General features: G+C 45.8%; 3 protein-coding genes across 3 annotated transcripts in view; 1 reads left to right on the forward strand and 2 right to left on the reverse strand.

Moving 5' to 3' along the window:
• Window positions 1–6499, forward strand: part of CLDN18 (claudin 18) — an 18759-nt gene extending 12260 nt beyond the window's left edge. The window contains exons 3-5 of the mRNA XM_007056967.3: window positions 1461–1569; window positions 2467–2577; window positions 3853–6499. Of these exons, the coding sequence (XP_007057029.1) occupies window positions 1461–1569; window positions 2467–2577; window positions 3853–4030 (398 nt within the window). The 3' untranslated portion in view covers window positions 4031–6499. The remainder of the gene's footprint in view (window positions 1–1460; window positions 1570–2466; window positions 2578–3852) is intronic.
• Window positions 6500–35098: 28599 nt separating this feature from the next.
• On the reverse strand, window positions 35099–74581 carry DZIP1L (DAZ interacting zinc finger protein 1 like). Its single transcript, XM_037909453.2, has 16 exons — window positions 74227–74581; window positions 65071–65649; window positions 63191–63275; window positions 61682–61806; window positions 59343–59483; window positions 58473–58610; window positions 56618–56680; window positions 54394–54534; window positions 53079–53109; window positions 51423–51473; window positions 48091–48224; window positions 45667–45859; window positions 44509–44719; window positions 42529–42728; window positions 37760–37899; window positions 35099–35411 (listed from the first exon to the last, which is right to left on the reverse strand). The coding sequence occupies exons 2-16, from the start codon at window positions 65584–65586 to the stop codon at window positions 35232–35234; spliced, it is 2349 nt and encodes a 782-aa protein (XP_037765381.1). The 5' UTR covers window positions 65587–65649; window positions 74227–74581; the 3' UTR covers window positions 35099–35231.
• Window positions 74582–77391: 2810 nt separating this feature from the next.
• Window positions 77392–79691, reverse strand: LOC102947436 (alpha-1,4-N-acetylglucosaminyltransferase). The gene is made up of 2 exons (XM_007056975.4): window positions 79263–79691; window positions 77392–78003 (listed from the first exon to the last, which is right to left on the reverse strand). The coding sequence occupies exons 1-2, from the start codon at window positions 79671–79673 to the stop codon at window positions 77392–77394; spliced, it is 1023 nt and encodes a 340-aa protein (XP_007057037.2). The 5' UTR covers window positions 79674–79691.
• Window positions 79692–133691: the final 54000 nt, after the last annotated feature.

Below are 133691 nucleotides of genomic sequence, written 5' to 3' on the forward strand. Positions count from 1 at the left end.
CCCTTCCAGGCCTACATTTCTATCATTCTATGAAGGCCTGATTTCTGCAATGCTTACACAGGTTGAGCACTTACTCAGGCAGGTTGTCCCAGTGACCTCAAACAATACAGTTCAAGCATGTACAATATACACTGTTTGGATGAAAGAAAGGGCTTCAAAAATGTGGGTTCATTTTTGCATTTAAAATACATATAATTTTACCCACTGGCTTCACAGGGAGCAGAGTTACGCCAACAGTGAAAGTTTCTGCAAACCCCACCCATATATTCTACATTTGTGAAATCACTGAAAGACAATGAATGGAAGATATTATCTATCTAAAATACAGGCAAGGCCTCAGCTACCATGTGGCATATTAGAGCTGGAGAGCAAAGTCAAAAGGAAGGATAGTTCAATGGTTAGATCTAGCCTAGCCTTCAGGAGACCTGGCTTTGATTCCTTGCTGTGCTATAGACTTGTTGTGTGACCTCAAGTAACTCTCTGTAAAATGGGGATTTTTGCACTTCCCAAAGTCACCGAGGCTCTGGGAGGATAAATGCATTAAAGACTGTGACATGCGCAGATACTAGAATAATGGGAGTGATTTGATTCCTAAGATGGAAACACCACTGATTTCTGTGGTCCTGGCTCCTCAAGCTCTCCAACTCCTGCCATCAATAAAGTCCTACTTGCATTTTTATTTGGCTATTAAAACCCATTTGATTTCCACAGCCCCCAAATTTTCAGTTGTCAGCATGCTGCAAATAGAGGGTCTTAAGGGGAGCCAGAGGCCCTGGCAGCTGGATAAAGGATAGGTGGGGCTTTTGGAAGGTATCCCCTGGTTGGCAAGCAGGGGACTTTTGAGGACTTTGGTAATGTGATGGGTTCGAGTCTTTTCCTTCCCGCTTTGGGGCAGGGATATCTGTGACTTCAGATTTGCAAGAGGGATTTTTGGATTCCTCATTCACAACCTCAGAAAACTTTCATAGCTTCTATTTGCACCCTTTCCCAATATCCCAATGGCTGTGAAATGATTTTTTTCCACATGAAAATTTTAGATGACAATGGAAATACTTTCTTTGAAGTTTTTCACTGAAAAACCAAAATCTCAAAAACGGGGGGGGGGAGATGGTTTTCAGCAATCAGGATTTACATGTCTCAAAATGGTTTTCCGTTGAGAAAAGGTTGAACTGAAAAAATCTACCAGCTCTACTAGAGAAGGTTTTTTTGGGTGGGGGAAAGGGAGGGCTGGGTTCTAATGAATGCTTTGATTCCAGAGCACTCCATTATGGAGCAATTCACATGGAAACCTGACAATTCTTAGTCTCAGTGCTTCTGCCATTGTATAACTTGTGCAAAATGAGTGCAGTCGAAATGGTAGGTAGCACTTTACTCCCATTTTTTCAGAGATCTGAATGACTCCCTGACATATAAGGTAGTGGGGAATCTTGCTCCCAGGCCCATATTATCTCTGTTCCCAGGTCTATGTGCTATTGCCGGAGTGTCCGTATTTGCCAACATGCTGGTCACAAACTTCTGGATGTCAACAGCCAATATGTACCAAGGATCGATGCAGACAATCCAGACAAGGTAACCTTCTCCTTTTGGAAGAGCAGTCAATGGGAGGTCAGTATAGCTCAGGAGAAGAATGTTAGCATTGGCATGCAGTAGCCATGGCTGCCCCAGAATCAACAAGCATGTAGTGATGGCATGTACTCTGTGTTTGCAGATCAGTTCTGATGCTATGGCTAGATGGATTTATCAGGCCAGATCTTTAGCTGTGATGAGTGCACAGTGTAGTTTACACCACCCTTGGGATCTACTCTATCCAAAGCCAGTTCCCCAAGCACATACTCAGCCTGCTGTAATTTGTACCAGCTGCCAATGGTCCCTAGAGGCTATTACAGCAGCTGAGGACAGGGCTGCCCAGTAATGTCATTTTTTGAGTATGCCTGCAGGGAAGGGGGCGTGCCTGATGTAGAAGTAACTATAGTGGTGATATGCTACTTGCTTATTCTCCTGCTTGGGGTGAGACTGGGGAGGTGTGGAGGTCCTCCTATGACTGATTAATCCCGCTTTAAGATCTGATCCAAAGCCCAGTGTAGTTAATGGTAGTCTGTCAATTGCCTTCAGTGGGCACTTTGAAGGTTGAAATGAATAAACAAGCAACACAAACAATGTAGCTGAGGGATGTCCATGCTCACCTATCCAAACCAGAGGAGTAGGGAGAACGCATCCGTCCACTCTACAACATGGATAACACTTGTGCGGCTGGGGTGGGATATAGTCACTCTCATTCCTTTTGGGACAGAGGGAAATCTGAAGATAAAAACTAAGAAAGACCTCTGCTAAGAGAGACCAATGTGGTAGAAGAGACTTCGTGTTCCAGGAGAGAATTCTGTATCTTAAACACACTTCGAAACAAATTGCATGGGGAGTTCCTGCACCCCTACAGCATTACGGGCCCTTTGTCTTTTTATTTTGTAGGTATACCTTTGGTTCAGCCTTATTTGTTGGCTGGGTTGCTGGGGGCTTGTCCCTGGTAGGAGGCGTTATGATGTGCATTGCCTGCAGGGGACTGGTACCAGAAGAAACCAAGTAAGTCCCAATGCTTCTAAGTTGGAAGCTTTGCTGGTAATGAAACAGTGTTTGATTGTGCACTAGGAAGTGATGGACAGTCTCCTGCGGGGTTCATTATTTTATGGCACATCACAGATCTCTAGTTTAGATTACCCTGGCAAGCACTGGATGTGCAAAATGTATATAGCCCATGGACCAGATACGTAGTAGCTGCAATCATATAGCACACCCAGGTTACGAAGGATAGAATGATTAGAGCTTGGCAATTTTTTTTCAGAGAATAGTAATTTGACTGAAAAGTGCATTTTGGGGGGCAAACTATATGCAAATTCAGGCTGAATTTTGGCATAGTTTGGCCAAAAAAAGATTTAAAAAAAAATAAAAATATTTCTTTTTGATTTTTTGTTTTGAAACTTTTTGTTTCATTTTGAAATTTGGTCACTTTAAAAAAAAAACAAAAACAAACAAACAACGGCGAAAAAGAGCCAAAAAGAACCAAAATGAAAACCCAAAAAGCATTCATAATGGATTCACAAACATTAATTTTCTCAAGTTTTTCAATACAGTGAAACATCTAGAAAAAAATTGGTTTGGATTTGAATTCAACCAAATTGGTGGGAGGCAGGGGGGAGGGATTTTTCATTTTGGCCCTGGAACTCAAAACCAATTATTTGCTCAGCTGTAATCATGATGTCTGTGGGCCGCCTGAGAATACAGTATACTTACTTGTATAGTGTTGTTTACTTACATGAGTCACATGATATTGTTTCTCTTCCATGACTGGGTGATATATGTATCAACAAAGTATGAATTGCAATTTTTACAATCAAACATACAGTTCAAAATGTGCACTATGACTATGTTGGTTGGCTAACTTTGTTATATACATTACAGCATGAGTTGCAAATTGTGTAACTTGTCATAGAATCTCTGAAGCCAAAGGAGCGAGGACAATTTACACCAGATGCAAATCTGCCCCTGTATGTTTCATTGTTACATTTTCAATCTGTAATTCAAACAATCTGCAGACCAGGAATTATTCGTGGAAGAAACTGGTGAAGCATTTCAAATAACAAATTTAAAGGAGAGAATTTTGCAATCTGTTTGTGGACATTTGGCCCTCATCTTAATCAGGGCCTCCAAGTGTTACTATCATACAAATAATAGGAATTAATATAGCGCTTAATCAGTTGCATTAAATCCAGGAACTCACAGGAATAAAGTTCACAGCAGAGTGGATATTGGAGGTTGTCACAGAGTCTGCATTGCCGACATATTTTATTTCTCTTTCAGTTACAAGGCAGTGTCCTACAATGCATCAGGACGGAATATCTCCTACAAGACTGCGCCATATAAGGCTGGTACTGGCTACGAATCTGAAGCCAAAAGTAAAAAAGTCTCAGCATACAATGACACTGCTCGTAGCGATGATGGGAAACGCTCATACCCTTCAAAATATGACTATGTCTAGAAGTCCTTCAGGGGTCAAAGATACACTATTGTTTTATAACACTTTGCAATCCAAAAACAAACCAAAAAGAGTGCTTAAACAAGAGGCACATAGGCCTGTACATAGGTTCACTCTTTCTTATTTTGTTTGGTTTACTGTGGTGAGGTGTAGGGCATTTTCATTGGTTGTTAACGTGACCTTGATTTGACTTTGTACTGGTGTCCCCAGTATGACGAAGTCCATAAAAAAAGCAGTGTGTGTTCTTCTAGTTGTTCTCATACTTAAAAGAGATGGTTAGTATTTCAAATAGAGCTTATGAAAGCCAAAAGCATGGTTCTTCCATGCACCGTTTTCTTTCTTTTAATTGATTTACATTTCTATTTAATAACAGAACACAGCTGGAGTTTGCAACCCATGTAAATCAATCACGATCACATTTTTGTTTGTGACTAAAAACTAAATAGCACTGAGAGCAGGCATGATAGGCCTTTGCAAGGCAGGTTGCTAAACCTAAATCTCTGTGCTGACTAGTAACAAAAGGCAATTGTCTCCAGAAACGCTGGTGGCTGATCTTAATTACAGAGCAGTATGGAAAAACAGCACCACACCACTTCATTCCCCACCTCCCCATTCAATTTCACGCAAGGTATAGAGAGTTGTCTCTTGTTTTTTTCAGATCCTGGAGACCTTAACGTAACCTCTAGTTATAGTCAGAGAAAGCGACAATGCTTTGCTTAAATGATAGTGTATCTTTGCCCTAGCTTTGTAACCCAGCCCTGCCACCGCAGGTTAAAGAGCTAAACAATCATTGCCTGCTGTGTTATATGCTGTGTGCTTTAACGAAATTCCAGTGGCCTTTCTTTAAGCAGAGTGAGCATAGACAGGCAGATCCCACATTTGTGCTTGGTCATCACTTGTACCCAGACACTTCCTTCCCTGGTACTGTAATGTATTATATGATGCTGATTTGGTGTGATATTTAATTTGATTTACCTTACTTAGACGTTAGATGTAACCTGTGATACCAAAGTGTATTTATTTCCTCTGATCCCATCAGGGAATATACATAATCCATTGTTATTCGCAGGCATGGTATTTTCTGTGAGAGCTGAGAACCTTTGTGAACAACTGGTATTCCTGCAGATGTCATCTTTAATGAAGCCAGAGAAATTTCTCATTTAGAATTAATTAGAGTTACATTTGGAGCAGGAATCCCATAGAGCATTAGATGTGTAACTCTCTTCACTGACATTAGGGCTTCCTTGTATTAATTCTTCCCATACTGATTTAAATATTAACTCCTTAAAGGGTCACTATCCTCTTCTCAGTGGTCAATTTGACAATACAATCTGCTTGAGTCCTCAAGGCCAAGAGCACAAAAAAGAGACCTGGCTCAGTCAGAGGATGGGAAGCATCATCTGTCATCTGAGCAGGTCTGACTCAAGGGGTATCTTTGATGGGTCTCTGAACAGTGACTCGTTGGCAGAGTGAGGATCCTTCTCATAAGGGGCCTTGATGGTTTAAAGGGATAAGCAAAAGAGGGATCCTAGAATCCCTTCCCTCCCAAGCAGCCATTTTGATAGCTAGCTGTGATGGGATTTTGCTCTCGTTCTTAGTAACAGTCTGAGTTCTCTATATCCACTAGCTTGTGAACTCAGCTGAAATGGAACAGAAATGAAGGCAGAATATTTCCCCAACAATTTGATCCTTTTAATGTCTGGAGGTATTGACGGTGTCACCTTTCAACACACACTGGTTGTGTGTCTATTAAACTCCTAAGCACAGTGTATCATGAATCTCCTTACTCACACTGCGTGTAGTCCACACACACACGTGCACATGGCCCATCACAAGACTGAAGCCCTGCAGTGAGCCCATGCTGGATGGGTCCCCAGGTGGAGTGGCTATGCACCCCATGTGTATCTCCACACTAGCTCCAAATAGGAGAGTGTATAAAGGGAGTTTAGAGGTGGGTTGGAGTGGAGCCACAAGAATCCAGAGGGCCAGAAAGGATGCATCCGTTGTGGAAGGGCAGCAGCAGCACAGAGGCTGTGGTGAAGCCACAAGGCTCAGCGGAGATGAACTGCATCCCCTAACCCTAGTGCAGAACCCTAAACAAAGCCTTATTGTACTGTGTTGGGATGGGAGTATGTGAATGTCACCAATTAAGTACAAAGAATGCTCACTTCCTTAAACCCAGAGGCACAGAAGGTATAAATCTGCATAGGAATATTGTATTCAATGGAGATATGCTGATTTACACCACTGGAGGACTGGGATAATTATGTTTATAGGCCCATTTAGTTACATGGCACTAAGATGTTTGCTTTTTTTTTTTTTTTTACTAATATGTTTGTTATTTTGAAGACTAGATTTTCATACAGCTCTGATACATATTTTGCTTTTCTGTCTGTGTTTTGCATGCTGGAAATGTGCTCCATTATGTTTTTGTTACTTGAATATTAAATAAAGTGACTTTAAGTTCAAAAAGTGTTAGTTGATTTATTTGGCTTTCGTTTTGTCATTCCCTGAAGCTAGGTAAACAGTAGCCATTAATGTCCCTGCATTACTAGATTAATTCTGGCTTTAGACGCCTCAAGCTCTGAGGGATGTGATCTGCAAAAGAGGGGAAAATGGGTCTTGTTTTTTGCTTCTTCTGGTGTACAAAGAAGAACTAGAAGGGGTTTTGTTGTTGGGTTTTCAAAGTTTCTTTCCTGCCTGTTGTTACATTGGAAATTCAGTTTTATATGTAGGGTTGCTTTGAGGTCTAATAATATGTTCTCCAAAATGTGCTCCATACAGAACACTGAATATGGATTTGGAATGATCAATCAGGAATCTACACCTGAGCTTTCAAGGGTTAAGTGAATCAGAGCATCAGATCCAATGACTCCATTTTGTCCAACAAACTCAAAGAACTGTCATATTACTTTTGCAAGATCTATTGCTGCCTGTTACCAGGGAATCCAGCCATGCTCTTATTAAAAAGCAAATAAGTCACATATTAGCAGATGGCTGCTTTTACTATGTAAACACAGAGAACCTGCAACGGCAAAGCACAAGAAAGGTTTCTTCTGATAACAGAGTTTCAGATGGCTGCTGGTTTTCACCACGAGTCTGGTTCACGTGCTCATTATGTGAAAGTGCAAAAGGTATTTTGGGTTTGCTTGTCATTTCCTGCTGGGCAGCTAAAGAGTCTAATCCCATACAGTTGGAAAGCACAACCTGATCTCCAAGAGATAGGATGGATCTTTCAGCCAGTTGTACTGTTACTGACATGGTTCATCATCATATGAATATGAGAAACAACCTAACTCAGACTTCATTTACCTTTAATGAACAGTTAAAAATATATTCTGGGACACTAATAGAAAATCCAACAGAGATGCTACTGTAACCCACCTGTGAGTATATGTTATGGGCTCCTCTGTGCCCGATCTGCAGAGGATATGTATCTATTACAGCCCAAACTAGCAATTGCTGACTCTTGAGCTTTACCTACAACAGCTCATGTTCTTATCTGTGGAGGTTCCCAGTTCAGTCCCAAGTGTGTCCATCAAGATAGCATCAGTCACTTTATCACAATGCCACAGGGTTGATTCAGTTCTGCAAACCAATGGATTTACCCCGGCATAGAACTGAAGTAACATAGTGGTGAATTAAGCCTCCAGTTTCCAAGCCGCACCAAATCAAACAGTTGGAAAAAAACCAATGACCAGCTGACTGTGAACAATCCCCGAATCACAGAAAACATAGGTCCTGATCCTGCAAATCCTTATGGACGGGTTTAACCAAACCCATGTGAATAGGGCCATTGAACTCAGTGAGTCTACTTGCAGCTATAAAGTTAAACATCTTTGCAGGATTGGGGCCATAGCCAGTTCAGGCTCTGCCCCTGACTAGCACTCAAAAGCTCTTCAAGGAAAGGGATCATTAGAAAAACAAATACTACTGAATACTTCATTGTGCTTTGAATGGGACAAAAATTGTTGGTATGCTCCCACTTCTGCTGCTAGATTCCATCAGAGGAGAGACTGAAAGGACTGGAACTGTTTAGTTTAGATAGCAGTCAGATAAGTGGTGGCATGACAAAGGTACATAAAATGATGAGGAATAGAATAGAATAAAGGCATGGAATAATCACAAGAATAAATTTTTGACCATACAAGAACAAAGGGTAACCCAAGTAAGTTCCAAGGGAACACACTGAAATGTAAAAACAACAAGGAGTCCGGTGGCACCTTAAAGACTAACAGACTTATCTGGGCATAAGCTTTCATGGGTAAAAAACCCACTTCTTCAGATGCATGGAGAGAAAATTACAGATGCAGGCATTATACTGACACATGAAGAGAAGGGAGTTACCTCACAAGTGGAGAACCAGTGTTGACAGGGCCAATTCAGTCAGGGTGGATGTAGTTCACTCCCAATAATTGATGAGGAGGTGTCAGTTCCAGGAGAGGCAACGTTGCTTTTGTAGTGAGCCAGCCACTCCGAGTCCCAGTGCAAGATGGGTACCCACTGTGAGATGGGTACCCAGAAGACACCTACTACAGGATAGGGCCAACAAGGAGAATAACAGAACACCACTGGTCATCACATACAGCCCTCAGCTAAAACCTCTCCCGCACATTATCAACTATCTACAACCTATCCTGGAAAATGATCCCTTACTCTCACAGACCTTGGGAGGCAGGCCAGTCCTCGCTTACAGACAGCCCCCCAACCTGATGCAAATACTCACCAGCAACTACACACCACAGAAACACTAACCCAGGAATCAATCCCTGTAACAAACCTCGTTGCCTACTCTGTCCTCATATCTACTCTAGTGACACCATCAGAGGACCCAACCACATCAGCCACACCATCAGGGACTCATTTACCTGCACATCTACTAATGTTATATATGCCATCATGTGCCAGCAATACCCCTCTGCCATGTACATTGGCCAAACCAGACAGTCTCTACGTAAAAGAATAAATGGGCACAAATTGGACATCAGGAACGGTAACATACAAAAGCCAATAGGAGAACTCTTCAGTCTTCCTGGATATTCTATAACAGATTTAAAAGTGGCCATACTTGAACAAAAAATCTTCAGAAACAGACTTCAAAGAGAAACTGCAGAACTAAACTTCATTTGCAAATTTAACACCATTAATTTAGGCTTGAATAGGGACTGGGAGTGGCTGGCTCACTACAAAAGCAACTTTGCCTCTCCTGGAATTGACACCTCCTCTTCAATTATTGGGAGTGGACTACATCCACCCTGATTGAATTGGCCTTGTCAACACTGGTTCTCCACTTGTGAGGTAACTCCCTTCTCTTCATGTGTCAGTATAATAATGCCTGCATCTGTAATTTTCACTCCATGCATCTGAAGAAGTGGGTTTTTTAGCCATGAAAGCTTATGCCCAAATAAGTCTGTTAGTCTTAAAGTTGCCACCAGACTCCTTGGTGTTTTTGTGATACAGACTAACATGGCTACCCCCTGATACTTGACACTGAAATGTAGTAAGTTTTTTTTTTACACAACATGGTTAGTTTGAAGTGCTCACTGACCCTGACATTATTGAGGCAAAATTCTGATTAGGATTCAAGTGAGTATCTGAATAACAAGAACATAAACAGATATGTCACAGAGGATGAAATAGAGAGGAGTGAAACGTGGAAATTCCATTCCTAGGGAAATTCCAACAATGAATTATTTATTTTTGTGCTAAATCGGCGGGAAATGAAAACATCAATGAAAATTTCTGAAAACATTCAGTTCCAAAGTATCAAAATATTTCATTCCAAATCTGTTCAACATTAAACTGCATCCGCCTATTTTGCTCCAGTGCCTCATAGGAATTGTAGTTTGGGTGTCCCTTGCCCCATTATCCACTATGGGCCACACTCCCTGGCTGGACTACATCTTTCATGATGCAGCCATAGAAATGTGGGATGGGATCCATGAAAGGACTTAGGCCTTGCAACGCTGAGCATCACAGCCCACAACTTTTAGGTATCTAGAAAAATCAGGGAGCAACAGTGTCATCTACAAATCTGAGTTCAGTGCTTACGCTCCCCATACAATGAGACACTGAATGGGGAGACACTGGCATGTTAGAATGTGATCTACAAAAGCCAGCATGCTAAGTGGAGAGCTGCCTCAGCTAGCCATTGAGAAATGTTGGCCAGACAGGTGAGTGATGAGCCCTGCCCCTCTCTCAGAGATCCATACCTAAGTTTTGGCCACAGGGAACTGACTAGCTCTGCTTAGCAATACACAAATGGGAACTAGCCACTTGGACTCAGATGGCTTTGGTGCCTAAGGCATTTCTTGCTGGAATGAATTAGGCACCTGCCTTGGCACACACAAAATACCTGAAGGAGGAGGTGGAGTCTTTCTTATACTTTTAGCCCAGTGGGTAGAGCACTCAGCTGGGATGTGAGAGACCCAGGTTCAAGTCCCCCCTCTACCTGAGGGGGAAAAAGGCTCTGAACATCGGTCCCCTACCCCTCAGAAGAGTGGGCTAACCACTGAGTTAAGGGATATTCTGCTAGAAGGTTTCCTCACTCTCTCCTGTTGAATCTGTTCCACTGTGGCTCAATAATGAAAGAGTGGTTGGAGCAAGTGACCGAGGCTCTCCTAGGTGGGCGTGCAAACCACTAGACTACAGAGTCATCTTCTCTCTCTCTCTCTGGCCAAACACTGTTTCAAATTTTTAATCCACAGTGGAGCAGCTTCAGCAGGAGAGCCTGAGGGAGCCCCCAAATCAGAATGTCCCCTAGCTCAGTGATTCTCACATCTCTGAAAAGTAGGAGACTCCTGTTTAACCCTTTCTCCCTGGCTGCCTAAGAGGGAGGACTTGCACCTAGGTCACCCACATCCCAGGTGAGTGCTTTAGCCACTTGTCTAAAAGCTATGAATTTGGCAATGCAACCTCCTCCTCTGTCCAGATTTTGAATGGGACCCATTCTGGTAGGTGACCTCTAAGCATACCTACTGGATCAGGCCCTGCACACCAGGGGCATAGCCACAAGTGGGCCTGGGTGGGCCGCGGCTCACCCACTTAGCATCCAGGCCCACCCAAATCTGAGCAGGGGTATAGTGCTGCCATAACGGCCCGGAGCATCACTCAGGCACCTGAAATCCAGGATGGAGCTATGTGCCCGCCCTTCAGAAAGCTACGCTCTGGCAGCTCTGCCTTGCAATTTTCTGAGCCGTGGGCCAGAGGGTCCCTGCCAGCCTGACCTCTCGGGGCTGCCCAGCTGCAGGAGCACATGCAGCGAAGGACAGCACCGCAGAGACACATTAGCGCCCCAGCTGCTCTGCCGCCCCGCCCCCCTCTGCCCGGCCAAACTATCAGGCTGTGCAGGGGGGAGGATTGGAAAGGAGGTGACAGGAACGACCCCCTCCACGTGTGGAGCGCATGGCCTGGGTCTTCCCCCATGCAGAACGCAGCGTGGACTGTTTGAGCTGGGAAATCAACCCCGTGCACGGTAAAGTGTGGCTGACACATCTCTCCCCCTCCCCCCACCTCTGAGGGGGAATGGTTGGGCCCCCACCAGCAGCTGCTGTGAGGGGAGGGGGGAGCAGGCACTTGAGGGTGCTGCACCACGTCCCTACCGGCTTCAACAACGCGCAGTGCGACCATGGGGCGAGGAGGCGGAGCTATGGCCCCCCCAGGAGAGGGGAGCTGCACCCAGTGGAGAAGGAGCTGCTGGCGGTGATTGCCCAAGGTGAGACATGCGTGTGCCCAGCTCGGCAGGTGCAGCCCTGTGTCTGGGGGCACCAGGGCTAGGGAGAGGGCGTGATGTCGGGGAGAAGCTCAGCTAGCGTAGTCTGTCATTGCCCACACACCCGAAAGTCAGGGCCCACCCAAATTTCCACTCCAAGCTATGCCACTGCTGCACATGAGCAGGCAGCCAAACACATGCCTCCTCTGCTGCGTGACTCACTCTGGGACTTAGGTGGGGAGCTAGGCATCCAGACGCCACAGTGGAGGCAACGTAGTGTGCATGCCTGGAAACAGAAACATGGAGGTCAAGGGTTCTTTTACTCTGAAAACTCAGGCGCTGAGTGAATTTAATCACCTAGCAGTTTTGGCGGGAGTTTTGTGGGTCAGAGTGGAGCCAAAAGCGGGACTTGGGCACATGGATCCCACCTATGACACCCACGAGGTGCCATTCCACGAGGTAGCTGGGCTGCATCAAGGGCGATGTAGGCCAGTGAAGAGGCTCAGAAGGGAGAACGAGAGCGTGAAGCACCTGAACTACAACTCCCATGAGACACTGCAGCTCTGTAGGCAGAAGCCGTTTAATGCTGAGCAAACTGGAAACAAAATGTTTTTTGACCAGTTCAACAAACCAAAATAGTCAATTTGGGTCAAACTGATCTAAAACAAAATGTTTTGTTTTGATTTTCTTGGTGGAACATTTTTTTTAAAATGGCAAAATGAATAAGGGATTCATAATCTGGCACTTTTAAAATCTTTTGGCGAAGGGACTTGCATTTTAACGTATCTCAGTCTTGCTAGCTGTGGTTATTTTATCACAGGACTCACAATATTCGGTGTTTTATTCAAAGCCCCAGCTTTGGGAGTCATGTGATTGTGAAATCTTAGTTTACAGTTAAAAAAAACAATTTCTAGCCCTCATGGTTGAGCAGAAAAGATTTTCAGCATGCCCTGAATGAGCTCTCTTGTTCTTCACATTCACTTTGAATTAAAAAAGTATGTTTTATAGGACAAGATTTAAAAGAAAAGGGAGAAAATTCCAAATCCTGCAGATTTACCCAGCCACGGTTTGCTAATTGTACATTATGGCCCAGTGTTGTGGTTGCCATAGTTACCCTGCTGATAAGTCTAAGGGAGCCTGCTTGCAAAGGACATGAAACCCAACACCACACCTGTGGGAGGGTGAATGTAGGTCACCAGGGGGGTTAGACTGGGCAAAGTGTTTGCCAAGGGACTCAGAGTCAAGTAGAGAGGACATGGGGAGACCAAAAAACAAAAGAAAGGAAGGGGTGAACAGAAATGGAGGTGCAGTAAGAAAATACAGACAAAGGCCAAGTCCAGGTGAGCCTGCTATGGAGGTTGGCTAGGCTGGTGACTCAGGAGACCTGGGCTCTGCTACTGATTTCCTGTGTGACGGGCAAATCACGTAATGTCACTTGGTTTCATTTCCCCATGTGTAAAGGGGAGATAATAATAATCCTCCCAGTATCTCTTTTGTCCCTTTAGATTGTAAGCTCTCTGGGGCAGGGACTGTCTCTCACCTACCTTCAGTTGGGGCCCCTGGGAGCCACTGAATGGTTTTGTTTTCACACAATTTGATCAGCTAGTGATCAGCTCTTTGTGCAACTGTTTTAGGCTCATCTAATGAAAAACACACTAAAAGGTTGTCCGTATTGCCTACAAATAGAGCTTGCTGTAGGTTCTTTCTGAAGGACTTTGGGCTCCTGAGACATTTCTCACTTTATGGAGTGCTGTGAATTTGTATTGACTTTGACCAAGGGAAGCAAAGACCCATATCTGGAGCTCCAAATTGGACTGGGAGATAAGAACTCTCCTGAAATCTATATGCAATTAAAAGCCCTATCTCCCTGCCTATAGTGACAAGGTTACTGCTTTTATATAGCTGAGCAGAAATGAATGAGGCTGTGGATTAATAGCGCTAAGATTTATGACACCGTGCTGCCCAAATATTATGGGAGTGTAGCTTGCTGGGTGAGATACTCCAGCTGCATAAATGTGATAGGATTTTTCTTTTTCTTTATTTTTCAGCTTTTGTGGTTTTTGGGTACGCTGTGTTCCATTTTGAAAGGCAGATGTTGGTGCTGTTTGCTTACCTGTTAGTTTTCCAGGAACGTGTGTAGCCTATAAGGGTATTACTGTTAGATACAGCCCTACACAGGAAACTGTCAACAGGAAAAACAAAATCCATGCACAAATACTCTAAAACAAATTTTTGACTTCTGTGGAGGTACAGTGATTGACACACAGCTGGGGATCTGGTCCATTGACTCCAATGGAACTAGGCTGATTTACACCACCTGGGGATATTAAGGAATCCTTTGTATCTGAGTCTTGCTGTGTGTCAGGCTATGGTTAAACCAGGATGTCTATAGCAGCAATCAGGGAGTGGTAAGTGCTTCAGTAATTTTTTCATTTCTTGGTCTCTTGTGTGAGTGGAGATTTCCATGAGCAATGGTTTGGAATTGGCATGCCCCATGGCTTTTCATAGAGGGAGGCTCCTCTGGTTGGGCAATAGAGGGAGGAAGTGGTCTGATCAGGGCAGGAGGTACTTCTTGAGTTTATGTGCATGGACAGCCTAATCTCCTTCATCTTTCCAAAGAGAGGATAACTGAGGGATGACCAGTAGAGGCTCCTTCCTAATTTCTTATTCTAGCTTTGTTTGGAGTGAGTTGCTGGTGAGGTCCTTCTTAAGGAAGGAAAACTTAAGGACTGATAAAATATTCCCATTGATTTCAAGAGGGTTTGGATCAGACCTCTAGTGATTCCAATCAGTAAAAAGGAAGAAATGCCCTGCCTTATACATAAAGGACATCAGGGTCAGGCATCATACAAAAGGGAAGACAGAGAACTCCTTATTAGTTGTAGGGCTGGTCAACAATGGTAAGTATCTTCCATAGGAAACATCTAAAGAAACAAACAAAAACTAGTTTTGTTCAAAACTTTGCACAGAATTCTTTGATTTGCCAACAACATGAAATGGAACAAAACATTTCAAATGGAACCAAATAAGATTTTGTTTCTATGCGTTTTCCATTGGAAGTGGGGTGGAGACACCCACAAGACCACAAGCACTGATATTGTTTTAGTCAAATGGAATCAAAATGATTTTTTTCTTTTGTTTGCAAATGAACAATTTTGTTTTGATGGATAATTTTGAACAATGCATGCATTTTCACATACATTCAGAAAGCCACATTTCATCCTGCTAATTTTGTGTTTCTTTTTGTTGCTGTCACTCTAAATGTATTTGGATTTTTCTCTGAAATACCCCTCAACTCATGAGTCAGACGAGACTAGTCTATGCAGATACTTTTATATATTATTTAGCTTGTTAAAGGTGTATCATAAAATATGGACAGAACTTTACTTTCCACTGCATTGCAACTGCTATAGTCCTTTACCCTGTGCAAAGGAGATATAAAATTTTGCTAATGTTTTCAACCCATTTATGCTTACTTTGCACAGCTTTAAATAACTGCACAAGTCTGAGCAACACAGTATGTATGACATCAGCAGGAGGCTGGGATTGTGAGCATCCACAGAGCTGTGTTTCTAGGGGGGAGCCAAAAGCTGGAATAGTAGAGAGAGCTGCATATTGGGATGTAGGGGCCGTTGACTTAGCTGTGGGTGGATGGGGAAGGAGCCCAGGAATGGAATAGCAAGAGGGTCTGCAAGTTGGAGGGGACTCCTTGGCTGGAATACTGGTGGAGGGACATTAGCAGGGCTGTGTAGCGCTGGACTAGCAGGGGGGCTCTGGGTTGGGAAAGAAGAGCATATGCATAGCTGGGGGGGATGGTGGAGGGCTGGGATTAGCCATGTTTTGTAGTTTGGTATTGAGCAGCATCGCCAGAACGTGGATGGACGGCAGGACCCAGGCGAGCCCAAGCTTGGAATAGCAGGGGGTTGCTCGTTGGGACTGAGGGGAATCAGCAGAGGTGAGGGAAGCCCAGGTTAGAGTAAGGCATAGGCACTGAAGGCCTGTGCCTACAGGCTCAGCATGTTGAGGCTTGTGATTATGTGAGGCTTGCAGCTTTCACTGAAAGAAAATGTCCATGGGTAGCCCTCGTGGTTGCGAAGAAAAGCCTGGAAAGGTGAGTGTAGTGTAAGCATCACAGCAACATCTGCTCGTGTCTACAGAGAGCCTGAGATGATTGCTCTGTGAGGGGATCTCGCCCAGTCCTTTCAATGTCGTGTTTACTCCCAGGACTCCTGCTCTGGGGGCCCAACAACAACCCAGCCTCACCTGAGGACTTCTGAAGGGCAGGAGGGACAGAGCAGTGCAGTGCTGTTCTCACTCAAATAGGGAAACCCCAGATGATGAGGCAAGTATTAAGGGTACCACACACTGCTGTCCTGTCCATACAGGAAGGGATGCACACTGGGCCTGGCTGCCATAACCAGGGCCAGGCAATGAGTGTTTCTTGGGCCCACATTACTCCAATGTGTGGCTGACACATCACCATTGATTTCAGTGGAGTTACACCGGGAAATTGGGCCCTGGGATTTTTGCAAGGCTAACATCCCTAATGAAACAATTCGTTAGCATTCACCTTCTAATCTAACTGCCATTTCAACCTGACTCAGATCTGGGTCCTAATCCAATGTGTGGTAACTCTTCTCTCTAAACATTTACTGCTGTTGATTATTGCACCAGTCCTGCTTCTGTCTAAACAAAATGAGAGCATGGCTGATAGTTTCTCTAGAAGCAAAATCAGGCCCTAAGCCTAGAGGCCAGATTTTCAGAAGAGCTCAGCTGGTTGGGCACTGAGATCTTTGGGATATCTGGCCCCAGCTGTGGGTCTGAGCCCACTTAGCTCTAGGACCAATGACCAGAACCTGCCATTAGAACTCTCAGCATGACCTAGAAAATTAAACAATGGGTTTGGGGTGAGTAGCACTTCTAAATGATGAGGCTGGATTTGGAGTTACCCCAGTTTACATTCTCTGAGGACCAGGTGCTAGGATCTCAGAAGGGTGTGTTTGAGTCCTAAGAATGCAACCCATTAGTCACACAACATAACAGCATCTTCAATTTGCATGCACCGTTTCTGCTTGTAGAAGGCTGGCCTGCCCAGCTCCCCACTTGCATTTGCTGTTAACTGCATTGCATTGTCTTTTTTTTTTTTGGAATCTCATCTTTACAGGAAGAGGGAAAATCATTTTGGATTAAGCTTTTGTTCTTTTGTGTTTCTCTTGTGGGAGAAGCCAAATTTGTTTTCTAATTCTGTCACAAGTAAATCTTTGTGTAAAGCAATTACCAAGACACTTGTCTCTCTATTTAAACTCAATTCATAGTAATGTAAGCAGAGTCTGAATGAGCTCTCCCCTGACATCTAATGGTGAGCTGTGGAAAAAAATTTCAGGAGCTGATCTCATTTGCATGGACACACCCACCTGGCGTAGGTGCTCAGCATGATGGGATTGCTTGCCCAAATGATCACTTGTGTCTGGTGTTGGATCCCCAGTCTCCTTGTTATTGGGGCAGGAGTAATAAAGGGTTGTTATCCTTCTTGTGTGAACCGAGGGCAGCAGAACTATATCTGGCATACCCTGATGGAGGGACTCACCCTCAACTGAATAGCACTCGCTAGGCAGGGGATATGGGTTCCAAAGCCCTATGAGTGAAGAGAGGGTAAGGATGGGTATTTATACTGCCACCTCCTGTTTAAGGGTTCTAGGCATAATTTTTTCCTCCTTTTTTCCTCTCTGCAATATAATAAGAGCTAATTTATACTCAGTTGAGAGTCTTTTTACATGCTGCAGAACTGAAGTCACTGATATGTAGGTCTAAGTATTAGACCTACTTTGGGACAATGTACCTATTGTAAGAGACTGTTCAGTATGCACCAGCAGTGAGGCTCCCCCACTAACAGCTGGAATCACGGAGAGCTGTGTTAAGTGCAGGGCCCTGAGGACATATTGGCAAGTGGCCAAAAGGGTGGCTGGTGGAGAGGCACAGCCAACAGGGCAGGTGGCAGAGATGGCCAGAGCAGAGCCCCACAGAGAGGTGTGGCAATCAGCTGTTGGGGCAATGAGCAAGTGCCTGAGCAGTGGAGCGTGTAAGGTACCTCCTTGCCCCCCCCCCCTTCCACACAGGATGGGAGGTGAACTCTGAGGATGAACCTCTGAACTCTCAGGCTGCACTGGCCAAGGACAGCAACTGTGAGTGGGGTGCAGAGAAGGGATGGACACATTAAAGGGACTTTTGGGTTGTTGGACTTAAGAACCTGAGGGGAAAAGGACAGTGCCCAACTTACTTGGGGGTGGGTCTTTTGCTCATGGTTTATGTTTATGAAACCTAGTTGTGGTGTTTTCCCAAATTAATGGTGAGTTACTTTTCTCCTTTTATTAAAAGTTTTTGCTACACAGACTCTGTGCTTGTGAGAGGGAAAGTGTTCCCTTTTAGAGGCACCCAGCAGGTGGTGTGTATCTGTCCCAGCTCACTGGGTGGGGGCTCGAGCCAGTATTGTGTTGTATTGTTGAAAAGGAACCCCTAGATACTGAACCTGGCCCTTGTTGCTGCTGGCTCCACCTGGCAGAAAGGTTACAGTAAGATTCCCTGCCCCTGCTTTTGACTCTCTCTCTCTTGCTGTGAACTTCCTATTGTTGGGGTTTTTTTTTTGTTTATTCCCTTGGATTCGGTAATCCACTTGCTTGGTGGGAGTGAAATTCACCTCTATTTCTAGCGTGTATTATCATTGTGTAGCACATCAAGAGCATTCAGTACTGTTAATGTGCAATTTCTTGGCAACAGACATGCAATGATGCCGTTGAATTTTGGAACACAGAGGCTGGATTAAACTGGAGACTATGCCCACCTGAAAATCAAGGCTTGACATGAGGCACAACAGCAGTCTGACACTTTTCCAGCACTACACTGGTGGCCCCATCAGTGTCTGCAGAATTTTAAGTGTCTTGTCCCTCTGGCTGCAAAATGATAACTTGACGTGGTGGGAAACTTTTCATCCAAAAATTGTGGGGTTTTTGTTTGGTTTGACTGAAAATGATTCTTTAAATCTAAAGGCAAATTTCTGTAGCAAAGGTCCATTTTTTATTTTTAAAATTGCTTAATCTAAATGTTCCATAAAAAAAAATGTGACTTTTTAGCAAACAATCAGAAACTGAAAATGTTGATACTGAAATGCCACCCTGGTGCTTCATGGGAGCTGTAATTTGTATGCCTCATGCCCACATTCTCCTCTATGGGCTAGTTTCCCTAGCTGGTCGACATATCCCATGATACACCATAGACTCCCCTTTTGTTGAACCACCACAGTGCATCATGGGTGTCCCCTTACCATGTGCATCTTGGGAGATATAGGTCAGCTGGGGAGCCTGGCTCCATATGGGAGAATGGGGGCATGAGGTACTTGAATTACATGAAGCAGGATCACCAAATTGAAAACTTCTGTTTCTGGCTGAAAATTTTCAGTTTGGGGCCAAAAATATTTGGTTTTTCATTTTTTTAAAACCCAAAAGTCAATTTTCCATGGAAAGCAGATGCTCTCAATGGAAAATTTCACTTAATCAAAAATCCAATTTTCCATCCAAAAACCAAGTCAATGGGAAAATTTTCAACCAGTTTTAGTGAGATTATCACCTGGCAATTGCTTCTGCATAACAATCATCCTAGGAGACCCAGAATGATTAAAACTTCTTGAATTTCATCATTAGCCACAAACTTTGTGTTCATTCGCAGCACTGGAAAAAACAATACAGAATATATGAATGGCCAGACTAGAAATGACATTCTGGGTCCAGTCCAGACCAGTGAGGGACTGTCACCACTTGCCATGCAATCTGGGGTGCCTCACAATGCATTGCTGCTATAGGTCCCAACCTGGATGCCTAACAAATACCCAAAGAGCATGCAGGTCACACCCTGAGTGTCTGTCTATAGCCACAGGTCCAGCAAACACCAGCCACACTCTGGCTCCCACCAGCCTTGGTTACTATTTTCAGGGTGACACCAACACACTCCCAGTCCTGAATTCCACCTCCACCCCTGCAACAAAGTGTGGTCTGTGCTGTCCAGCTCTCTCTTGGACAGTCCAGATATAGTAGGTCTGTTGCTCCTCTAAGGGGATCAACATACAACAGCCTGCTACCTTAAATGGCATTACCTAAAGAATCTACAACACTGGATTAGTTTCAATTAAAGAATAAAACAAGTTTATTTACTTACAAAAAGATTTGAAGTGAGTACAACTAACGAGGCATTAAAATCAGAAATGGCTACAAGAAAAATAAAGATAAAACTCTTTCTAAATTTAACAAACTAGACTTCTCTCAAGGTGAAGTCCCTTACCATGTTGTTAGTACATTGCTGATGAAACTCTCAGGCCAGGGTCTGCTCCCCAAGTCCAATGGCTGTTTCTTTTGTCTTCTCAGATGAAAAGAGAGATGGATAGGGAGAGAGAACTTGGGGTGGTTTTGCCCCTCACTTTTATAGTTATCACCCTTTGGAATGCATTTCCCTGAAAGAGACGCTAGGTAAAGTTCTTTCCAGCTGAGAGCATGGAGACATGGAATCTGGTGTGGGAGAGGTTTGCTAAATTGCTTGCTGAGATGCAGATCTGTTTGTTCCTGCCCCCCTTCCTTGCTAAATACTCACTTGATAGGTAATGGCCCATCAGCTTTGATGACACCTGGCTGGGGACTCAACTTGTCCTTTGTCTTTGAGAAACAGGCATACCCACTCCCAAGAATTGTCTGGTAAACACGCTTCAGTCATGATTTCAGCTTATGTTCATAACTTTACATATAATGTTGCTACATACATTTCACCATGATATTATTTACCAGCAAGTTATTAGTTTTCAAATAATACCTTACAGAGCATATTTTGTACAAAAATTATTACAATAGTATGTAGAGTGTGAATACAGGGGTGCATTCTGTCACACTGGGTCAGATAAATGGTCCCACTAGCCCAGTATCCTGTCTCTGACACTGGCCAATACCAGATGCTTCAAAAGGAATGAACAGAACATGGCAATTATCATGTGATCCATCCCCTGTCATCCAGTCCCGACTCCCAGCATCTGCAGTCAGAGGCTTAGGGACACCCAGAGCATGGAGTTGCATCCCTGACCATCTTGGCTAATAGCCATTGATGGACCTATCCTCCATGAACTTAGCTAATTCTTTTTTGAACCACGTTATACTTTTGGCCTTCTGAAGATCCCCTGGCAATAAGTTCCACAGGGTGACTGTACATTATGTGAAAAAGTACTTCCTTATGTTTATTTTAAAGCTGCTAACTATTAATTGCATTGGGTGGCCTCTGGTTCTTGTGTTATGTGAAAGGGTAAATAACACTTCCTTATTCGCTTTCTCCACCCCAGTCATGATTCTATAGACCTCTCTATCATATTTCCCACTTAGTCATCTCTTTTCCAAGCTGAACAGTCCCTGTCTTTTTAATTGCTTCTTGTACGGAAGCTGTTCCATACCCTTAATCATTTTTGTTGCCCTTCTCTGTACCTTTTCCATTTCTAATATCTTTTTTGGGATAGGGCAACCAGAACTGCATACGGTATTAAAGGTGTGGGTGTACCATGGATTTATACAGTGGCATTATGTTATTTTATGTCTTCCCTTTCCTAATGGTTCCTAACATTGTGTTAGCCTTTGACTACTGCTGCATATTGAGCAGATGTTTTCAGAGAACTATCCACGACTCCACGCTCTCTTTCTTGAGTAGTAACAGCTAATTTAGTCCTCATCATTTTGTATGTATAGTTGGGATTATGTTTTCCAGTGTGCATTACTTTGCATTTATCAACACTGAATTTCATCTGTCATTTTGTTGCTCAGTCACCCAGTTCTGTGAGATCCTTTCTAACTCTTTACAGTCAGGTTTGGACTTACTATCTTGAGTAATTTTATATCATCTGCAAACTTTGCCACCTCACTGTTTACCCTTTTTCCCACATCATTTATGACTATGTTGAACAGTACTGATCCCAGGATAGATCCTTGGTGGTTATGTACCTCTCTCCATTCTGAAAACTGACCATTTATTCCTAGCTTTTGTTTCCTGTCTTTTAACCTGTTACTGATCCATGAGAAACCTTCCTTCTTATCCCATGACTGCTTACTTTGCTTAAGGGCTGTTGGTGAAGGCTTTCTGATAGTCCACGTACACTATATCCACTGGTGTCAAGTATCAGAGGGGTCGCCGTGTTAGTCTGGATCAGTAAAAGCAGCAAAGAGTCCTGTGGCACCTTATAGATTAACAGACGTATTGGAGCATAAGCTTTCATGGGTTGCATCCGACGAAGTGGGTATTCACCCACGAAAGCTTATGCTCCAATACATCTGTTAGTCTATAAGGTGCCACAGGACTCTTTGCCGCTTTTATAGATCCACTGCATCACCCTTGTTCACATGTTTGTTTGACCGCCTCAAAGAATTCCAATAGATTGGTGAGGTATCTTTTCCCTTTACAAAAACTGTGTTGACTCTTCACAACAAATCATGTTCATCTATGTGTCTGATAACTCTGTTCTTTACTATAGTTTCAACCAATTTGCCTCACACTGAAGTTAGGCTTACTGGTCTATAAGTGCCGCTGGTGCCTTTTAAAAAAAAGTTAGCTATCCTCCAGTCATTTGGTACAGGAGCTGATTTAAGTGACAGGTTACATACCATACTTAGTAGTTCTGCAATTTCATATTTGAGTTCCTTCTGAACTCTTGGGTGAATACCATCTGTACCTAGTAACTTATTACTGTTTAATTTATCAATTTGTTCCAAAATTTCCTCTGACACCTCAGTCTGGGATAGTTCCTCAGATTTGTCATCTAAAAAGAATGGCTCAGGTTTGGAAATCTCTCTCACATCCTCAACTATGAAAACGGAAGCGAAGAATTCATGTAGTTTCTCCTTAATGGCCTTGTTGACCTTGAGTGCTCATTTGGTACCTCTTTCGTCCAGTGGCCCCACTGATTATCAGGCTTTGTGCTTCTGATGCACTTAACTTTTTTTTTTTTTTTACTGTTTTGGGGTCTTTGTCTAGTTGCTCTTCAAATTCTTTTTTGGTCTGCCTAATTATACTTTGGCTTGCCAGAGTTTATGCTCCTTTCTATTTTCCTCAGTAGGATTTAACTTCCAGTTTTTAAAGAATGCCTTATTGCCTCTACCCTCTTCTTTTACTTTGTTTTCTCATGGTTACATTTTTTTGTCCTTTCACTATTTTTTGTAATTTGGGGGATATATTTAATTTGATCCTCTATTATGATATTTTGTTAAAAAAAAGTTTCCATGCAGCCACAGGCATTTCACTCTTGTTGTGAGAGGGATAGCTCAGTGGTTTGAGCATTGGCCTGCTAAACCTGGGGTTGTGAGTTCAATCCTTGAGGAGGCCATTTAGGGATCTGAGGGAAAAAATTGGGGATTGGTCCTGCTTTGAGCAGGGGGTTAGAGTAGATGACCTCCTTAGGTCCCTTCCAGCCCTAATATAAGTTGGTTACTTACCTTTGTAACTATTGCTCATATCCATTCCAATTAGGGGTGTGTGTGCATGATCGTCAGAAGATTTTTTTACCCTAGCAACACCCGATGGGTCGGCTGAGGCGCCCCCTGGAGTGGCGCCTTCATGGCGCCGAATATATGCCCCAGTCGACTCAGTGCCCTCTCAGTTCCTTCTTGCCAGCTACTCCAACAGAGGGGAAGGAGGGTGGGTTTGGAATGGATATGAGCAACACATCTCAAAGAACAACAGTTACAAAGGTGAGTAAGTTACAAAGTTACAAAGATGACCAAGTTGCTGCTCTACATATCTCCTGAATTGGTACATGAGCCAGGAAAGCAGAGGATGAAGCTTGAGCCTGGGTGGAGTGGGCAGTAAGGTGTGTAGTTGGGACACCAGCCAAGTCATAGCATGCACGGATGCATGATGTGATCCAGGACGAGATGCGCTGGGAGGAGACTGGGAGGCATTTCATCCGGTCTGCCACAGCAACAAACAGCTGAGTTGTTTTCTTAAAAGGTTTTGTTCACTTGATGTAAAAGGCGAGGGCTCTGTGAATGTCTAGGGAGTGCAGCTGTTGGTCCTGTCGAGAGGTGTGCAGCTTTGGATAGAAGACCAGGAGGAAGATGTCTTGGTTGACATGGAAGGCAGAGACCACCTTAGGAAGGAAGGCTGGGTGTGATCACAGCTGTACCTTGTCCTTGTGGAACACCGTGTATGGTGGTTCCGACGTGAGGGCTCTAAGCTTGGGGACACACCTCGCCGAGGTGATAGCTACAGGGAAGGCTGTCTTCCAGGAAAAGTACAGGAGCGAGCAGATGGCCATCGGCTCGAACAGGGCACCCATGAGTCTGGATAGGACCAGGTTGAGGTCCCACATAGGGACCAGATGCAGAATTTGTGGATACAGGTGTTCCAATCCTTTGAGGAACCTGCTGACCGTGGGATTGGAGAAGACCGAGCGCCCATTTTTGCTCGGGTGGAAGGCTGAAATCGCTGCTAGGTGTACTCTGATGGATGAAACTGCCAGGCCCTGCTGTTTCAAGGATAAGAGGTAATCCAAGATGGTAGCTACTGACGCCTGCAGGGGGCCCGTATTACCCAGAGCACACCAGCAGGAAAAACGCTTCCACTTGGCCGAATACGTGGATCTGGTAGAGGGCTTTCTGCTACCCAGAAGGACCTGTTGCACCGAGCAGGAGCAATGTAGCTCAGATTGAGTTATCCATGCAGCATCCACGCTGTGAGGTGGAGGAATCACAGGTCGGGATGGCAGAGTCGTTCGTGTTCCTGCGTGATCAGGTCCGGCCACAACAGAAGTGGAATTGTAGTGACCACCGACAGTTCTAGGAGAGTGGTGTACCAGTGCTGCCTGGGCCATGCCAGGGCGACCAAAATTAAGTGGGCTCTGTCCCTGCGCAACTTGAGCAGGACCCTGTGGACTAACGGGAATGGAGGAAAGGTGTAACACAGGTGGTCTTTCCACAGTATTAGGAAGGTGTCCAACAGGGAACCCGGGGAGCATCCTTGGAGAGAGCAGAACACCTGGCACTTCCGATTCTCACGAGAGGCGAATAGGTCTATGTGGGGAGACCCCCACTTCTGGAAGACAGAGTGGATGACGTCCAGGCGAATCGACCACTCATGAGCCTGGAAGGATCTGCTGAGGTGGTCTGCTAAGGTGTTCTGGACTCCTAGGAGAAAAGACGTCACCAGATGGATCGAGTGGTCTATGCAGTATTCCCACAGGAGAATGGCTTCCTGACAGAGGGGGGACGATCGTGCTCCCCCTTGTTTGTTGATATAAAACATGGCCATTGTGTTGTCTGTGAGAACTGCAACACAACGGCCCTGAAGGTGCCTGTGAAATACCTGACAAGCCAGGTGCACTGCTCTCAGCTTCCGTACATTGATGTGCAGGGATATCTCTTGTGTGGACCAAAGGCCCTGCGTGCGAAGGTTCCCAAGGAGAGCACCCCAACCCAGAGAAGATGCGTCCGTGGTTAGGGCCAGGGAGGGCTGTGGGGCATGGAATGGTACCCCCTCGACTACTGACTTGGGGTTCAGCCACCAGTTCAGGGAGCCTAAGATGTCCAGCGGTACCATGACCACCATGTCCATGCTGTGCCGGCCTGGATGGTATACGGTTGAGAGCCAGGCCTGAAGTGGACGGAGGCATAGTCTGAGGTGTCTGGTCACAAATGTACAAGACGCCATGTGTCCCAGGAGACCGAGGCACATCCATACTGTTGAGGTCAGGAAGCCTTGCAGGCCACTGATGATGTTCACTAGGGCCTGAAAACGTGTGTCCAGTAGAAACGCATGGGCAAGTCTCGAATCTAGGACTGCGCAGATGAAGTCTATCCTTTGGGTCAGCTCCAAAGTGGACTTTTCTACATTGAGCGGCAGGCCTAGCTGTCTGAATGTGCTCATGGTGAACTGAACATGAGATTGCACCTCGTCCCTGGAGTGGCCCCGAATGAGTCAGTCGTCGAGGTACGGAAACACTTGGATCCGATGTCGACGAAGGGAGGCAGCTACGACGGCCATACACTTCGTAAAGACCCTTCGTGCTGTGGATAGACCGAAGGGAAGGATGGTAAAATGGAAGTGCTGTCAGTTGACCACAAAGCGAAGGAAACACCTGTGTGGCAGGTAAATCGCAATGTGGAAATACGCGTCCTTCATGTCGAGGGCAGCATACCAGTCTCCAGGATCCAGGGAAGGAATAATGGTCCCCAGGGAAACCATGCGGAACGTCAACTTTACCATGAATTTGTTGAGTCCGCGCAGGTCCAGGATGGGCCGTAGCCCCCCCTCCCCCCTTTGCCTTGGGGATTAGGAAATATCGGGAGTAAAATCCCCTACCCCTCAGTTCCCTTGGAACCTCCTCTATCGCTCCAATAGCTAGGAGCGTTTGCACCTCCTGTTGAAGGAGTTGCTCGTGAGAAGGGTCTCTGAAGAGGGATGGGGAGTGAGGGTGGGAGGGGGAGGAAAAAGCAAACTGAAGGCTGTATCCACTTTCTACCATGTGTAGGACCCAGCAGTCTGACGTTATACGGGACCACGCATGGAGGAAATGGAAGAGGCAGTTGTAGAAAGGCGGGGAATGATCCTGGAAGGAGACTGGTGCTCCACCGTCGGGCGCACCTTCAAAAGTGTTGTTTGGGTCCCGCTGATAGTTTGGGGGGACCCTGGTTCTGGCCCATCTGCTGACCGGACTCTCTTCGCCTACCACCTCGGCCACGTCTTCTAAAGAAGTCCTGTCTGGGCTGGGGTAGGTGCGCTGCGGTTGGGGTCGGAAGGGCCTACGTTGCATTACCGGGGTATGCATGCCCAGTGAACGCATGACGGCCCGGTTGTCCTTCAGACTCTGAAGCCTGGCGTCTGTCCTCTCTGAGAACAGACCCTGGCCATCAAAGGGTAGGTCCTGTATGGTCTGCTGGAGTTCAGGTGGGAGACTGGAGACCTGTAGCCAGGAGATGCAGCGCATAGCTACTCCCGAGACTAGAGTCCTAGCTGCCGAATCTTCCATGTCTAACGAGGCTTGTAGAGACGTTCTGGCTACTTTCTTGCCCTCCTCTACTAAAGCCCCGAACTCCTCCCTGGACTCTTGAGGGATAAGCTCTTTGAACTTCTGCATCGAGTTCCAGATATTATAATTGTATTGGCTCAAGAGAGCCTGCTGGTTAGCCACTCTGAGCTGCAAGCCACCAAGAGAGTATATTTTGCGCCCCGAATAAATCCAGGCATCTAGTGTCCTGGGGGGGGGAGGGGCTTGTTGGTCATGTCTCTCCCTCTCGTTAATGGACTGTACAATGAGGTAGCACGGCTGGGGTTAAGTATACAAGTACTCGAAGTCTTTGGAGGGGACAAAATATTTCCTCTCCACCCGCTTGGCAGTAGGAGGAATAGAGGCCGGAGATTGCCAGATTGTAGTGGCATTAGCCTGAATAGTCCGAATGAAGGTCAAGGCTATTCTGGACGGTGTGTCGGAAGACAGAATGTCCACTACCGGATCCTCTACCTCCACCACCTTCTCCACCTGGAGGTTCATGTTTTGTGCCACCCTGCAGAGCAGCTCCTGGTGGGCACGGAGGTCTATAGGTGTGGGGCCAGAGGAGGACGTACCCGCTATCACCTCATCTGGGGAAGACGAGGAGGATACCGCCGGGACTAATGGGTCCTGGGGAAGGTCCTGCTGGGCAGGGTCCGGTTGCCTTAGGTCCACCACGCTAGGGGCATGGGCCTGAACTGGGGGCAGGGCAGTTGCCTCCGAGCAACCCAGGGGAGGGTGACTCACGGGGCTCCGAGTGGGCAGAGCGAGAAGCCCCCGAGGGGACACCCTGGGCCTGATGGTAAGCCCAAGGAGTCCAAAAGGACCATTGCGGAGGACCCTGACCAGGGTCCTGGCCCTCATCCTGCCATTGGCTAGCCCCGTCCACCTCTTGGTCCTGGATGTGGTAGCCACTTCCTGTCTGAGATGACCTCGAGGCGGAGCGGGATGGCCAAGGTGGTGCCGAGTACGTTTGCGGTGCTGTCTTGGCATGTGGTACCGTAGTGCGCTGGGGAGATGGAGATCAGTGTCGCGACCCCGATCAGTACCGGTGGCCATATCGGTTCTGGGAGCCGGATCTGGACCTCGACGAAGATCTATAGGTGGATCGGCGCTGGGATCAACTCTGAGTAAATCGGCGCTCAGACTGGTGCCGTGATCGGTGCCGGGAGCTGGACCGGTACCGACCGTACCGAGAAGAAGATCTTTGTGAGGCGGAGTGGCGCCGTGAGTGCGACCGGCGCTGAGATGGTGATCGGTGCCGGGACTGCAAGTGGTGCCGTGAACAAGACCGGCGTCTGGACCGGGATCGGTGCCGTCCTATCTCACTCTGTGATGGAGGGTATAGCATGGAGGGCTTTCCTTTTTGAGGGAACAGCCTGTACTGGCGGCACTGGACGCTGTGATGGTCCTGGCTTGGTGAGCGCTATCAGGTCGCGCGCCGTGGAGAATGTCTCTGGCGTGGACAGTGGCCTAAGCTCGACCACCGTGTGCACCGGGGAGATTACATGTGCTGGACTTGACAGCCCTTGCTGCACTGGAGTCAACAGTTCAGGGCTTGGTGCCTTTGCCGGTCGCTCCAACACTGGACACAGCTCCGAGGGAGGCACAGGTGGTGCCAGCGACTGCAAAGGGGCAGCATGTTGCTTGTGCTGCCTCTTCGGTCCTGGAGACAGGGAGCGACGCTGCACTGTTAGGGGTGCCAGAGACGTCCAGTGCCGGGAGTCTTTGCCAGCGTCTGGACATTGCCCTGAGTGCTACAGTGCTGCAGGCGCGCTCCAAACTGACGAAGTCGGCGCCAGGTGTCGGCGCAGGGCTGAGGACATCGGGCTAAGTGCTGCTTCCATAAGGAGCTGCTTCAGGCGAAAGTCCTGCTCCTTTTTAGTCTGAGGCTTGAATGCCTTGCAAATGTGGCACTTGTCAGCTTGATGGGATTCCCCCAGGCACTTCAAGCAGGAGTCATGCGGGTCTCCCATAGGCATCGGCTTAAGGCAGGTCGAGCACAGTTTGAAACCCGGAGACCTAGGTATCAGCCCGGGTACCGGGAGGGAAGGGGAGAAGCCCCTTACCTCCCAACTACTATTTACACTAAGAACAATAACCACTAACTACTTACTAAAGAACTATTAACAACTATTTAAACCTATTTACAACTATTAATGAGTGCTAACAAGAGAAGCTAGGGAAAATGGAGTTCAGCTAAGCCGTGCTCCACAGTTCCAATGACTGTCACAGGTGGTAAGAAGGACCTGAGCAGGCACTGGGTTGGCTGGGGCATATATATGGTGCCGTGAAGGCGCCACTCCAGGGGTCGCCTCAGCCGACCCACTGGGTGTTGCTAGGATAAAAATCTTCTGATGATCCTGCACACGGTGCGCACGCACATCATTGGAATCGATATGAGCAAGCACTCAAAGAAGAATCTATGACTGTTCCTTTTTATTTTCTGTTTAACTAGCTTCATCATTTTTGTGTAGTTCCCGTTTTTGAAGTTAAATGCCGCTGTGGTGGGCTTCTTTGGTATCTTCCCATCCACTCCCAAGGATGTTAAATTTAATTATATTATGGTTGCTATTGCTGAGTGGTTCAACTATATTCACCTCTTGGACCTCCTGTGCTCCATTTAGGACTAAATCAAGAATTGCCTCTCCCCTTGTGGGTTCCTGGACTAGCTGCTCCAAGAAGCAGTCATTAATAGCATCTAGAAACTTCAACTCTGCATCCCATCCTGAGGTGACGTACCCAGTCAACATAGGGATAGTTGGAACACATACACATACACTGGTAAAACTGGTTGTTTTTATCTAATGTGCTGAAGTGTGGCAGAGGCTCTTTCAAGCATGAGGCTGCACTGTTTGTTTGCAGGTTGGAAATTATGTATCCAGGTCAACCATAATTGATTTTGATCCAAAGACTATTGCAACCTGTGGTGTTACTTAATTAATACAGCACTGTGTTCCATGGGAGGGCTAACTGAATAACAGAGGCTGGTAAATACATTTCCAGGGTTCCTGGCAGAAGGTGTTAAGGGATACTAAGACCTGGTATGCTGGTTAGAAGATTGATCAATCTGTAGAATATTCATGTTCCAGTAGCACACTACTGCAGTACAAGTGTATCATGTTATTTTCAATCCAGCAAGTATAGAAAGGGACCTGGGCATTCCCACCAATGGCCCCCATTGTGTGGTGTCTCTTGTTTGCAACCATCCCTACCTCTGGCACACAGATGCTTTTCTCCTTCCCCTCATTTGTGAATGCTGCGCTACCTGCTCCTTTCAATGAGCTCTGACTCTCCCGTTGGCTGGGTCAGTGAGACACAAAACTTTGGGAGTCTCTGACTGCCCTTGTGGTCTTTATGGTTCTTTCCACATGTTCATAGACTCTCTACACTGAAATGGTTAAAAATGCTGGCCAGGGCCACGAGAACAGCTGCCTTGGAATCCTTGATACAAAGTGGACATCAATATAAAGGCCATTGTTAGGCCTCTGCATGGGATTCATATTCATAGATTCCGAGGTCAGAGGGACCACTGTGATCCTCTCTTCTGACCTCCTGCATAACACAGGCCAGACACCTGCCCCCAAACCATTCCTAGAGCAATGACGTGGGGAAGGGGCTGGGTTCAGGTGGAGCCAGGGGAATGGCAATGGGAGCCAAAGCCTACAGGACTGCATGTGGCGTCTCTAGATGAGAGAACCAGTGTGGTCCAACGACTAAGGCAGCAGCTGAGCTCTTCCATTGCCCTGCTGTGTGAGTCAGTTCACCTCTTTATGCCTGTGTTTTGGCTCTTTAGATTGGAAGACCTGCAGCGAGGGTCTATCTCTTACTATGTGATTGTACAGCGCCTAGCATGATTTGCTGAGCTGGAGCGACCAGAAATCATTAATAACAATAAGGGAACTACAGCTAGGGAGTGGCGGCCTGCGGCCCATGAGTTAAGAACTGGATTTGACTTCCTTAGCCCATGTGTATTTACTCTAGCTTCAGGTGCATTCCAGCTAACACCTTGGACCTGTGACAATGTAAACTCATTTACTATTCTAGAGCATGTTTGGTGGGACTCTTTCATTTGCTTTCCCCAGACAAAAGTTCCAGAAGGAACAATTTAAAAGAAAACCCCGCTGCTGAAACAAACACGTTATATTGAAGGAAGTATTCAAAAATAGGCTGATCACCAGCCAAAAAGAAGGATAACGTCTGTTAAAGTAATTGTAGAGTATCAGGCCTCGCTATGACACTGTAGCCATAATAAATAATTAATACAAATAAATCATAATTCTTACTTAAAATGGGAACATTAATTAGTGATGGGGTGTGTGGAACACACTTCCGTGTTTTCAGATAGGGTTTGTTTGTACTTGTTTTGAGATTGCTAGTTACCAGGTATTCTTGATATTTTATGAAAGCTCAGAAATGTCGTTTTGGATTGAATTTCTATTTCCATTCTCCTAAACTCAGACTCTTTTATATTCCACAGACAATGAGACCAGATATGTAAAATGTTAGTTTAAAATATTTTTTCCCTAATGACACTAGGCACTAGAAAGGCACTAGAAATTAAAATTGGTTGAAAAAAGTGGGAAAATGTAATGAATTTTGCTTTTAATTTGACCTTTTTTTTAAAAAAAATGAAAATTACAAAAATGTAAAAATTCCAATCAGCTCTATACTTGGTTGAAAAAAAGGGGGGAAAATGTCACTGATTTTTCCTTTTTTCAAATTTACAAAAATTAGAAATCTGAATTGTCAAAATTGTCTCAGACACAGCATATAAGTAGATGTACAAAAATGTATAGATTTCCTGGCACTTACTTCATTTTTAAGGCTAAATTTAAGTAGCAAAACTCATTTTGTGCAGTAACTTATTTTCATGGACTATATTCATTCTTTGGATAGGGTCCTCCAATAATTTAAAAATAAGAAGGGGAGAAAAGCTATGATTTGCATTTCTGTTCAGCTGCGCACAGGCAAACTCCATTCTAGAGCAGGAAGTCCCTGGTTGTTTCCCATCATATGGAGGGTGATATAACAAGAAGAGGATAGGTCCAGCAATGGCAACTAGCCAAGATTTTCAGGGACACAACCTCTGCTCTGGGTGTCCCTAACCCTCCAAATGCCAGATATGGGGACTGGATGAAAGGGAAGGGATCACTTGATAATTGCCCTATTCCCGCTGAAGCATCTGCCACTGGTCACTGTCAGAAGACAGGATACTGGGCTAGATGGACCATTGGTCTGAGCCAGTATGGCTGTTCTTATGCTCTTGAGAGTCCTTTTGCTTTCTAAAACCAGTTCCAAACTCATGCATAGATGTTTTTGATGGGCACACTAAAGGGACACCATTCATTTAATCCCCACCACCCGGAAGTCTGACACTTCTTCACATACTCTTCTTTCAAACAATGCTTCAGTCTCTTCAGTGATGCCAATCTGAAAACTAATTTTGTTCCTATTTTTCCATTAAATTTTTACCTTTGACAGCACTTTTTGTCAAGTCACTTTGTGTTTCTCCTTGTCTAGTCAGTTTCCCTCGCACCAGGGGGGAGACAAATCATATTTAAAAAAATGAAAATTTGATTGCACAACAAAAAAGGGCAGGCGGACTCAGGGTCAGGGTTAATACCTGGAATAATTTTTAACTGTTTTAAAAAGTCACCTGATTTCAAAATGAGTGTCCCTTGAACACAGATTGGATTTCTTTTGATTCACTTGGCTGAAAGCAGTTGCCTCTGAAACACTCATCTAGCAAAGCACTTAGGCCCAGCTCCTCAAAGGTGCCTAGATCCCCTGAAATAACTTTCAGGATCTAGGCCTTAAGCACATGCATAATATCAAGCACTGATGCACTGAAGACAGTGGGACCATTCCCATGCTAAAGTGCTTTGCTGCATCAAGGCATGGGAGCAGAATAACTCTCTTGCTAGGAGGAACACAGAGGAACTCTGCAACAAATAAGAAAAATACCCTGATTAGGAAGGACAGTGCAAATCAACAGCAGATATGTTGTAAAGCAAAGGGAGCTCGAGCAAATGCAGTGAAACCTTGTTAACCCTTTGGAGTCTGTGGAAATATATCACAGCCTTGTAAAAGTACCATGAAAAGCATCCTCAAGTGAGTGGGAGGTAGCGTTTGTGAAGGCTGTTATATTGATTACGTAAGTAATACACCGTATCCAGCCATTCTAGTCACACAGGGAGCCAGATCTGTCATTAAGGCAGAGCTATCAGCAGGCAGAGGTGCGGCTCTGCCCTATAGCTCTGGGGCAGCATTGTGTGGCTCCACTCACTCCCTGTCCTTTTGGCATGGCTTGAGATTCAGGAAGCACTCGCAGGGGGCAGCTCCTGCCCTCTGGAGTGGCCATAGACTGCAGAGGTCCCTTGCCAGTGGGACACTAGGAAAGCGTTTGCATCCTCCTCCTTTTGCACCTGAACAAGGCCCAGCAACAAGCCACCTTGCAGATATACCTTAAATTCACAGTGTTATCGGTCGTAACAGCTATGGGCTGTGTCCCTCTGGTGCAGCTCAGGAGATTGTGAGGCACTGTAGAGTTCACTGCTGAACCTTGTGGATTCTCAGTACACCGAGCCCAGGATGTGGTTTCGTATGCTCTTCAGTGCATGACACTGTGGAGCTGATCCTCTGCACTGCACCTTGTGTAACAATTTATGCACATGCAAGGGGAGGATGTAAGTGGCTACCGTTCTGACCAGGTAATATTTTACGCTCCTTGGTGTAAGCAACGGCATAAGGTGCAAGCTCACGGAGAGCCAGACTCTGCATATTTATGTGACAGAGCTCTGCTGCTTTCTCTAATGTGCTTTAGACAAGTGCACCTGCTTGATCAGATCTGTTTCTACAACCTGCTCCTGAGTTTCCAGCAGCTCCCTTAGTCAGTACTAAGTATAGCAGCCCTGCCCATTTCTGGGGCTATGGCGCCATCGAGTGGACGTTTCTGTACTTGTGTGTTCTCAGAGAGAACTTGCCAAGCATTCCCAATCGTGTTAATGTTTTCTCTGTCACCCTCTCTCTGCATTGCTTTGCCAGCTGTAGGACACAGCTCATCTGAGCTGGCATACTCTGTCAGAGGGAGTAGCTGCAGCCAGGCCCATGCTGAGGGGCCTGTCCATGCAGCGCTGAGGGGGTTAACAGAGTCCTGTTTCTTGTATCTTATCTTTTGCTCCCCGGCTATAAAATCAGGGCCGGATTCCCGCTCCTAGGGGAACACCCCCAGTGTGAGGTGGGGAAGAGGGATGGAAACCTACTGAGGCTCTCTTTGTGGACAGCGTTCCAGTGAGGAGAGGAGGTTTGCCCCCTGAAGAACAGGCCGTGGGGCCAGCCCAACCATCCCCCAGTGTGGGAGGACCAGCCATCCATCTGAGACCCTGTGCCCCTTGCAGGCTGCCCCAATCCCTCCTCCCCTGCCTGCTCCCTGGCAAAGTGCCTCCTACGGAACTGAGCTGATGGGGCCTCACAGCCAGCAGCTGTCACTAGGATCCCTCCTAAAGGGGGCTCCCCAGTGCAGACAGTGGGGAGGCATTAAAATAACCTAGCTGTGGCCTGTGTTATCTTTTCATGGCTGTGCAGGGCTGAGGGGGTCCAAAATACATCCCCATCCCTCCAAGGGCCCTGCCCTATCTCCTCCCCCAAGGCAGACCAAGGATCGCCTGCCACCGGCCTGGAGGAATGGGGGGATGATGCCACCAAGGCAGCTGACCCCCTAGCCGCATGGAAGGGGTTGATCTGCATGAGGAGAGTCTGCACTGTGCATGGAGCTCTGGGGCACAATCGGACTTCTTTAGGGCCTGATCCTGTGAATCTATGCACAGTGAGCTGTCTGCTGGGGATCTCTCTGGGAGGGAGGAGTGAGGGGTTCCTTCCTCCGCTCGACCAAGGAGGGGATGAGAAGCTTGGGGGATGTACCTGCAGCCTTGATGCTCCAGTGGCCTTCATACTATGCGTGACCCAACTACAGAGTGTCCAAAAGATGGCAACCATGCCCTTGCCCTGCCCCCACAGAGCCCTGTGTATCCCCTGAATGCTGACACAGTGACTTTCCTCCACATGCTCAGTTCCACTACTTTCTTCACACTGGTGGCTGGGCAGCAGAATATGCCCCTCCACACGCAGGGGTGTTGAATGATATGTTTTTCCAACCAGCCCAGGATACACTGACCCTCATGCACTGTGGAGAGGGCACTTGGGCAGCCATTGCAAAAATGCGTCATGGCTAGGTAGCACTTGAGGCCATGGGACAGGGATTCCCATTCTGATCGCTCTAAACTGGTGGGTTGTTTTTAAATTGGAGCCCAGTGCCTGATCTTCCTATGAGTAGCGGGATTCCAAAGCCTTGTGGCCACACGGCAGGAACTTCCAGCTTTGGGACTGGGCCCTGAAATCCAAGCACTTGTAGGGTACGGCGAAGGGAGCTATCAAGCAAGTCACCAGCCTCCAGCTCTCGTGCTGTTGGAACTCCAGACGCTGGTGCCCTGCGACCCTGCCGTGTTCCCGCTGTGCCTCACAGCTGGTTGCTGCTGCTGCTTCGTCTGGCTCTTCGCGTCCAGGAGCTGGGTGATCTCTTCAAGGGAGGAAGTTTCCAAGTCGCTGTTCTCATCCACAAACTGCATGGGGAATGGGAGGAGAAAGAATGAGCAAACATGGCGAGCATTAGACGGTGCTGTCTTTGCTGATAATGGCCCTGGCTGATTGCAGGGGGCTGGCATGGGATTAGTATAGTGCTTGCCCTCTGCACCCATGGGAGCATTTCCACGTGGCAAACCCTTATCAGTCAAATCCAAATTTACGTTTATCAAATGCTTCCTTCAGCTACTGGTTTTCTGTTGCAGCTCCCCAGCACTTCCCAGTGCAAGGCAGGGCCGGCCCAGCAGCAGAACTACTTATATGCTCAGATGTGTATTATGGAGCATGAACTACAAGGACTCCCTAGGAAACTCAAATACACAGTTATGGGCCTGACCAGGCTGTTGGGATCATGTAGTCTGACCTCTTTCATAACACAGGCCAGAGATTCAGCCTGGGATTCCTGCACCAAGCCCACATCTTGTGGGTTGAGCTAGAGTATATATTTTAGAATGACACATCCAGTCCTGATTTAATGAAGCTGGGAGAGGAATTGGGCAGAGCTGCTTGAACTGTGTCAAGTTACAGAATTTCCATGACATTTCAAAAACTGAAAAAAATATACATGGGGGAACAATGTTGAGATAGTTGCAGAAAGTCTTCCCCTCAGTCTATTCCTAAACAATCCCTCATGACCTATTGCCAGTGGGCACTGACATTCACTTTTGGCTCGGCATCTGTTTCAATAAAACCAATGACATTTCATTCATTGAACAGGTCTGATACTTTATGTAAATTACAGCTACAACCCAGGCTTTCCAGGGATCTGAGGACCCAATCCTGCAGCTGGATTTGCCAGGATAGTTCCTTGTACCCACAAGTCTGTTATAGCAGGATCGGGTTACTTTACACCCAAATACATCTTTGTATTTTCTTGGGCGAGATTTGGCCTTACTTTGAGTGTCATTCATTTATCCCACCTTCAAGGAGCGTTTTCAGGTTCCTACTGTGATTTCAGTAAGGAATCCCCTGTGTTAGTGGCTTGGCTGGGATTATTTCTGATTTATCCTACAACACCACATTGTGCCCAAGTTGCATGAGAAGCAGAAGATTTAATGTGAGGATGTAATTTGATGCTTGCTAGACTCTTTCCCATGTTCATGGGTTGCAAATCATTTTATAAATCGCACTCTTGGCTTTCTGCTTTGCCAGATGAAGGCAGAAAATCTCTTTCAGATTGTTGTGAGGAAACTTTTTGGTATGCTCAGTGGGACTGTTCAGGGAAAGTAATTTTAAAAAGCAATAGGACTTCAGTGCTGCAGCCGCTTATGAGAAAGAGTTAATGTAATTAAAATTGAGGTTACATATGTCACATTTTTTCATCATGTCACCCCAATTAGCTCTGGACATGTTCCAGAGACTTCTGTTTAATTTCATTCCCAGGCATTTCATGTCTGTCTTTAACCATGTGAATTTCCATTTTCCAAAGATTGTGAACAGGCAAATATTCGGAAGGGGCTACAAAATAACTGGATGATGGGGCAGATCCTCCACAGCTGTAAATCACCATCGCTCCTCCCAGCAGAGACTGTCTATGTGACCAAGCTGCTGGGCTGATTTACACCAGCTGAAAATCAGTCCCATTGGGCTGAACGCTGAGATGATGTCCGCACAGCCGCATCTAGATCTCAAAGGCTGGTTCTGGTAATGCTGCCAAACCTGCAGCTTCATGGGCTCTGAACCCTTGGGGCAGATGGAAATGCTGCTATGATACCCACTGCTGTCGCTCCAGTGCAAAGTTCTGTACAGGACGAGCTGGCCTGGAGCATCTTGGCTTCTCTTTCCTCTAGCTGGGGCATATTGCATGTTCTCCCCTCCTCCATGCAGTTGCCCTAGCTCCCTCTACAAAGACCCACCTGGTCTGGGATAGGTTCCCTATTCTCACCCCTCATGCTCCATGGTACTCTCGATCCTCACCCAGCTTATATGGCAGAACTGTTCTATGGGGAGGTGTGGGAGGAAGTGGGGGAAAAATCACACACTGAGTCTTTAGCTTTGCAGCTGGGGGACCCAAATGAACAGTTGAACCAGGGACACCAGATTTACCTGAACCAACCGTGGGGCTCTCTAGACATCACTGAACTATTGTCAGCCCAGAGCATAAACACACATTCCTCCTCCCCAGTGCGAACGCTCTAAAACTCCTTCCACTACCCCAATGCCTTGTTATTTTTTGAGTCTCTGGCTGTACAGTGGTTTTGACTGGGAAATGGTTTGAGACGATGCTGGTCTCCATACTAAATCGTTGCATTCCTGAATACCAGACACTTCCCATTCTCTGTATGGCTTGCCCAGCTTTCTCCAAAAGTCTGCCTGTTGCACAAGGTACCTGGAGTTTCTTGTCTGAGTGACTCGCTTTCGGAGAATCAGAGGCCGCGGCGGGGAGGAGTTTTCTCCCACCAGAAGGCTTCCTTGCTGGCATGCTCAGTGTGCGCTCCAGATTTTTAGCCATTGCAGACACCAGCGTCCCTACACAGAGCACAGCTTGTTAGAATTGGAATCCAGGGCCCTGCAATCACGTGGTCAATATCGCTGCACAACTGAATTGCTCATCAGGACTCAGAGTGGATGGGAAAGGATTTCCTTCCAGACCTCTTTTCCAGTTTAAAAGGGAACATGTTGCTGGTGAAAGGTGTCAGTGATGGAGCTGAGAAGCCAACTATAGTTCATAGAATCATAGAATATCAGGGTTGGAAGGGACCTCAGGAGGTCATCTAGTCCAACCCCCTGCTCAAAGCAGGACCAATCCCCAGTTAAATCATCCCAGCCAGGGCTTTGTCAAGCCTGACCTTAAAAACCCCTAAGGAAGGAGATTCCACCACCACCCTAGGTAACGCATTCCAGTGTTTCACCACCCTCCTAGTGAAAAAGTTTTTCCTAATATCCAACCTAAACCTCCCCCACTGCAATATGAGACCATTACTCCTTGTTCTGTCATCTTCTACCACTGAGAACAGTCTAGATCCATCCTCTTTGGAACCCCCTTTCAGGTAGTTGAAAGCAGCTATCAAATCCCCCCTCATTCTTCTCTTCCGCAGACTAAACAATCCCAGTTCCCGCAGCCTCTCCTCATAAGTCATGTGTTCCAGTCCCCTAATCATTTTTGTTGCCCTCCGCTGGACGCTTTCCAATTTTTTCACATCCTTCTTGTAGTGTGGGGCCCAAAACTGGACACAGTACTCCAGATGAGGTCTCACCAATGTCCAATAGAGGCGAACGATCTCATCCCTCAATTTGCTGGCAATGCCCCTACTTATACAGTCCCAAATGCCATTGGCCTTCTTGGCAACAAGGGCACACACTTGACTCATATCCAGCTTCTCGTCCACTGTAACCCCTAGGTCCTTTTCTGCAGAACTGCTGCCTAGCCATTCGGTCGCTAGTCTGTAGCAGTGCATGGGATTCTTCTGTCCTAAGTGCAGGACTCTGCACTTTGTCCTTGTTGTACCTCATCAGATTTCTTTTGGCCCAATCCTCTAATTTGTCTAGTGCCCTCTGTATCCTGTCCCTACCCTTCAGCATATCTACCTCTCCTCCCAGTTTAGTGTCATCTGCAAACTTGCTGATGGTGCAATCCACACCATCCTCCAGATCATTAATGAAGATATTGAACAAAACTGGCCCCAGGACCGACCCTTGGGGCACTCTGCTTGATACCAGCTGCCAACTAGACATGGAGCCATAGTACACAGGACTGGAAGGGACCTCCTGGGTCACTGAGTCCAGTTCCATGCTATCTCAGGCAACCCGATCATATCGCTTGCAAACTTACCAAGCTCCGTCTTCAAACAAACAATTTGGTTGTTTGCCCCCAGTGCTCCTATTAGGAGGCTGTTCCAAAACCTCACTCCTCCGATGGTCAGAAACAGTCCTAACTTCCAGCCTCAATTCACCCATAGGACAAATACAATCAGCTGCAGGCTACCACAGCAGTGTGCCTCAATCCTGAGTTACTAAGGCTCCTGCTAAGTGTTGGAGCTTCTAGCTCCATGTCTAGTCAGTCCTTCCAAAAAGAGCTGATGTGGACTCTGGTTGTGGTGACAATTTTTGTGATGCAGATGGCTGCCAGCTAGGCAGTGGATAGAAGGCACCCGCTCATTTCGTAGACAGGGCTGACTAGCAGCCAGGGAAGAATGACTTTTGTCCACGCCCAGCCTGGTTCAGCTCTGAACTGCTGGCCTGCACAAGAAAGGCTTTATGGCTCATGGCCAATCACTGAGATTACTGAGATGTCGATGCAAAGTACTGACATCATGGAAGGAGCCACTGGGTCATTTCCATAGATGCCAAGGCCAGAAGGAACCATTAGGACCATCCAGTCTGATCTCCTATGTAGCACAGGCCAGAGAACTTCCCCAAAGTAATTCCTAGAGCAGAGCTTTTAGAAACACAGCCCATCTGCATTTAAAAATTGTCAGCAATGGAGAATCCACCACGAACCTTGGTAAGCTGCTCCAGTGGTTTAGGGCCTGTTTAGTGCCCTCCAGCTAACTGATTGCCAGTTAACTCAACATAGTTAGCATGTGTGTAAGAAATAGTCTTAACATGCCCCAAATGTCTGTTCCAGGATAAAAGTGCCTGTAGTTGACCACGGAGCTGGGCACAGGGTGAACCACAAAGGCAATAGTTTTCACTGCCAAAAACCATTGGTTTTACTGCATTAAAACCATTGGTTTTACTGCATTAACTATCCTGCTGGAAAGCCCTAGAGACAAGGCTCTGAAGTTTTTACTGCGAGGAAGGTCGGTGAGATCAAAACTATACCTCTGCCCATGGTTCACCAGTGTACAAGGTATATATCCTTCAACAAACGCTTGGGGAGCATTCACACTAGCCTTTACAAAGGGGCTAGCTAAAAAACTTTTGGTGTACACAAGTTCTTTGCCAATAATGTGCATCAGGAGTGTCATTTAAAGGGACAACTTCAACATGTGGGACTAAACATGTGGTACCCATGTAACATGCTTGCCAAACGTCTGTCTCTGCGGTGGCTGCTCCACAGATGAAAGATGCCTACTGCTGCTCCCAGGCAATGGACATCATTTAGCTCAAGCAAGAAGCTGACACGTTGGAGATACAAGTCCTGGATTTATTCCCCACTGGGGATTCAGCCAGGGAACTGTGCTATCTACTATAGCACCAAAGGCTTCTATAGTCAAAGAGAGCTACTTGAAATAAGTGATTCTTTCTGGTGTGCATTTGACAGCCCTTTGTATATAGTTTGTTTCATTGTCTCCCTGTATAGTCAGTTTCTACGTTGCTAGAAACACCCCCCCCCGCCCCATAAACTGACACTAAACTGGGAGGATAGGTAGATACGCTGGAGGGTAGGGATAGGATACAGAGGGACCTAGACAAATTGGAGGATTGGGCCAAAAGAAATCTGATGAGGTTCAACAAGGACAAAGTGCAGAGTCCTGCACTTAGGACAGAAGAATCCCATGCACTGCTACAGACTAGCAACCGAATGGCTCGGCAGCAGTTCTGCGGAAAAGGACCTAGGGGTTACAGTTGACGAGAAGCTGGATATGAGTCAACAGTGTGCCCTTGTTGCCAAGAAGGCCAATGGCATTTTGGGATGTATAAGTAGGGGCATTGCCAGCAGATCGAGGGATGTGATCGTTCCCCTCTATTCGACACTGGTGAGGCCTCATCTGGAGTACTGTGTCCAGTTTTGGGCCCCACACTACAAGAAGGATGTGAAAAAATTGGAAAGAGTCCAGTGGAGGGCAACAAAAATGATTAGGGGACTGGAACACATGACTTATGAGGAGAGGCTGAGGGAACTGGGGATGTTTAGTCTACGGAAGAGAAGAATGAGGGGGGATTTGATAGCTGCTTTCAACTACCTGAAAGGGCGTTCCAAAGAGGATGGCTCTAGACTGTTCTCAGTGGTAGCAGATGACAGAACAAGGAGTAATGGTCTCAAGTTGCAGTGGGGGAGATTTAGGTTGGATATTAGGAAAAACTTTTTCACTAGGAGGGTGGTGAAACACTGGAATGCGTTACCTAGGGAGGTGGTGGAATCTCCTTCCTTAGAAGTTTTTAAGGTCAGGCTTGAGAAAGCCCTGGCTGGGATGATTTAATTGGGGATCGGTCCTGCTTTGAGCAGGGGGTTGGACTAGATGACCTCCTGAGGTCCCTTCCAACCCTGATATTCTATGATTCTATGATAAATCTCAGTAGGGCAGCAGAAAAACCCTGATATTTGTTCCCCAAAAGCATTTTTTAAAAAGACAGCACTCACACTTTCAGGGTGAGCTAGCAGAAACTAGCATTTTAGTCCATTTAAAAATGCCAAGCTGAGAGGTCCCTTTGAACAACATTATTTCTTACACCTAAAGAAGATATTGAGAAATCCCCTGGATTAATGGCAAGGTCTATTCTAAAGGGATAGAGAAGGAACCATGCACCCCACTTTCTGGGGTTTAAGAGGGGAGTGACAGTGCATTTTGAAAGCACATCACTGTTAATCCCCTCACAAAGGCCCTGATCCAGGAAGGTACATGTGTACATGTGTATCTTTATGCGGGTGAATAGTCCCATGGACTTCAGTGGGACTGCTCATGTGGATTGGAGCCAAAGTGACTTAGTAATGGCTCCGCAGGAAAACAGAAGCTGGTTTTGTTTCTCATGGGGAGGACTACCCCAGAACAGGATGCAGGCTATCTATCTGTGAACACCTCTTAGCTGAACCAGCAGCATGCCACTGCAACTGACTTCCAAGAGTGCAGATGCATCAGAACAAAGTCTTGCTCCTGACACCCATTATCTTGGTACCTCTGGGTCTTGTGTTAGGAAAAGCAGGGTGAGAAATGTCCTTTTCTGGGGCCTTGGCACTAGTGCATTTAGGATTCTATTCCTGGAGAATGACCACCCCATTCTCTTCACAATCAGTTTCCCCCAGGCTGAGAACGGGCTGAATAGACACTAACATACAATTACCTCTTTTGTTGGCTTAAGCTGTCAAATGTAGAAACAGATGTGCATGCAAATCTCCCCTTTCCTTCAGTGTCAGGGCATGAACTACGATAGAGATTTCTGATTTTAGCACATTAACTATATTCTGATAGATGAAAATTATTATTTATGATTCACCTGTTGGAGTGGTTCTCATGGCTGGGCTGGCTTTTCCCTCTGAGGAATCGATGTCAGACCAGTCTGATGTGGTTTCGTCATTCTGGGTCAGCCTCAAAGGGGTTTGCGCTTGCTGCAGGGTGATGGGATGTTTGAATTTCACTGGGGTGAGGCTGGCGCAGTCCTCCCCAGAGTCCTCCTCGGAACTGAAAGGTGGGGTGCTGAAAGTAAAATGATGGAAGAAGGAAAGGTCAGACATGGAGGAAGTGAAGGGCTCTGAGCAGTTGGGTCAGGGATATCTGGGACAATCTGTGATGAGGACACCAAGACCGTTGTCATTAAATACAGATTGGCAGTGCTTTCAGCGGTTGGCTAGAAGGTTGTGTGTTCAAGTCCCCTGGTGGGGCGAGAGCATATGTACAACCAGCACTGAAACTTTGAACAGCAAGGTAGAGTACAGGAGCAAATATTAGGCCTGTTTTCCTTCACCCCCATCCCACTGGTACTTGCAGCAGCTGCTCCATGCACCTCAGCCCTGGCTTAGCACCACACCACTTTCAGGAGCAGGCTATCACAGCTTCGGTTCCTAGCTTGTTCCCAACCAGCAGGGGGAGCAGGAATTTCTGACTGCCAATTCATCCTCTTCAGTCCAAAATGCTGCCACAAAAACTCAAGTATCTTGTCCAATTCTTGGTCTACTTCCAGCCCATCTTCAAAACCCTCAGCTGGCTTCCTCTTCCTCCCTGGGGCAAATGTGAGCTCCTTGTTCTCACTTTTAAAACCCTACACAACCCAGTTACTCCATACCTCTCCTCTGTCATCTCTTATCCCCTCCCAGTTGCCCTCTTCATTCTGCCTAAGCGGCATGGCCTCTCCATTCTTGTCCTTCTAGTCTCTTTTATTACTAGAGCTACTTGGACATTTTTCATCAAAACATTTTTGGCATTTCATTTCATCAAAACAGTGTTGGCATTTCCTGTAGAGGGGAAAACCCCCCAAACAAAGCACTTTGATGATGTCAAAATGTCCTGGTTTGATATTCTTGGAATGAAATGTTTAGCCTTTTCAGTTGGAAACAAAATTAATTGGGATATTTTTATGTTATATAATATTTGAAAAAGTTAAAGGTCAAATTGGACAAATTGAATCTCAACATCTACTCTCATTAAATTATCACAGTTGTGAGAAGTTATGGGGGAGGCCAGACAATTATTTAAATTGACAAAAATAAAAGTTTATTTTTAGGCAATGGCATTATCTGTTGAAATTATAAAACAATAAAAAAGGAATTCTGCAAAGTCTATCTGTATTGGAGCTGGAGGTGTCCTTTCCAGCTCAGGTGGACATATCCACACGAGCTCTGGTTGAGCTAGCATGCTAAAAGTAGCTACATGATTTAAAAAAAAAATAACTGCAGCTGCATGGGCGGCGGGATGAGCTAGTCACCCCGAGTCTTATCCCATCCAAGACCCTAGGCATGTACTTGGGGTGTACTAGCCCATCATGCCAAGCATACCCTGCTATTTTTAGCATGATAGCTCAATCATGGCTGTCATATTACAACACGTGAAAGCTCCTTCCCTGGAGGCTTTCAAAAGGAAGCTAGATAGTCTTGGATGGTTTAGACACAACAAATCCTGCACCTTACCAGGGGGTTAACCTAGATGACCCTTGCAGTCCCTTCTCACCCCATGGTTCTATGAATCAGAGTTAGTGCTGGTGTATCTACTCGAGCTGGAAATTCCCTAGGGTAAACATACCCTCCATGGGCCTGCAGCTTAGACATTTCAGGTGCACCCCACGCAAAGCTTCCTGCCGCAACAAATGATCTGCGTTTGCACTTCACCTAGCACTGTGGGGCCCTGGGGCTACTGCAGTCCACATTGTAATAGAATAGCGATGTCCAAGCTTGGTACGAGGCTGCTCGCCCCAGTAAGCATGCTAATGAAAGGCATGAGTGCAATGTCCGTGGTGAGGATGGGAGGTGTGGATGGGCCTCACCTCAGATGCTGGATGGCAGCATGTCGTGAGCTGCTGGCTTTGCTTTGTGGCATTACTTTGGGCACCTCTACTGGGCTGTGGGAATAGCTGGCTTTGCTCCGAGGAGCTGGTTTGGGCGTCTCCTCCGCATAGGGCTGTAACTCAACTTGCAGTGCTCTAGGCTTGGCAGATGCGACCCGGCGAGGCGACAGGGGGCTCTTCTGGCTTTTAGCTGGAAAGGTACAAGGGACACTGAGAGCAAAGGCTAGATGGACCTTTGGTCTGACCCAGTATGGCTGTTCTTTAACACCTACAAGCTGCTTGGCCCAAGCAGGTTTTTGCCCAGCAGCCAGGATTAATGCTTGTAAATTGATGCTGTTAAACTGGATTGGCTTAAGAAAAGAAAAAAACATACAAAATGAGTGGCTGATGAGAACTCCCATGCTTTATCATCTAACATTCTCAAAATGTCACACAGCCAATGTAGCCAGTGTTAGGTGACTTCCTTCCCCTCCCACACACACACATCCACTTCACATTGGGAGGAGAGGTCGACATATGTGACTCTGTCTGATCCTTGGCCAATGCAGTAACTCAGCTGGTGTAACAGACACCTGTTTTTAGGCTGCTCTAAACTATTCTGAAGGATGTTTTGGTCCCTAGCTGGCCCAAAAATAGAGAAGAAGAAAGGTGGGTTAGAATCACCTTCATTCCCTCACCCCACCCACTCTCTCCACCTGCACTGTCCTTCTGGTATTTCCTGTGTGGCATTCCACTAATGTGTGCTGACACTGTGCTTTGTGGCTCGCTATAACCCCCATTTGATGCTGATAAACTGGATATCTGCATGTTCTAGCAACAGGCAGAAGGAAGAGAGTTTGCGGACCAGGTTCTTCTTGCAGCTCTTTTCCCTTTGAGCTCTTCCCCGTCCACTCCCCACAGCTGAGAAGTGTGTGTTTTATTTTTATATATAACTTTTTTTTGCAAGGTCACTCAAGGCAAGCAGTGCACACCGCAAGTGCAAATGGTTATTTGACACTGAATACAATATCTATCTTGCCCAGTTTTCCTTGGGGATGCACAATGGGTCACGGAAATGTCTCATGACAATAACACTATGTTGGGATTGAACTCTTGTCTGCAGCACAGGTTTCCAAAGACAGCATCGCAGCCCTTTACCTGAGACTACCGAAAGTTGCTGTGGCAAAATGCCATCATCCTTCTGGAGCTGCTTGACTTTCCAGGTGACCTCTCGGACTAGCTTGTCCCTCAAGCTGAGGAGATTTGGAAATTTCTTGGCCTTCTGCTGCTGCTGAGTCATTACGAGGGAGCTCAGATTTTTATAGGTCTGAGCTGGAATCCCCTTCGCAGCCTAAAGCAGAGAGAATTGTGGGTAACATTAAAACCACCCCGGCATAATTCTGACGCTGCCTCAGATGGTGAAACAAGCCTTCTCCCCTAAGGTCTCCATCACCTCTGAAAGAGAACCCGGCCTTCTGCAAACTATGGATCTCATCTAACTTTCCATCAGATTCACCTGGCTTTGGATCCGGCCTTACACCCAGAATGGTCATCAGCATAAGATGGAGAGACTCCTACCCCATCAGGTGACCCAGTATAAGACTCCATCCATCCTTTGTGCTGCGGGTTGACATACATGTAATAAGAGTCTCAGCCCAGAGGAGTGTACGCTCCATTGAGGTGTGCTGCAGCAGGGTACCTACCGGTGGTGTGGACAAGTGAGCACTCTCAACCCTCCACTCTTGTCAGCATCACGTAAGCCAGTCCCCAGACACATGGGAGATTTTCAATGATTTTCCTCACTTAGCCCTGTCTACACTAGAGACTGGTGACATTCAATCCCCACCTCTCCGGTAACACACCACACACGCACAAAAGTGCAACTGGTAGCACACAGGGGCACACATCTGGACTGTACCTGCTCTGAGTAAGGCTAACCATTGGGTACATCTGCACTGCAAATGAAGGGGTGATTGTAGCAGGGGTAGATATACCTGTGCTAGCTTTCATCTAGCCAGCACGGGTAGCAATAGCAGTGAGGACATGGTGACATGGATCCTGGCGTAGGCTAACAATGTAATACATACCCAGAGTCCCTTCTGGGCTAGTCCCCATTACCAATGTTACCCATGCCACCTTCATCTGCAGTGTAGTCATACCCACTATGCCATCCACCATCATGTTGCTCTATACCAGTGATTCTCAAACTTTTGTACTGGTGACCCCTTTCATATAGCAAGCCTCTGAGTGTGACCCCCCCTTATAAATTAAAAACACTTAACACCATTATAAATACTGGAGGCAAAGCGGGGCTTGGGGTAGAGGCTGACAGCTCGCGACCCCCCATGTAATAATGCAACCCCCTGAGGGGTCCTGACCCCCCATTTGAGAACCCCTGCTCTACACCTATGAAGCACCAGCATACACAGAGAGCATTGCTCTAGCACAGGGGTGGGCAAACTTTTTGGCCCGAGGGCCACATCGGGGTTGCAAAACTGTATGGAGGGTCAGGTAGGGAAGGCTGTGCCTCCCCAAACAGCCTGCCCCCCGCCCCCTATCCGCCCCCTCCCACTTCCCGCCCCCCTGACTGCACCCCTCAGAACCTCTGACCCATCCAACCCTTCCCTGCTCCTTGTCCCCTGACCGCCCCCTCCCGGGACCCCTCGCTCCTAACCGCCCCCCCTGGGCCCCACCCCCCGTCCACCTCCCCCCGCTCCCTGTATTGTGAGTGCCCCAAACCCTATCCACACCTCCTGACATGCCCCCTTTTCCCTGCCCCCTTACCATGCAACTCAGAGCAGCAGGAGCTCGCAGCCCCGCTGCCCGGCCGGAGCCAGCCACGCTGCTGTGCTGCCCGGCAGGAGCGGCAGGCCAGAGCGCAGGCGGCGCAGCAAGCTGAGCCTGCGGGGGAGGGGGGACATCAGGGGAGGGGCCGGGGGCTAGCCTCCCCGGCTGGGAGCTCAAAGGCCGGGCAGGATGGTCCTGTGGGCCGGATGTGGCCCGCGGGCCGTAGTTTGCCCACCTCCGCTCTAGCAGCTGCAATGGTGCGGTTAGTTCTCCCAGTGCAATCCCACACGTCTCTGAAGGGGTAGGAACAATCTCAGAGAACTGGCTCTGTCACCTGCAGGGTCACTCACATGCTGACTGCATGCAAGCCCTAGAGGACCTGAGGTGGACTTGGGGTGCTCCCATCTCTGCCATGCCCCACTTCAATGCAGGTCTCAGTTGCTTTTAGCTCTGCCGGCTCTCCCTGGGAAGGGTGCACCCTCCCTCTCTGGAGCATGAAGGAAGGACACAGAAACTGGATGACAAGCACTGGGCAGCGACTGTCTATGCAGCACCTGTTACAATGGGATCCTGATCTCAGTTAGGGCCTCTACGCAGCACAATAACGTAAATGAAATTTGAGGTGCTCTTTATATCCATGCAATGCTCCCTCACAAATATTAACATACCTCGGCTAGCTAATTAACATCTGAAACACCGGAAGGAGTGAAAGGGACAAGGAGGGAAGGGGTTGCACTGCAAATAGAGAGATGTCTCTCTCCCCGCTTTTTTGGTTTCCCCTCTCCTGATACTCACCTTCTTCACGCCCATACTCTCCAGCTTCTCCTCCAACATCTCCTCCAGAATGGGGCGGAACTGCTTCAGCAGGTTGGGATTCCTCCGCAGGGCTTCCAGGAGCCCCTGCTTCCTGTCCAGGGTATCCTCCAAGTCTGTGGCAAAACCCAAAATCACAAGGGTGGGTTTGGATGGACCGAACTCTCAATATCAAAGTCAGAGCCAGAGACTCAGGGACCAGAGGCCTGGTCCGTCTTGGGGACCCTCCTCCCTAGCAGAAGATGGATTGGTAGCTCCCTGTTCCCCAGCTGTGGCATGTTTTCAAGTTTTTCTTCACAATCACAAGGGCAAGACATATATAAACAAAAGCTGAGATTCTAACATCACGAGAGGATCCTGGGAGCTGGGCCATAGGCATGTGTCTCTTGTGCCTCTGCCTTAATCTGTCTCTGCCATAACTTTCTCAATAAGGAAAGTGTGGGCCCCTTACTGAATGAGGGAGGCAACCTAGTGACAGAGGATGTAGAAAAAGCTAATGTACTCAGTGCTTTTTTTGCCTCTGTCTTCACGAAGAAGGTCAGCTTCCAGACTGCTGCACTGGGCAGCACAGTATGGGGAGGAGGTGACCAGCCCTCTGTGGAGAAAGAAATGGTTTGGGACTATTTAGAAAAGCTGGACGAGCACAAGTCCATGGGGCCGGATGCGCTGCATCCGAGAGTGCTAAAGGAGTTGGCGGATGTGATTGCAGAGCCATTGGCCATTATCTTTGAAAACTCATGGCGATTGGGGGAGGTCCTGGACGACTGGAAAAAGGCTAATGTAGTACCCATCTTTAAAAAAGGGAAGGAGGAGGATCCGGGGAACTATAGGCCAGTCAGCCTCACCTCAGTCCCTGGAAAAATCAGGGAGCAGGTCCTCAAGGAATCAATTTTGAAGCACTTAGAGAAGAGGAAAGTGATCAGGAACAGTCAACATGGATTCACCAAGGGCAAGTCATGCCTGACTAATCGAATTGCCTTCTATGACGAGATAACTGGCTTTGTGGATGAGGGGAAAGCAGTGGACATGTTATTCCTTGACTTTAGCAAAGCTTTTGACACGGACTCCCACAGTATTCTTGCTAGCAAGTTAAAGAAGTATGGGCTGGATGAATGGACTATAAGGTGGATAGAAAGCTGACTAGATTGTCGGGCTCAACGGGTAGTGATCAATCGCTCCATGTCTAGTTGGCAGCCAGTATCAAGTGGAGTGCCCCAAGGGTCGGTCCTGGGGCCGGTTTTGTTCATTATCTTCATTAACGATCTGGAGGATGGCGTGGATTGCATCCTCAGCAAGTTTGCAGATGACACTAAATTGGGAGGAGAGATAGATACGCTGGAGGGTAGGGATAGGATACAGAGGGCCCTAGACAAATTAGAGGATTGGGCCAAAAGAAATCTGATGAGGTTCAACAAGGACAAGTGCAGAGTCCTGCACTTAGGATGGAAGAATCCCATGCACTGCTACAGACTAGGGACCGAATGGCTAGGCAGCAGTTCTCCAGAAAAGGACCTAGGGGTTACAGTAGACGAGAAACTGGACATGAGTCAACAGTGTGTCCTTGTTGCCAAGGCCAGTGGCATTTTGGGATGTATAAGTAGGGGCATTGCCAGCAGATAGAGGGATGTGATCGTTCCCCTCTATTCAACATTGGTGAGGCCTCATCTGGAGTACTGTGTCCAGTTTTGGGCCCCACATTACAAGAAGGATGTGAAAAAATTGGAAAATGTCCAGTGGACGGCAACAAAAATGATTAGGGGACTGGAACACATGACTTATGAGGAGAGGCTGCGGGAACTGGGATTGTTTAGTCTGCGTAAGAGAAGAATGAGGGGGGATTTGATAGCTGCTTTCAACTACCTGAAAGGGGGGTTCCAAAGAGGATGGATTCAGACTGTTCTCGGTGGTAGCAGATGACAGAACGAGGAATAATGGTCTCAAGTTGCAGTGGGAGGGGTTTAGGTTGTATATTAGGAAAAACTTTTTCACTAGGAGGGTGGTGAAACACTGGAATGCGTTACCTAGAGAGGTGGTGGAATCTCCTTCCTTGAGGTTTTTAAGGTCAGGCTTGACAAAGCCCTGGCTGGGATGATTTAACTGGGGATTGGTCCTGCTTTGAGCAGGGGGTTGGACTAGATGACCTCCTGAGGTCCCTTCCAACCCTGATTTTCTATGATTCTATAAGCTGACCCACTCCAGACCACATCCCTGACTCTGCTGTTGGAAAGCAGATTATACCACTTTAATGAGTAAGGTGGGTCCCATCCCAGGTTTCACTGGGAGAATCAGGTGCTCAGTTGTGCAGTTATTGTGTTGCCACACGTTCACACTACGTTTCTCAGGCTGGTTGCAAATTTTCCATCTAAATGGATTTTGATGGAAAATTGGATTTTCATCTAAACAAATTTTTTCACGAAGTGTCTACTTTCTCTGAAATTATTTGATTTTTTTGTCAAAAACCGAATCCCCCAGAACTGAAATGCTTTGCTGAAAACTCATCAGACTACATATCCCATGATGCACCATGGTCTCCTCTTGGGATTCCCTGATGTTCCACCTCCCTCTCCAAGAGAAGATTCCATGGTGCATCCTGGGAGATGTAGTCCAACTCAGAAGCATGGGCTATAGAGAAGAACGGGAGCATGAGGCACCCAAACTACAACTCCCACGAGGCACCACAGCAGTATTTCCAAATTGAAATAGTTTGGTTTTCAGCTGATTTTTTGTTTGGTAGTTTTTTTCAATTTTTCAGCAAAAAATTTTTTTGTGGGAATAAATTAAATGAAAATGTGGGGTGATTATTTTCTTTTATTTTTGTCAAAAACTTCTCCCCATTTTTGACCAGCTCACAGTACATGGCTCCATCAGGCTGGGTCGGTAAGTGATTCTTGGCTTTCCCTTCCACTTAAACTCTCTGCAGAGCTCAGGGATTGCTCCTGCAGACAGCACTACTCTTCTGAGGGAGGGGTAGAGTGCTGACATCAGGGTGGCGTTACCCTCAGGGTGCTGTTAGAGCCGAGGTACAGTCAAGTTCTTTCTTACAGGGAGACAGTATGGGCCTGAGTGCAAGAAGGGCATCCTTGCTGAAAACGTCTAATCACAAGAAGCATGCAGAAGGCTGCTTGCTGTGATGCTGTTGTAATCAAGTGACCGTGCTCTGCTCAAACTTAGGGAGAAAACATCGGGGACAGAGTACCTCACCCAAAGCCTGTTTTGTCCCGAAATTCCTCCTTTTTGCACACCCTCATCAATGTCTAAAGTCCAACACCTGCATGACACCAGGAGAGAAGGACTTTCATTTATATGATAGATACCTTCTTCAGAAGACTCCTCTAGATCTGGTACCCTGGATGTTTCCTGGGTCACTGCAGAGAAGAGAAATCCTTGATGACTCAGAGACCTACGCACGATTGGTTACATATCCCACCGGAAGGAACCTTCTCCCCAGAAAAGGAAGACTCACTCCTCTGATGAACGCTATGAAAACAGTGGTCTTCAAAGCTAGCAACTCAACAGACTCTTAGGACCTTGTAGGATGTGAGGAGGCGAGAAAGTCTGCCCCATTCGTTTGAGTGTAACTTTGTATTCGTAACAGGTGGGTGCAGAGCCTGGGCCTAAGCCAGCCCTGATTACAGGATGGGTCCCATCTGAGAGGAATTAGGTGATTACTGAATAAAAGGAGCCAGGGTTAAGTGCTGACAGGGTCTGGTTAGGGGAAGAGCTGGAGGGACAGGACTGAGATGGCTCCTGCAGGGTCATAAGCAAGCAGAAAAGACTGCTCTCCAGGCAGGGGGAAACTCTGACTAAATGGAGAACAGACTGGGAGACCTTCAAGACACGAAGTGGTCCTGGGAAAACTGCAATACAGGTAGAGGATCCAACCCAGAGTTGATAGAACCCAGAGTTGAGCGTGGGGCTGGGTTCCCTCACCGGCATAAACCCTTTACAAGGGTAGCTGAGCCCAGCAAGGGAGCAGCAGATTGAGTCAAGAAGAAGCCCCAGAGAAGGTGGAAGGATTTTTTTTGTTTCTGTTATGGACATTTTGGACCTTTTAGTTGGGCCAGTTGTGACTCTGGAAGGGGAGGCCTTAAAATCCTGACCCAACTCAACTGCCAAGTTATCCAACAAGCCACCACAGCACTGGAGTGATGGTCAGCAGAGGGTGCTGGCCCAGTGTGAGAGCTGCAATACCAAGCCAGGCCACAATAGAGTGCCTAGTGGGGAGGGGACTGTTACAGTGATGGCAGGAATATCTAAAATCTCTTTGCTGCCAAGATTGGTTTCTGACATTTCAGGGCTCTCTGCAGCTTAGTAGCCACAGCATCTGAAGGGAAGTCCTTGCTTTGCCCCGGCACTGGCATTGTGGGAAACCTCGATCTCAATGAGAAAATCTGAGATGGAACAATTCCTTATTCTTGTGCAACTGATTTACTGGAACAAAGAATCATTTGGGAGGGGCTCTTACTTTTCTTGCCAGATCTTGATTTATATCTGAATCCCTAGGGGCAAGTCTACACCACCGCGCTACACTGGCATAGCTGCATTGCTGTAGCACATCTGGTAAAGATGCTGTATGCTGACAGGAGGGCGCTCTCCTGTCAACATAATTACTCCACTTCTGTGAGAGGCGGAAGGTATGTTGGTGGGAGAGCATCTCCCACTGACATAGCACAAGTGTGGACAGCGCTTAGGTCGCTGTAACTTGCATTGCTCAAGTGTCTTTTTTACACCTCTGAGCTATGTAAGTTACATCAACTTGAGCGATGGTGTAGACCAGCCCTTAGACATGAGGGTCAGAAAACTTTAGATGCTAATCAGATATTTTCCTTGCTTGCTTGCCTGAACCAGCAAGTATGCTGTAAAGGCTGTCAAGAGAGAGATGAAGTTGTACATGCAGCTGGGTGGTGCAGTCACAGCTATGGAAATCTTATCAGTTCTCACTCTCATTAACCCAAAAGACAGAACATTACCTTCAGTTTTGCTTGCAGACAGTATCTTGATCTGCAAAGAAATTATCTATCATTATCCACCATTCAAAGACTGGTTTCTTTTGTCTGCAAAGTCTAGTAACTTTTTTATCTCTAACTGGAGTTTTCACATTTGGGCACAACATCAAAGGGTGCACAAAATAATTCGATGTAAGGCCAAAGCATGAGCTGAGTTCATCATGCATGCAAGGGAGACATTTTTGCTGGAATTATACACCAGATGGTTCCTAGATGGATGCTTTGCCAGCAGACAAAAAGAAAACCTTTATTTATTATATATAATTATATGTAACGCTGTCTCAGTCAAAGGTCGAGAAAAGAATAAAATAATCTCCAAGCTGCAATACAAAATGTTGTCCCGTTATTATTCTGCACATGGCTTGTGCCTGCTCGTTCCCATATGTATGTGATAATGGCGGGTGTTTGTGATTTTGTGGGACTTAGGCCATTTCTACACTACAGGCATTACAATGCCAATGTAGCATCATAGGGCAGATGCTTCCTACATCTACGTAAAGGGTTTTTCTGTCCACGCAGTAAATCCATCTCCCCAAGCAGTGGTAGCTAGGTCAGCAAAACAATTCTTTCATCAATTGAGGCACATCTATACCAGGGGTTAGGTTAGCTTAGCCACAGAGCTCAGGGATGTGAATTTTTCACACCCCTGAGCGGCATAGCTAGGCTGACCTAAAGTGAAGTGTAGCCCAGGCCTGAGACCCTGATTTGACAAAGCATTTTAGCACAGGCTCCTGCTTAAATCCATCCTGAGTTAGTAAAACATTTAAGCATGTGCTTAAAGTTAAGAACGTACTTAAGTGCTTTGCTGAATCAGGGCTTACATCTTTAATTGTATCATCATTATATTTTAGCTCAAGTACCAGCACCAGTTACAGTTGGGGGCCTTGAAGGACCCTTCTCGCCTTCTTATAACTGTTTGTCCTTCCCCTCCTCCCCCTCAAAACCAGTAATTTTTGAGACTGAGTAAAAAACCCCAACATTTTCCCCATTGTATATGAAAATCCTCCACTCATTTTTGGATAGCTCTAGTACTTCAGCAGTTTGTGTAGGAAGCTGAAATACCTCAGGTAAATGGTCCTTACTGAGGAGAAGTGAGTGGCTTAAAAATCATACTTCAGATGCACTCTAAAGCAAATAACTGTTACTGCCTGAGCTGAAGATCCCATCTTCTGTAGCTCAAAGGCTGTGGCAGACTCGTAAACTAGGTGTGGATTAGCCTCTGGAGTGGGACAGAGAGCCATGTTGTGTTCACAGGCCCACAAGAACATGGCAAGCTTACTGTTTTCTCCTGCAACCTGATAACCTTGGTCTGCTCTTTGAGCCGAGCATTGAGCGAGCCCATTTGCTGTTGGAAGCGGTCAGCAGCTATCCGTTGTTCCTGAGACAGGGAGGCCCGGAGTCTCTCATTTTCACTCTTCAACTGAGAGAGACAAGGAAGGTAATTATGAGACCTGGATGTGACGAGTATAAAATATGGTGAAAATACCATTTTGCCCGTTAGCTCAGATTGCTCTCCTGGCCAAGGTTAAGTGGGGCAGCTCCTGGATTTTCACTTTGCCTTGAGATTTTATTTTGCATTGAGATCCAGTGGCATATTTATAAACTTCTGCTGCTCTCTTTTCCTGTTTGATCATAGATTCAAATCAAGACTAAGTAGAGAGAGAAGAAACGGAAAATGCAGCTTCATTGAAATCAAAACATTTAATGGGAAAGAGTCATTTTGACTAAGTTTTTTATGGGAAAATTTCATAACTAATCATTTGACTTTTTTGTTTCATTTGCTGATGTTTCCATAAGGTAAAATATTTCACTATATTATTGAAACATAATGATATAAAATATTAACTACACTACAGATTTGACTTTACAATTTTGATTCAATTTGTCTATATTACTTTAAAATTAACATATATGTATCAATAGTATTAAATATATCATTGAAATTAATATGTATCATTTTGATTTTTGTTTCAATTATATTAAAGTTGAATCTGTATTAGTTAATATTTTATCATGTTTCAATATTATTGAAATGAAACATTTCAATGGTCACAAATTTTCATTTCACAAGAAATTTCAAAAGTGTCAGAATTTCCCACAAAATGGAAATTCTATTTTCCAACCAGCTCTAGTAACAAGTGACCCACAGCTGCTGCTGTCTGATGGTGCTCAGTGTCCCCTGTGAAATGGCAGCGGATGGTCACTTTCCACTTGTGGAAGCACACATGGCTGTGTCATAAAGCCACTGTGACAACTGATGGCACTGTGGGAATCTTCCCATTGAATCATAGAATATCAGGGTTAGACAGGACCTCAGGAGATCATCTAGTCCAACACCCTGCTTAAAGCAAGACCAATCCCCAATTAAATCACCCAACAGATTTTTGACCCATATCCCTAAATGGCCCCCACAAGGATTGAACTCACAAGCCTGGGTTTAGCAGGCCAATGCTCAAACCATTGAACTATCCCCCCGAAGTAGGACTTGAACTTGTGGTCATCTGGCTCCCAGCCCAGTGGTTATTCCTTTAAGCCAAAGATTATTTGACTTTAATTAGAGTCACATTGGGCTCTTATATTTCAAGTTACATTTTTGTTTACCCTAATCAGTCCATGACCAGCTCTGTAAAGTGTTTCTTCTCTATTGTAGGGGTGCCAACATTGTATTTCAAAAATAAGGGATGGTTTTCTTATTACCCCCGCCCACCATCCTCCTCCTGATATTATGACTATTATTTTATTTAAGTAATCACCTACATGCACCAGGGCTATTTCTTGCAGCTTTTTGCAGTACTCAGTAATTCCCAATCATGTTGCACAGAGATGAAAAAATAAGGGAAGTCCCTTGTAATAAAGGGCTGTTGGAAACCCTACTGCAACCCCTCACTGTAAAACCCCTTGAGCTATTTTGTAAGAAAGCTACTATTGAAAAAGACCATAAGAACAGCCATACTGGGTCTGACCAATGGCCCGTCTAGACCAGTATTGTGTCTTCCAACTGGCCACTGCCTGATGATTCAGAGGGAGTGAACAGAAGAGGGCAATTTTGAGTGATCCATCCCATCATCCAATCCCAGTTTCTGGGGGTTGGAGATTTTAGGGACATATGGAGCATACTAGCCATTTTGGCTAACAGCCATTGACTGTCCACTCCATGAACTAATCTAATTCTTTGTTGAGCCCACTTACACTTTTGGCCTTCACAACATCCCATGGCAAAGAAAAATAGTTACTATTCAACCTTTGCACTACATTGCCGGGCTACCTTCCTTGTTTCTAGTGGATGGGCCGAATTCTGCTGAGGGAGCTCTGTGCAGCTGATGTGGTCTAATATTGCAGATGTTTCAAACTGAGGCAGAAAAAACCTTCTGCAAATGTGTCTGTGAGATGTGAGTCCAGGTGGTGCAAGCAGGATCTTACTGTGTGCCTCAGGAGCTCATGACTGATGTGCTACCCATGGGAGAACTCTGAGTCACCACTTTTAGCTTCCGTCTGGTATTTACCTCTTCCTTTTCCACCTGGTGCTCCTTCTGAAGCTCCTTCAGCTTCTTCTTCCATTCTGTTTTCTGACAAATCAAAAATACCTTTGTTTTTTCTTCTCATTCAGTTTGCCACGAGTGTGCCATTATTCACCATTACTGTTATCCAAAGTTTCAGAGGTTAAGGCTGGTGCAGAGGAGCACCTCCCAATGTTTCCATTCTCCAAGCGAACTAGCTTTCTCTGGCTTGACCTTTGGACCTCATAAGGCTGTTTCAGGGCAGCCTTAAACCTGGTATAGGGCTCTTCCTCCAACCCCACTCTGGCATAGAGGCCAGTATTCTTGTGCTCTTGTAATCTGCCATTATTTGTTAGTCAACGTATATAGGTTATTTTTTACACACTCACCCATACACCACATTAATAGTATTATGTGCAGGGTATAGATTGTTAAATTGTACTATGCTTATTCTTGCTCACTTATGCTAAGTCATATATCCCATGATGCCCTGGGACAAATATAGTTCAGTACTTCTCTTAAGGAAATTTAAAAACTGTCAAAAGTTAGCTGTACGAGTGTTATGAAACAAAGGTACAAGAAAATAATGTAAGATGTATGAATGCATTGTAGTAGGGAGTATCTTCCTGCCCCTTAACATTTGGAATGTAATAGTCAAATGACAGATGGAAAAGTACAGTGAGGCACCAAAGACAATGCTGGCTAGTTAAACTTTAAGTGATGTGAATAATGCTTTGTAACGTGTGAACAGCCACGCTATTAGAGATGGCTAGTTTAGGGAGGCATTGGGGAAGCACACCTTCTGTGTAAGGTGAATCTGCTGTGAGAATTTACTCCCTGGAAGAATGGCACGTATTTCTCATTTTCGTATTCTACTGCTTTGTCTTTAGACAATAAATTTGGTTATTTGGTCTCTTGAACATTTTAAAGAATGAGCCACGCGTGTAGTCAAACAATTGTAGTCAAATATATTGTAATAGCTGTTCGGAGTGACTGGCAGCCCACTCTATTTACAGCTTCACTAACTGGAAGGCTGGTGAACAACCCCATAACTTAGCAGAGGGGACAGGAGGCTGGAGAGTGAAGGTTCTATATTTCAGCCGGCCCATGACTATGTCTAAAATAAAAAGCATGGTCAACCATGCAATGCATGCCTATGGCTTTTGCCTCTTGGGAATGTCTGCTCAAGCTGTCTTCTACCAAGGTTAACCTTGCCATAGCACACAAACATCGAGCAGAAAAGAGAGCAATGGGTCCATTTAATCAGAGAGCTTGTTTGGTCAGATAGTCCAAATCCTCACTTTGAACAGACGGAGCCTTTGTCCAGTGGAATCTCATCTGCAGAAAGAATGGACCATTCCACTGTGCATGTACTGTGGGTAGAGAGCAAGAACTACATCTTAAAATTTCACCTCATAGGCAAAAAGGAATTGCCAGATCGGATCAGACTAGGGCTCTATCTACTCCAATACCTGTCACCAAGTTGCTTCACCCTGCAAGGGATGGTTATGACTTAAACTGCCATCAAGGAAAGTTTCTTGCCCCCATGAATTAGAGGTCAGTTATGTACTAGAGCATGAGGGCTCACAACCCTTCTGCAGAGCTGTGCATGTTGGAAAACACACGCAGGCCACGATTCAGAAAAGCACCTGGGATTACGAACATGCTAAAAATTAAGCATATGCCCAGTATTATCCTGAATGTGAGTCCTAGTGTGCCATGAAGTTCCATGCAAGGGACATTACTGGCTTTCCCTTGCCCTGTGCTATATTGCGCAGTCATGGGAGAGGTTCCCCACAGCTGGCTGATGGGAAACTGATCAGAACCAAATGGGCTGCTGCAGCTGGAGGCACTTCCTCACCTGTAATTCGATCTTCTCCCTCATGCCCTGGAGCTCTCTCTGAGTCAGTGCCCACTGCTGCTTGTCATCAGAGTCCTCATCCCGCAGGACCCCCAGATTGGATGCCACCAGGTTTTTGGCCTGCAGCTCCTGCAGTTTCTGGAGAGGATGGAAGGAGATATTTCTGCTTATGTCAGATACTAGCTAGCAATGGTACCTTATGGGGAAGTGACTCGAGCACTGATACCTGCGACTCACTTATCAAAATGCTGCATTGCCTGTCAGATGGGAGTGTTTGACCTTAGAATATTGTTTTCCTTTAGGTGAGACTTACCATAAAAATAACAATGCAACTGAACTAGACACAGGCAATCCTGGCTTGATATTGTACATGACATGGCGGGGTGTGGTAGGGAGTTTCCTTGAACAGGTCAATATTTCCCCCCATTCTGAGAGAGACCCATGTGTTGCCAAACTGGGGTACAATGGGGCATATTAAAATGCCAGGGCTACTGCAGGGCTGGAATACACAAGTCACCGAGCTCTGAAATCCCACTGACTCCACTGAGCTTGTTCAGCACCCCTTGAGGTCTCATTTCTGTGCTGTGATTCGTTTGGGTTCCCAGCACTATTTTAAACCAGTTTGTTTGCTTCCTAGTTTCACTGACATTTCCTTGTGTGACACTCCTTCACTTTCCGCATTGGTATAAAGGGGAGCTACACTTATGAGCCTGTGGATGAAAAACACCCTTGCCAACCTTTGATATTTTGTTCTGATCTGACGGCATTAGAGAGAAAAAGCAATGGGACTTATTGAGCCAACACACATGCCAGGGGGAAAGCTGAGCATCTGTTTCAACAGAAGAACATTAACCCTCACATTTCACTCACCCCTTCCAAGGCAGAGTTCTTGCTGGCAATGTCCTTGAATTCTGTCAGGAACAACTGCCGCAGGCCGTCCATTTCCTCCTGAAACTTTGTCCTCTCCTCCTCTTTCCATCTCTCAAATCCCCTTCTTCCCTCCTCTTCTCTCTAGAGGAAAACAGAGGCTTTCTAATGATTCACACCCCCCATCTTCTGGCCCCTCCCCAGTGAAATAAGCTCTGACAATCTGACTTCACAGATCAGTCAGCTTCTCTGAGCTTAGGTTGTATCTGCTCCCAAATTTTGTTTTGATTTAACAATATCGGTATAACTAAAGTGGCACCTCCCCACTCAAGCGTGGACGCAGTTATATTGGTATAAAGGTGCTTATTCCTATTAGGTATCCTGGTATCAGGCATAGTTATATCAGTATAACTACAGCCATACTAGCGCTTCTACCAGTATAACTATTTCAATATAAAATCACCACCCCAATTGACAAGAGTATGTAGTTATAGAATCGAAGAAGTGTAGGACTGGAAGGGACCTCGAGAGGTCATCTAAACCACTCCCCTGCACACAGGGCAGAACTACGTATTATCTAGACCACTCCTGACAGGTGTTTGTCTAACCTGCTCTTAAAAATCTCAAATGACGAAGATTCCACAGCCTCCGTAGGCAATTTATTCCAGTGCTTAATCACCCTGACAGTTCGGAAGTTTTTCCTCATGTCCAACCGAAATCACCCTTGCTGCAATTTAAGCCCATTGCTTCTTGTCCAGTCCTCAGTAGTTACGGAGAACAATTTTTCTCCTTCCTCCTTGCAACAACCTTTTATGTACTTAAAAACTGTTATGTCCCCTATCAGTTTTCTCCAGACTAAACAAAGCCAATTTTTTCAATCTTTTCTCATAGGTCATGTTTTCTAGACCTTTAATAGTTTTCGTGGCTCTTCTCTGGACTTCCTCCTATCTGTCCACATCTTTCCTGAAATGTGGCGCCCAGAACTGGACACAATACTCCAGCTGAGGCCTAATCAGCATGAAGTAGAGTGGAAGAATTACTTCTCATATCTTGCTTACAACATTCCTGCTAATACATCCCAGAATGATGTTTGGGTTTTTTTTGCAACAGTATTATACTGTTGACTCATATTTAACTTGTGATCCACTGTGACCCCCAGATCCCTTTCCGCAGTACGGCTTCCTAGGCAGTCATTTCGTTTTGTATATGTTCAACTGATTGTTCCGTCCTAAGTGGAGTACTTTGCATTTGTCCTTATTGAATTTCATCTTGTTTACTTCATTTCTCCAGTTTGTCCAGATCATACTGAATTTTAATCCTATCCTCCAAAGCACTTGCAACTCCTTCCAGCTTGGTATCGTCCACAAACTTTATAAGTGTACTCTCTGTGCCATTATCTAAATCACTGATTAAGATATTGAACAGAACGGGACCCAGAACTGATCCCTGCAGGACCCCACTTGTTATGCCTTTCCTGATTGACTTTGAACGACTGATAACTACTCTCTGAGAATGGTTTTCCAACCAGTTATGCACCCACCATACAGTAGCTCCATCTAGGTTGCATTTCCCTAGTTTGTTTATGAGAACAGTGTGAATTACCCAGAATTCCAAGTGGGCTTGTACAGCCCAGGTTGCCACAGCGTCACTGCTCTGGTACTCTAGCTAGCTAGATGAGAACTAGCTCAGATATGTCTAAAACCGGCTGCAGCCACACCCTGTGATTGCAGTGTAGACATACCCTTAGTTACACCACTGCAAAAAACATGTGTAGAGCCGGCTTTGGGCTAAAGTCAGGTCTACGGTGGAAAAGTTTGTTGGTATAATAATGTGAGTCAGGGCTATGACTTTATGACATTTTGATAGTGGCAAAAGCCCTAGTATAGTTGTAGTTATACTAGCAAAAGGGCCATTTGTCAGCATGGCTTATTCAGTTTCGGGGACTAGTATAAGCGATACCAGCAAAAGCACTCTTTGGCGGTAATAGGTGCATCTCCAGTAGGAGGGTTTGCTGGTATAGCACTGATTGTATATACCTGTATAGTGACACCAGCAAACCTTTTCTAGCGTAGACTAGGCCTAGAAAGTTTGAAAGTTTGTTTGTTTTTAAAGGAATGTTACTTTTAGGACATATCCAAAATTTTGTTACTGTCAAGCAGTTTTGCCTTTCATTGCAGATTTTCTGTGAAAAATTTCAAAAGAAATTAGAATTTTCCATGATGTTGGAAAACGTTCGCTGAGTTTTTCATTTTGTTTCAGGTCAAAATAAAATAAATGTTCCCCCTTCCTCCCTCCCTCCCCCATTTCCCCCCAAATCCTTGGAAATACATTTGTTTTCATACCTGAACCCTGCACTGAGTCTCAGCCTCTCTCTCAATTTCCAGCTGCATATGGGTCTCTTTCAGCTTCATTCTTAGTTCTTGAATCTCGTCCTCCATTTGCTCCACCTGCTTCTTCTTCTGTCTCTCTGTGAAGGCCATTCAAACCGAGGAACCATAAGTGACGTCCTGAATTGCCAGAAGCTTCTGCTGTGACTTATCTGGGATGTTTAGGATCTGATCCTGCTTTCATTAAAGCCGGAGGCAAAACTCTCGTTGACTTTAAAGCTTCAGGATCAGCCCTTGAGTCATTTGCCCCAGAAAAGGGGCTCAATTTTCCGCGAAAAATATTTGCAAAACGTGGCACATGTTCAAATTTGTAACAAAATTAAAAATGCCAAGCCATTTTTTGCTTTTCACTGCAGGTTTTTTTGAACAGCTGTTGCCATTTTAAAATAAGATACTTGGGCAAATGACTTAAGGATGGGACACATGAAGATATATGTATAACACCACTGCCCTCTGCTGGACAGAATGCATATCACAGCAGCTGCAGAGCCCTCCTTGAGTTGAGCTCAGCTTGCATTTTTTGTACCCAACGTTGTGATTTTTTCCTCCAGGCAACCTGTTTGTGGGTAGTGGAACAGGTGACTATGGTGTCTGTGTGGCTCCAGTTCTGAATTATCTTATCTGCCAAGTTGAAGCATCGGAATTCTGGTCTTGATAAGTGACTAAATAGATCCATAGATAGCAAAGTGCTTTACAAAGGAGATCAGTAGCATCATCTCTATTTTACAGATGGGGAAACTGAGGCACAGAAGGGGACATGACTTGCCCAGCATCACCCAGCAGGCCAGTGGCAGCACCAGGCTTAGAATTGAGATCTTCTGAGTTCCAGTCCATTGCTCTAGGCACTAGGCCACTCTGACTTTCCTTTTTTTTTTGAATAAAGGAGACATCTATATGTTTTCAAATGTGTTGTTTCTCATTTTAGATGCAAATGCTTCATTACTAATTTGGGATCTTCAGCAGTGCAGATGGGCGCCTAAGGTTAGTCATGTAGATCTATTTCTATGAACCTAAATTGATTTTCAGAGATGCTGAGTATCATAGTTATTAGGCTCACTGTACCTCACACAGCCCCTGGTCTCTCTGCCAGCACCCACTCTAAGTCCCAGCCCTGGGTCTGTCACCTCTTTTGAGGGGTGAGAAGATACATTTTTCCCACTCTCAGACTGGATGCTGGGTGACAATGCACTGCGATCACTGTAGCAGCTTGGACTTGGACTCAGACCCTGCAGTGCTGCTCCCATCAGGGCCTTGACAGAGGAAATTAGTGACCCAGCAGCTTCCTTAAAGGAAAGTATGATATACTTAGAACAAAAGTATTTCACAAAAAGCCAGTCTTAAAAACAATAAAGTGTGTTGCATGCCCATGTCGCTCCTCTCCAAGGCTTGTCATACCCTGCGGCTAGGAGGCCTAAAACCCTTCCAAAAAGAAGCCAAAGGAGAAAAGCTCAGCCCCATACTCACCAGCTTCGCTGGCCTCAGTGTGTCGACGCTGAACGTGGGCTTGGAGGTAGGAGTAGTTCATGAAGGCCTTGTCACACAGCTGACACTGGGCGTTAGAAAAAGCGAATGAGTGAAAGGGGTCAGATTACCAGAGTGCCATGCTCTCCCCATCCCATCCTATCATCCCACCCCAAACAAAAAGACTTCATTCTGTTAGTTGAAAGCAGAGTTCCCAACATACTTGGGACCTGTGTCAGAACCTTATCACAGCACGATTATCAGGAGTATCTTTACTCTGAGGCCAAAAGAGAACCTCTCGTAGGGGTGGAGAAGAAGAGACAATCCAAGAAAATGATTCAGAGACCGCTCAGGCTTGCAGGGAAAACTTTGGGCAAGAGATGACCAAAACAAGTCAATACTAGCCACAGGGTGATGAAGGACAAAAAAGAAGGGCTTTTATAAAGATATTCAGGAGGAAAGAAATACTAGGGAGAAAGAAGGCTCATTAACAAACGAGGAGGAGGATGAATTAATTATTCAAAAATGGCTGAAGTACTGCAATTAAAAAAAAATTGGTCTTCAACTTGAAAAAGATGGAAGTGAAGCTGGAGCCATTAATAAAGAAGGAAGAGCTGCAGCTAAGAGACGGTTTGGAATAGATGAATATAAATTCGATGGCTTGTAGGACATTCCCAAGTAAGGGAATTGGCTGACCGATGTGGTGATTTATTGGCAATCACTGGTTTTTAATAATTAATAATTGTACCACTGGGTAGGTACAATAAGACTGGAGGAAAGAAATGTGCTACCGGTTTCCAAAGAAAGAGTGATCCTAGATTTCCTGTCATATATCTATCATAGGTATTTATATGACCCCTAGGACTGTAGAATCTGAGGACCTCAGCTTGGATCCACAAAGGGCCTTTGGCATTGCAACCCCTAACTTTTAGGTGCCTAGCAAATCACAGGAACACACTGGGATCCACAGAGCCTGAGTGAGGCACCGAAGCTCCTTACACAAGGCATGGGGAGAGAGAGGCACCTAAGAATGGGATCCACAAAGCCAGCACGCTAGGCAGGGAGCTGTCTAAGATAGCCAATGGGAGATGCTAAGGAGAGGGGTGTGCCCTAAGCCACACCCCCTCCTGGAGTTAGGCACCTAAGTCTGGGCTGCAGGGAGGCCCCTTGCCTGGAGCTGGGCAACTTAGGTACCTCCCTCACTCCACACAAAACAGCCTGGGGGGAGAGGGAAGGAGGAGGATCTCCTCCCTTACATTTTTTAGCCCAGTAGTTAGAGCCCTCCCCCCAGATATGGGAGATCCCAGCTCAGCTGCCTGGGGGGAGAAGGGGTTTGACCAGGCATCTGCCACCTCTCAGGGGACTGCTCCAACCGCTGGGCTAGAGAGTGATTCTCACTGGCTCTGACCCAACTGACATTTGATGAAAGAGGAATGGCTTCAACAGGAGAGACTGAGGGAGACCCACCTCAGAATGTCCCATAGCCCAGTGGTTCAGGGAGCTCACCTGAGACGTGGGAGATCCCTGGTCAAATCCCTTCTCCTCAGTAGGCAGAGGGGGGACTTGATCAGGGTCTCCCACATCCTGGGTGAGTGCCTGAGCCACCAGGGCCATGATCCAGCCAAGCACTTAAGCACACACTTACCTGGAAGAAGAGCGGTAGTCAATGGAACTCTTCACCAGGTTCCAGTTCAGATTGGCTGGATCAGGGCTGAACAGGGAAGTTTTCTGTCTAGCGCCTGGTCTAGGTCACGCTTACCTAGTGCTGCTGGGGACTGAATTGCCATTGCCGCTGAGGTCAGTGATGAAAAGGCTCCTTCCTCTCATACCTCCAGGACAATCAAGGCTGGGAGGTTATTTTTGTTCTCTGCCCCAGAGCTCACCTTGTGGTAGTTATTGGTCCCAGCCTGCAAGAGGAGCTGTTGGGTGGCAATCATCTTCTTCCGCCTCCGGCTCTCCTCCTTCACTCCCTTCAACTCCTCCGCCTGCTTGTCCAGCTCCTGTTTGGTGCGCTTCAGCTCCTCCAGGGTAGCCTGCAGCTGCTCCTCCTGCAGCGCCAGGCTGGCAGTCAGGTACTCCTGCGAGTGCAGCAGGTACTCAATGGTCAGCTGTGCCATCTTAAGGACCTTTAAGAGAACCGGGTCTATGGGCTGCTGGCAGTGTGGACACTTCTCCGAGTCCAGGTTACAGAAGGTGACGCTGACAATGTTCTCTTGGAGCGTGGTCACGTCCAGCTCCCGAGCCACCCGCTCTACGTCTATGGCACTGAACCGCCTCCAGTCAACGCTGTCTCGACGGGACTGGAATTTGAAGGCGGGAATTCCACCTGGGTTGGTTAGCATGTTCCCAAAGACAACGCCACTATTTGGGTAGCTCATGGAGGCGGTGTGCCCTGGCATACCCAGCCACTTAGTTTTGAAGACAGGCCAATGCAATGGGTAGTATGTATTTTGGGAGAAAGGCTGGAAAATAAGGAAAAAAGGCTGGTAAGTACGTTTATTGTTTTTCACACACACAGATCTGCACTGAGCATGCACATCTACTGTGTGCATACACAAAGCTACCTTTCATCTGCATACATTCAAATCTCTGTGATCCTAGGGCTGGCCGCAACATTTTGTCAAAACATTTTTCAAAACAAAAAAATGGCTTTTTGAATTTTCGCAAGAAAGTTTCCGCTGTTGTTGGAATATTTTGGATTTTTGTCAAAAAAAAAAAAAAAACCCAACCAGCCCCTCCAATAGTTCGTTTTTATTTATTTTATTTATTTTTAATGAAAATCAAATTATTTTGAGGAAAATTTTCTTCAATTTTTTTTGGTAATTAAAATACATTTTTACCAACTCTGTATAGAACTCACCAATATACTGAAGATGCACGTACCCATAGTTTTTGCATATACATGTATGCCTATTCAAAGTCAGTGCAAACTGCTGTGCTCAACCCTTTTGAAAATCAGAGAACTTATTCAGGTGCCTAAATGTGTATTTAGGAGCCAATTTCAGAAAGTCACTTTTTAATATAGTGGCCTAAGCACTCACAATGGTACGCATACACATACCTACATTATACAAATACATATCTAATGTTCATACAAACACCTCTATACAGCACACCTATACTTAAAGGCTGCATACACACCTAAAACATATGCATGCACCCACTGTGTATGAATCCCAATATGTTTTAGGTGTGTATGCAGCCTTTAAGTATAGGTGTGCTGTATAGAGGTGTTTGTATGAACATTAGATATGTATTTGTATAATGTAGGTATGTGTATGCGTACCATTGTGAGTGCTTAGGCCACTATATTAAAAAGTGACTTTCTGAAATTGGCTCCTAAATACACATTTAGGCACCTGAATAAGTTCTCTGATTTTCAAAAGGGTTGAGCACAGCAGTTTGCACTGACTTTGACAGCAGTTTGCACTGACTTTGACAGCAGTTTGCACTGACTGTCTGCAGGTTTGGCCGATCATGGCTCCCACTGGCTGCGGTTCGCCTCTCCAGGCCAACCAGGGCTGTGGGAAGCGGCGCGGGCCAAGGGACGTACTGGCCGCCCTTCCTGTAGCTCCCATTGGCCTGGAGCGGTGAACCGCAGCCAGTGAGAGCCGCGATCGGCCAAACCTGCGGATGCAGCAGGTAAACAAACCGGCCTGGCCTGCCAGGGGCTTTCCCTGAACAAGTGGTGGCCCTCATTTGAGAACCACAGAGCTACAGCCACTGCTATAACTACACTGTATACATACACATGTACACACGCATAAAGACGCACATACCCATATAAAGCCTGTGTAAAAAGAAGAGACTATTAGAAAATGATTCTCTGTGAGGAAATGATATCAGTAGATTTTGTTAAATTCTGCAGGGAAATACATGTCAGCTACTGATATATTGAAGACCAAGCAACCACCAGATATGTGGAAAATCAACAAATGGTAACTATGCTGAACCATACTTTTCAGCTTTTAATACTTTAAAGTGGAAACTTTAAAAAGAAACCCATCCTTTTTGAGTTACAACTGTTTAAATGTTCTGTCTCTCTCTCACACACACATATACACACACACAGTTCTTCACGGTAGCACACAGTTCTGACTGCTTTCAAACACCACGTGTTAACCAGATACATTGCCTGTATTGCAGCATTTTTTATTTGTACCATCCACAGGCCAAAACCACTTTTTTGTGTGACCTAGCTCTGACTTAAATCTAAGTTATTCCATGACACAGTGTTTGGTCATTTTGTGTCCTAAAATATAGACCTACATATTAAAGCAGCTAGATAACCAGGCTTAAAAGATATTTTAAAAATCTGTAAACCTCTATACATAGTTTCAAGGAATCTTTCTCATTAGCCTTGGTAGCTGGAAATTCTATTGGGGGTTAATATCCACAAACTGTAAAATGTAACAAGTATTTAACTGTTAAAATCAGGACATCAGTTACAGGATTCTAAAATTCTGCTCTCAGTGTTTACAATCATCCTGAATGGGATGGGATACCTGCTGTTCTATTCCTACAGAGAAGTTATTTAGAAAAATTGCCATTTATAAAATGTTACATACCATATTTTCAGATCAACTCTGAACACCAAGAAGACTGACAACAAAGAGTTGTGTAGAGCAACAGTGTGTTACTAGGTGTGTCATGTGCAATAGTAACAAGATGCCTAAGGGCAGGCTATTGTAGACTTATACTGCCATCAGCCTGAGATCTCTAGGCGGTTAAAATAAACATGCGTTCATTGTCTGAAATTGTTTGAGGGTGCAGGGTGTGTGTGTCTGAAGCAAGTCATTAACAGGGCCAGGAAATGGAGTGAGAATTTATGCAGATCTGGGTACATGTCATGAATGCAGAGCTCTATCAGACTTTTCTGAGCTTCTGTCCAGGCTGAACTCCCAAAGGAAGATAAGGCAGCTCTTGTTCACAGGCTGTAGCACACTTAAATAGAGACTCATGGACCACAACCTCAGTTGGTGTAACTCAACATAGGTTCATCGACTTCAAAGGTAAGGATTTACACCAGGGGAGGATCCGTCCCATATGTTTCTCCTGAGTTGTGCCCAAGGGGGTAAAATGGAGTGACACATGGCAACAAGGAGAGGGAGAGTCACAAACAGCCCGGCTGAGAGAACTCGGCCAGAGTTCCCCCCACCCAGAACCACCCGAAGCCTAATCTGTCTATCTTAGGTGTGCATGTCCTGGGCCTGAGCCTGAGCCTGATCTCACCAACACCTATTTAACACAGGAGAAACCACGTGAACTTCAATGGAGTTGCCCCTCATTTGCAATGGTGTCAGCAGGAGGAGAATTGGGCTGGCTGTGACTAACACTGAAACACTTGTCCTGCATCCAAGGAACACAAGAAATTGTGAATTTGCAAATCAGCTACCTGCGGGCATTTGTCACAGTTGTATCTCCCCAGTAGTTCTCCAAGAGGGACAGTGTGCACCTGGGCAACATACTTCTGTCTACAATTGAATTTTTTGACCAAAAAATGGGATAGGCTTGTTTCCTGCTTCATAGATTTTTTGGAAGTGAATAAAAACCCTTTAAAAGCCCATCCTGCACGACCTGACTTTATCACTCATTGGGATAGAGCTGGCAAATAGGGTTGCCAGGCATCTGGTTTTCGACCGCAATGCCCAGTCAAAAAGGAACCCTGCCAGCTCTGGGAAAGCACTGCTGACCGGGCCATTAAAAGTCCAGTTGGCAGGGGCCCGGGGTTAAGGCTGGCTCTGTGCCTGCCCTGGCTCTGTGCAGCTCCCAGAAGTGGACAGCATGTCTGCCTCCTAGGCGCAGGGGTGATCGGGGGGCTCTGCGTGCTGCCTCTGCCCCCAGCGCCAACTCTGCAGTTCCCATTGGCCAGGAACAGTGGCCAGTCGGAGCTGCAGGGGCAGCGGGTACAGGCAGCATGCATTGCGCAGAGCCGACTGGCCACGCCTCCACCAAAGAGCTGGACATGCCAGGTGCTTCCAGGAGCAGTGCGAAGCCAGAGCAGGCAGGGGCCTGCCTTAGCCCTGCTGCACCGCCGACTGGGAGCCACCTGAGATAAGCGCTGCCCAGCCAGAGCCTGCACCCTGAACCCCCTGCCCCAGGTCAGAACCCCTCCCGCATCCTAACTCCCTCCCAGAGTCCACACCCCAACCCCTTGCCCCAGCTCTGAGCGTGCTCCTGTACTCCAAATCCCTTGGCCACAGCCCAGAGCCCCCTCCTGCACCTCAAACCCTTCATCCACAGCCCCAACCGAGAGCCCGCACCCCCAGCTGGAGCCCTCACCCGCTCCCACCCCCAATGCCCTGCCCCAGCCCAGTGAAAGTGAGTGAGGGTGGGGGAGAGCAAGTGACAGAGGGAGGGGTCCTCAGAGAAAGGGCAGGGCAGGGTAGGGCCATGGGGAAGGGGCAGGGCAAGGGTGTTCGGTTTTTTGCAATTAGAAAGTTGGCAACCCTAATGGTAAGGCTACCATGACTAATACCCGGATGCACCATATTTCTTGCCTGCAGAAGTAATGATTGCTATTCATTGTTTATTTAGGATTTGCACTGTGGTAGTGTCTAGAGGCCCCAGTTGAGATCAGAACTCCAGTGTGCCAGGCGCTGTGAAAAAACAGGCACAAACCCCAGCCCTGGCTCATAACAGTTAATCGCAGCCAGATGCACGCAAGCTGAGATTAACCCAGCCAACTCCTGTCAGTTTTCTGTGTCCTGCAGTGACACGTCTATTTCACTGTTGCTGTGACAAACAAAGGGGACCCCTGAGAGTGGGACTGTCATGCAATGTGATATTCAATATGATCTGGGGACTGGAATGCTGAGCAGCGCTCTGTGAAATGGAAACCTGCAGGGATCGCTTCTAGCCTTGGGTTATCAGCTCCTGTTGTTATGGTTACCTAGGTAATAACAGTGTCGAAAGCGCGCTGTACTGTTTATATATAGCAAAAGTAACTGCAGGGCTGCTGCAGAAATACAGAATTATAGAGAACACAACGTTCTAGTATATTACATATATTTATAGTATTTTAGAGAGCGTGAATGAGAGAGAGTATAGTCCTGCTGGGTGAGGAGATGGGGAATCAGTCACTTCAGGGCATAAACTGATCACTGTATGGGTCAAAAGATATATAGTAGTGTACAACTGGCTCCTTATGGGAGCTTTTGCCTTCTTCTGAGGCATCATGTGCTGCCTTAGCCACTCCTGAAGGCAGGGTCTCACACTAGATTGATCGATGGATTGGTTTTGTATGAGAAATCCTAAGTTCCTCCCATTGCAGTCAAAGGGGACAACAGGGGTATTCTCTTCCATGAGGGAAACCAGCCCATGGAATATGAAATCTTCCCAAACCCGGGGTGGGACAAGAGAGGTAGGGAAAAAGGAGAAAAGACCTGGGTGCTTATCTCTAACCGTCCAGAATATCTGTTTTGCCGTTTGCTTTTTAAAAAACCTGGGAAATTCCACACACAAACCCAACATGAAAAGAACATTACTGAGTTTTCAAAGGCAAGCACTCAAAAGCTAAGAATTGCCAGAATTGAGGTTGTCTTTACAATCTTCATTTAGCTCTTCTTGAGCACTATGGCATGGTCTTTAATCACATGATCATATACTAATACAGACACAGACAACATTAATGCTGGCATTTCCTGACTTTTGCATGTTCAACTTTGCAACCTAAATAGTATTTTTAACATAGGTTTTTGTATGTAATGTGTAACGAGATCTTGTGTATTGTGTGTAATTGGTCAGTAAAGTTATTTGAAGCCCACCATGCCTTTGTTGTTTCTATGTAGTATTTCTGTTGTGTAAAATGCAAAAGACACAACAATCTCTTTTTGCATTGAGGGAGTGGCGCTGATTTACACCAGCTGAGGATCTGGCCCTATAAATTCAGTTTGCCTCTGTTCCAGGACTTCCTCTGCCATTACACGACTGGAGGGACCCAGTTGTTTAGCTCAGCACATATAGCTAAGGAGAATGTCTCCCCCAACTCCTCTGGAAGCCCGCCCATCCCTGTAACACAGACAAAAAGAGGCATCTAGGGCTGAATCCAAATTCAATAAATTTGGCTCCCCATCCAACTTTGTAGCCAGCAACACAGTCTGAATGTCTCCAGGTTGCCTCAGCCCTGGTACACTTCCTGTGTATTGTCAGAGCACTAATTAGAATCCACTAACGAGCTGCTCCATGACACTGGAGGCAGGTGTTGTTGTGCAATCTCATTAATATTCATGGTCTCCTTGCCCTCCTAGGGAATGGTGTTTAACCTGATTTTCATCATGAACTTGGTGCCTGGCAATACAGCCTCTAAGCATGCTGTTGCTTACCGTAAGTGTGTGTTGGGGTGACGGTGAACTGTTTGCCTTTGCCGTAGTTTTCCGCAGGCTCATTGATACACAGCACTGCATGGAAGGACCTTGGTGGGTGGCTTTGTTTTGTACGGTCAAATTCTATTTCCCATGGTATCAGACTGAGCCAAGGGAGCCCACTGATGGCCCAACCCCAGGTTAGGACTCTAAATGGCAGAAGGGACAAGGCACTGCAGGGCTGTCCTCACACAAGGAGAGCCACTCCAGCTGCTGGGGCAGGCACTGAGGCCACCAGATCTGGGCCAGATCCTCAGCTGGTATAAATCAGCACAACTCCCTTGATTTTCAGGGCACTGTGGTGATTTGCACCAGCTGAGGATCTCTGCGTGAAATCCTTCCCCAATGAAGGACCATGGACTACAATGGAGCCAGGACTTCACTGTTTGTCCTCAGCTGTGTCCAAGCATGTCAGAGTGCTGTACAACTAACTCAGCACAGTGGCATTAACTCTCCATTGTGTAAATCTGAACCCCCCAAAAGCATTGATCGTTTTGGCTTCCATAGCATTAAATTGGGGTTAATGTTTTGAGTTCATCCTCAAATTCCAAGGAAAAAACTGGTCATAGATTAGTACAAAATGAGGCTAAGAAAAGGCCACAACTTTTAGAAATTGAATGAGGAGTTTCCTTGTGTACTTTGAGAAACCACTCCCCACCTAATCATTGTGAGAGATGAAGTAGCTGATAAATGCAGCCTCTCCAGTGTATTATTCTGAAAAGAGGCTAACTGTAAGTCTACAACTAGGTTTGGAAGGATTAGATTTTTATCGGTAAATGTCGGCAAATGTTGATTTCACTGTACACATACAAACCAACAAAAATATTTCCATAGATAATAATCAAAATATACAGGAAGGTAAAGGAAGAAAAATGCTGCTTGAGAACTTATTAGGCTCTGATTTAACACTATTTACATTGTATATTGTGATGTGATGTTTGACGGTTTGTTTTAACGATTAGAAAACTAGGGGCAGGTTATTGGAGGGGCTGAGGGCCTTCCCCCTCCTCTTACTTATTTGTATTATCAAAGCACCTAGGAGCCCACAGTGCTAGGTGCTTTACAAACCCACAAGTAAAAGACAGTCCCTGCGCTAGGGAATATACAATCTAAAGATTATTTAGTTAAGGTCTGTAAAGCACTTTGAACATGCAAAGGGTGTAAATCAGTGTTAAGTATTATCAAGTATTATCGAATCTTCCACCAACATTGTTTCCTATCTCTCCATTCCCATTCCCACCCCCCATCCTCCCCCCCCCCCCCCCCCGCTATCTGAGCATTCTAGGGACATTCTGGTTATTTTGTTGGCCTTTTTTTCCCTTCTGAAAAGCACTCGAGCTGTGGGGAAGACTAAAGCATCCCATTCACACAAGAGGAGCCAGCAGCTTCTCCCCCGCCCCCCCACTCCCACCCTGCTTATTTGGAAATTTGTCCCTTGGAAAAAAGTTCCCAAATGCTGGCAGCTGTATTACAGCGGAACAGCATAGGGTGGCCCTCAATTCTCAACCCTCACTCTAGGGCTACCACCTGAACAGTATTTGACAGGCCTGGCCATTTTTTAAAATAGATTTGCCAGTTGCCAGAAAAATAATTTAATCTGCTCGGTTTTTTTTACGTGAGTCTAAAGATTTTCATTATTCTGCCAATACACTGGGATACATAAAAGTGTCTGTGTCCAGCTAGAGATGCTGCAGTGTTCCCACTTCCACGGTTTAAGTGAAAACAGATCAAAACTGTTGAAAAGAGAGCAGCTGTCCGCCCACCAACACACAAGCGCACTGTGTGTGTGTAAGAGGGTTTGAGTCACAGGAGAGTGAGGAAACCTGCCATATTATCAGTCTTATCTATATGTGTTCTATCTCTAGATACTATAAATGGCTGTTGGGGGTGGTGGTGTTGTGGAGTTGGCTTGGGGGTTGGGGTTGCAGTGGGCTTGCTTTGGAGGGTGCTGTGTTTTTTGCATTTCAAAGGTGGTGACCCCACCTCATACAGGCAAATATCCCACTGGCTTCAGAACCAGATTATAGACTTCAGGATTTGGGCCCTGGTTCAGAAACTGCTTAGCAGGCTAACAGCCCTCCCCCAGACCCGGAGTGAGTGACAGCAGAGTGCCATCCCCTCCTTTCTTGGCAGGGTATACTTGCTCCAGACCTCCCTTCCTGGGGAAGCCACACAAAACTCTCTTTCTCCTGCATGGATGCAACAGAAACACCCTCTAACTGCTGAAGCAAGCCAGGGATTCCGTGTGCAGATCCCAGGCCTCACGGGCTGGTTGTAAAAAATCCCCACCCTCTGCAAACCTAGCACACAGCCAAGTGGAGGTGGAGTGGGATGTACCCGTGCTCGGTTAGCCTGCTAGAGACATGACACAGCAGCTAATACTTAACCAAGCGGAACCTCTGCAATACTTCCTTTTCCAAAGCATGAGTGCGAACAGAAGCTCTTTCCAACTAACACAGTGTTTCTCAGGGATCGGTCCGTGCACGGCACCAGTCCCTGAGATCTCCCTGACACAGTTTAGGAAGGCAGCAAGCTTGTCCCTGGTATCAAAAAGGTTGAGAAACGCTGGCTTGAGCCCTCCTCCGAGCTAGACTTTTACATACAGTATTTATTACTCGACCAGCCAGGAGAGACTGCAAATCCCAGCCCTAGGACACAAGAAAAGCAAATCCTTACCTGTCCCCAGAGAGGGAGAGTTTGGAAAGAGTCTAGAAAGGTCGCCTTGGAGTGATGAACGCAGAGTGTTAAAGTCGTTCCTAACACAGAAGGGCCATGCAAAGCTGCATGGAAAACAGGGAGGGTTTCCTGTGCTGTAACACTACACCCCTCCCTGCATCTCCCACCGGGAAATTCAAAGCCACCCAAGAAAAGCAGCTGTCAGTGCTTAGCTCAAGCAAAATCCCAGTTCCCTTGTCCCAGCATAGGGAGAAAAATACATCTCAGCCTATGCCTTTGTGCTGATGAAAGCAGCCTGCCCTGCCTCCCCCTCCCCCGAGAAGGCTTCTCCAGGGAAAAACAAATGGTAAAATGCTCCCTAAAGCCAAGCTGTTGCTCTGGCAACACTTGGTTTGACTCTCCTCTACCATGTAGCCTCTTGACACTGGTGTAGCTTTAGGTACTTCGGTGCAGTTACTCCTGATTGACTGTGGTGAGTGAGAGGAGAATCAGGCCCCATGATTTAAGGGAACAGAGCTCAGGGTTCACTGTGCGTGTGCGTGTGTATACGTGTACATACTCCTGCTAGTTAATTCTACTGTAACTTGTGCAGCATAGAAAAGGCTACAGCTTGCAGTCCACTTGTTAGCGGCTGTGTTTACAAAAGACACCATATCACAGATGGCAAACATTTGATAATGGGTTATTAAACTGCCATCCCCTGGGCTTTGGATTTCTAAACAGCCTTTCAAGCAGAGCAGAAACAGATTTGCTATTTAGACTTGTTTGAGGTCTGGGCTTGAAAAGATTTGAACTAACACTGGGAAAGAATCCAGCTTACATTTCTTTCTAAGTAAATGAAACCCCCTAATAAAAGGCCAGGAGACTAAAAGCTGGGAAGACCTTCTGCTGTTGTGGCTTGCAAATCATACCACAGGGAAGATAGGGGGAGGGTTTGTACCACAGAGTGGAGATGAACATCATGGTGAATTACAAGGGGTGAGGGTGAAAGATCTTGTCATTCTTCTCCTAAGGTTTAGCTACACTGCAGCTGAGGTGTAATTTCCAGGACAGGTGTAAGGATTTAGGGATGAGGACCCAGTTCTGCAGAACCTGGGACACCACCATGTGCAAAGTCACAGCCAGGGAGCATGGTGGAGAGTAGGAGCTGCAGGACGTACGGCCCAAGTGGCCCAGAGTGGCAGTATCCTGTGGCCCTTTGATTTGCCAGGAGCCCTATTTAACCCTGGAGGGTGTCCCAGGAAGCTGACTCCTGACTGCAGCTTGGCGCTATCTCTGGTCTCTGACCCTCATTGACTTTGATCCCGACTCTTATTTATTGAGCCTGGATCTAGCAATTCCTCTGACCGCTGTCCCTACTGTGTGGATCCCAGCCCAGCTGTAACTGCTTGGCCACACTGCCTGTGCCGTGATCTCTTACATTCTGTAAATATTCATGTGCTACCTCTGATTGAGCTAACATGCTAAAAACTGCCGTGTAGCCACAGCCTGGCAGAGGCCAACTGCCTGCGGAGGTACCAAAGTTCGTGCTTTCTCTGCCCCAATGCGTATTTAATTATTCATACAAAGTGGACCAAGCTTCATCAGGAGAGACTCTCACATCAGAATACCCCATAGTTCAGAGGCTTGGTCAGTCCCCTGAGAGGTGGGAAGCCTAGGTTACAATCCCTTCCCCTTGCCAGGCAGAGGGGGGAATTGAACTGGTGTCTCCTTCACTGGGTGTGAGTTTCCTAACCACTGGGCTAAAGGTTATAAGGGAGGCCTCCTTCCCCTGCCCATTTTGTGCTGTTAGGAGTGCTCAGAGCACACCTACCAATCTGGGCCCTGCAGGCAGCGCATGTGAGTAGAGGCAGAAACATAGGTGCCAAGGGAACTTAAATCATGAGTTCAGCACCTACAGGGTTAGGCAGTAGCTGAATGGGGGGTTTTATGGATTGCAGTAGTGCCTAAAACTGGGCTTTAAGTGCCTAGGTTCTGTTGGGGATCTAAGCCTTCATCTCCATGCCTGAGTTCTCCAGCTGTACAATGGGGAGAATAGCACTTCCCATCCTCACAAGTTGTTGGGAGACGAAATTCAATAATTTAAGTGAGCTGCCCAAATGCTGTAAGAATGGGGCCACATAAGTACTTAGATATATTAAGAAACAAAGAATAAACACAACCCCCTTTCCTCTTCACTCCATCCCAGAAGCTTGAAGGAGGCTTGAGAGGGGAATACAAATGCAGAGCCACTGGAGTGGGTTAGATATTTTATTTATATGTGAATTTAAAATGCCACTGTCCAAAAGGTAGTGTACACCATAGCTGAAGCAGAAGAGAGGAAAAATAAACAATGTAAATGAACACTTGGAGTGGGGCAAGTTTGAGCTACGATTGTCATTATATTCATTATTACTGAACATTGATATTACAGTAGCACCAAGAGGCCTCAGCCAGTTTGGGGCTTCATTGCACAAAGTGCTGTACAACCACACAGCAAATGGCAGGGAAAAATTTCCGAAAGCATCTAAGGGGCCAGATTTTTAAAGGCATTTAGGCACCTAAAGATGCAGATAGATGCCTAATGGGATTTGCAAAAGCACTTTTCTGCATCTGTAGAAACCAAATATCTTTGAAAATCTGACCCTTGGGTTCCTAGGTCGCACTAATTTTCAGTGGATATGTGGCTCCCAAAGCCAACATGACTTGAAAATGGGACTCAGGCTCCTAGATCACTTAGCTGCTTTGGAAAATTGTACCCTAAAGGACAAAACATACTTACCATTAGTGATGACATAATATTTACACCCCTACCTTCCTACACAGTTGGGGGGTGGGATAGCTCAATGGTTTGAGCATTGGCCCACTAAACCCAGGGTTGTAAGTTCAATTCTTGAGGGGGCCATTTAGGGATCTGGGGCAAAAATTGGGGATTGGTCCTGCTTTGAGCAGGGGGTTGGACTAGGTGACCTTCTGAGGTCCCTTCCAACCCTGATATTCTCTGATTTCATTAGGTCCTGGGGAAACTTGGGAGAAGAGGTGGTTTCTGAGAGACTCTTTCCTACAAAGTGGTCTGCAGACAGAAATTGGCTGAGTCACTGACTAAGAGGAGGTACACATTGTGCAGTTTATTTTAGTCACAGGACTATCAGGGCTGGAAAGGACACCTCGTTCTGCTAGATCCAGTCATTCAGTCTTATTTCGTTGCATATGACCACTGCCTTCTGTCCCTTGAATAAGGGCCTTATAAGTGGTGGGGCAGTATGTTTTGTACAGATTTTCCACTAATGTGTTACTTCCTGCAACCACAGTCTTGTGTTCCTTGTTCATGAATCTCCACAAGTGCAAAGCATAGGAGTTGTTGAAGTTAGGGCTTCTCTTCCAAACCTTGTAGTACTGCCTCCATGCTGGGTAAGGGATGGGGTAGAAACGCTGAGGGTGTAAGAAGGAAATGTTCTGACAGCTCTGATCCTCCACATTATGGAAATTGGTCAGGTTGCACAAGGCTTGCAGCCTTCTCATCATTAAGATGAGTCCTTGGTTTCCCCAAATGCGTCCATTGTAGTTTTGAACAAAATCTTTCATGCAATCCCAAATGAACCAGTGATGGTGAGAAAAGCCAAAAACCACACTGCTGGAGACCTTGGAAGCCTCGGCCGATGGGAAGTTTGACAGTGCAATAGGCCTGATGGAGATGACATCTGTGTCCATGTAGATCCCACCGTATTTCCAGATGAGTGCAAGTCTGCTGGCGTCAGAGCTGATATGAACCCAGTGTTTTGCCTGGGTTGCATTTACCTGCGGAGTTGGAAAGGGATCATAGAGATGCAATTGACTCCACTTCGAAACACCTGATCCTATTAGCTATATATTCTATAAAACTCAACAGTATCTATCCTTACTTTAATCCCTTTAAAATTAATGGCTGTTTTTCTTTTTCAGCTATGAAACTTTGCTAGAAAAAGGCAAGAGCAGATGTAGGTTTTGTTCAATGTGATTCTACAGGTGTTTCCAAGGTGCAGTAAACTCCAAGGAAACATGCAACATTTATGAAATAATGAGAATATGAATCATGAACTGTAATTTCCACAAAAACAAACTCCCCCATCTCAATTTACACACTCACTGTCTGATACGAAGCCCGTGGGATTCAACTGAAAGATTCTCATTGATTTCAGTGAGCTTTGGAATAGGCCCCTCCTGGCAAACTCTAAAGAGGGTAAAAAGTGAGAGAAATTCAGGCCTTGGGTTATGCTGGTGCACGGAGGACTGGTGTACCAGTATAGCAGCCAGGTCCCTGTTTATTTTCCAGACTCTCCACTTCCATTTAAAAATAAATAAAATAATGACGTCCTTAGCTATAATGGTTGCCAATAGACCCATGGAAATATGAAACAAGTGCAGAATAATGCAGTGATGTCTGCCTGAGTTTTTAGACAGGACTCAAAGGACTCAGAACAAGAACTCAGAGGGGTGTGAACTCCCTGAACAACAGTTCTGAGAGGCCTGGTTGGAGCTTGGAAGAGCATCACTGCCTTTTTCCCCCCAAAATTGACCTCTGAATGACCCTCTCACTTCTAGAGCTGTCCCCAGACATTTTCATTGCTGTGTCTAACACCTTTAACAAGCACTGAAATCATTTTCACAAGCCTTAAAAGCTCACTTTAAATTCACGCTGACTGAAATTTTTCAAATACAACATTTTTTATCAATACATTGCCTTTTTTGAAAAAAATGGTGATTTACCATTTCCTGATGACAGGAGTTATGGTAAATGGAACATTTCAATAATGATTTTGATTAACCATATTTTACCAAAATGGTTAATCAAAATCATTATTGAAATGTTCCATTTACCATAACTCCTGTCATCAGGAAATGGTAAATGTCCATAACAATTTCAATAAATATTTTGACTAACGCATGGCAAACTGTCATGAACAAGGGGTTGATATTGGGTGCAACAAAATGACAACAGCTTCAAAAAAGTGCAAAAATGTTCTTTTCATTTTCCACCACCTCTACTTTAAATCTTGTTCAAAAACATTTCCTCCCACCTTGTGATACCATGGCAGCAGAGGTGTCTCCTGGAACAAAGTTTCCATCTGGAAAGGAAAAATGAAGACATTCTTCATAGCAGATAAAAGTGAGAAGGCTGCGTAAGTGGAATTTGAATCCAGCCACGTGCTATTGTTCAGCCCTTTCATGAAGAAAACAACAGGTCTGTCATGGTAGATCCTGGCAGCAGACTCCGCAGAACATGAAACCAGTGGAGGAGGCTCAAGGCGATCTGTGATCTCCACAAAGATGATGCTTCTGCTCTGGCTCATAACATCCTCTTGTGTCAGGAATTGCTTAGCAATAGGCATGCATGAGAAGATGCAGCCAGACCGCAGGGAGAGTTTATAGAACAGGGCAAAGACAAAGACAAAAAGGAACCAGAGCACTATTTGGATCTCCTTCAACATTCTTGCTTTTCCTTGGACATCTGAGTCTTAATAAAAAACAAACAAAGTCAATGTCTGTGGTTCATTGTTTATCGCTGGGAGAAAAAATGTGACAGGACAGGATTTCAAAAATTATTATTACCTTGGATTATTTCTTATGAGATTGAGAGCATATTACAAAACTGGGGACTCAAGAGTTAAACTAAATCACATAACTGAGTTGGCATAAGCCTCGGACTCACGCTGCAGTTTATGAAAATGACTTGTTAACTGTCTATGGCAGTGGTTCCCAAACTTGTTCCGCCGCTTGTGCAGGGAAAGCCCCTGGCAGGTCGGGCCGGTTTGTTTACATGCCGTGTCCACAGGTTCGGCCTATCGCAGCTCCCAGTGGCCGCGGTTCGCTGCTCCAGGCCAATGGGAGCTGCTGGAAGCAGTGGCCAGTACATCCCTCGGTTCGCGCCACTTCCAGCAGCTCCCAATGGCCTGGAGCAGCGAACCGCGGCCACTGGGAGCTGCGATAGGCTGAACCTGCGGAAGCGGCAGGTAAACAAACCTGCCTGGCCCGCCAGGGGCTTTCTCCGCACAAGCGGCGGAACAAGTTTGGGAACCACTTGTCTATGGGTTGGAGCCCTGAAGTTTGCAGTCCTCAAACCAAAGATGTTCTCTACTGAACTTAATGGAATTCAGTGTCAACAAAAAGGGCCCTAGGTCATAACAGTAAGGAGAAACTGCCTGGACTCTAGTTGAGTGGCATGCTGCACACAAGCAAGGGACCCTCCTGAGCTAAGGTGGTGGGTGTTTGAAGAAGACCCAGGTAAAGGCCCCGATGAACAACCTTCTCTCTTGTCTTAGGAACTCCATATAAAGGAGCAGAAGAATCAGTCACTCACACCTTTCAGATTATATGAAATCCCAAAAGAAGTGGGTAGTGTATTTTTGTATGTATATTCTCACTCCAGGGCATTGGTAATATTAGAAGAAGCCCAGTCTACTTGGCTGTGCAGTCCCTGTAGAAGCCGAGTTATTATCCATTAGTCCTCTGTTTTCTTTTGGCTGCATGAAGTGAAAAATAAATGCATAGGCCAAATTCAGCATTCCTGCACAACCCAGTAGATCAGAAGTTGCTGCATAAGAGGCAGAATTTGGCCCTATATCTGGACTGGACTGTGTTTCAGGTGCATTCACACTGAGTGTGCCACTTGATTGCATGTTACCAGTGCATATCCATTATAGACAGATCTGCCAATACTCATTAGCCAGCCTGAGGTTTTGAACAGCAGCCTCAGTGCCTAAGGGGGCCACTTGTTTTATGTTTAGGATAAGGCTGCAAGAGAGAAAGTGATACATACCTGGGCTCCCATTCCAGTGTATGGCATGGGGGTGATTGTTTGACAGTTGTGGATTTGAGGTGTCTGAAGGGGAAATCTGTAGTAACCATCTATAATACTCGCCAAGCCTGCGAGTAAACTGAATAAATTGTACTTCTAGTAAAATTAGGAGATACACCCACATTTCTTTATCTGGTCATTTGTTTTATTAACTAATTAAATGATCAGAATATAGACAAAGTACCATGTACTGCACACCAATTATCAGACACAGATGAACATGATATGTTGGGGAAGAGTCAACATGGCTTTTTGTAAAGGGAAATCATGCCTCAGTGATCTATTAGAATTCTTTGAGGGGGTCAACAAGCATGTGGACAAGGGTGATCCAGTTGATAGTGCATACCTGGGCTTTCAGAAAGCCTGTGACAAGGTACCTCACCAAAAGTTCTTAAATAAAGTGAGCAATTGTGGGATAAGAGGGAAGGTCTTCTCATGGATCAGTATGTAAGCAGTGTCAGGATGAGCTCCACTCTGACATCTGGTGGTGAGGTGTGGCAAGTTGTGGAAAAGAACTTCAGGGGGCCGATCTCATTTGCATAGGCACACCCACCCCGCCTAGAATGAGGCCATAGCTGCCCAAATGATCACTTTGGCTGCTGTGGGATCCCCAGTGTCTCTGTTATTGGGGCAGGAAGAATAAATTGTTATTACCCTGATTATGGGAACTGTGCTTGGAACTGTACTTGGCCTTTTGATGGTGAGTCCCTCCATCATAACAACTAAGTGGCACTCGCTAGGCAAGGGTCATGGGTTCCAAAACTCTGTGAATTGAGAGAGGCTGGGGACAAGTATTAATACTTGGTGGCATGGGCCCCTTAGTGAGGGCCTTACATGCTAATTGCACTTCCTCCTCTCTCCACTGTGGAATATCAGAGCTAATTTTGATTTCATTAGAAGTCTAGTTACAGGCTGCTGAGCTCACTTTGGGCTAACAATGCACCAGCACTGAGGCTCTCCTACTACAAGCTGAAGTCACCAAAGAGCTGAACTGACTAAGAGCTGAAATCACTGAGCGTTGTGTTAAGTAGTGGGGGAGCCTGAAGATATATTGTGGAGCAGTTTGCGGGACGGCTGGCATGCCTTGTGGACAGGCTCGTGGAGCAGTTCGTAGGATGGCGGGAGCTGCTGGTGGGACGCAGAGCAGTTTGTGGACCGGCTGGTGGAGCAGTTCGTGGGACGGCGGGAGCTGCTTGTGGGCCCCAGAGCAGAGCTGAGCGAAGGAGTTCATGGGGCGGCTGGCGGAGCGGAGCGGAGTGAAGGCTTATGGAGCTGTGGGGCGGTCAGCTTCAGATCATGTAAGGTGCCTCTTACCCCCGTCCCATCTCCACTCAGGTTGGGAGGTAAAGCTCCGCAGATAAACTTTCAAACTCTGGGGCTGCCCTGACCAGGGACAGAGACTTTTGGGTCATGGGACTTTGGGTGATTTGGGGTTGCTGGACTCAAGAACCAAAGGGAAAGGGGCATGCCCCAATTTGCTTGGGGTGGGTTTTTTTTGCTCATGGGTTGTGTTATGAATCCTGTTGGTGGTGTTTCCCCAACATAATGCCACATTGTTTCTCTCTGTTATTAAAAGGCTTTTTGCTATACTCAGACTATGTGCTTGTGAGAGGGGAAGTATTGCCTCTTGGAGGCGCCCAGCGGGGGTGGTATATATTTGTCCCAGGTCACTGGGTGGGGGCTCGAGCCGGTTTGCATTGTGTTATTGGAATGGATCCCCTAGATATTGAACCCGGCCCTTGTTGCTGCCAACTCTGACGGGCAGAAGGGTTACAAGTACTTTGTTAAAAGATAGGAAACGAAGGGTAGAAATAAATGGCCAGTTTTCACAGTGGAGGGAAGTAAATATCCGGGACCCTCTGAAGCATCAATACTGAGACTGGTGCTATTCAACATATTCATAAGTGATCTGGAAAAGGGGGTAAACAATGAGGTGGCAAAGTTTGCAAATGATACAAAATTAATCAAGATAGTTAAGTCCAAAGCTGACTGCAAAATGTTCACAGGGATCTCACAAAATTGGGTGACTGGGCAAGAAAACGGCAGATGAAATTCAGTGTTGATAAATGCAAAGTAATGAACATTGGCAAACATAATCCCAATTATACATACAATATGTTGGGGTCTAAATTAGCTGTTACCACTCAAAAAAGATCTGGAGTCATTGTCGATAATTCTCTGAAAACATCTGCTCAATGTGAAGCAGCAGTCAAAAAAGTGAACAGAATGCTAGGAGGCATTAGGAAAAGGATAGATAAGACATCAAATATCATAATGCCACTATATAAATCCATGATATGCCCACATCTTGAATACTGCAGGCAGTTCTGTTTGCCCCATCTCAAAAAAGATATTTTAGAATTGGAAAAACTACAGAGAAGGGCAACAAAAATTATTAGGGGTATGAAACAGCTGCAATATGAGGAGAAATTACAAAGACTGGGACTGCTCAGTTTAGAAATGGGACAACAAATGGGGGATAAAATAAAGTAGAATATAATCATGAACATGTGGAGAAAGTGAATAGAGAAATGTTATTTAATCTTCCACATAATATAAGAATCAGGGAATCACCCAATGAAATTAATACAGTAGACAACAGGTTTAAAACAAACAGAAGGGAGTACTTTTTCCCACAACACACTGTCAAGCTGTGGAACTCGTTGCCAGAGGATGTTGTATAGGCCAAAAATATAACTGGTTTCAAAAAAGAATTCGACAAGTTCGGGGAGGATAAGGTCCATCACTGGCTATTGGCCAAGATGATCAAGAACACAACCCCATGCTCAGAGATTTAGGGACACGCAGACTGCCAAAAGCTGGGATGGGATGACAGCTGGGATGGGATCTCTCAAAATTAGCTTGTTCTGTTCATTCCTTCTGAAGCATCTGGCACTGACCAAGGTGGTGTCACAGGGTGCTCCACTCACCTCTTGTCTGGCACACCTCCTGCTGACCACTCTGGGGATTAGTGCTTGAGCTCAATGCCCCCTTCCACAGTTTTCACACTGTCACACCATCTTTCTCTCTCTGGTCTGCAGCCCCTCTCTCACTCCAGGAACCACAGCATCCTCTTTGTGACTTAGCCCTTCAGCCAGGTCACTCAGGATTCCCTCACTTCCAGGGTACAGTCCTTCAAATCTCTGTCACTTCCACAGTGACTCAGGCAGTCTTCCTATTCACTGCCCTGCTGGTGCCACTTCCCCAGTCACAGGTGGGGGAACCCGGGTGGGTTCTAGTCCAGGGACCCTCAACCCAGCAGTTTTGAGCTTTCCTATCACAGCCTTCACTGCTCCTTCCCTGGACTGCTTTCTACAACTCCTGGTTCTCCTCCTTTCTCTGGGTAGATCAGCTCCAGACACTCCTCCCTCTTCCCAAGGCATGACTGCCCTTTCCTAGCAGCAGCCCCTCTGTTCCCAGCTTTTTGGCTTTATAGGCCCCGCCTGTTCCTGCCCAGGTGAACCTGCTTGCAATCAGTTCCCTACTCCATGGCTCTTCCTCCAGGTGCAGGCTGTGGAGTTAATAGGCCTACCCCCCTCCAGTCTGTGTGGGGTGGAAACCCCATCACATACTCTCCCACTCAAGATTGCTACCCATGCTAGGGAAGGGGGCAGGTATCATCTCCCCAGCTTCCTACAAAGCTAAGCACACAGACCGTCCCTCTCCTGCTTTATATTATCCTTCATGAGAAGACCCCCCGCATGTCATCTCTTAATTTCTTCACTAGGTTTCTGGGTCATGCACAGCCATCTGAAAGGCCTGCTCTGTAGCTACCAGCCTCCCCTGCAGCTGCTTCATCTTCTCCAGCGAGTCCCCCAGCACCCTCTCTCCCAGAGTCTGAGTCCCCACAGTCTTGTGGTTCATCTTGGTACTAATTCCTACATGCTTCAGCTTTCTCCCTGGGGATCTCCCTCCTCCCCCACAGTCTCAGCTGCCTCTCCACTTTTCCCACAACATCTATAGGTTCATTATGGGCCTCTGTTTCTCCTTTCTTTTATTGACTGTCTTTCTTTTCTCTGGTTTCAGAGTAGCAGCCATGTTAGTCTGTATCTGCAAAAAGAACAGGAGGACTTGTGGCACCTTAGAGACTAACAAATTTATTTGAGCATAAGCTTTTGTGGGAAAGCTTATGCTCAAATAGATTTGTTAGTCTCTAAGGTGCCACAAGTACTCCTGTTCTTTCTTTTCTCTGTAGGTGCAATGTCTCATTATATGGCCCTTCTCCCCACACCAAAAACAGGTTCTCCTCTGACCCAGTCGCTTCTTGTGTGGGGCTTCCTGGGCCCTTGCCTCCTGATACAACTCTTTCCTTTCATCTACTTCAGGACACTCCCTCTTCAGCTGCCTCTTGCTCCCACAACCTTAACACCTTCAGGGTTGGGCCTCTGACCTCCTAGTGCCAGACCATTTCTGGCCCTTCCACCTTCTTCTATTTCCCGCCTGTAGGATCCTGCATGCTGTCACACCATCTCTCTCTCTGTCTCTCTCTCTCTGGTCTGCAGCCCCTCTCTCACTCCAGGAACTGCAGTGTCATCTTCATGACTCAGCCCTCTGGCTAACTCCCTCAGCATTCCCCCTTCCAGGGTACAGTCCTTCAGATCCTCTGTCACTCCCACAGTGACTCAGGCAGCCTTCCCATTCATTGCCCCATTGGTGCCACTTGCCAGTGGTGGGTAGGGAAACCCAGACCCATGCTCTTCTCTGGGTTCCAGTCCAGTGACCTTCAACCCAGCATTTCTGCACTTTCCTCTCCCAGCCCTCACTGTTCCTTGCCTGGACAGCTTCATACAACTCCTGGTTCCCCTCCTTTCTCTAGGTAGACCAGATCCAAATCCTCTTCCAAGGGAGCAAATGATCTATTCTCTGTTGCCAGCTTCCTGGCTTTGTAGCCCCCACCTATTCCTACCCAGGTGAACCTGCTTGCAGTCAGTTTCCTGCTTCCTGGCTCTCCCTTCTGGTGCAGGCTGTGGAGTTAACAGGCTTACCTGGCTACCTTCACCCCTTCCAGTCCTGTGTGGGTGGACACCCCATCACAATCAGAAGACCGGATACTGGGCTACATGGGCTGACCCAGTGTGGCTGTTCTTATGTTCCTAAACTACATCAAAATTCTATTGGGAGGTCCCTGGATGCTCTGGCATATTGGTGGAAGTTCAGCCCCCCCTGGATTATTTATTTGGGTGTTAAATTTACTTTGCTCTACGTTGTTCCCACCTATTCAGTTTTCAGTAAGCTACTGACTGCTGTAACGGCACCATAGAAATTGTTCAGGGGAAGCTAGAGGGTTTGTCAGTGATTACACTTTAGCAACAGGTAGGAAGGATACGTTTCCTTATAGGTTCTGGAGAAAGAAAAGGCAGAACTTGGTTGCAGCCTGAATGTGAAGGCAAAAAGAGAAGGAAGAGTCAAATATGCTTCCATGTTTGTGTGTGTGCATGTGTTTATGTTGCTGCGTGTATGCGGGTGGGTGGGTGTGTACGTGTGTATGTACATTTGACTTAGAATCTCAGGCTCCAAACAAAGTTTCCTTTCTTTGATTGTTTTTTTTCCCTTTCCTTTCTATATCTTCATTCCCACTTACCAAATAATTCATCTTGAGGAGGCTGATGTTGGAGGAGCTGGATCTTCCAGCTCCCTTGTGAAAGATGGTGCCCAGCCTTCCAATGCCTGATTTGTTTGGAGGTTCAGGGAAAGTGAGGGGGAGTGTGTACAGCTGACTCAGCAATCAACCAGCCTCAACTTTTCAAACAGACCGTAGTGCACTGTAGACCGCTGTACCTCCAGCAGCCTGTACTTTTCATGTAAATACAATTTGCCAGTGAGACCTGGAGAACAATGAACCAAAGTGTGGAAAGGACATGAGAAATAATAAATAGAGGTAGGTATGTTGACCCTCAAATACAACCTCTGTGTGTGTGTCTCTCTCTCACACATACCCCTTCTGTAATATTTCTTGTTCTTGTAAAATACATAAACTTAGGATGAAATCCTGCCTCCACAGAAGTCAAAGAGTTTTTCCATTTACTTCAATGGAGCCAGGATTTCACCCTTAGACTGCAGCTCATCACTTCTGATTTACGTATTCATCTTAAAAACTAAAATCCTTTGTTACACTGTTGCAAAAAAAGCAAACATCATTCTGGGATGTATTAGCAAGAGTGTTGTAAACAAAACATGAGAAGTAATTCTTCCTCTGTACTCTGTGCTGATTAGGCCTCAGTTGGAATATTGTGTCCAGTTCTGGGCACCACATTTCAGGAAAGATGTGGACAAACTGGAGAAAGTGCAGAGAAGAGTAACAAAAATGATTAAAGGTCTAGATAACATGACCTATGAGGGAAGATTGAAAAAATTGGGTTTATTTAGTCTGGAGAAGAGAAGACTGAAAGGGGACATGGTAACTGTTTTCAAGTACATGAAAGGTTGTTGCAAGGAGGATGGAGTAAAATTGTTCTTGTTAAGATCTGAGAATAGGACAAGAAGCAATGGGCTTAAATTGCAGGAACGGCGGTTTAAGTTCGACATTAGGAAAAACTTCCTAATTCTCTGGATATTTAAGCACTGGAATAAATTGCCCAGGGAGGTTGTGGAATCTCCATCACTAGGATTTTTTAAGAGCAGGTTATCCCAAGGGGAGTCTCTGACACACTTCAAACCAAATACACTGCTTCAGGTAGAATAAACAAACAAATGTATTAACTACGAAAGATAGATTTAAAGTGATTATAAGTCAAAGCACAAGAAGTCAGATTTGGTCAAATGAAATAAAAGCAAAATGCATTCTAAGCTGATCTTAACACTTTCAATGCCCTTACAAACTTAGATGCTTCTCACCACAGGCTGGCTGGTTGCTCTTCAGCTAGGCTCTCCCCTTTGATCAGCGCTTCAGTCACTTGGTGGTGGTGATGTCTGTAGATGTAGGTGGAAGAGAGAGAGAGCATGGCAAACATCTCTCTCTTTTATCATGTCCTTTCTTTCCTCTTGGCTTTGCCCCCCCCCTCAGAGTCAGGTGAGCATTACCTCATTGCAGTTCCAAGCTGAACAAAGGAAGGGGGGGGAGTCACCTGAGAGTCTAACAGATTATTTTGTTGCTGCCTAGGCCAGCATTCTTTGTTTCTGTGAAGCTGGGCTGGGTTTGTCCCGTACCTGCCCTGATGAGGTGTGAACTGCCTCTCTGTTCTTGGAGAGTTTTTTCTGGGCTTGCTTTAAGACATGAGGATACATTTTCAGCCTCATAACTATATAGATGAAATTATAACATTACTATAATGACATTATAACCTATAATGTATGTAATTATACATATAATAATTAATATTTATATAATTATATATATATATAATTATAACCTGTAACATTACTATATGACCTCTTGAGGTCTCTTCCAACCCTAATCTTCTATGATTCTATAACAGCACTATGACAACAATGCTCAGTACATCATGAGCCTTCCAAAGGAAATCAAGCTGATCCTCTCTGGATTATCAGACACTTTCAGTATCACCCAGGAGTTCCTGCAGGGTTGCAGGGAATACACTGTGTGGAGCAAATTCATAAATTAGAAGTGCATGTTCTTGTGCTCTGCTTAGCAGAGGAAATTTACAAAAAAAAAACAAAAATAACACATAGAATCATAGTCTTTAAGGTAAGAAGGGACCATCGTGATCATCTAGTCAGACCTCCTGCACATTGCAGGCCATAAAATCTCACCCACCCACTCCTGTAATAGCCCCCTAACCTCTGACTGAGTTTCTGAAGTCCTCAAATCATGGTTAAAGGCTTCAAGTTACAGAGAATTCACCATTTACACTAGTTTAAACCTGAAAGTGACTTGTGCCCCATGCTGCAGAGGAAAGTGGAACCCCTTCCTCCGGGTCTCTACCAATCTGTAAATTCCTTTCCAACCCAAAATATGGTGATCAGTTAGACCCAGAACATGTGGGCAAGACCCAGCAGGCAGACACCTGTTAATGAATTCTCTGTAGGAACTCAGAGCCCTCCTCATATAGTGTCCTGTCTCCAGTTGTTGGGGATTTTTGCTACTGGCAGTTACCAATGGCCCACATGCCCTCATAGGCAGTCCTGTCATACCATCCCCTCCATAAACTTATCAAGCTCAGTCTTGAAGCCATCTAGGTTCTTTGCCCCCACTGCTCCCCTGAGAAGGCTGTTCCAGAACTTCACCCCTCTAATTGTTAGATACCTTTGCTTAATTTCAAGGCTAAACTCGTTGATGGCCAGTTTATAGCCATTTGTTTTTGTGTCCACATTGATGCTTAACTTAAATAACTCCTCTCCCTCCCTGCTATTTATCCCTCTGATGGATTTATAGAGAGAAATCATATCACCCCTCTGCCTTCATTTGGTTAGGCTAAACAAGATAGGTTTTCCATTCCTCTGATCATCTTAGTAGCCCTTCTCTGCACCAGTTCCAATTTGAATTCATCTTTCTTAAACATGGGAGACCAGAACTGAACACAGTATTCCAGATGAGATCTCCTTGTATAATGGTACTAACACTTCCCTGTCTCTGTTGCAAATACCTTGCCTTGTGCATCCTAGGATTGCATCTGGAATGGTGAAAAATGTGGCACCTGCCATATCTTCTAGGTATTCATGTTTGGTTGGCATATGATGACATTCTTTTATAATGCTGGCATCTGGTTCCTTGGGATCCTAGCACAAGCACAGATATCTCACTGTTTTTCTCCTGTGGAGGGTGGGATTTTTCAGAAGCTCCCAGCCTTTATCTAACCTTTCTCTCAATGAAGTTAATGGGAGTTTTGCCCCGACTTCAGAGTATAGGCAATGCTGAGTTCGTTTGAACATTGCACCCTGAGTGCGTTACTGGTGTATACTTCAAAATGATGCCCGTGCCCAGGTGCTCATTTGGGAGGTTCCTTAGCTCTGTCATTTTCATCAATAGATATGCTGTTCTCTTTGTAGTTTGCTCTGAGAGATATGCTTACTTTCCTGAAGGCATTTATTGCGCTTCTTTCTTTACAGTTATTTTATCTATCATTGACATCTCTCCTGCTGGAAACACCGCCACGGGTTCTTCTTCGAGAGATGTCCCTGTGGGTGCTCCACTCCAGGTGTTGGTGTGCCCCTGCACCTTCACTTGGAGATTTTTACAGCAGTACTTGCACGGGCCACTCACGAGCGGTGCCTGCCTCATGCCCCAAATGTGCCTCAACAATGCACACGTGGACCTGGCTTCTCAGTTCCTTCTCTACCGTCCCTGGCCTGAGACAGAGCTCAGCAGTCTCGTTCAATTATTTCTTGCTTTAGATAGTTAGTTGTTTATACAGTTTATCTAATTTTTTTAGTCAGATAAGCTTCCTTTCCCCTTTCTTCTCTTAATTTTTTTTTCTTCCCAGTTTTTTCCTGTCAGCTAGACAGTTTATACTATGTCTGACTCACAAGGTTTTAAGAGATACACTACGCACTATATATTCCAGCTCCTTCTACCGTGGCACCACAATTTATTCATTCCAGCGATTTGCTAGTCTCGCCAACTCCAGATTCCCCATTACTTGGTACCAATCTCTCACCAGAACCATTGGCACAACACCGACAGCTATTCCCTATTCCCTCTCACTTTTCTAGTGATAAGGACGATGAAGTGGAGGGAGTTTTTTCACCATACCAGTCCTCCATCCTTCACACTCCTGCAAGCATGGGACCAAGGAGACCACAGTCCTCATATTCTAGGGACTTACCACCCTTGTATGGACATCCGTGGATGGGACCACCCATGCCCTTCCCTGGACAATGGCATTATTGGAACCTGTGGGGGTCCTATAGCAGGCACCACAGTCGCCGGTACAACCCACACAGAAGCAACACTAGATCTTCTCCTGTATGGATACCCAGATCCCTAGGTATCCATACATCAATGCGACGGATGGACAGGAGCAAATGGTGCACGCAGACAAGGAGGCACCTTAACCCTCTCCAAATAATAATAATTCATCCATCTCACAAGAAGAGGCTATTATGCCCCCACCCCCAACAACAGCAGATTATTTTACTCATTTTCAGGATCTCTTCAAAAGAGTGGCTAATGAGCTCAAGATTACTGTAGAGGAGGTGTCGGAGATTCAGCATGAGCTGACTGACATATTACAACCTTTGACCTCCTCCAAGATCACCCTACCTATTAATGGAGCCATTATGGACCCTGCCAAGAATATTTAGCAAACCCCAGCCACCATACCCCCTACCTGCAAAAGGGCAGATCGGAAATACTGTGTTCCCTCCAGGGGCTCAGAATTCCTTTTCATGCATCCAGCACCAAATTCACTGGTAGTAGAAGCAGACAACCAAAGAACAAACAGCAGCATTTCCGGTCCACTCCTTCTGACAAGGACAGCAAAAGAATGGACCTACTTGGATGCAAAGTTTATGCATCATCCACTCTACAACTGAGAGTGGCAAACTACAGGGCTCTACTGGCTAAGTATGATCACGGAAATTACAGAAAACTCATGGACTTTATTCGTGACATCCCAGAGCACAAGAGACAACAATTCAAAGCAGTAGTCTCTGAAGGGCAGATTATTTCCCAACCGGCATTGCAGGTTGCCCTCGATGCTGTGGACCCAGCAGCCAGGTCCACCGCGATGGCCGTAGTGATGCATTGGGCTTCATGGTTTATCTCTTCTTCTTTCCCACGTGAGATATAAAACACCGTGGAGGATCTCCCCTTCGATGGTGAGAAGTTATTTGCAGTAAAAACCAGCGAGGTGTTGCACACCATGAAGGATTCCAGAACGACACTCAGATCCCTAGGTATCCATACACCGGCAACTAGAAGAAGACAATACAGGTATCAGCCTTACCAATGCCCATGATACCTGGCCTACACATAACAACAGAGACCATATGACCACAAGCAGCAACACCGCCAGAGACTCAGGCATCAGCGACGACGCCCCATAACATCGGCACCGTCCCAACCCCCTCCATCTAATAAGCAGATTTGAAGCCTTTGTCAAGGGTATAGAAGACCTCCCACCCCTCTGTGCGAGAGCTGTCCCTTCAGGCTCCCACTTCCTTGGTTCTTGTCATGCAGACAGCAAGAAGCAAAAGACCAGAAGTCTGAAGTGCAGACAATGCAATGTTTATTGGGGTTAGTTTCCAAGGAAGCATATTCCGAAGCCCTGCACACCAGTCAGGCTTATCTCTATACACCGATAGAGCCTGTTTCCCAGTGTTCCCTTCCCAGCTCTGATGCCACAGAGCATTTACCCCATCTCCCCTTTCCCAGCTCTGACACCACAGAGTCTTGCCTGTGTCCCTGTTCCCTGTTCCCTATTCCCGTTCCTCACCTTAGCAAGCATGATTCCAATTTCCCTTCCACTTCCTGTTTGACCCACGTTTATATAGTAATATTCTCAGCTATACCTTAACCAATCATTTTACTGAAATTTAACTAACCAATCCTAACATATTGTAACATAATTCTCTAACCAATTATATCCCACTACACTAATTAATTTACACCTAGCAAAATTAATTATACAGCAGACAAAAACAATTAGAGAACCAGACAGATTAACAATAGAAAAGTGGGGGCCATAAAGATAAAACATACAGAAATGAGGGTTTCCCAGCCACAATGATTGATAAGTGATTTCTTGCCAGACAGGATGCTATCAAACTAAGTTTTCTTTAAAAAAAAAAAAAAAAAAAAAGGAGTACTTGTGGCACCTTAGAGACTAACCAATTTATTTGAGCATGAGCTTTCGTGAGCTACAGCTCACTTCATCGGATGCATACTGTGGAAACTGCAGAAGACATTATATACACAGAGACCATGAAACAATACCTCCTCCCACCCCACTCTCCTGCTGGTAATAGCTTATCTAAAGTGATCATCAAGTTGGGCCATTTCCAGCACAAATCCAGGTTTTCTCACGCTCTGCCCCCCCCCCCCCCCCACACACACACAAACTCACTCTCCAGCTGGTAATAGCCCATCCAAAGTGACCACTCTCTTTACAATGTGTATGATAATCAAGGTGGGCCATTTCCAGCACAAATCCAGGTTTTCTCACCCCCCCCCCCCCCACAAACTCACTCTCCTGCTGGCAATAGCTCATCCAAACTGACCACTCTCCCTTGTGTGTGGGGGGGGGGTGAGAAAACCTGGATTTGTGCTGGAAATGGCCCACCTTGATTATCATGCACATTGTAGGGAGGGTGGTCACTTTGGATAAGCTATTACCAGCAAGAGAGTGAGTTTGTGTGTGTGGTTTTTAGAGGGGGGTGGGGGGGGTGAGAAAACCTGGATTTGTGCTGGAAATGGCCCAACTTGATGATCACTTTAGATAAGCTATTACCAGGAGGAGAGTGGGGTGGGAGGAGGTATTGTTTCATGGTCTCTGTGTATATAATGTCTTCTGCAGTTTCCACAGTATGCATCCGATGAAGTGAGCTGTAGCTCACGAAAACTCATGCTCAAATAAATTGGTTAGTCTCTAAGGTGCCACAAGTACTCCTTTTCTTTTTGCGAATACAGACTAACACGGCTGTTACTCTGAAACCTAAGTTTTCTTTAACCATCTTAAGATCTGTTTCTTTATCTGGTGGTGATGGGCACTATCAGGACAGGATCTCCTTCCTAACAGCCCAATACCACCTTATTTCAATGTGACTGGTTTGAAATGCGAGGATGTGACCATACGCTTCCCAGCTTATGGCTGCCCCTGCTGCTTAGCGAAAGGCCTTAGCCTAAGAACAAGACCTCAGACTATCCTAGTGAGAGAAGGCCCATACACAGGTGGACTGTGATTTTGATTCTTTGTTTTTATACCCCTGTAACTAGCTAAGTGATAAAAATACACCTAAGTTCTTAAAGTATAGGCCTTTACAGGCAGGCCTGAATATCTCTATTCTAACACACTCCAGTACTTATGCTTCCCATCCAACCTTTTGCTCACCGTTTACTCCCATTCTAACACAACTGGAGAGCCATCACTACAGACAGATGGGCCCTAGAGGTCATTCAATTGGGCTATTCCATCCCCTTCCTGTCCATACCAACCACCCCCGCCCCATCCCATCCCTCTTCTGGGACCCCCTCACGACCACTTGCTCCACCAAGTGGTGCAACATCTTCTACAAATAAGAGCAGTTGAGATGGTGTCCGATCAGCACAGGGGAAAGGGTTTTTATTCCCACGACTTTTTGACAGAAAAGAAAAGTGGGGGATGGCGACCCATCCTCGACCCAGGCGACTCAAGAAGTTTGTCAAAAAGCAAAAATTCAGACTGGTGACCCTCACAGCCATAATTCCAGCACCGGAGCAGGGAGATTGGTTTTCAGCCCTTGACCTGCAGGATGCTTATTTTCATGTAACTATACACCCTGCCCCCAGGCGTTTTCTCAGATTTGTTATGGGTTCAAATTACTACCAATACAGGGTTCTGCCCTTTGGCATCTCAACAGCACCCTGCGTCTTTTCCAAGATTCTCGTGGTGGCATCAACGCACCTACAGAAAAAAAGGAGTCATAATTGACGACTGCCTGCTCAAGTCACAGACTCTCGGGGAGGCCATCCAAGCCACGCAGATGACCATTGACTGCTTCCAGGGTCTGGGCCTACAAATAAACAAAAACAAATCCACATTAACTCCTACTCAATTACTAGAGTTCATAGGCGCTCACCTCGATTCTACAACCGGACTTGCATCTCTCCCATCCGACAGATTGGACATCATAAAGAATCTTGTCGCCAAGTTGCAAAACAGCCTGCAGGTCACTGTCCAGGGCCGACGGCAACTTCTCGGCCATATGGTCTCTTGCACTTTTGTGCTCAAGAATGCATGCCTCTACATGCGGTGCCTGCAGGATTGGATGACCACTGTCTACAGACTGAATGTGCATGACCTAAACAGAATTCAATCCATACCTACCAAAGTCACGGACTCACTCACATGGTGGACTCGTCCACACAACCTCTGCTCCAGAGTCCCATTCATGCAAGAATCCTCTTCCAACATAATTACCATAGATGCTTCCCTCATGGGCTTGGAGGCACACATGGCACACTACACCACTCAGGGACTCTGGTCCCCTACAGAAGCCTCACTACATATAAATCTTTTAGAGCTTTGAGCGGTCTGCAACGCCTGCCTCCAATTTCTCCCGTACATCCAGAACTGTCCCGTCAGGATCATGACCGACAACATCGCCTGCATGTTTTATATAAACAGACAAGGCGGCACTTGATCCCGCTCACTCTGCACGGAGGCTATGAAACTTTGGAATTAGTGCCTCCAACACAATATCCAAATTTTAGCCTTCTACCTACCTTGTTCACTAAACACCACTGCAGATGAGCTCAGCAGATCTTTTCCCCAAGATCATGAATGGGAAATAAACGATACCATCCTACACAACATATTCAAAATATGGGGTACCTGCAACTGGATCTTTTTGCAACCACGAACAACAAAAAATGCCTGGAATTCTGTTCCAGAGCAGGCCTAGGAAAGTACTCGATGGGAGACGCATTCATCATCAAATGGAGCGACAATTTCCTATACACATTCCTCCCGATATCACTTCTTCACAGGGTATTACAAAAAATATGAGCGGAGAGGGCAGGGTCATACTAATAGCCCCTACATGGCCCAGACAGGTGTGGTACCCATTTTTAACGAGGATATCAGTTTGCCCACCCATTCCACTTCCCCCCTTCCAAACCTAGAATCTCAATGCAGGGGTCAACTACAACACCCCAGAGTAATGATGCTGCACCTCAAAGCATGGCTCCTCAGTGGTTCTCTACTGAGGAACTAGACGGCTCTGAACAGGTACAAAGAGTACTATTACATAGCAGAACACAATCCATACATACCACCTATCTTCAGAAATGGACTAAGTTCACTCACTGGTGCTCCACCAAGAAAACTGGTTCTGCTTCTGCCCCTCCTTCACTGATACTAGACTATCTTTTAGAACTTAAAACTACCTGGGGTCTCCTTTGGCTCTGTAAAGGTACATCTGGCAGCAATTACGGTGTTTCACATGGAGACACTACTATCTTTGCCCCTCCCATCACAAAGCAGTTCCTCAAGGGCCTCCAGACCCTATACCTAGCCATTAGACCACCCGCTCAACCCTGGGACCTACACTTGGTCCTCACATGCTTGATGTGCCATCCATTTGAGCCACTTGCAACATGCTCCCTTCTACATCTATCCATAAAAACTGCGTTTTTAGTTGCCATTACATCTGCCAGACGTGTAGGAGAACTTGGAGTGCTTATGGCTGACCCACCATACACTATATTTTATAAGGACAAAGTCTTGCTCCGAACGCATCCTAAATTTCTCCTGAAGGTGCATTCCTCCTTCCACCTCAATGAACCTATCCACCTACCAACCTTCTTTCTTAAACCACATGCAAACACTTTTGAATCAGCAATTCACACACTCGACATGCGCAGAGCATTATCCTTTTATTTGGATAGGACTAAGCCCTTTAGGGCTTCCCCTAAACTTTTCATTTCAATCGCAGAACGATCCAGAGGCAAACCCATCTCTACCCAGTTGGATAGCAGACTGGATCTGCCTATGCTACCAACTAAAGAAGATGAATCCTCCAACTTCTGTTAGAGCACACTCCACCAGATCTGTGTCAACATCTGTGGCATTCTTATGTAACATTCCCCTCACAGATATTTGCAAAGCCGTCACCTGGGCTTCAGAGCATACCTTTTCTAAACATTATGCTCTTATCCAGGGAGCCCTGACCGACATTTGAATGGGCCGAGCTGTGCTGTCTACAGCTTTCTTACCAGCTCCGAAGTCCCTACCTCCTTAAGAGTTACTGCTTTTCAGTCACCTGGATTGGAGCACCCACAGGGACATCTCTTGAAGAAGAAGAGGAGGTTACTCACCTGTGCAGTAACTGCCGTTATTTGAGATGACTGTCCCAGTGGGTGCTCCACTACCCACTCTCCTCCCCTCTACTTCGGAGTTTGGAGTGGTCTCCATTGTGGAGAAGGAACTGAGGAGCCCAGGCTGCGCACGTGCATTATTGAGGCACATTTGGCTTGTGAGGTGGGCACCGCGCGTGCATGGCCTGTGCGAGTACCGCTGTAAAAATTTTTGAATGAAGACACAGGGGCGCACCAACATCTGGAGTGGAGCACCCACAAGGACTGTTACCTATCAGCTCTGTGTTCTTGGGGAACCAGGGCACAGTACGCAGCCTGTCTGACTCACGAAAAACCTTCCCTCCCTCAGCTTCGGCTTGAACCAAAACCAGTCAAAAGAAAGATTTACAAAAAGCAATGAAAAGGCAGTGGGAGACACACCTAAACCCCTGGGACAAGGGTGACAGGATTAAGGAAACTCCCCTAGCCTCGTTTGCATTGAAGATGGGACAGGGAAGCATCTCCAGTAGCATACAGAATGGAGAACAGAGATTCCAAGGCAAGAACCGCATGGAACTCTGGGACCAGAAAAGAAGGGAAGCACTGCATGATGGGGGATCTCTGCTCCAGTTGTTAATGAACCAACACCTGCACACACACACCTCAGTAATTATCAGACCAATTCTAGTAATAAATCCTTTATTGATATCCAAAATACTGAAGCTCCCTAATTGCATTGTGAGCTCCCTCCAAGGAACACCACCCATAGCCAGGAATGATCAGTTCCTATTGTCTAGCTTGAACAAAAGAACTTTGGTATACTTAGTTTACCCATAAACAAATCTAGTGTTCTCCCTTGAACCCTTGAACCTACCAGAAACCCTACCCATAAGTGTTCTGATGCCTGGATCCAAAATCTGAATCAGTTCCATTGGGACTTCATCTTCTCCTGACTGATCATGCTGGAGGCTCTGCCTGTCTCCAGCACTCTGGACTCTCAGCTACTACCACCATCTCGGTACCCCGATTGATTCAAGCTTTATGGAGTGGTGAGAACCCAGCGCGGTCTCTCTCTCTCTCTCTCTCTCTCTCTCTCTCTCTCTCTCTCGGTATAGCCTTCTGACCCTGACTTGTGTGTTCAGTTATAGTTTCATGGAGTTAAGCTTCATGGAGTGGTGAGAACCCAGTGCTCTCTCACTCTCCCTCTCCCTCACAGGTGTTTGTCCAACCTGTTCTTAAAAACCCTACAATGATGGGGATTCCATAACCTCCCCTGGAAGCCTATTCCAGAGCTTAACTACCCTTAGATTTAGAAAGTTTTTCCTAATGTTTAGCCTAAATCTCCCTTGCTACAGGTTAAGCCCATTGCTTCTTGCCCTACATTCAGAGGACATGGAGAACAATTGATCACTGTCCTCTTTATAAAGCCCTTAACATAAATATTAATATTTGAAGACCATTATCAGGTCCTCCCTCAGTCTTCTTTTCTCAGGACTAAACAAGCCCAGGTTTTTTTAACCTTTCCTTTTAGTTCAAATTGTAAAGCTTTGATCATTTTTGTTGCTCTCCTTTTTACTTGCTCCAGTTTGACCACATATTTCCTAAAGTGTGGCACCCGGAATTGGACACATATTCCACTATCACCCCCAGATCCCTTTCAGCAGTACTACCACCAAGATAGTTATTTCCCATTTTGTAGATGAGCATCTGATATTTCCTTTCTAAGTGAAATATATCACACTTATTTTCAGTGTCTCATTTTGTTGAATTCAGAACCATCCTCCAATTAGTCAAGGTCATTCTGAATTCTAATCCTGTCCTCCATGTGATTACAAGTGTCAATAAACTAAAAAGATAACAAGTGATGTAAGGGGAAGAGAGGCAAATACATGCTACCATGGTACAGTCCTAAGCCTGCAAAAGTTACCAAGGTGGGTACCCTGGGGAGAAGAGAGGAAGAGCTCAGGAGAACCCAAGTACAAGCTGAGGAGGTTCTCCTAAGGTTATCAAGGAATTGGCTGAGTTGAGAAATGTGTGTGATGGAAATGAGCTTCATGTTCCTTTGACAATCCCAGCCATTTGTCATAATGGACTGCAGGGCTACCTGTGCTGATATCTAAAAGTCTCTGGTACTCCAAGTGATATGGTCTCTTTAATAGTGCAGTGGGGTTGTAGTCTCACCTGCCAGTGTGAGAGTCTAGGCAACAATCCTGGAGAGAATACAACTGAATAGGAGTTTGACAGTCTTATCCTAGCTCCCCCAGGTCACAAAACAACCCTGCAGTTAAGAAGTCTGTTTGAGAGAGGCTCAGTATCCGTACAGGAAGCATAACTCAGATTACGACTGTGGTGAACTGAAAGAGCTCTGGTAGGCACTTGTGCAAGAACTACCAGGTTACGCTTGACTCAGACCAGGCTCTTAACCAGTCACTTTCTTGAGCCTTTGCAGTATTGAGTACTTATAATTTAAATTCCTTACACTGGCTTCCTTTCAACTTTGCATACAATACTACTTTTCCCCAGGTAATGCTCATCACTAAGACATTGGCCATAAAAAGCTTTGGTTTGCACCCACTGAGCCTTCTCCTCAGCAGCTGAGAGCTGGTCCTGAAGAGACTTCTCTTTATTCTGAAGAATCTTAGAAACAGCAAACCCATTAAATCACCTTTGCTTGGGTTTCTGTTTCACGTGTTTTATATCTCAGCAGTTTGGGATCTAGTTTGATTTTGTTCCATAAGATGCTGAGGGTATTTTTCCCTACAGATCTGCTTCAAGAACAATTTGGTTGCATTGGCTGCCAAAGCGAGGGTAAGCAAATGAATCAGACAAAAGACTAAACTCAGTGAACCCACATGGCTACAATTTGGATTTGGCAACAAGTAGCGGATGTTCAATATGTGACAGTGTGGTACCCGGAACTCTGCAGAGAAAAGCAAAATCCCCAGAATGTTCCTTGGATCGGTTCAGAGCAATTCAGGGCCAAGGTAGTTCCTTGTGAAACGAAATCAGCATCCCATGGCTGCATGCTGCTCCTGGGTTCAGTATTGTAGCTTCAAATATAGTACTATTTCTGAGTGCAGATGCCCCCACACAGACTTTCAAAATGGCCACAATTGTCGTTTCACCACTCATTTGCCAAAATGTACCAAAGTATGTCATAAACCACGGGTGCCCTGAGAAATTTTTACTCGTCCATCCCTGTGGAGCCATCCCCACTGCAGCGGCTGGCCTCATGCCTTGCCCACCCAGTCTGTGCCATGCTCAGCCCCCATCTTCTAGCCCTGCCCACACAGGTGCAGTGTCACTCCCCATCCCTGCACATAGTGCAAACCTCCAACATGGGTGAAAAGTGTCCTCTGTGGTTGGTATCACACTGAACAGAAGTGTCAGCCACCAGTGTGGGATTTCATCTACCCCTGCACCAAACCAAAGAGGGTCATTTTCATGAATTCTCCCTCAGCAACTACCTGAGTCCCACTGCAAAGTAGGTGCAGATCTCCTCTGGCTCCTTCCCCTCAGGATCAGTTGGGTTGGAACTCCTGTGGCCCCCACATGCTCAAGAGCTAGCTTCGTCTTACTAGAGGCAAATGTAATACACTGGCTTGGTGAGTGTGATCATGTCTTTCACTAGTGGCTAGTTTACTCTGAGGAGAATAGTGTATCTAGGTTCTTACATGGCCACCGTCAAGAAAGCCTTTGAGTGTTTGTTACAGACTTACAGTTAATGATGTCTCTTCTTTGGGGCCTGCTCCTTCTCCCATCAGCCTTGATGGTGCAGAATCAGGCTCCTAGTGCACAGGGTGCTGGGTTCTGTTCCTGTTACGTTCATGGAACACACACTGTGGAGTTAGATAAAATATTCTTCCTGGAAGGTTGCAATGTCACTCTCCTTTATTTCTTAAAATCCAGAACCTTACCATACAAGAACCAAAAACAGAGAGAGACAAAGCAGGCTGTTCCCTAAGACAAAGGCACAACTCACCCCCACCTTACAGACTGCTGAAAGACCCAGGCTGCACATTTCCCTAAAGAGCCCGCAACAGGCAAGCAGGACTAGGAAATCCCCTGAGAATTTGAAGTGTTAGATTATAATTTTAGCTATTTTCAATACACCACAGTTCCCAGTGACAGCCATTGTGTGCAGCAATCATGCAGCACACAGTTAGAGATAATCTGTTTGGAGGAAACAGTAAACTTGTGCTGGTGCTATCCCAACGAGTATGTGAGAAGCAGACTGGGGCCGGGGTGGGGGAGGGGGCAGGGGTCTTGCTGATGGCCAGCCTGGCTCATTCCATGCACAGATCCAGCTCAGGCTGCCACTACTGCTTCTGATTTGGCCGGAATGGGAGAGAGGGATGGTGCTGCTTTGCCTTCTCCTCAGAGGCTGTAAACCATGTGATAGCCCACAGATAAGTTACCATGCAGCTTTCTAAGCAAGCACATTTAGGCTTAAGGTTTGCTGGACAAACCAAAGCATTGGTAAAAAGATAGCTTGGGGTTGGTATGAAACAATTTTTTCAAAAAACTTTTGGTGAACCAAAAAAGTTGAAAAAATTGCATTTCAAAGTGCTGTGTCCAACCTGAAAGAAAACATTTTGTCAAGGTGTTTTTTAAACCTTCTTTAACAATAACATTGTAGTAAAATTTGAAATGAAAAGTTGTTTCACAACACAATGCTTTGTTTAGAAAATGTTGAGAACAAAACATTTTGATCTTTTTGGAGTTTGGTTTCCCCTAGCAAAACAATTTGGTGAATTCTGCACAAATTTGCCAAATGTTTCAGTTCACCCAAATCTGCACTTTTCAGCCAAAAAAAAAAAAAAAATTTCACCCTGGTCTTGTCAATGGTGCTCGAACCCCCTAAGGAAACCTGCTCAGCAAAAGATTGAAATCGGAACTAAGCCTGTCAGGGAGAAGATGTTATCTAAAAGGTGTTTGCACACATCATCTTATGGAGTTCTAAATAGCCCCAGACCTTTGGCATTTAGGGGCCTGTGTATAAAGTATCTGTGCCAGGTATATGGAAAATCAGCCGCTACAGCATGTGCCTACAGGACAGTTGAGGAGTTTGGGGCTGCCCGTGGATGGGGGTTTATCCAAGTCATTCTATTTCTACATCTCTTTTAAATGCAATCTTCTGCTGAACAGTGTCCTTTGGCCTCTTGTTAGGCTGTATTTTAAGCTCACAGCCTTGATTCAAACTGGAGCAGAGGTGATCTGAGAGCTCGAAAAACCAGGGTCTGTCGTACTCTGCAAATCACATTCTCCCTCTGCTGCCTGTTAATGATTCAGAGAATTTTAATGTTTGATTTTTATATTTCAGTCATGAACAGTCCTACAAACATCCTCCCATGCTCGCCCCTGTGGGTATGTGTACACAGCCCTGGGCAGCAGACCCCTCCCTAGGCTTTACAGCCTCAGCTCCAGCCCAAGCTGCAACGCCGTGTACACAGCTGTTTTGGGAGAACTAGCACAAGCCCTGCTAACCCGAGTTGGTCGCCCCAGGCTGGGAGGCTCGCTGGGCAGCCATTCCCAGAGTCAGACATTCCTAGGAAGGCAAACAGATACGTGGCCCTCCCCTTAGACTGTTTCTGTGACACACATTGTGCCTCTGCAAGAGTGAGACATCGTACCCGCAAAGCCTGGGGGCTCCCTGCAGGCTGCCAGGAATCCCTGTTGATGCCTATAGCCCTGCCTCAGCCACTCTCAGACCCCGGTTTGAGACCTGGCACAGCTAGATCAATGGACTGCTGTTTGTTCGCCCCTCAGGGGAGGACGAGACTTGGTCCCTGGGGTGGAAGGAGGGTCCAGTGGTTAGGGCCCTGGCCTGGGGCTTGGGAGACCTGGGGCCTGTCTATATGGTGCTTTACTCCGCACCAGAGGGGTGTACATTTCGTCTGCACTACTGTGTCTCACACCAACGGGCCCACTTGGCCCCTGCTGGCGCGCCCCAGAACTTCCCTGGTGCACGTTAGCATCACACTGTTTGAATGGCTCCACCATGGAGCTGTGCTGACTGGCCCCAGTGAAGGGTCTGGCCACCCTGTACTCGTCTGTAGGATACCAGCTCTGCTGCAAACAGGGCCAGTGGTACAAATGGGCTGGCTAAGGAATTTGGGGTCTGTGAAATGCCATAATTAAATGGACTAGATGCAGTGACTCTATGGTCAAGAGGGAAACAACCAGGTGAGAAGTTGGTGGATCATAGCATGCATTTGCCTGGGTTCCCAGAGCCATCGCAGGCCAATAATACATAATGCAGAGTTGTAAAAGGGCTGTGACAGGGTAATTTCCGGCAATATCCTGAGCAAACCTTATTGAATTGAGTTTCTGTTTTCATTGTGGGCTGGGATTGTATGCACTCCAAGGGGAGGGGAGCACAGCCCCCCAGACACTAGTATAAAGTCACTCAGTTGTAACACCTCCAGAGAGACCGCGTCCTGGTCCAGTCCACACAAGAGATCCTCTTCCTGGACACTACAGTGCTAATAAACGATGGTCACATAAACACCACCCTATACCGGAAACCTACTGACGGCTATTCCTACCTACATGACTCCAGCTTTCACCCTGACCACACCACACGATCCATTGTCTACAGCCAAGCTCTGCGATACAACCGCATTTGCTCCAACCCCTCAGACAGAGACAAACGCCTACAAGATCTCTATCAAGCATTCTTACAACTACAATACCCACCTGCGGAAGTGAAGAAACAGATTGATAGAGCCAGAAGAGTTCCCAGAAGTCACCTACTACAGGACAGGGCTAACAAAGAAAATAACAGAACACCACTAGCCGTCACCTTCAGCCCCCAACTAAAACCCCTCCAACGCATTATCAAGGATCTACAACCTATCCTGAAGGATGACCCAACACTCTCACAAATCTTGGGAGACAGGCCAGTCCTTGCCTACAGATAGCCCCGCAACCTGAAGCGAATACTCACCAGCAACCACATACCACACAACAGAACCAGTAACCCAGGAACCTAGCCTTGCAACAAAGCCCGTTGCCAACTGTGCCCACATATCTATTCAGGGAACACCATCACAGGGCCTAATAACATCAGCCACACTATCAGGGGCTCATTCACCTGCACATCTACCAATGTGATATATGCCATCATGTGCCAGCAATGCCCCTCTGCCATGTACATTGGTCAAACTGGACAGTCTCTCCGTAAAAGAATAAATGGACACAAATCAGATGTCAAGAATTATAACATTCATAAACCAGTCGGAGAACACTTCAATCTCTCTGGTCACACGATTACAGACATGAAAGTTGCGATATTACAACAGAAAAACTTCAAAACCAGACTCCAGCGAGAGACTGCTGAATTGGAATTCATTTGCAAATTGGATACAATTAACTTAGGCTTGAATAGAGACTGGGAGTGGCTAAGTCATTATGCAAGGTAACCTATTTCCCCTTGTTTTTTCCTATTCCCCCCACCCCCACCCATTCCTCAGACGTTCTTGTTAAACCCTGGATTTGTGCTGGAAATGGCCCACCTTGATTATCATACACATTGTAAGGAGAGTGATAAGCTATTACCAGCAGGAGAGTGGGGTGGGGGGAGAGAAAACCTTTTGTAGTGATAAACACCCATTTTTTCATGGGTTGTGTGTATAAAAATATCTTCTGTATTTTCCACAGTATGCATCCGATGAAGTGAGCTGTAGCTCACGAAAGCTTATGCTCAAATAAATTGGTTAGTCTCTAAGGTGCCACAAGTACTCCTTTTCTTTTTGCGAATACAGACTAACACAGCTGTTATTCTAAAACCTGAGTTAAAACTGACTCAGGGCCTGCTTTCTGATCCAGCGAATGAACAGACTGTCCAAGGGGCTCCCCACATCCTTAGGGAAGGCTTAGAAGGTCTGACACTGACCAGAGGCCTGGTGGAGATGGGGAAGGGGGGTGACCGCTGACAAACTGATTAACATGCATGTAGTTTCTTTTATTTTTTCTCTGTAATACTTGAACTGTAGGAATCAATGTGCTTGCTTAGAAAGAGCTGGGTGGTAGTTCAATGGTGGCAGTGTCCAGAGTCGTAATGAGGCATTTTAGTGCCCTGGGCGAGCAAGCATATCTGCACCCCCTGCTGTTTTTTCCATCATTTTTCCTCTCCATTTTTCTGCCCCTGTGGTTTTTTTGCCCTGGGCAGCTGCCCACCTGCCCCTCTCCCCGCACCCTGGTTATGGCCCTGGCAATGGCACTGTTTGCCATCTCTGAGAAGAAAAGCAAACCCGGCCTGCTGATGCAGTCTGACTTTCCTGGGGAATTCACAGTGTAGGCAGAGAGCTGTGCAGCCTGGAAATACCCTGGTCAGGAGGGAGGGAGACGTGTGTTTCTGCCCAAGACAGGTGAGGGCTGGGGAGCCAGGAGCCTGAGGGTGGGTGCCCTGGCTGGACCCCAGAGGGGGAACACGGGTGCAATTGCCATGAACTGTAACAGTTGCAATGGCAATAAGCCACCCTGCTTTGCTTTTTGCAAGCTGGGTAGTTGTTGTCTCTTCTTTCCAGAGCAGATTTTTTGTTTTCTCCACTCACTCCCAGCTCCCTTTTTACCACACTGGGAGAATTAAGATTTAAAATTCTGCTTGTGGACTTTATAAAAGAGATCACTGCCCTGATGCAGGAAGTTCAGATTCAGACATAGCTTCACACGCTGATCGATCTTTACACGCCCAGCTGCTGCTGCCCTCTGAAAATGCAGTGGAGAAGCACTGTGGCATCATCTCTCACCATGATGCTGTCCCTGCCCCCTCTCTCATGATGGGTCCAGGGTCTGGGGCCAGTCCGGAGGTTCCGCCACCTTACCCCAAAGTTAGGAGTTCAGCTCTAGTGGTGCTGGCTAGGTTACTTCCCGGAGGTTATTCAGCTCTGGCCTTGCATGCTGTGCCTTTTGCAAAGAGGTGCCTGTAGCTGGGGTTCAGTGGCATATAGGTCCTTCCAGCAGGGATTCAGTACTTGGACACAAGTCAGATAAAGGGGAAGGGGGGAAAAACTTCTGCCGTGTGGCAAGATGTTTTTTCCCCCCAGGTTTCTGGGTGGGGCTCAGGCTGGTGCTGTTTGTGAATTGTAAGAGGAACCCCTAGGTCAGTGATACTCAGACTGAGGCTCATGAGCCCCAAGTGGCTCTTTAATGTGTCTCCTGCGGCTGTTTGCAGCACATGGTATTAAAGCCCCATGTGATTTAATTTAAGTTATTAACGAGTCAGGATGCTTTTACTATGTTATTAACCAATTAAGTTATCGTCTTGTGCTAAGTTATTAACTTGTTTGTTGTGAGAATTATATATATATATATATATAAACTAAATATTTCCCCTCTCATACTAATTAAATATGAATAGTACTATAGTAAATGAAACCATGAACTCAAACTACAGTGGCTGTTCTGGTAATATTGATCATTAATTTGGCTCCTGAACCACTGAGGTCTGCGTATCACTTCCCTAGGTACTTGTGCCTGGCCCTTTTTGCTGCCAACCTCACCTGGCAAAGGCTTACATACAGATATGGAGGTGTAATGCAGTAAAATGTGACTGAAAGTAAGACCAAAACTGTGTAGCTGTGTACAGCTACAAAAATATGCAGGGATAATATATGCCCAATAGCAGGCAAGGATGGCAATTCCCTCCCTCTCCCCCAGTGCCAGGACTGGAGCCCACCTCTTAGTTGCCAGGAAGACATTGGAGGCATAATTCTTCCCCTCACAATTACGTGCGTATGTGTGGCTTCCCCTCAAGATTAAAAAATCATGAGATCATCAGTGATGATTCTTCCAAATCTGCCTCCTGATTCATGAACTCAGAGGGATGGGAAGAGGCTTTGCACCTGTCTCTTGTTCATCTGTGTACCGGCAGTGTCATTGTAGGATAAGTATAAAATTAAAGAATTAGAGTTAGCTGAAGCTTGGCTAAGGAGGTATGTCTGTGTCTGTTTGTGTTGTAAAGAAGGCCCCAACCAGTGAGTAAAATGGCCATGAGAATAATAAGTAGTATTACTTGCAGTGTGGGAAAGATGTCTGGTTCCAAAAGTAACTAATAAAATAAAGAGCTGCAGTAACAAGACAAAGAAAAACTGTTTTAAAAGAAAAAAGCCCAAACGTTCCCACTGTTCTGCTGGCAAGCAACGAGTGGGGGAGAAAATAAGAAAGGAAAGGTTTTGGAAGAAAGGAGGTTGTAAATCTTATTTGGATTAAGACTGGAAATAAGGATGAATTGTCTCAAATTATTTCTTTAGCTGAAGCCAGAAATTGGCAGTGACATCACTTATTTGTTAAAGGATATGAAAAATAACATCTTAAAGGGTTCATTGCTATTACCTGCCTGACCACGTTGCAGCCAACCAGTATGGGTCTAAGCATCCCGGGGGTAGACCATTTGTAAGTATCTTGATCAAATGCTTATAAAAGTTTGGATGTAATAAATTGCTTATTAGTTAGGTTTGCACTTGCACTCTGTGGACATGTAGCCACACTCCCTTTGTCCCCGCCTGTCCCAGCCTTTTATAGATGTGGTGGACTGCTAGAAATAGAGGCAGTAACACAAGACACTGGGGGAGCTGGAACAAGAGAGAAGTGTGTTTGGCTGGTTTGCAAAGGACACTCATTCAAGCTCACCATGGTGAGGTTGGAGACAGCATGAAAAGCCTAGGATGTGGTTTTGGAGGTAAGAAGATGGCATGGGGGAAAGACATGGTCATGGGGGTATGATCAAGAAATAGTTTTATAGGAAGCTGCAGTGAATGTTTTGGATAACCTATGTAAATGCTTCATACGCCTCTGAGCTCAGCCCTGGCTTGATCCAGGGCCAGAGATTAATTGTGAGCTGGATGTTGCTTGCTGGGATCCAGGTGCGGGTGCAAAGCGAGAAAAGCAGCTTCTAAGGAATATTTAAATTAAACCACAGTGTAATTTTGGCACATCTTTGAAACTGCTGTTTCCCTCCACTTTGATCCAAAGGGTCAAAAGTTTGTCCAAATTCTTTTTTAACTTTTACATATAATAATTTTAAATGTAAGAATTGCACTATAGTTTATCCCAATCACAGCATCTAATGAACACGAAATTCTGCTTTAATAGATGCAAGTTTCCCAGACCTCTCTCCTAGATGTTCAACACTAATCTCTAACTTTGAAATAAGTGCAAGTCCCTCCCAGCGGCTGCCATGTCGGTGACCAGAGTCAGGGACCTTCCATCCTTGAGGCTTTCCATGTGCCTACTAACTCTTTTTCCTCCTGTAGCATCCAGGGCATTGGCAGTGAGGGCTGTAGTGTCCGCTGGACCAGGATCAGAGGTAGAAGTCAAGACAAGTTACAAGCCAAGTCAGGAGACGGATGCTAAGGTTAAGCCTAGCCAGGGCCAAAGACAGGAGTTAGGACCAGTTCCCAAACCAAGCCACGCGATGGGTACCAAGATCAAGTCAGGCCAGGGTAAAAGGCAGAACCAAGACAGGGCAAAGGACAATGCCAGCAGCAAGCCACAGTCTGCACTGTTATTCAGACAGCTAGCTCAACTTCCTGATTTAAATAGTTGATGTGGACTAATCAGACAGGTGCAAGGTTCTGTCACTCTGGTCTCTTTGGGCATTACATCCTGCAGTGCCTAACTCCCAAGTAATTGTTAGGTGGAAGTTGCCCAGCTTCCTGGTGATGACATGGAGATGTTGGTCATCCTGCAAAGCTGGGTTCTAGACCCACAGTTCTTTATACGTCCACTTTTTTGATGAGCCCCTGTGCCGATGCTGGTGCAATTGTGCTGTGGTGAAACAGGCAGTGGAGCACAGCAAGACCAATGGGGATACAAGAGAGCTGAGTGTAAAGCTGGACAAATCTTTTTCTCCTAGTTGCTTTTTTTTTTAAATATGAATTTTTCAGGGTCTGAAATTATTCGCTCGATCTGGGTCAAATTTGAGGTATGGTTTTGTTTGTAAAAAACAATTTTCAAAGTGTCAAAATGCCATTTTGATTTTAAATTTGGCCAGTTTAAAACAAACAAACAAAAATTACACACACCCAAGGGATAAAAATCACCTGAAGCAGCAGCATCAAATTGAAAAACTCAGAGGGGAAAATTGTTTTGAGTCACCAAAATGTTTTGTTTGACTCAACACGAATAAAAAAAATTGTTTGGGGTAAACTCAAAACATTCCAGTGAATACCAACAAGTTTTGGTTTGTTTGTTTGGATTTCCCCCCAATTTTTTTTTAAAAAAGTTGTTTCTGTTCAGCTGGAATTGGTTTTTCAGTTCAGATCAGCCCCTGAACTGAGAGATCCATGTTGCAGGACAAATCTACACGACATAATTAAGGCGACCTAAATTACATTGACATACAGCTGGTGCAGTAATTAAATCACTTTCTCATGTCCACACTACCCTCCTTGTGTTGGCATTGCACATCCTCACTAGCACCGCTTGCATCAATGCAGAGAGCAGTGCACCATAGGTAGTGATCCCATTGTGCATCTTACCACCATCTAGCGCAGGGTTTTTTGGGAAGGGTTTGCTATGCCTTGGTGGTGGTGGTGGGGAAACAAGTCACACGGGGTGACTGGGAAGATGTTTTGATGGGTTCAAAGTCCCACGATGCAGTTTTCTCCATCCCATAATTTTATCTGCATCCCATAATGTTCCATGCCTCTTTTCAAAAGCCTTGCAAACCCGCTGTGATAAATGAATCGGGGGGAGGGAGCTCCCTTTGATGAACACCCAGCCAGCCAGTTAGCTGTAAAATCCCTCTTGGTAGCTGTTCTTTACTTGCTTTACCTGTAAAGGGTTAAAAAGTCCCCCAGGTAAAGAAAAAAAAGTGGGCACCTGATGAAAAGAGCCAATGGGAAGGCTAGAACTTTTTAAATTGGGGAAAGAAACTTTCTCTTGGTCAGTTGTTCTCTGGGCTGCAGGGACAGGAGTAGCAATGCTATAAGCAGGAATGCTGTGTAAGGTTTGAACCAGGTATGAAAAGGTATCTTCCATACCTAGAAGAAATAATTTAGATAGGGAATGTTTAGTTAGACGCGATTAGGTTTATTTCTTATTTTGGCTTGTGGATCTCCTCTGTGCTAACCCCTGATGCTTTTGTTTGCTTGTAACCTTTAAGCTGAACCCCCAAGAAAGCTAGTTTGGGTGCTTAATTTTTGGAATTGCTCTTTTAAAATCTAGCAAAGCCTAAGTTCCGATGTATTTTTTTCCTTTTTGTTTTTAATAAAATTTACTTTTAAGAACAGGACTGGATTTTTGGTGTCCTAAGAGGCTTGTGCATGTTGTTTGATTAGCTGGTAGCACAGCTAATTTCCTTTGTTTTCTTTCTCAGCTCTTCCCCGAAGGATGTGGGGGTGAAAGGGCTTGAGGGTACCCCACAGGGAGGAATTCCCAAGTGTTCCTTTCTGGGTCAAAGGTTTGGGTTTTTTTGCATTTGGGTGGTGGCAGCATCTACCAAGCCAAGGTCAGAGAAAAGCTGTAACCTTGGGAGTTTAATACAAGCCTGGAGCGGCACGTATTAATGTTTAGAATCCTTGCAGGCCACTACCTTCTGCGCTCAAAGTGCCAGAGTGGGGATTTAGCCTTGACAACGTCTCACTCAGTCTAAAGTCTGATGCAAGCTGTAAGTATATTTTCAAGCAATGCAGAACTGAAAAAGGTAAGTCCTGGGCTTTTTAACAATCCGTTAGCTGTTTCACAATTAGTCTGAGCAGCATTTGCCTGAGCGAAACCTGGAGCTAACATAATAGTGCCAGGAAGGGTTCTCCAGCTGTTGCTTAATTTGGAATAAACTTGGCACTCTGAGTCCCAGAGAAGAATGCTGGTGTTAATCAACATAGCTACATTGACTGTAATGGAACTCCATGGATTTACACCAGCTGGGAATCTGTCACATTGATTTCAATGGAGCGATGCTGATTTATACCAGTTGAGGATCCAGACTGGCCTTCCAGCACCAGTAACGCTGCCCCTGGAAAGCATTGGCCTGAGCTGTTACTGGTAGCTGGAGAAGCAGGGCAGAGCCTGAAGCTCCCCTAATTCCACTCCCTGAGGGGAGCAGACCTAGAGTCTGTAGGTCAGGATGGCACACAAGGGGGAGTAGTGACACCTTATTTCCTGTGTACATCCATCGGTGACTGATATTGCAGCCACATGCAGCATCTTTGGGCATCATATTGTAGTTTAGGTTTAAAACAGGAAAACGTCAAAAGGCCATCGTAGTGAGATGAGCCAGACAGTGTGGGCTGTGGAATATCCATAGCCCTTTGCCTCAATATAGGTGACGTGTATTTGTGTGTTCCTGGTTCACAGGGGCAGGTTTCTTGCTGAACCTGGAACACTAGGGGGTGACTAATGCAAATTTCCCAACACCAGTTATACAAAACCCCAGCTTTTGAAGCTTCCTTCTGAGGAGAAGGGCCAGTGACTGGTGATTCCTATTACAGGAGGTGAGTGACCAAAGGTGAAAACTGTGTAAAGAAACAGCTGAACTGTCCCCAGAGGGGGTCTGGTTCTTGACCTGAAACCTGACATGAACTGGACCCAACTGAGGAGTCTGAAAGACTGACACCTACCAGAGCCCTGTGTTGGAGTTGAGGGGTGGCCTCCGGCCCGCTATAGAATGTGTGTAGGTTGGTTGGTTGGTTTTTGATTTTTCTGTAACCCTTTTGCCCGAAGAATAAAGGTGCTTTGCTATGTGAAGTCTGGTTGGTACCTGGGTTACACTGTTGTAGCCCCTGGGGAAAGGTTCACCACAGGTGCTGGACCCTGGTCAGATCTGCTGGGCAAATCACAATGAGGAGCTGGCGGACTGCAAGCCTAAACCCCGGTCTGGAGGGAGAGAGCTGTGGTCTCTGCCCAAGACAGGAGACTGCTAGGAAGCCGAACCTTAAGTGAATGCCCTCAAGGAAGACCAGAAAAGGGAGGGGTCAAAGGTGCAGTAAACCCTGAAACTGAGTCACCCTCCCCAGTAATTCCATAGAGGTGAAGTTCTACAGATTGTTTGGAGCCTTGCTGGGCACAGGAGGGGGCAGAGCCAGGATCAGCCCCTCTCTGGTCTCCATTGTACCTGGTAGATTTCTGCTGGGAAATCCACACAGGAGTTAATGATGCTAGAAGCTGCCCTATCTCCCCTGCATGGCTCTGTGTTAAATTAGATGGCTGTCCAAAAAGACGCTGGAGCTATGACCCGCCTTTTGCGGTGCAGTACAGTTTTGTATATGGGGTGGGCTGGAGAGGCTGGGTCCAGGGTACCCAGGAGACTAGGGAAATTGCTATAAAGGGGGTACGTTACTGGTTGAAAACCATATTCAGAGTGGTTATCAACGGTTCACCATTCATCTTGGAGGATGGGGTTCTGAAAGGGTCTGTCCTGAGTTTAGTTCTAGTCCAGGGGTCTCAAAATCCCAGCCTGTGGGCCATCTGCAGCCCGAGAACCTCCCAGCTGCAGCTCGAGGAAACTTTTAAAAACGTTATTTCATCCGGCCTTCATGGCTGCTGGCCGAGGGGGGTGAGGGGGGCAGCGGGCAGGAGAGATTCACATGCCCCTCCTCCCAGAGGAGAGACTAGGGTGATCAGACAGCAAGTGTGAAAAATCGGGACGGGGGTGGGGGGTAATAGGAACCTATATAAGAAAAAGCTCCAAATATCGGGACTGTCCCTATAAAATCGGGACATCTGGTCACCCTAGGAGAGACCCATGCAGCCACGCTGCTTTGTCTGTCTGCTGCAGGCACCACCCCCCGCAGCTCCCATTGGCTGGGGGAGAGGGACAGAGAAACCATCACTAGTCACCGGGCAGAGTCAGCCATGGCGGCAGCATCATTAGTTGCTGGGCAGAGTCAGCCATGGAACTCAGCATCACTAGTCACCGGGCAGAGTCAGCCAGGGTGGCATGAGGCCAAGGGAGTGAGGTGACATTATTGGCCCGCTGGAAGGATTTGAGGACTGGCACTGGCCCTAAGGTAAATTGAGTCTGAGACCCCTGTTCTAGTCAATATTTTCACTAATGACTTGAATAGTGGAGTGGAGAGTATGCTCATAAAACTTGTGGATGACCCCAAACTAGGAGGGATTGAAAGCACTTTGGAGGACAGGATTAAAATTCAAAATGATCTTGACAAATTGGAGAATTGGTCTGAAAGCAGCAAGATGAATTTCAGTGGAGACAAGTGCAAAGTATTACTTTTAAGAAGGAAAAGTCAAATGCACCACTACAAAATGGGGAATAACTGGCTAGGCAGTGGTTCTGCAGAAAGGGATCTATGGGTTACAGTGGATCACAGATTGAACATGATCCAACAGTGTGACACAGTTGCAAAAAAGGCTAATAGTATTCTGGGGTGTATCAACAGGAGTGACATATGGCAGACATGAGAAGTAATTGTTCCATTTTACTCAGCACTGGTGAGGCCTCAGTTGGAGTACTATGTCCAGTTCTGGGTGCCACACTATAAGATAGATACAGACAAATTGGAGAGTGCAGAGGAAAGTTAGAAAAATGATAAAAAGTTTAGAAAACGTGACCTGTGAGAAAAGGTTAAACAAAACTGCCCATGTTTAGTCTTGAGAAAAGAAGAATCAGAGGACTGGGAGACCCGATAACAGTCTTTAAATATGTTGAGGGCTGTCCTAAAGAGGACTGATCAGTTGTTCTCCATGGCCACTGAAAGAAGGACAAGAAGTAATTGGCATAACTTATAGCAAGGGAGATTTAGGTTAGATATAGGAAGAACTTCCTAACTGTCAGGGGTGGTCTAGGGTACTTGGTCCTACCTCAGTGCAGGGGGCTGGGCTTGTTGACCTCGCAAGGTCCCTTCCAGCCCTACACTTCTGATTCTATGGCATTCTGCCATCTATTTGATAGCAGTTCATTTTTATATGCCAGGGATTTTTCCCCCCAAGTGTGTAAAGTTACTCATTAAACTTTATGGCTTTGAACACTTTGAATGCAGTTGCTGTTAGGACAGGAATTTTACTCTTCATGTTCCTTTATTTCTGCACTCCCTCTTTTGTTAGCCTCCCCAATAATCCCCTTTGTCTTCATTTTCCCCTTATAGACTTCAAGGACAGAAGGGATCATCATGATCATCTAGTCTGACCTCCTACCCTTTGCAGGCCACAGAACCTTGCCCAGACTTTCCTGTAACAGACCCCAACCTCTGGCTGAGTTACTGAAGTCCTCAAATCATGCTTAAAAATTTCAAATTACAGAGGATGCTCCATTTACACTAGTTTAAACCTGCAAGTAAACTGTGCCCCACACTGCAGAGGAAGGTAAAACGAAAAAACCAAAAAACTACGGTCTCGCCAAATTGACCCAAGGGAAAATTCCTTCCCAACCCCAGATATGATGATCAGTTAGACCCTGAGCATGTGGGAAAATTTCCTTCATGGGTTTATTTTCCAAAAGCAGAAAATTAGGACTTGGCCCATTGAACCGTGACTAGCACAATAGGAATGGAGACATTTAAATTAGTCCCCAAATGCAAATAGAACTATTAGTCCAGTTAAGAGGCAGAAAATTGTAGCCTACTTTGAAAAACTGCCTGAGTTCAGGAGACACAGGGCCTCCTGCCCCACTGCATTGCTGCAATGTTACATCAGTGTAACTCCACTGAAATCAAGGGCGTTACCCCTGTGAAAAGCTGGGGTAATGTAGCGGGAAATCAGGCCCATATACTTCTTGCTATAACACAATAGTTGTAAATGTATCACTCTGAAAGGGACTTTCACAAGAATGCTTTTCCTTAAATAAAAATATGTGACAAATGATACCGCTGCTGACTTCATCCTCGGAAATCACACTCAAGTGAAATTCAGATGCACAGTGGCCATAGGTGAATAGAGCAGCAAGAGGACCCTTGGTGAAGCAACCAAGAAATCTGTGGAGCTGGTTGAAAATGTGTGTATGTAATGCCAACAGACCCTCGTCGTCGGCGGGCGGGATTGAACGTGGGGCCCCTGGAGCTTAGAGCACGAGCCTCTACCACATGAGCTAAAACTTAACCCCCTGTTAGCTAGAGCTGTAAAGCAGATTTATTTTATCTTGCTCTCTAAGTGGTCTTGGGGCTACTAGATGGGACAGAACACCACACCCAAGAGGTGTGTGGGTTACATGTGCACATAGGGAGGTGAAGTTCTGAGAAACGTACTGTTTTTTCAAAATATTGAAAAAATGTTGATGAAAATGTCAGCAAAATTTTTAATGGGGGAGGGGTGTCTTAAAAAAATTCAAACTATTCTACCAAAAATATATCAGAATTTGAAAAACTTCAAACAGGTCTACAAATCTGTACTATCTTAAGATGTTTTGATTCTAGGGATGCATGAAAAAATGGTTATTTAAACTAGGCAAGGCTGCTGAATCTGGGCTATTTCCTCTTGGGAGGTGATTTGAATTACATGCTGCAGTGAAAAATCCCTGGGATTCAGCCGAGCTGATGACATCTGTGGAAAGAGAGCAGGATCTTGAAGAGATGGAGGTGAGGTCTCCTCAGCTTGATTTTTTTTTTTAAATTAGTTTGGGGTTCTAGAAGTGCTGCGGATCTCTGTTCCATAGTTAATGCTGTGGACTCATGTTCTTTCTGGCTAGTGGGGAAGTACTGGGTGCTTTGCTGATGGAGATTGTCAGAACCTCCTTTAAGGTGGGCAGGCTGCCAAGTGTGCATAAGAAATGTGTGTGTCCTCTGCTGCAGAAGCCATCACTTCACAATGACAGCTTGGCCTGGTCTCTTCCAAAGACACCATTGTGACTAGATTCCTGCTCTGGGGTCTCAGATCCTTTGGGCAAGATAGTCCAGACCTCCACCAGCTCTTGAAAGTCTGGCCCTGTGGGGCTCCAGTAATGCACCTCATTCTGAGACCGCCCGCCAGTGGCTCATGGCCATCTCCAGAATATTCTGTTTAAGTTCCTCTCTGAGCCGGGTCACAGGGTTCCTCCCCTTAGTCCCATCAGAGTCCACCCCAGCCCTTGGTGAGTAGCTCTTCAGGGCACTGCTTTGTATGAGCTGAGTATTGATCTTAGCAATGTTCCTTGTTGTCATGCACTGGGCATGATAATCGTGCATTGCCCCAGCCTCTCATCATGCATCCCCAAGAGGCTGGGCTGGCTGAGAGTCAGGCAAGTGGTGTTTTGCTGACATAGTTCGAATAAAGAGTAGCTGGCTATTCCCCCAGAAGGTTCATGTGTCAGATTCTTCTCCATTAATCAATGACTGAGGTCCAACTCAATGGGGCTGTATGGGTGGAACTGAGAGCAGAGTCTGGCCCTACAAGTTTAATGGACCAGTAAACACTGGTACTCAAATTCTCCTGTCAGCTGCATATCAGTACAGCTCTACTGAAGCCAGAGGCATTGTTCCAGTCTGATGGAAGGCTCTAAAGTTTTACAAGGTGTTTACGGTGCAGTTGTAACACTATTATGAGAAACAGAACTCTGAGCTTAGATCTTGGCAGGTAAGTAAAAGAGGTAAGTTAAATTTCCAATTAGTTTGTTAACATTTATTTATAACTTTTAACTCTATGCATGTTCTAGTAAAGGTTTGGGATCTTAAACAGTTTTTTTAAAAGGCAACTCAGCTGACCTTTAAAGAGAGGGAAGTCCTGTTTCCTTCATTAGCACAAAGAGTTAACTCATACTATCACTGTGAGGGTGATACAACTCCATTGGCTGTTCCTTACTGATTTGGGGCCATATTCTTCTTCAAGTGACATTAATGTAAATATGGAGCATCTCCACTGAGGTACACTAGTGTAAAATTTAAATGAGATGAGAATCAGGCCCTGGTATTTTACTTCCCAAATGTAGAAATGGTTTGAACCCCAGGGCCTGGCCCATCAACCAGCCCACTGGTTCCAAACCAGATACGAAAGCTGTTGCACTGTAAACAGATTTCAATCATGTATCCTCCATTTGTCATAACTGGTAGGGGAGATTCCTTCTGTTCTTCTACATACTTTTCAGAGTGGCAGATCTTGGCTAATGCCACAGGCCGAACACATGCTGCATGCTGTATTTGGCACTGGTATGACTGCTGCTGGAATAACAGGGTTCAAAAAAGAACTAGATAAGTTTAAGATGGATAGGTCCATCAATGGCTGTTAGCCAGGATGGGCGGGGATCCAAACCATGCTCTGAAGTGTCCTTAGCCTCTGTTTGCCAGAAGCTGGGAATGGGAGACAGGGGGTGGATTACTTGATGACTACCTGTTCTGTTCATTCCCTCTGGGGCAGCTGGCATTGGCCACTGTTGGAAGACAAGATATTAGGCTAGATGGACTATTGATCTGACTCAGTATGGCTTTTCTTATTTTCTTGTGTTCTTATTCGGGTTCTGATGTTTTAAACCCATAACGTGCAGTTTACATTCTTGCCGCTTTTAAAACGTTTTATTTATGAAAAAGTGTCACAGTCCAGAGCAAATACACCTGTATTGCCCCACCATGGTGCACTGAAGGCCCCACTCTCAGGATTTCAGCTCCCCACCCATCACTTCTCTAAACAGATCCATTCTTTTATAAAACAAGTTATAAAATCACATAGCTTTAGTGCCTATATGATTATAAATTATGCTATGGAAATCCCTAAAGCTGTATTGATAAGACCTGCTATCAGTCGCCTTCTTCAAATTTGTGATATTGTTCACATATTGTGGTTGACGTTTCTCTGCTTTTTGTCTTCTGCCTTGTCAGTTGATAGATTCAGTTCAAGTTTTTTCATTATCTCATGTTTATGTTCAAATTTCTGTTGTTCTTACATTTAGATGCATAATCTGTTTTCTAGTTGTCCTGTCTAAACTCTATGCAATAGTAAGCTTTTCTCCTTCCCCCCATCTATTTTCCTTTTTTTTTAAAACATCTTAAATTTAAATTTGACTACTGTTGAAGGACTTTCTCCTTTCCTTAGTTTGAGAACTTTTCTTGAATACTATCAGGCTTGATGGTGGATGATGACCCTCTTCCAGCAAACTCCAAAAAGTTCCACTGGATTTGTAAATAATTATCTGTTTTCCTTCTCCCCTGTAAACTCTGACTTAAAGAATTAACATGAGTGAATTTTTCTAGTACCAGAATTTCCCGCACTTCCTGAGGCAAGTCAATAGGTTTAGAGGAGTCACTCTTCTTCCACCAGCTTGCTATGGTATTTCTAGGAGCAACTAGGAGGTGAGTGAGTAAATCTTTATGACTTTTGCAAGGTGCAGCATTTTCAGGACAATTAAATAAAAATACCAAGAGGTTAATTGCAAGCTGACACTATCTCCCTTACGCAATCTCAATGGCTACCCAAAATGTCTTAACTTTTGGGCTCATCCACCGTATCTCCCATTTCATTATATTCTCTTCAGCATTAGCCTGTCCCTGTACCATAAATTAATTTAATTTTAAGGGTCATGAGGTACCATTGATAAAGAATTTTATTCTAATTTTCGTTTATTAATTGGTTTATTGATGTGAGGGAACCATTGCTCCATATGTTCTTCCATTCCTCAGTTTTGCTGTCTGTGCCTACGTCAGCTTTACATCCTTTCATGAACATGGTTATTTCTTCTAACTAACAGAGATTATTCTATGAGTAATCAGTTCTCTATGAGTTATATAGTAGAGCATAAGCCTTTGTGTTTCATAGGTGTAGGGAGTGGTTTTCCAAAATCCATCAATTTCCTACTTAGGTTTGCCTCTTTGAAAACTCTCAATTGTAGGTACTGATATACTGGAATTCTGGTGTGTCTTGGAAGTTGTAATTCATCAAATTATCTAAAAGTATTGACTCTAAACAGTTGGCCAAATTCTGATATACCTATAAGTTCCCAAATGTCAAAACTTCCCAGGCTCTTATTGGAGTTTAATTCTATATTATTTTCTATGGGTGTTAAAGGTAATGGGTATGTGTTTAGCTTTCTAAATAACTTATCTAAGCTGCTCTTTTTGATTGTTCTATTTCTACGCAGTGCTTATCAGGGTTTGGTGTTACCCAGTACATCAGGTTTCTGTTATGACTAGCGTGATAACAGAGCTTAATGTTTGGTAGAGCCAATCCTCCCTTTTGCCATGCCCTTTGTAAGGTAGATTAGTTAACTCTGGGTTTCTTATTTCCCCAAATGATTTAGGTTTGCCATGGATTGCCATTGAGCTAAGACTGGAACTAAAACCAGAGTGTCTAGAAAAGGAAACTAATTAGGGGTAAGATACTAATTTTAACAGCTGCAGTTTTGCCTGATAATGAAATCTAATTTTAGCCAATTATCCAAATCTGTTTTTATATCCTTAATTGGAAGTATAGTTAATATTATACAACACTTGCCATCTTTTAGAAATGCATATTCCCAGGTACCTGATTGAGGTAGTTACTCATTTGTATTTATCTTTTAGATCTTTTTCCCACATCTACATACAGGAGTTATGACTTGTTTTAAATCCTGACACCTCACCAAATGTTAAGATTTCCTCTTGCAATTTTGCAAAAAGTGTGCCAGCTGGATTAATAAAAAAATACCAAGACATCATCTGCATATAAGGATAATTTGTGTTCCTTGATTCGTATTGTAATTATTTCTGATCGATTGACTCTATTAGATTCTAAGGCCAGAAAGGAGTATTCTGGCCATCTAGTCTGACTTCCTCAAAGTAATTCGTAGAGCAGAGTTTTTAGAAAAACAGCCAATCTTGATTTTTAAAATTTGTCAGTGATGGAGAATCCACCATGACCCTTGGTAAATTGTTCCAATGATTTAACACTCTCACTGTTAAATTATTCCTTATTTCCAGTCTGATTTTGTCTAGCCTAAACTTCCATTGGATTGTGTTCTACCTTGGTCTGCTAGATTGAAGAGCTCATTATTAAATATTTGTTCCCCGTGTAGATATTTAGACTGTAATTAAGCCACTCTGTGGCCTTCTCTTTGTTAAGCTAGATAGACTAATGGAGCTCTGTCTATCACCATAAGGCAGGTTTTCTATCCTTTAATCATTCTTGTGACTCTTCTCTGACCCCTTTCCAATTTATCAACCTCCTTGAATTGTGGGCACCAGAACTGGACTCACTATTCCAGCAGCAGTCAAACCAGTGCCAGATACAGACATAAAATAACTTCTCTACTCCTACTTGAGAGCAGGGCCATAACCAGGCTATGGTGAATGGGGCAGTTGCCAAGGGCACAAAGCTGCGGGGGCCAAAAATGGGGCAGAAAGATCAGATCCCTTCTGCCCCCTGCGGGACCCCACTGTAAACACACCCATTTGATGATTCCCTGTTTACAGTTACATTTTGAGACATAGCTTAGCCAGTTTTTACTCCATTTAATATGCCATATTAATTTTATATTATTTTAGTTTTTTAATCAAAATGTCACATGGCATCGAGTCTAATGCCTTACAAAAGTCAACACTACTACCTTAAGCAACCAAACTTGTAATCTCATTAAAAAAATCAAGTTGATTTGTCATGATCTATTTTCCATGAACCCATGTTGATTTGCATTCATTACATTACCCTCTTTAGTTCATTATTAATCAAGTCCCGTATCAGTCACTCCATTATCTTGCCCGGGAACGATGTCTGACTGACAGGCATATAATTACCCGGGTCATTGCATTTCCCTTTTCAACATTGGCACAACATTAGCTTTCTTCCAGTCTTCTGGAACTTCTCCAGTGCTACAAGACTTACTAAAAATCAGCATTAACAGTGCAGTGAGTAACTCAGCTAGTCATCCGGTTATCCGCACCTGCTGATTTTAAAATGTTTAATGTTCGTGGTTTCTGTGTAACTCCTCCAGAGATACTAGCAGAATAGAGAGAGTGTTCTCGCCATATGATGAAATTGCATCACTGGTTTTCTCCCAATACAGAACAGATATACTTTTTGAACACCTCTCCCTTTTCTCCATTATAACTGATAGTTCTAACATTTCCATTTAGTAATGGACCAACACCATTGCCAGGATTCTTTTTGTTCCTAATATATTTTAAAAACACCTTATTGTTCTTAACTCTGCTGGCCATAAATTTATCTTTGTCTCCCTTGGCTTCCCCTATCAGTTCTCTACAATTCATAACTTCTGATTTATATTAATTACTATCTACTTCCCCTTTCTTATAATATTATTTTGTAAAAAAAAAATATACCTGCTTTTGATTCTCCTCTAAATCAGGATTATTTTTTTTAAACCAGCACAACCTTCTCCCTTGATTTGTGGCTTTTGGGGTATCTAGTAAGGTGTTTTAAAATGTTTTTAAATTATTATTCACATTTTTCTGGTTCATTTCTTGCTCCCAACTGATTTTGGCTCATAATTGTTTTCAGCTGTGTGAAATTGGCCCTATTAAAGCACCAAGTATATATATGACTGGTCTGGACTTTGTTCTGCTTGCACATTATACATATGAGTCATAATCACTTGTACTTAAGCTGCCATTAACTTTTAGTTCTGTGACCCATTCCTCTTTGTCTGTTAGGATAAAGTCTAATACAGAATTCCCCCATGTTTGGCTGCAACACTTTCTGAGTTAGGAAATTGTCATTATTATATTTAGGACGTCCAGGGATGGTTTAGAACGGGCAGCATGAGACCAATTTTGAGTGACCTATGCTGGAAAAGTCTCCGATCAGGTTTTTTCCTCTTATACATTGTAGATAGGTGCATAAGGAGGCCATCATCCTGTTCCCTAGTGTGATTTGATGGTCTGTAGTAGACACCAACTAGTACCTCATCTTGTGTCTTATCTCCTAGGACACTGATCCACAAGCATTCAAGATCATTTTCTTCCAAGTGGTCAGTGACTTGGAAACAGGTGATGCCATTTTTACATAGTGTGCCACTCCCCCTCCCCTTTTGCCCACCTGATCCTTTCAAACAGGTTATTATCACAACAAAAAAGAGGTGATAATGGGCATGTACCTCTAAGGAGGGGGAAATTTTCTGATAGATATCCTTTTACTTTTATAGTTGCATTTGTCTTATACTCCAGTCCATATGCTATTCTAAAATTTAGGGCCTAACCCAAATGTATCTAGAGTTTAATAATTTTAATTTTAAGAACTGACTGTTTACTCTATCAAAAGCTTTTTCTGCATCAAGTGATAAAAATAGATGGGGCTCTTTGGTAGATTCTGAGAGGGTCTGGTCTAAAGCTCTGTGAACATTATCCAATAGTTATCTGTTTAGTACAAACCCTGTCTGGTCTCTCGTAATGTATCTAGGTAATTTTTTCAGTCTGTTTGCTAGGACTGAAACATATATTTGTGCAACTTGATTTAATAAGGAGAGGCCCTCTAAGATACACACTTGGATAAGTCCTTACCAGGTTTTGGGATAACTACAATTTGTGCTTCTCTCCAGGATCTTTCTTTTGATATTTCACTGAAGACATCTGTTAATTGTTGCATTAGATATACCCTAAACACTCTAACAATTCTGGAGGAAATCCATCAGGGCCAGGCCATTTACCATTTTAAGGGACTTAATAACCTCTAGGACTTCCTCTGGTTTAATATCTTCCTCCAGGGATTCTAGGTCTGCATGTTCTAGTTTTGATATGTTAGCTTTAGCTAAATATTCCTTTATCAGTTTATGGTCAGCTGACTCGAGGGAGTAAAGCTCCCTATTGAGGCTTTTGCCAACTTGTCATATTTTTGAACGAGTTGTTAGTTGATTTGGAGTTTTCCAGACTGAAGGTATAATTTTACTGAAGTGTTTTTAGTCTGTTAGCTAGTAATTTATCGCTTTTGTTCCCCTTTTCATAACACAATTGTTTTGTGTGTCTGATCGCCTGTTCAGCTTTGTCTGTAGTAAATCTAACTTGCTTGTGGCCTCTAATTTTTTTAAAAATGTTCTGTGATTGATTTTTCTGCTATAACTTCAGTTTTTCAACCTCATTGAGTAATGTTTGCATTTCCTCTCTCTAACTTTAAGATAGGATTCTTTGTTAATTAAGCTGCCCCTAATCACTGTTTTGAAGGCCTACCACAGAGTGCTTTTTAAAATCTGGTCAGCATTGTTTTTCTTAAATTGCTTATCCCTGATTTCTTGAACTCTTTTCTGTTCATCTACTAATGGGGTGTTTAAGCTCCATTTTTTTTTTAGGTGTCTCCTTCCAGTTTCTAATAAGAAATGGTGCCATGAGTTGAACAGGAGATGCAGCCTTGCTACTTTGATCTTCCTGTATTAAGCAAAGATCTAGAGATTAGAATAATGAATTCTTGCATATATTCTCTCGGGTATTGAAAAGGAGTAGTCTCTTTCCTTTGGACTAAGACACCTTCAGGAGTCACACAAATCATCTTTAGTAATTAAAGATTACAAATTGACTGAATTTTCTACTTTACTATACTGCTGTCTGTATCTAGAACACAATTATCACCTCCAATAATAACAGCTCCTTCTCTAAGATCTTCTAATCTGAGATAATTTCCTGAAAAAAAGGCATTTGACCTTGATTAGGAGCATAAATCCTAAAATTAGCAGTCTATCACCAACTGTGCCTTTAACTAGTAGACATCTGCCTACATTATCCGTATATTTATTCTTTAATTTGAAAGATATGTCTGGCAGTAATGATTGCTATTCCTCTTTTATTTGATGTTCCTGGAAAAATATAAGAAGTGTGGAACCAGTTACCTTTGAGGGATTTATGTTCCTATTTAAGTGTGAGGTTTTGTTTTTGTTTTTTGTAGAAAACATATCTGGGGCCTCAGTTTTAATAGCTTGAAAACCCTTTTTTCCCTTTTTAGATTACGGTTAGGACTGGTGGCATTTATGGAATTTAGTTCAATCATATTAGCCATGATCAAAGAGATTTAAACTGTTATTTGGTAGATATAATTGTATGAAGAAAAAATAAAGCCAAATATTGGAATTTTTATCTATCAGAAATTTTTAGAATACAGATTTTTAATTGAAAGTCTGTTTGTGCCATTGGTATGTCTCTCTCCTCACTGAAACAAAAAGTCTTATTCAACATGAAATATCCATTTTCATTCTTTGGATCCAAAGAATTTTCGAGATTATTTTTTAATTTTAATTACTCCTAATCAATTTTCCTCCCTGTCAAGGCTGATTCCCCACTCTGGCACTTCGAGTGCAGAAGGTGGGGGCCCGCAAGGATTCTAAAAATTAATACTGACCACTCCAGGCTTGTATTAAACTCCCAAGGTTACAGCTTCTCTCTGCCCTTGGATGGGTAGATGCTGCCACCACCCAAGTGCAAAAACCCCCTTTTGAGAACCCAGAAAGGCGTACTTAGGAATTCCTTCCTGTAGGATACCCTCAAGCTCTTTCACACTCCTGCCCCCCGGGGAAAAGCTGAGAAAGAAAAGCAAAGGAAATAAGCTATTGCCACCAGCTAATTAAACAACATATGCACAAATCTCTTAGGATACCAAAAAAACCCAAACAACCCCCACCAATCCTGTGCTTAAAAAAGGTAAATTTTATTAAAAACAAAAAGAAAGAAAATACATATGGAACTTAGGCTTTGCTAGATTTAAAAACCCACTTACAAAAATTAAACATCAAGAATAACCTTCTTGAGTTCCACCTTAATGGTTACAAGCAAAACCAAAGAGTTTGGGAGTTAGCACAGAGGAGTCCACAAGCCAATAAGAAATAAAAGAAATAACCCTAATCGTGTCTTCCTAGGCCAGGGGTGGGCAAACTATGGCCCGGGGGCCACATCCGGCCCTCCAGATGTTTTAATCCAGCCCTCGAGCTCCTGCCAGGAAGTGGGGTCTGGGGCTTGCCCTGCTCTGGCGCTCCAGCTGGGGAGCAGGGTCGGGCTCTTGCCCCACTCCATGTCCCCCTTCTGGCTTCTACGTGTAGGGGCAGCCAGAGGGCTCTGCACGCTGCCCCCACCCCAAGCGCTGCCCCCGCAGCTCCCATTGGCTGGGAACCGCAGCCAATGGGAGCTGCCTAGGCGGGGCCTGCGGACAGGGCAGCGCACAGAGACACCTGGCCGCATCTCCACATAGGAGCTGGAGGGGGGAGATGCCGCTGTTTCTGAGAGCTGCTTGAGGTAAGCGCTGCCCGCAGCCTGCCCCCCGAACCCCTCCACGCCCCAACCCTGATCCCCCTCTCGCCCTCCAAACCCCTCGGTCCCAGCCAGGAGCACCCTCCTGCACCCCCAATCCCTCATCCCCAGCCCCACCCCAGAGCCTGCACCCCCAGCCGGAGCCCTCCTGTCCTCCAACCCCCAATTTCATGAGCATTCATGACCTGCCATACAATTTCCATACCCAGATGTGGCCCTTGGGCCAAAAAGTAACATCTCTATAAAGTTTCATTAGCCTTTGTAGCTGGAAATTTTAATGTGGGTTAAAATCTACAAACTGTAAAATGTAGCAACTATTTAACCATTAAAATCAAGACATCAGTTGCAAGATTCTAAAATTCTGTTCTCAGTGTTTACAATCATCCAGAATGGGATGGAATACCTGCTGTTGTACATTCCTACAGAGAATACTCCTGAGGGCATTCTGTGCCAAAAAAATAAAATTCTGCACACAATATTTTAAAACTCTGCAAAATTCTGCCAATTGTATTTGTCAAATAAATGTAGAGGCTCCAGCATGGCATTGGGGAGCATAGGCCACTGGCTGCACAGAGGTGGGAGATCATTTTGCAGCTACCACCCCCGGACATGGACTCAGCGGTAAGGCTGAACCCAACCCTGACATGGTGCAAAGACGGGGCCTGCACCAGAAATACCCCATGGCCTTGCCCCTCCATGCCAGGTGCACCAGGTAGGTTCAGCAAGGCAGGATCCAAGAGTGGTGGGGTTTAGTGTGGGGGGATCCAGGTGTGGGTTGAGAGGGTTCTGTGTGGGGTAATCCGGGTGCAGGCAGCTCAGTGGGGGATCTGGGTGCAGAGGGGAGCTGGATGTACAGGGGCTTGTTGGGGGGTTCTGGTGCAATGGTAATGGGACTCTGGAGGGGGGTCCAGGTGAAGATCATTAAGACTCAGCGGAGGGGGTCTGGGTGTCGGGGACTCAGTGGGGGGTCCAAATGCTGGGGGAGTGGGGCTCAGTAGGGTGGGGATCCAGGTGCAATTGGGTAGGCTTTGTGGGATGGGGATCGGGGTGCTGATTGTGGTGGTCCAGGTGCAGGGGGAGTGGGGCTCATCAGAGGGGTTCTGAGTGCAGGGGTGGGCGAAGCTTGGCAGGAGGGTATGGTTATGAGGGGGTCTGGATGCACAGGGGTTGGGCGGATGGGGGAGCAGCTCCCTGTACAGGGATCCTTCCCCCTGCAGCTGAGGAGCGATGGGTGCAGGAAGCAGTGGGGGGAGTGGGGCAGTTTGCAGAGCTTCCTGCAGCCAGGGGAGAAATCTGGGGTGCATCTGACCCAGCCCCAGATGCTTTGTAGAGGAAGAGGAAGTCCCATCCTGCCCAGCCGAGCCAAGACTAGCAGCTGAGCCTAGCACAGGGTAGGAGCAGTGGTGAGCTGGAGCCGGTTTGCACCAGTTCGCTAGAACTGGTTGTTAAATTTAGAAGCCCTTTTAGAACCGGTTGTTCCGCGAGGAACAACCGGTTCTAAAAGAGCTTCTAAATTTAACCGGCCAAAAGTGGCGCCTTAGGCGCCGACTCCACAGGTGCTCCAGCCCTGGAGCACCCAAGGGGAAAATTTGGTGGGTGCAGAGCACCCACCGGCAGCTCCCCGCCCCACCCCTGGCCCCAGCTCACCTCACCTCCACTCCGCCTCCACCTCCTCCCCTGAACGCGCTGCCCCGCTCTGCTTCTTTGCCCCCCCCAGGCTTCCTGCGAATCAGCTGTTCGCGCGGGAAGCCGGGGCAGGTTGAGAAGCAAGCGGCAGCTTCCCGCTCAGGCCCAGGGAGGCGGAGGTGAGCTGGGGCGGGGGGCGCGAGGAGGGCCGCCCGCGCCGCAGCAGGTAACCCTGGGGGGGGGGCACAGGGGAACCGCTCCCTGCCCCAGCTGACCTCTGCCACCCTCAGCCTGAGCAGGAAGCTGCCGCCTGCTTCTCAGTCCTCCCTGGCTTCCCATGCGAACAGCTGATTCGTGGGAAGCCAGGGGCGGAGAAGCAGAGCGGGGCGGCTCATTCGGGGAGAAGGCGGAGCAGAGGTGAGCTGGGGCCGGGCGCATGCTCTGCACCCACCAAATTTTCCCTGTGGGTGCTCCAGCCCTGGAGCACCCAGGGAGTCGGCACCTAAGGCGCCACTTTTGATGTGATCAGTGGGGGGAGCAGCCACTCCCCCTGCTCCCCACCAGCTACACTCCCCCACCCCTAGGAGCCAGAGGGACCTGCCGGATGCTTCCTGGGAGCTGCCCTAGGTAAGCACCGCCGGGACTCCCCACCTCGCCCCCCGGCAGGTGCCTCTGGCTCTTAGGGGTGGGGTGGGCACCCACAATGGTGGCCCATGAGACCCTCCTGCCTGGTTCTGGGGGCAGACAGGGGAGGGGGGTGAATGGGGCAGGAGTCCTGGGGGGTGGGGGTGTGCAACGAGCCACTCGTGGGGTGAGGAGGGAACCCATTGTTAAGATTTTGGCAGCTCATCACTGGGTAGGAGCCAGCAGCCGGGACTTCCCCAGTTCCGCTTCCTGCCCCACATGATTTACCTCTCTGCCGGCTGCCCTGGACACCCAAAACATACTGTTGGGGAGGGTTGCATGACCGCTCTTGTGACTTTCTTTTGCTGTGGGGAAGCAAAGAAATCTGCAAAGGACATAAATTCCATGCATGCACAGTGGTGCAGAATTCCCCCAGGAGTAAGAGAAGATATTTAGAAAAAATGCCGTTTATAAAATATTACATACCATATTTTCAGATCAACTCTGAACACCAAGAGGACTGACAACAGAGGGTTGTGTAGAGCAACAGCATTTTACTAGGTGTGTCATGTGCAATAGTAACAAGATGTCTAAGGATGGCATGTTGCAGAGGATATCATAGGACCTAATCACATTAGCCATGCCATCAAGGGCTTGTTCACCTGCACATCTACCACTGTGATATATGCCATCATGTGCCAGCAATGCCCCTCTGCCATGTACATTGGCCAAACCGGACAGTCTCTACGCAAAAGAATAAATGGACACAAATGTGACGTCAGGAATCATAACATTCAAAACCCGGTAGGAGAACACTTCAACCTCTCTGGCCACTCAGTAAAAGATTTAAGGTTGGAAATTTTGCAACAGAAAAGCTTCAAAAACAGACTCCAATGAGAAACTGCTGAGCTTGAATTAATATGCAAACTAGATACCATTAACTTGGGTTTGAATAGAGACTGGGAGTGGCTGGGTCATTAGACATATTGAATCTATTTTCTTAAGTTAAGTATCCTCGCACCTTCTTGTCAACTGTCTAAATGGGCCATCTTGATTATCACTACAAAAGTTTTTTTCTCCTGCTGATAATAGCTCATCTTAACTAATTACCCTCTTACAGTTTGTATGGTAACTTCCAACTTATCTGTCTGTGTAAATATCTATATATCTATATATATCTCTATATATATCTTACTATATGTTCCATTCTATGCATCTGATGAAGTGGGCTGTAGCCCACGAAAGCTTATGCTCTAATAAATTTGTTAGTCTCTAAGGTGCCACAAGTACATTCAAAAAACAGTCGGAGAACACTTCAATCTCTTTGGTCACTCAATTACAGACCCAAAAGTGGCAATTCTTCAACAAAAAAACTTCAAAAACAGACTCCAACGAGAGACGCTGAATTGGAATTAATTTGCAAACGGGATACAATTAACTTAGGCTTGAATAAAGACTGGGAGTGGATGGGTCATTACACAAAGTAAAACTATTTCCCCATGTTTATTCCCCCCCTCACCCCCCGCTGTTCCTCAGACGTTCTTGTCAACTGCTGCAAATGGCCCACCTTGATTATCACTACAAAAGGCTTTTCCCCCCAGCTCTCCTGCTGGTAAGAGCTCACCTTACCTGATCACTGTCCTTACAGTGTGTATGGTAACACCCATTGTTTCATGTTCTCTGTGTATATAAATCTCCCCACTGTATTTTCGACTGAATGCATCCGATGAAGTGAGCTGTAGCTCATGAAAGCTTATGCTCAAATAAATTTGTTAGTCTCTAAGGTGCCACAAGTACTCCTTTTCTTTTTGCGAATACAGACTAACACGGCTGCTACTCTGAAACAAGTACTCCTGTTCTTTTTGCAGATACACAGTAACATGGCTGCTACTCTGAAACCAGCTCAGTAGTTATCAGACCAATTCTAGTAATAAATCCTTTATTGATATCCAAAATAGTGAAGCTCCCGAATTGCCTTGTGAGCTCCCTCCAAGGAACACTGCCCATAGGTAGGAATGATCAGTTCCTATTGTCTAGCCTGAGCAAAACAACTTTGGTATACTCCCTTGAGTCATCAGTTTTGCCATAAACAAATCTAGTGTTCTCCCTTGAACCATTGTTCTTTCCCTACAAAAAACCTTACTCATGCTCAAGTAAGTGTTCTGAATCCTGGATCCAAAATCTGCAGCAGTTCCACTGGGACTTCATCTTCTCCTGACTGATCAAGCTGGGGGCTCTGCTTATCTCTAGCAGTCCGGATCCTCAGCTACCACCACCACCTGGGAACCCCGATCAATTCAAGCTTCACAGAGTGTGAGAACCCAGCTTCCCCCCCGCCCCCCATATAACCTTTTGACCCTGACTTGTGTGATCAGTTAGTTTTCTAAACCTGACTTTTATAATCAAATTTAAGTTAGATTTAATATTATAACTGTTTTGTTTGTTTGCCTCCCCTATGGTTATTTCCTGGCAATAAATAACTTTCATGGTTAACCTGGTTGCCTCTCTCTCTCCCTATCTCTTCCCCGCTACCCCCTTGTGGGTGTTCTTTGGCTTCCCCATTCACTCTGCAGCAATGCTCGTCGTACCTAAGCTAAAGATCCCTGCAGCACCCAAAAATCCTGTGGCGGTTGCTCATCAAGTGGGTTACTACCAGAACAATTGTAATGTGAAAGTGGGGATAGGGATGGGCTGAACCTGGGACATATGAGGGTGGCAGATTGAAAGTGCTGCTCGACCCAGCTGGCTCAGGCGGGCTCTATTCCAGTGCGGTGCCCAGGACATAGGAGGGTGATAGCTGGGAGGTGCTGTTCCACCCAGCCTGCTGAATCCAAGGTCCTGTGAGGGCGACAGCTTGGAAGCCTACTGAATCCAGGGACATATAAGGGAGTCTGATTAACCCAGTGTGATGTTCAGCTGTTGTTATCTGAACTGGTGATTTGCTAGGTCACTGCAATCCTTGACTCTGGGAGCCAACCTTACCCTGATCTGCTGTGAGAACCCCCACTCCTGGGCTGTTCACACCCCGCCTCTGGCATGTAAACTGCTCCCAGCGACCTGCAAGCAAATGAGACTAGCCAATATCTCTGGTCCCAGACACAACCCTAGGAACCTCCTCCAGTTATGCCTGTTGGACACTGCAAGCTTATATGAGTTCATCAATTTAACAAAGAAATTGATATGTTCCAGCCTTGTTATCCCAAGGGGAGTCTCTGACACACTTCAAACCAAACGCACTGCTTCAGGTAGAATAAACAGACAGATTTATTAACTACAAAAGATAGATTTCAAGTGATTATAAGTCAAAGCACAAGAAGTCAGATTTGGTCAAATGAAATAAAAGCTAAATGCATTCTAAGCTGATCTTAACATTTTTGGTGCCCTTACAAACTTAGATACTTCTCACCACAGGCTGGCTGGTTGCGCTTCAGCCAGGCTCTCCCCTTTGATCAGAGCTTCAGTTGCTTGGTGGTGGTGTCTGTACATGGTGGTGGAAGAGAGAGAGCATGGCAAACGTCTCTGCCTTTTATCATGTTCTTTCTTCCCTCTTGGCTTTGCCCTCCCCTTCAGAGTCAGGTGAGAATTAACTTCTCGTAGTTTCTGACTGACCAAGGGAAGTGGGGTGACTCACTCTAGAGTCCAACAGATCCTTTGTTGCTGCCTAGGCCAGTTCCTGTGGTCCTGTGTTCCTGTGAGGTTGGGCTGGGTTTGTCCCATACATGCCCTGATGAGGTGTGAACTGCCCCTCTGTTCCTGGAATTTTGCCTGGGCTTGTTCTAAACTATGAGGACACATTTTCAGCCTCATAACTATATACATGAAATTACAACCTATAAAATTACTATAACAACAATGCTCAGTGCATCATGAACATTCTGAAGACCCCCACATGACAAACTTTGCATTGGTTACCACACAATCATATTATAAGGATGAACATGGAGGTACAGGGTGTTCCCCCGAGGTACAGAGTGTCACAATGGCCTCACCCTGGAGCTCTCACCCTCTCCCGCACTGCAAACTCATGAGCCAGCTTGATGAAAATGAGCAAGTGAATGAGGGTGGGGAGAGTGAGCGACAGAGGGAGGGGGGATGGAGTGAGTGGGGGCAGGGCCTCGGAGAAGGGGCAGGGTTGGGGCCTCAGAGGAGGGGTGGGCAGAGGGCGGGGCAAGAGTGTTCAGTTTTGTGCAATTAGAAAGTTGGCAACCCTAGTGTACATACTCTCCCTAGTTAATTCTACTGTAATTGATGAAGCAGAGAAAAGGCTACAGATTGCACTCTGCTTGTTAGCCGCTTTGTTTACAAAAGATACCGTATCACAAATGGAAAACATTTGATAATGGATTATTAAATTGGCATCCCCTGTGCTTGGATTTCTAAACAGCCTTTCAAGCAGAGCAGGAAGGGATTTGCCTTTTAGACTTCTTAGAAGTCCGGGTTTGAAAGGATTTGAATTAACACTGGGAAAGAATCCAGCTTACATTTCTTTCTAAGTAAATGTAATCCCCTAATAAAAGGCCAGGAGACTGAATGGTGGGAAGACCTTCTGCTGTTGTGGCTTGCAAATCATACCACAGGAAAGACAGGGGGCGGGTTTGTTTGTACCACAGAGTGGAGGAAAGTATCATGGTGAATAATCATGACAGGATGTGATGGGACAGGGTGGTGAACAATCTTGTCATTTTTCTGTCAGGGTATAGCTACACTGCAGCTGGAGGTGTAATTTCCAGAACAGGTGTAAGGCTTTAGGGACGAGACCCCAGGCCTGCAGATCCTGGAACAGCTGATAGTCCCACATCATCACCAGGAGCCCATGCAAAGCCACAGCCAGTACTCCTTGGGGAATTCTGTGCTACTGCATACCTGCATAATTAATGAGCCCTGCCAATTTTTTAATTTTTTGCTCCAAAAAAAAAAAAAAGCTTCTGCCAAAATGTTGTTGCAGTTCTGCCTTTTGCCCACCAGATGGTGCTATGGCACAAAAACAGCAGTAGCTTCCGGCAGAAAACAACTTCTGTAGTTCTGCTTTTTGCTCACAAGAGGTCGTTGTGTTGATAAACCAAAGCAGCAGCTCCTGGCCAGCTAAGGAAGAGAAAGTCTACCTTCTTCACAGCACCTGTCAGGACAGGTCAGGAGACAGGGGCTATGGGGAGACAGACAGCATGGGGGGGGGGGTCAGACAGTGGCTCATAAGGGCTAGTGGGAGAGGACAGACTGGGGCATGGGCTGAATGGGAGTGGAGGCGCAGAGCAACAGGTGGGAGAGAGGTGCAGAGCCACATGGTGAAGGGGGGTGGGGTGCAGCGCTACATAGGAACAGGAGGTGGCTGGGTGGGGGCCTAGAGACACATGGGGACAGGGGGAGGGGTACAGGGACACATAGGGACAGGGGAGTGGCTGGGTGGGAGCACAGAGATACATGGGGATGCAGGATGGATACAGGGACACACAGGGACAGGGGAGTGGCTGGGTGGGAGCACAGAGACACATGGGGATTGGGGAGAGAGCCACATAGGGAGAGGGGGTGCAGGGCCACATGGGAATGTGGGAGTGGATGTCTGAGTGGGGCTGGAGGGACACATGTGGACAGGGGCTACAAGGACACACGGGGGTGCAGGAACACAATGGGACGGGGCAGATGTGCCTGACTGAATGGGAGAGGCAAGAGGTCAGCCAGGGTCTGCACAGGGGAAGTTATGTAACAATCCCTCCTCACCCCTGCCCACCCCCCCAAAAAACCCTGTTCCATACTTTTCCCACCCGTACCCAACAACCTTCCAAGTTCACTCCCTGACTCCTTCCCAGCAATTTACATCCCTGTCCCTCAGCTCCTCCATTACCCCTGACTCCCCCAAGCCTTTTCACTGCTTCTGAGGAGTGTGGGGAATACAGTTCTGTATTGTAGTTTAAATGAATTATTACTCAGAGTTCTGTATTAATATGCCTAGTAAGGAATCTATTTGTCAAAAAAAAATTCCTGAATATTTTTTGTTGCCTGTATTGTTACAGACATACTTACTGACAGGTATTTTGAAATAAATAATGAAAAATAATTGAAACTGGTGTGATTATACTGTGTTATTTTGAGAAATAAAATATGCAGAATTTTGCGGAATTTTAAAATATTGTGTGCAAACTTTTAATTTTTTTGTTGCAGAATTTTTAATTTTTTGGCACAGAATTCCCCAAGGACTAAGCCAGGGAGCAAGGTAGAGAGTCGGAGTGCAGGAAGTACTGCTCAAGTGACCCAGAATGACAATACCCTGGAGCCCTATTTAACCCTGGAGGGTGCCCCAGGAAGCTGATTGGGCAACCATGTAGACTTTGGGTCTGCTTTGACTCCAGACCTCATCTTGTTGCCTGCTCTCCATTCTCTGATCTCAGCCTGACCCTGACCCTTGCCTCCTGACTGCAGCCTGGTGCTCTCTCTGGTCTCTGACCATGGCCTGACTTCAATCGCAACTCTTATTTATTGAACCTGGCTCTAGTGATTC

Source organism: Chelonia mydas, chromosome 9 (assembly GCF_015237465.2).
Source record: "Chelonia mydas isolate rCheMyd1 chromosome 9, rCheMyd1.pri.v2, whole genome shotgun sequence".
In the NCBI taxonomy this organism is placed as follows: domain Eukaryota; kingdom Metazoa; phylum Chordata; order Testudines; family Cheloniidae; genus Chelonia; species Chelonia mydas.

Coding starts and splice junctions, on each gene's coding strand:
- DZIP1L (XM_037909453.2), bottom strand. CDS start 65,586: ATGCCAGGGCACACCGCCTCCATGAGCTACCCAAATAGTGGCGTTGTC. Junction 53,110..54,393: donor TCAGGTTGCAGGAGAAAACA/GTAAGCTTGCCA, acceptor ATTTCTTTGCAG/ATCAAGATACTGTCTGCAAG. Junction 42,729..44,508: donor GCTGCCATCCAGCATCTGAG/GTGAGGCCCATC, acceptor TTTTACTTTCAG/CACCCCACCTTTCAGTTCCG.
- LOC102947436 (XM_007056975.4), bottom strand. CDS start 79,673: ATGTTGAAGGAGATCCAAATAGTGCTCTGGTTCCTTTTTGTCTTTGTC. Junction 78,004..79,262: donor TGCTGCCATGGTATCACAAG/GTGGGAGGAAAT, acceptor CCAACTCCGCAG/GTAAATGCAACCCAGGCAAA.